Raw genomic sequence first — 128,343 nt, forward strand, 5'->3', positions numbered from 1 at the left:
CTACTGCTGTTACTACTACTTACTGATATAGTACTACTACAGTTATAATTCACTAATATTATAGCATCATCAGCGCCACATTATACTACTGCTGTTACTACTAACTGCTATAGTATATTGCCATTACTAATACTGCTATAGTACTATGTTGTTACTATACACTGCTATAGTACTACTGCTGTTACTACTAAGAATAGTATTACGGTTACTACTACCACCTCGATATAGCACTACTGGCTGTAAATACACGATATAGTACTACGCGTTACTACAAGAATAGAAGCTGTTACTACTACCACTGCTATAGTACTACTGCCGTTACTACTTACCACTGATATAGCACTACTGCTGTTACTACTTACCACTGCTATAGTACTACGCTGTTACTACTTCACCACTGCTATAGTACTACTGCTGTTACTACTTTACACCACTGATATAGTACTACTGCTGTTACTAACTATGAGTACTACTGCTGTTACTACCATAGTACTACTGCTGTTACTACTTACCACTGACATAGTACTACCGCTGTTACTACTACCACTGACATAGTACTACTGCTGTTACTACTACCACTGCTATAGTACTATGTGTTAATAATACCACTGCTATAGTACTTACAGTTGATTATTTAATCACTATAGTACTATGCAAGGTTACTACTACCACTGCTATAGTACTACTGCTGTTACTACTACCACTGCTATAGTACTACTGCTGTTACTATCATATAGTACTACTGCTGTTACTACTGTTTATTCACACTGATATAGTACTATCACTGTGTTACTACTACCACTGCTATAGTACTCACTGCTGTTACTACAAGAATAGTACTACCGCGTTACTAATCTAACACTGATATAGTACTACTGCCGTTACTACTACCACTGCTATAGTACGACTGCTGTTAATACTTTACCACTGATATAGTACTACTGCTGTTAATACTTACCACTGATATAGAATTTCACTAAGTAGATTACTATACCACTGATCTATAGTACTACTTGCTGTTACTTAATAAACATGCATAGTATTACTGCTGTTATAATACACTGATATAGTATTACTGCTGTTACTACTACAAAAAAGCAGATATAAAGCTACTACTGCTATAGTACTACTGCTGTTACTACTACCACTGATATAGCAATACTGCTGTTACTACTACCACGAAATACTACTGTTACTACTAACTATATAGTATAAAATATGTATATAGTATACAGTTATTAATACACTGATATAGTACTACTGCGTTAGACTATAGAACACGTGTTAATACTAAGCTAGTGATTACTGCTGTTACTATACCACTGCTATAGTACTACTGCTGTTACTACTACAGACTAAGTATGAGAGAAGAGGTGGTAAAGTAGGGATTCAGCTACTAGTGTTAATAATACCACTGCTATAGTACTACTGCTGTTAATACTACCACTGCTATAGTATATGTGATACATTACTAAACCGATATAGTACTACTGCTGTTACTACTACCACTGCTATAGTAATACTGCTGTTACTACTACCACTGATATAGTACTACTGCTGTTACTACTACACTGAATATAGTAACTGGTTGAGACTACTACCACTGATATAGTATACGGTTATTATAAATATAGTACTACTGCTAATTATTCACTACACGCATAGTAATACTGTTACTATTACACTGCTATAGTAATACGGTTATATACACTGATATAGTACTACTGCTGTTACTACTACCACTGCCATATAGTATTACGAGTGAAGATATAGTATTATATTACTAAGATATAGCGATTATGTACTATAAAATACTAGTATAAAAGAAGGACTATGCGTTACTAAACCACGATATAGTAGACTGCTGTTACTTACTACCACTGATATAGTACTACTGCTGTTACTTACTACCACTGAATAGTATAGCTGTTAATACTACCACGATATAGTATTAGCTGTTACTACTACCACCGATATAGTAATATGTTGTTACTAATACCACTGATATAGTACTACTGCTGTTATTGACTAATGATAAATATATATTAGCTGTTACTACTACCACTGATATAGTATCTATCTGTTACTACTACCACTGCTATAGTACTACTGCTGTTATACTACCACGAATAGTATAGCGTTACTACTACCACTGCTATAGTACTACATTGCTGTATATACACTGATATAGTACTACTGCTGTTACTACTACCACCGCATATAGTACTATGCTGTTAATAATACACTGCTATAGTACTACTGCTGTTACTTACTACCACTGATATAGTACTACTGCTGTTACTACTAACACTGCGATAGTACTACGCTGTTACTACTACACTGATATAGTAACATATACAGATATAGTATATGCTGTTACTATAACTGATATAGTATTAATTCTGTAAAATGATATAGTATACTGCTGTTACTACTACCACTGATATAGTACTATGGCGTTATAACACGACCTATAGTACTAGTAACAGGATAGATATGGAAATAATGGAAAAAGTGTTAATACTACCACTGATATAGTACTACTGCGACTACCACAGATATAGTACTATGCTGTATAATACACTGGATATAGTACTACTGCTGTTACTGCATACCACTGATATAGTGACTACTGCTGTTACTACTACCACTGATATAGTACTACTGCTGTTACTATACTCACTGCAAATCACTGTAAAACAAAGAAGCTGTTACTACTACCACTGCTATAACTACTGCTGTTACTACTACCACTGATATAGTATAGCTGATTAAAGAACTACTGATATAGTACTACCGCTGTTATTATACACTGATATAGTACTACTGGCTGTTACTAATACCACGGATATAGTACTGACTGCTGTTACTACTTACCACTGATATAGTACAAATATTTATGCTGTTATATACACTGATATAGTAATGCTGTTACTACTACCACTGATATAGTACTACTGCTAGTTACTACTACTCACTGATATAGTACTACTGCTGTTACTACTACCACTGATATAGTACTACGCCGGCTTATACTACCACTGCTATAGTACTACTGCTGTTACTACTACCACCAGATATAGTACTACTGCTGTTACTACTTACCACTGCTATAGTATAGTTACATTAATACCACTGATATAGTATTACTGCTGTTACTACTACCACTGATATAGTACTACTGCGTACTACTACCACTGATATAGTACTACTGCTGTTACTACTACCACTGATATAGTACTACTGCTGTTACTACTACCATACACACTGCACCTGCTCAGTAACCCGAGGAGAGGACGGGTTAAAGGTCAGGTCAGGGTCGGGGGTCAGGGATCAGCTACTGCTGTTACTACTATACTGAGTAATATAGTACTTACTGCTGTTTACTACCACTGATATAGTACTACTGCTGTTACTACTACCACTATAGTACTACTGCTGTTACTACTACCACTGATATAGTACTACTGCTTGTTACTACTACCACTGCTATAGTACTACTGCTGTTACTACTACCACGAATAGTACTACTGCGTGGTGTTACACTACCACTGATATAGTACTTTACTGCTGTTACTACTACCACTGATATAGTACTATTGCTGTTACTACTACGCACAGCTATAGTACTACGGCCGTTACTACTACCACTGATATAGTACTACTTAGCCGTTACTACTACCACTGATATAGTACTACTGCTGGTTACTACTACCACTGATATAGTACTACCGCGTTGCTACTACCGCTGGTTATAGTACAACCGGTTGCTACTACCACTGATATAGTACTACTCGCCGTTACTACTACCACTGCTATAGTACTACTGCTGTTACTACTACCACTGAGTACTACTGCTGTACTACTACCACTGCCATTTATTCTACTACCACGCTGTGTAATATGCTACCACGTGATCATAGGTGCTACTGCTTTACATACCACTGTATAGTACTACTGCTGTTACTACTACCACTGCTATAGTACTACTGCGGTTACTACTAGGACTGATATAGTAGATTACGCTGTTACTACTACCACTGATATAGTACTACTGCTGTTACTACTACCACTGATATAGTACTACTGCTGTTACTACTACCACTGATATAGTACTACTGCTGTTACTACTACCCTGCAAGTACTAGCTGGTTGGCCGAGTACTACTGCTGTTACTACTACCACTGATATAGTACTACTGCTGTTACTACTACCACTGCTATAGTACTACTGCTGTTACTACTACCACTGATATAGTACAACTGCTGTTACTACTAACACTGAATATAGTACTACTTGCTGTTACACTACCACTGGATATAGTACTACTGCTGTTACTACTACCACTGAATGCTACTGCTGTTCTCTCACTTCGAGGTAGAGGACCAGTTACTGGTGCGTGGTGCTACTACCTATTACTACCACTGATATAGTACTACTGCCGTTACTACTACCACCGAACATAGTACTACTGTTGTTACTACTACCACTGTGTGTCTGCTGTTACTACCAACATAGAGTACTACTGCTTGTTACTACTACCACGACATAGAATTACTACTGTGTTACTACTACCACTGATGTATAGTACTGGCTGTTATTACTACCACTGCATAGTACTACTGCTGTTACTACTACCACTGAGTAGTAGTACTACTGCTGTTACTACTACCACTACCATAGTATACTGTGTTACTCCCTGAGCATTATAGTTACTGCTGTTACTACTACCACTAACATAGTACTATGCTGTTACTACTACCACTCATAGTATATTGCTGTTACTACTACTACTGCATAGCCACTACTCGCGTAACAACACTGTACGTCGGGGGTCGGGGATAGTACTACTGCTGTTACTACTACCACTGCTATAGTACTACTGCTGTTACTACTACCACTGATATAGTACTACTGCTGTGTTACTACTACCACTGATATAGTACTACTGCTTCTTGTTACTACACTGAATAGTAATAGTGCTGTTACTACTACCACTGATTATAGTATACTGCGCCGTTACTACTACCACTGATTATAGTACTACTGCTGTTACTACTACCACTGTTTTGCATAGTATACTGCACGTTACTACTACCACTGATATAGATTACTGCTGTTACTACTACCACTGCTATAGTACTACTACTTCTACTACCACTGATATAGTACTATAGCTGTTACTACTACCACTGATATAGTACTATAGCGTTACTACTACCACTGCACCTGCCCCTCAAGTACACTGGGTTACACTTATAGTACTACTGCTGTTACTACTACCACTGAATATAGTACTACTGCTGTTATAGCTATAGTATACTGCTGTTACTACTACCACTGCTATAGTACTACTGTGTTATACTACCACTGATATAGTACTACCGCTGTTAATACCACTGATATAGTACTACTGCTGTTACTACTACCACTGATATAGTACATTACTGCTGTTACTACTACCCTGTATAGTACTACTGCTGTTACTACTACCACGATATAGTACTTACTGCTGTTACTACTCGCTATAGTACTAACTGCTGTTACTACTACCACTGCAATAGTTGCTGCAACTAGGTGTCTACTGTGTTGGTCTACAGCTGTTACTACTACCACTGTATATAGTACTACGCCGTTACTACTACCACTGCTATAGTATACTGTGTTCTACTACCACGAATAGTACATGCTGTATTACTCCGACATAGTATACTGCGTTACTATACCGCTGTACTAGTCTACTGCCGTTACTAATACCATGCTATAGTACACTGCTGTTACTACTACCATTGATATAGTACACGGTTACTACTACCACTGATATAGTACTACTGCTGTTACTACTACCACGATAGTATATGCTGCAACTTCTCCTGTGTAGTACTACCGCTTGTTACTACTACCACTGATATAGTACTACTGCTGCTACACCACGATATAGTACTACTGCTGTTAACTACCACTGCTATAGTATACTCGGCTGTTACTACTGACTGCTATGGTACTACTGCTGTATACTACCACTGATATAGTACTACTGCTGTTACTACTACCACTGCTAGCATAGTACTACTGCTGTCACTACATACACTGCTATAGAATTACTGCTGTTACTACTACCACTGATATAGTACTACTGCTGTTACTACTACCACGCTATAGTACTACTGCTGTTACTATAAAGAAAGTACTACCGCCGTTACTACTACCACTGCATAATAAAAAAAGAGAGTATGGGTAGGATCAGCTACCGCTGTTACTACTACCACTGATATAGTACTACGCTGTTACTACTACCACGATATAGTATTACTGCTGTTACTACTACCACGAATAGAATACTGTTATATACACGATATAGTACTATGCTGTTACACTAACACGATATATAATGCTGTTACTACTACCACTGCTATAGTACTACTGCCGTTACTACTTACCACTGCTATAGTACTAGCTGTTACTACTACACGATAGTACATGTTATACAAAAATAGTATATGCTGTAATAAATAGTATACTGCGTTACTACTACACGAAAACCACTGCTATAGTACTACTGCTCGTTAATACTTACCACTGCTATAGTACTACTGCTGTTACTACTACCACTGCTATAGTACTACTTGTTATACTACCACTGATATAGTACTACTGCTGTTACTACATTCACCACTGATATAGTACTACCGCTTATATTTCACTGCTATAGTACTACTGCTGTTACTACTACCACTGCTATAGTATATGCTGTTAATACAGAATAGTATAGCTGTTACTACTACCACGATATAGTAATCTGTTACTAATACTCACCGCTATAGCATTTGACGCTGTTACTACTACCACTGATATAGTACTACTGCTGTTACTACTAACACTGATATAGTACTACCGCTGTTACTAGCTACCACTGCTATAGTACTACTGCTGTTACTACTAATAGTATACTGCTGTTACTAATACCACTGCTATAGTATACTGCTGTTAATATAATATAGAATTACCGCTGTTACTACTACCACTGATATAGTACTACTGCTGTTACTACTACCACTGATATAGTACTACTGCTGTTACTACTACCACAATACACTGCTTAAATTAGTATACTGCGTACTACTACACTGCTATAGTACTATGCTGTTACTACTACACGAAAAGAAAAATATAGAAGCTGTTAAAGCGAACTTACCACTGCTATGTACTATTGCTGTTAATACATAACTGATATAGTACTACTGCTGTTACTACTACACTGGATATAGTACTACTGCTGTTACTACTACCACGAATAGTACTAGCTGTTACTACTACCACTGCTATAGTACTACTGCTGTTACATACACGATATAGTAATGGTTATACTACCACTGATATAGTATACTGCTGCATTACTACTACCACTGGATATAGTGACTACTGCTGTTACTACTAACTGAATAGTACAGCGTAAACATAAGATAGGAAAATAATATGAACTACACTGGATAGTACTAGGTTACTACTACCACTGCTATAGTACTACTGCTGTTACTATAACTACTCGTACTATGCAGTCACAATAAGCAAAATATAACTACAAAGAACTGCTGTTACTACTACCACTGCTATAGTACTACTGCTGTTACTACTACCACTGCTATAGTACTACTGCTGTTACTACTACCACTGATATAGTACTACTGCCGTTACTATGATATATATACTTTTACTACTACCACTGATATAGTATACTGCTACGCTACTACTACCACGATATAGTATAGTTAGTAGCTTTGTCAACACTGATATAGTACTACTGGCTGTTACTACTACCACTGATATAGTACTACCGCTGTTACTACTACCACTGATATAGTACTACTGCTGTTATATACCACTGATATAGTACTACTGCTGTTATATAACTGCTCCATAGAAGAGGAGAGGACGGGGTAGAGGTAGGGTAGGGGTAGGGATCAGCTATGCCGTTATTACTACCACTGATATAGTACTACTGCTGTTACTACTACCACCGATATAGTAATATGCTGTTACTACTACCACTGCTATATAGTACTACTGCTGTTACTTACTACCACTGATATAGTACTACTGCTGTTACTACTTACCACTGATATAGTACTACCGCTGTTACTTACTACCACTGATATAGTACTACTGCTGTTACTACTACCAGATATAGTATATGCTGTTATAACCAGATATAGTATTATGCTGTTATATACACTGCCATAGTACTACGCTTGTTACTGACTACCACTGATATAGTATATGGTTACTACTACACTGTATAGTACTACTGCTGTTACTACTACACTGCTATAGTACTACTGCTGTTAACTACCACTGATATAGTACTACTGCTGTTACTACTAAGAATAGAAGGTTATACTACCACTGCTAGTAGTACTACTGCGTTACTACTACACTGATATAGTACTACTGCTGTTACTACTACCACTGATATAGTACTACTGCTGTTACTACTAACACTGCTATAGTACTACTGCTGTTACTACAAACATATAGACTTGTTATACACACTGCTATAGTACTATAGCTGTTAGACTACCAATGATATAGTACTACTGCTGTTACTTACTTACCACTGATATAGCTACTACTGCTACGTTACTACTATAGTAACGCTGACTAAACAGAATAGTACTACTGCTGTTACTACTACCACTGCTATAGTACTACCGCTGTTACTAACTACAATAGTATATGCTGTTATACTAAATAGTATATGTTACTATACACTGCTATAGTATATTAATAATGATATAGTAACTGCTGTAATACTACCACTGCTATAGTACTACCGCTGTTACTACTTCCACGGATAGTACTACCGCTGTTACTACTTTCTACCACTGCTATAGTACTTACTGCTGTTACTACTACCACGATATAGTACTACTGCTGTTAACTACTACCACTGTATAGTAATACTGCTGTTACTACTTACCACTGCTATAGTACTACTGGTTAATTACACTGATATAGTACTATGCTGTACAAAAATATGCTGTTATACAGAATAATATGCTGTTAATACACGATATAATATGGAAAATATAGTATAGTTAATACCACGATATAGTAATGCTGTACTACTACACTGCTATAGTAAGCTGTTACTACTACACTGATATAGAAATGCTGTAACTAGTACTACTGCTGTTACTTCACTACCACTGCTATAGTACTACTGCTGTTACTACTACCACTGATATAGTACTACTGCTGTTACTAAGATAGTATTAGACTACTTACCACTGCTATAGTACTACTGCGTTACTACTAACTGATATGAATAAATAATAGAACACCAGCTATAGACTAGCGTTACTACTACAGATATAATATTGGACTACTACCACCGATATAGTACTACTGCTGTTACTACTACCACCGCTATAGTACTACGCTAGTTAACTACCACTGATATAGTACTACTAGCGTTATACACCAGCTATAGTACTACTGCTAAGTTACTACTTTTCACCACTGATATAGTACTACTAGCTGTTACTACTACCACTGCTATAGATACTAGCGTTACACTACCATCGATATAGTACTATCAGCTGTTACTACTACCACTGATATAGTACTACATGCTGTTACTACTACCACTGATATAGTAACTACCGCTGTTACTACTACTCACTGATATAGTACTACGCTGTTACTACTACCACTGATATAGTACTATGCTGTTGACTATACACTGATATAATAAGTTACTACTAACAATAGAACTGTTACTACTTACACTGATATAGTACTACGCTGTTACTTACTACCACGAGATAGTAATGAAGATAAAACTACCTGTTACTACTACAGATAGTATACTATGCGTACTACTACCACTGATATAGTACTAATGCTGTTACAACTACCACTGAAAGTACTACCGGTTACTACTTTACCACTGATATAGTACTACTGCTGTTACTACTACCACTGATATAGTACTTATGCCGTTCTGCAACTAAATGATATAGTACTACTGCTGTTACTACTACCACCGATATAGTACTATGCTGTTATATACAATAGTATACTGCTGTTATATACGAATAATAGTATACACAATAGAATATATATAACCTATAGTAACGGTTACTACTACCACTGATTATAGTACTACTGCTGTTACTACTACACTGCTATAGTACTACTGCTGTTACTAATACCACTGATATATAGTACTATGCTGTTACTACTACCACGATTATAGTATACTGCTGTTGCAATGTATAGTATATGTTACTAAACTGCTATAGTACTATGCTGTTACTACTACCACTGATATAGTACTACTGCTGTACTACTACCACTGATAGTAAATTGCTGTAACTACTACCACTGATATAGTACTACTTGCTGTTACTACTACCACTGCTATAGTACTACTGCTGTTACTACACCACTGATAGTACTACGTACTATCACGATACAGTACTACTGCTGTATACTACCACTGATATAGTACTACTGCTGTTACTACTACATGATATAGTACTACCTGCTGTTACTACTACCACTGATATAGTAATACTGGTTACTACTAATATAGTACTACTGCTGTTACTACTACCACTGATAAGTACTACTCTATTACTACTACTACTGATATAGTACTACGCGTTACTACTACCACTGATATAGTACTACTGTGTTACTACTACCACTGATATAGTACTACTGTTGTTACTACTAATGGTACTACGCTGTTACTACTAACATATAGTACTACTGCTGTTACTACTACCCTGAGTACTACTGCTGTTACTACTACCACTGATATAGTACTACTGCTGTTACTATCCACGCTAAGTACTACTGCGTATAGTACTACCTACACTGCTATAGTACTACTGCTGTTACTACTACATGCCTAAGTACTACTGCTGTTACTACTACCACTGATATGGTACTACGCTGTACAGTACTACTACTGCTATAGTACTACTGCTGTTACTACTACTACTGAGTAATCCACAAAAAAAGTAATGCTGCAAGATACTATCAAAGACGACAACTAACACTGCTATACACTACTGTGCTACAAATACACCGGGTCAAAACGCTATAGATAGCTGTACTATAAATAAGAAAAACACTGCAAGACTACTGGTAAACAAAAAACATATGTACTACTGTTACTACTACCACTGCTATAGTACTACTGCTACTACTACCACTGATATAGTACTACTGCTGTTACTACTACTCACTGCTATAGTATACTGCTGTTACTACTACCACTGATATAGTAATGTACTACCACTGCTATAGTACTACTGCTGTTACTACTCCACTCTACTACGTACTACTGCGCTACACTACTACGCTACTACAGTACTACGCTTACTACACTACTGCTACAGTACTACGCCTACTACTACTGCTGCTACTACAGTACTACGCTGTTACTGCTACTGCTACAGTACTACTGCTTCTGCTACAGTACTAGCGCACTACAGTACTACTGGTATACAGTACACTGCCACTCCTGCTACAGTACTACTGCTGTTAGCTACTACCGTTGCTACAGTACTCTGCTGTTACTGCTAGCACTAAGTACTGCTGTTACTACTACCACTGCTCATAGTACTACTGCTGTTACTACTGCTACTGTACGTACTACTGCTGAACCATGTACTATGCTACTACTACCACTGATACAGTACACTGCTGCTACTACTACCACGCAAGTACTACTGCTGCTACTACCACTGAAGTACTACGCGTAACACAGCACTACTGCTACTACTATAATGCACACTACAACATGTATTACCCTGAGTACATAGTACTACTGCTGTTGCCATGCACTACCACTGCATCATACTACTGCTGTTACTACAATACTAAGTACTACGCTGACTACTAGAAGACTACTGCTGTTACTACTACTCGCTACAGTACTATCTGATACTACTACTGAGTACTACTGCTTAACTAACTGAGTACTACTGCTGTTACTACTACACTACTGCTACTACAGTACTACTGCTGCTGCTGAAAACTGCTACAGTACTACTGCTTACACACCAGTACTACTGCTGTTACTACTACGCCACTGCATAGTACTACTGCTGCTACTACTACCGCTGCTACAGTACTACTGCGCCAGTATACTGCCCCTGCTAGTAGTATGCTGCTCGGGTACTACAACCGCTGCTATAGTACTACTGCTGCTACTACGTATAAGTACTACTGCTGTACTACTACTACTGCAAGTACTACTGCTGACACTGACTACACTACAGTACTACTGCTGCAACAAGCGTACTACTACTACTGCTGCTATATACTACTGCTACTACAGTACTACTACTGCTACTAAGTACACTACAGCAAAACTGCTACTACAGTACTACTGCTACTACTACAGTACTACTGCTGCTACACACTGCATATACTGCGCTGCTCGCTATACAGTACTACGTGCTACTACACACTGCTAAGTACTACTGCTGCACAAGTCTACTACTGCTGCTACAGTACAACACTGTTACTACAGTACTACTGCTGACTACAGTACTACTGCTGCTGCTACGTACTACTACTGCTACTACAGCTACTGCTGCGCAGGCTGCTGCTGGCTGCTACCACAGTACTTGCGTGCTCTACAGTACTACTGCTGCTACTGCTGCTGCTCACATACACTGCTGCTGCAGACTTACTGCTGCTGCAGCAGACTATGCTGCTACTACAGTACTACTGCTGCTGCTGCACTGCGTGCTACTAGCATACTGCTGCTGCTACAGTACTACTGCTTACTGCAGTGCTGCTGCTACAGCACACTGTGCAGTACTGCTACACTGCAGGACTACTGCTGCTACTGCTGCTGCTACGCTAGCACAGTACTACTACGCTACTACAGTACTACTGCTGCTGCTACAGTACTACTGCTGCTGCTGCGGTACTACTGCTGCCGTGCACTGCTGCTACTACAGAACTGCTGCACAACAGCACTGATGCTGCTGCTACAAGGCTGCTGCTCTACAACGCTACTGCTGCTACTCGCTACAAAGTGCTACTGCTGCTGCACAGTACACTGCTGCTGCTACAGTATATGCTGCGCTACAGTATATGCTTGCTGCGGATACTGCCTGCTGCTACTACTAGACTGCTGCTGCTGCTGCGCTACAGCTACTGCTACTGCTGCTAGCTACAGTGCTACTGCTGCGCACGTACTACTGCTGCTGCAAAAGAGTTGCCGTGCTGCGCTGTGCTACACACTGCGATTGAGCTACTGCTCTGCTGCTGCTGCTACGCTGCGTACGCGATACGTGCTGCTACAGTACACTGCTACTACAGTAGCTGCTGCTCAGCTGCTGCATGCTGCTGCTACAGTATACTGCTGCGCCGGTGCACACAGCGCTGCAGTGCTACTGCTCTGCTACAGTACTACTGCTGCTGCTACAGGATGCTGCTGCTGCTACAGCGGTTACTACTGCGTTGCTGCAGTACATGCTCGACCAGCTGCTGCTGCAACAGTACTACTGCTGCTCACAGTACTACTGCTGCTACTACGCTGCTGCGGCTGCTACAGTACTACTGCTGCTGCTACAGTACTACTGCTAACCGCTGCGTACGTACTACTTGCTGCTGCCAGTACTACTGCTGCTGCTACAGTACTACTGCGTTGCTGCTACAGTACGCGCGAAACTGCGCTGCACAGTATGCTGCTAGTACAGTACCACTGCTGCCACAGACTACTGCTGCTGCTACAGTACTACGCCACAACAGACTATGCTGCTCCATGCTGCTAGACTGCTGCGCAGATACTGCTGCTGCTACAGTACTACTGCTGCTACTACAGTACACGCTGCTACTACAGTACACTGCTGCTACGTATACTGCTGACAGTGCTGCTGCCGGTGCTACAGACAGCTGACAGTCTCGCGACACTACAGCTGCTGCTACTACTGCTGCTACTTGCTACTACAGTATACTGCTTATACTACCGCTGCTACAGTACTACTGTCTCTAACCAGAAAAATGAGCCGTTTCCAGCTACAATAGCCATTTACAACATTAACAATGTCTACACTCTATTTCTGATCAATTTGATGTTATTTTAATGGACAAAAAAATTGCTTTTCTTTCGAAAACAAGGACATTTCTAAGTGACCCCAAACGTTTGAACGGTAGTGTGTATACACACACACACACAACCAGTCAAAAGTTTGGACACACTTACTCATTTCAGAGTTTTTCTTTATTTTTACATTGTAGAATAATAGTGAAGAAATCAAAACTATGAAAGAACACATATGGAATCATGTAGTAACCAAAAAAAGTGTTAAACAAATCAAAGTATATTTTATATCTGAGAATCTTCAAATAGCCACTCTTTGCCTTGATGACAGCTTTGCACACTCTTGGCATTTGGGAAGTCATTTCAGTCGCTGTAGTAGCTGGCGTGTATAGTGTTGAGTCATCCGCATACATAGACACACTGGCTTTACTCAAAGCCAGTGGCATGTCGTTAGTAAATACTGAATAAAGTAATGGGCCTAGACAGCTGCCCTGGGGAATTCCTGATTCTACCTGGATTATGTTGGAGAGGCTTCCATTAAAGAACCCCCTCTGTGTTCTGTTAGACAGGTAACTCTTTATCCACATTATAGTAGGGGGTGTAAAGCCATAACACATAGGTTTTCCCAGCAGCAGACTATGATCGATAATGTCAAAAGCCGGACTGAAGTCTGCGTGGGTGGGTGGATGGCCTAATGGCTTACCCACCCAATGCATATGGCTGACTGGCACATTTCTTAAAATGGCCGAAATTAAAAATCTTCCCGGGTCACTTGTCCGGCGCCAAATTTGACTAACGTACCTTTCATCCCAGCAGTGTTGTAGGTCTGTGTGGTAAGGGGTCGGTCATGTGACCCCTGTTCCAGGATCTCATTGGGCGGCTCAGCACCGCCGTCTAACCTGAGGAACACAGAACGATGATATTTAAATAAACTGCCGTTTAACAGACGCTTTTATCCCAAAGCTACTTACAGTGAGTACATATGGAGTCGATCCCACAGACCCTGCTATCGCTAAGCGCTATGCACGAACAACTGAGCCACACAGAACAGGACCAATACAGATAACAAAAGCTTCCTTACAGTGTGTGTGTGTGTGCTACCTGTGTTGTTTCATCAGTGTGCTACCTGTGTTGTTTCATCAGTGTGTTACCTGTGTTGTTTCATCAGTGTGCTACCTGTGTTGTTTCATCAGTGTGTTACCTGTGTTGTTTCATCAGTGTGTTACCTGTGTTGTTTCATCGGTGTGCTACCTGTGTTGTTTCATCAGTGTGCTACCTGTGTTGTTTCATCAGTGTGCTACCTGTGTTGTTTCATCAGTGTGTTACCTGTGTTGTTTCATCAGTGTGCTACCTGTGTTGTTTCATCAGTGTGTTACCTGTGTTGTTTCATCAGTGTGCTACCTGTGTTGTTTCATCAGTGTGCTACCTGTGTTGTTTCATCAGTGTGCTACCTGTGTTGTTTCATCAGTGTGCTACCTGTGTTGTTTCATCAGTGTGTTACCTGTGTTGTTTCATCAGTGTGCTACCTGTGTTGTTTCATCGGTGTGCTACCTGTGTTGTTTCATCGGTGTGCTACCTGTGTTGTTTCATCGGTGTGTTACCTGTGTTGTTTCATCGGTGTGCTACCTGTGTTGTTTCATCGGTGTGCTACCTGTGTTGTTTCATCAGTGTGTTACCTGTGTTTTTCATCAGTGTGTTACCTGTGTTGTTTCATCAGTGTGTTACCTGTGTTGTTTCATCAGTGTGTTACCTGTGTTGTTTCATCAGTGTGCTACCTGTGTTGTTTCATCAGTGTGTTACCTGTGTTGTTTCATCAGTGTGCTACCTGTGTTGTTTCATCAGTGTGTTACCTGTGTTGTTTCATCAGTGTGTTACCTGTGTTGTTTCATCAGTGTGCTACCTGTGTTGTTTCAGTGTGTTACCTGTGTTGTTTCATCGGTGTGCTACCTGTGTTGTTTCATCGGTGTGTTACCTGTGTTGTTTCATCGGTGTGCTACCTGTGTTGTTTCATCGGTGTGCTACCTGTGTTGTTTCATCAGTGTGTTACCTGTGTTGTTTCATCAGTGTGTTACCTGTGTTTTTCATCAGTGTGTTACCTGTGTTGTTTCATCAGTGTTACCTGTGTTGTTTCATCAGTGTGTTACCTGTGTTGTTTCATCAGTGTGTTACCTGTGTTGTTTCATCAGTGTGTTACCTGTGTTGTTTCATCAGTGTGCTACCTGTGTTGTTTCATCAGTGTGTTACCTGTGTTGTTTCATCAGTGTGCTACCTGTGTTGTTTCATCAGTGTGCTACCTGTGTTGTTTTCATCAGTGTGCTACCTGTGTTGTTTCATCAGTGTGCTACCTGTGTTGTTTCATCAGTGTGCTACCTGTGTTGTTTCATCAGTGTGCTACCTGTGTTGTTTCATCAGTGTGTTACCTGTGTTGTTTCATCAGTGTGTTACCTGTGTTGTTTCATCAGTGTGTTACCTGTGTTGTTTCATCAGTGTGTTACCTGTGTTGTTTCATCAGTGTGTTACCTGTGTTGTTTCATCAGTGTGTTACCTGTGTTGTTTAATCAGTGTGCTACCTGTGTTGTTTCATCAGTGTGTTACCTGTGTTGTTTCATCAGTGTGCTACCTGTGTTGTTTCATCAGTGTGTTACCTGTGTTGTTTCATCAGTGTGCTACCTGTGTTGTTTCATCAGTGTGTTACCTGTGTTGTTTCATCAGTGTGCTACCTGTGTTGTTTCATCAGTGTGTTACCTGTGTTGTTTCATCAGTGTGCTACCTGTGTTGTTTCATCAGTGTGTTACCTGTGTTGTTTCATCGTGTTGTTTCATCAGTGTGCTACCTGTGTTGTTTCATCAGTGTGCTACCTGTGTTGTTTCATCAGTGTGCTACCTGTGTTGTTTCATCAGTGTGCTACCTGTGTTGTTTCATTAGTGTGCTACCTGTGTTGTTTCATCAGTGTGTTACCTGTGTTGTTTCATCAGTGTGTTACCTGTGTTGTTTCGTCAGTGTGTTACCTGTGTTGTTTCATCAGTGTGCTACCTGTGTTGTTTCATCAGTGTGCTACCTGTGTTGTTTCATCAGTGTGCTACCTGTGTTGTTTCATCAGTGAGCTACCTGTGTTGTTTCATCAGTGTGCTACCTGTGTTGTTTCATCAGTGTGCTACCTGTGTTGTTTCATCAGTGTGCTACCTGTGTTGTTTCATCAGTGTGTTACCTGTGTTGTTTCATCAGTGTGTTACCTGTGTTGTTTCATCAGTGAGCTACCTGTGTTGTTTCATCAGTGTGTTACCTGTGTTGTTTCATCAGTGTGTTACCTGTGTTGTTTCATCAGTGAGCTACCTGTGTTGTTTCATCAGTGTGTTACCTGTGTTGTTTCATCAGTGTGTTACCTGTGTTTCATCAGTGTGCTAGCTGTGTTGTTTCATCAGTGTGCTACCTGTGTTGTTTCGTCAGTGTGCTACCTGTGTTGTTTCATCAGTGTGCTACCTGTGTTGTTTCATCAGTGTGCTACCTGTGTTGTTTCATCAGTGTGTTACCTGTGTTGTTTCATCAGTGTGCTACCTGTGTTGTTTCATCAGTGTGCTACCTGTGTTGTTTCATCAGTGTGCTACCTGTGTTGTTTCATCAGTGTGCTACCTGTGTTGTTTCATCAGTGTGTTACCTGTGTTGTTTCATCAGTGTGCTACCTGTGTTGTTTCATCAGTGTGTTACCTGTGTTGTTTCATCAGTGTGCTACCTGTGTTGTTTCGTCAGTGTGTTACCTGTGTTGTTTCGTCAGTGTGTTACCTGTGTTGTTTCGTCAGTGTGCCACCTGTGTTGTTTCGTCAGTGTGTTACCTGTGTTGTTTCGTCAGTGTGCTACCTGTGTTGTTTCGTCAGTGTGCTACCTGTGTTGTTTCATCAGTGTGCTACCTGTGTTGTTTCATCAGTGTGTTACCTGTGTTGTTTCATCAGTGTGTTACCTGTGTTGTTTCGTCAGTGTGTTACCTGTGTTGTTTCGTCAGTGTGCCACCTGTGTTGTTTCGTCAGTGTGTTACCTGTGTTGTTTCGTCAGTGTGCTACCTGTGTTGTTTCGTCAGTGTGCTACCTGTGTTGTTTCATCAGTGTGCTACCTGTGTTGTTTCATCAGTGTGTTACCTGTGTTGTTTCATCAGTGTGCTACCTGTGTTGTTTCATCAGTGTGTTACCTGTGTTGTTTCATCAGTGAGCACTCTCCTCCCTCCTGTGGATCCAGGTTATAGAGGTACAGATATCCATCAGCTGCTGCGACCAGGAGACGAGGAATCTTCTGGATCCTAAACACACACACAGTGTTAAAAACAAAAAACACACAAACTTCAATCAGACTCATCGGACTGTGTGTGCGTTTCAGTGTGTGTGTACAGGTCCCCCTGTAGCTCAGTGGGTAGAGCAAGGCGCTTGCAACGCCAGGGTTGTTGGTTCGTTTCCCACGGGGGGCCAGTATGAAAATGTATGCACTCACTAACTGTAAGTCGCTCTGGATAAGAGCGTCTGCTAAATGACTAAAATGTAAAAGGGCTCTAGACAGACTCTTCCATTAGGGCTCTAGACTGACTCTTCCATCAGGGCTCTAGACTGACTCTTCCATCAGGGCTCTAGACTGACTCTTCCATTAGGGCTCTAGACTGACTCCATTAGGGCTCTAGACTGACTCTTCCATTAGGGCTCTAGACTGACTCTTCCATCAGGGCTCTAGACTGACTCTTCCATCAGGGCTCTAGACTGACTCTTCCATTAGGGCTCTAGACTGACTCTTCCATTAGGGCTCTAGACTGACTCTTCCATTAGGGCTCTAGACTGACTCTTCCATTAGGGCTCTAGACTGACCCTTCCATTAGGGCTCTAGACTGACTCTTCCATTAGGGCTCTAGACTGACTCTTCCATTAGGGCCCTAGACTGACTCTTCTAGACTGACTCTTCCATTAGGGCTCTAGACTGACTCTTCCATTAGGGCTCTAGACTGACTCTTCCATTAGGGCTCTAGACTGACTCTTCCATTAGGGCTCTAGACTGACTCTTCCATTAGGGCTCTAGACGGACTCTTCCATCAGGGCTCTAGACTGACTCTTCCATTAGGGCTCTAGACTGACTCTTCCATCAGGGCTCTAGACTGACTCTTCCATTAGGGCTCTAGACTGACTCTTCCATTAGGGCTCTAGACTGACTCTTCCATTAGGGCTCTAGACTGACTCTTCCATTAGGGCTCTAGACTGACTCTTCCATTAGGGCTCTAGACTGACTCTTCCATTAGGGCTCTAGACTGACTCTTCCATTAGGGCTCTAGACTGACTCTTCCATTAGGGCTCTAGACTGACTCTTCCATCAGGGCTCTAGACTGACTCTTCCATTAGGGCTCTAGACTGACTCTTCCATTAGGGCTCTAGACTGACTCTTCCATTAGGGCTCTAGACTGACTCTTCCATTAGGGCTCTAGACTGACTCTTCCATTAGGGCTCTAGACTGACTCTTCCATTAGGGCTCTAGACTGACTCTTCCATTAGGGCTCTAGACTGACTCTTCCATTAGGGCTCTAGACTGACTCTTCCATTAGGGCTCTAGACTGACTCTTCCATTAGGGCTCTAGACTGACTCTTCCATTAGGGCTCTAGACTGACTCTTCCATTAGGGCTCTAGACTGACTCTTCCATTAGGGCTCTAGACTGACTCTTCCATTAGGGCTCTAGACTGACTCTTCCATCAGGGCTCTAGACTGACTCTTCCATCAGGGCTCTAGACTGACTCTTCCATCAGGGCTCTAGACTGACTCTTCCATCAGGGCTCTAGACTGACTCTTCCATTAGGGCTCTAGACTGACTCTTCCATTAGGGCTCTAGACTGACTCTTCCATCAGGGCTCTAGACTGACTCTTCCATTAGGGCTCTAGACTGACTCTTCCATCAGGGCTCTAGACTGACGCTTCCATCAGGGCTCTAGACTGACTCTTCCATCAGGGCTCTAGACTGACTCTTCCATTAGGGCTCTAGACTGACTCTTCCATCAGGGCTCTAGACTGACTCTTCCATTAGGGCTCTAGACTGACTCTTCCATCAGGGCTCTAGACTGACTCTTCCATTAGGGCTCTAGACTGACTCTTCCATCAGGGCTCTAGACTGACTCTTCCATCAGGGCTCTAGACTGACTCTTCCATTAGGGCTCTAGACTGACTCTTCCATCAGGGCTCTAGACTGACTCTTCCATTAGGGCTCTAGACTGACTCTTCCATTAGGGCTCTAGACTGACTCTTCCATTAGGGCTCTAGACTGACTCTTCCATTAGGGCTCTAGACTGACTCTTCCATTAGGGCTCTAGACTGACTCTTCCATTAGGGCTCTAGACCGACTCTTCCATTAGGGCTCTAGACTGACTCTTCCATTAGGGCTCTAGACTGACTCTTCCATCAGGGCTCTAGACTGACTCTTCCATTAGGGCTCTAGACTGACGCTTCCATTAGGGCTCTAGACTGACTCTTCCATTAGGGCTCTAGACTGACTCTTCCATTAGGGCTCTAGACTGACTCTTCCATTAGGGCTCTAGACTGACTCTTCCATTAGGGCTCTAGACTGACTCTTCCATTAGGGCTCTAGACTGACTCTTCCATTAGGGCTCTAGACTGACTCTTCCATTAGGGCTCTAGACTGACTCTTCCATCAGGGCTCTAGACTGACTCTTCCATTAGGGCTCTAGACTGACTCTTCCATTAGGGCTCTAGACTGACTCTTCCATCAGGGCTCTAGACTGACTCTTCCATTAGGGCTCTAGACTGACTCTTCCATTAGGGCTCTAGACTGACTCTTCCATTAGGGCTCTAGACTGACTCTTCCATTAGGGCTCTAGACTGACTCTTCCATTAGGGCTCTAGACTGACTCTTCCATTAGGGCTCTAGACTGACTCTTCCATTAGGGCTCTAGACTGACTCTTCCATCAGGGCTCTAGACTGACTCTTCCATCAGGGCTCTAGACTGACTCTTCCATCAGGGCTCTAGACTGACTCTTCCATTAGGGCTCTAGACTGACTCTTCCATCAGGGCTCTAGACTGACTCTTCCATCAGGGCTCTAGACTGACTCTTCCATTAGGGCTCTAGACTGACTCTTCCATCAGGGCTCTAGACTGACTCTTCCATTAGGGCTCTAGACTGACTCTTCCATCAGGGCTCTAGACTGACTCTTCCATCAGGGCTCTAGACTGACTCTTCCATCAGGGCTCTAGACTGACTCTTCCATCAGGGCTCTAGACTGACTCTTCCATCAGGGCTCTAGACTGACTCTTCCATCAGGGCTCTAGACTGACTCTTCCATTAGGGCTCTAGACTGACTCTTCCATTAGGGCTCTAGACTGACTCTTCCATTAGGGCTCTAGACTGACTCTTCCATTAGGGCTCTAGACTGACTCTTCCATTAGGGCTCTAGACTGACTCTTCCATCAGGGCTCTAGACTGACTCTTCCATTAGGGCTCTAGACGGACTCTTCCATTAGGGCTCTAGACTGACTCTTCCATTAGGGCTCTAGACTGACTCTTCCATTAGGGCTCTAGACTGACTCTTCCATTAGGGCTCTAGACTGACGCTTCCATTAGGGCTCTAGACTGACGCTTCCATTAGGGCTCTAGACTGACTCTTCCATCAGGGCTCTAGACTGACTCTTCCATTAGGGCTCTAGACTGACTCTTCCATCAGGGCTCTAGACTGACTCTTCCATCAGGGCTCTAGACTGACTCTTCCATCAGGGCTCTAGACTGACTCTTCCATCAGGGCTCTAGACTGACTCTTCCATCAGGGCTCTAGACTGACTCTTCCATCAGGGCTCTAGACTGACTCTTCCATCAGGGCTCTAGACTGACTCTTCCATCAGGGCTCTAGACTGACTCTTCCATTAGGGCTCTAGACTGACTCTTCCATTAGGGCTCTAGACTGACTCTTCCATCAGGGCTCTAGACTGACTCTTCCATTAGGGCTCTAGACGGACTCTTCCATCAGGGCTCTAGACTGACTCTTCCATTAGGGCTCTAGACTGACTCTTCCATTAGGGCTCTAGACGGACTCTTCCATCAGGGCTCTAGACTGACTCTTCCATTAGGGCTCTAGACTGACTCTTCCATTAGGGCTCTAGACTGACTCTTCCATCAGGGCTCTAGACTGACTCTTCCATTAGGGCTCTAGACCGACTCTTCCATCAGGGCTCTAGACTGACTCTTCCATCAGGGCTCTAGACTGACTCTTCCATCAGGGCTCTAGACTGACTCTTCCATTAGGGCTCTAGACTGACTCTTCCATCAGGGCTCTAGACTGACTCTTCCATCAGGGCTCTAGACTGACGCTTCCATCAGGGCTCTAGACTGACTCTTCCATCAGGGCTCTAGACTGACTCTTCCATTAGGGCTCTAGACTGACTCTTCCATCAGGGCTCTAGACTGACGCTTCCATTAGGGCTCTAGACTGACTCTTCCATCAGGGCTCTAGACTGACTCTTCCATCAGGGCTCTAGACTGACTCTTCCATCAGGGCTCTAGACTGACTCTTCCATCAGGGCTCTAGACTGACTCTTCCATCAGGGCTCTAGACTGACTCTTCCATTAGGGCTCTAGACTGACTCTTCCATTAGGGCTCTAGACTGACTCTTCCATTAGGGCTCTAGACTGACTCTTCCATTAGGGCTCTAGACTGACTCTTCCATTAGGGCTCTAGACTGACTCTTCCATTAGGGCTCTAGACCGACTCTTCCATTAGGGCTCTAGACGGACTCTTCCATCAGGGCTCTAGACTGACGCTTCCATTAGGGCTCTAGACTGACGCTTCCATTAGGGCTCTAGACTGACTCTTCCATCAGGGCTCTAGACTGACTCTTCCATTAGGGCTCTAGACTGACTCTTCCATCAGGGCTCTAGACCGACTCTTCCATTAGGGCTCTAGACCGACTCTTCCATCAGGGCTCTAGACTGACTCTTCCATTAGGGCTCTAGACTGACTCTTCCATTAGGGCTCTAGACTGACTCTTCCATCAGGGCTCTAGACTGACTCTTCCATCAGGGCTCTAGACTGACTCTTCCATTAGGGCTCTAGACTGACTCTTCCATCAGGGCTCTAGACTGACTCTTCCATCAGGGCTCTAGACTGACTCTTCCATCAGGGCTCTAGACTGACTCTTCCATCAGGGCTCTAGACTGACTCTTCCATCAGGGCTCTAGACTGACTCTTCCATCAGGGCTCTAGACTGACTCTTCCATTAGGGCTCTAGACTGACTCTTCCATTAGGGCTCTAGACGGACTCTTCCATCAGGGCTCTAGACTGACTCTTCCATTAGGGCTCTAGACTGACTCTTCCATTAGGGCTCTAGACTGACTCTTCCATTAGGGCTCTAGACTGACTCTTCCATCAGGGCTCTAGACTGACGCTTCCATCAGGGCTCTAGACTGACGCTTCCATTAGGGCTCTAGACTGACTCTTCCATTAGGGCTCTAGACTGACGCTTCCATTAGGGCTCTAGACTGACTCTTCCATTAGGGCTCTAGACTGACTCTTCCATTAGGGCTCTAGACTGACTCTTCCATCAGGGCTCTAGACTGACTCTTCCATCAGGGCTCTAGACTGACTCTTCCATTAGGGCTCTAGACTGACTCTTCCATCAGGGCTCTAGACTGACTCTTCCATTAGGGCTCTAGACTGACTCTTCCATCAGGGCTCTAGACCGACTCTTCCATCAGGGCTCTAGACTGACGCTTCCATTAGGGCTCTAGACTGACTCTTCCATTAGGGCTCTAGACTGACTCTTCCATCAGGGCTCTAGACTGACTCTTCCATTAGGGCTCTAGACTGACTCTTCCATCAGGGCTCTAGACTGACTCTTCCATTAGGGCTCTAGACTGACTCTTCCATTAGGGCTCTAGACTGACTCTTCCATTAGGGCTCTAGACTGACTCTTCCATTAGGGCTCTAGACTGACTCTTCCATTAGGGCTCTAGACTGACTCTTCCATCAGGGCTCTAGACTGACTCTTCCATTAGGGCTCTAGACTGACTCTTCCATCAGGGCTCTAGACTGACTCTTCCATCAGGGCTCTAGACTGACTCTTCCATTAGGGCTCTAGACTGACTCTTCCATCAGGGCTCTAGACTGACTCTTCCATCAGGGCTCTAGACTGACTCTTCCATCAGGGCTCTAGACTGACTCTTCCATTAGGGCTCTAGACTGACTCTTCCATCAGGGCTCTAGACTGACTCTTCCATTAGGGCTCTAGACTGACTCTTCCATTAGGGCTCTAGACTGACTCTTCCATCAGGGCTCTAGACTGACTCTTCCATCAGGGCTCTAGACTGACTCTTCCATTAGGGCTCTAGACTGACTCTTCCATCAGGGCTCTAGACCGACTCTTCCATCAGGGCTCTAGACTGACTCTTCCATTAGGGCTCTAGACTGACTCTTCCATCAGGGCTCTAGACTGACTCTTCCATTAGGGCTCTAGACTGACTCTTCCATTAGGGCTCTAGACTGACTCTTCCATTAGGGCTCTAGACTGACTCTTCCATTAGGGCTCTAGACCGACTCTTCCATTAGGGCTCTAGACTGACTCTTCCATTAGGGCTCTAGACTGACTCTTCCATTAGGGCTCTAGACTGACTCTTCCATCAGGGCTCTAGACTGACTCTTCCATCAGGGCTCTAGACTGACTCTTCCATCAGGGCTCTAGACTGACTCTTCCATCAGGGCTCTAGACTGACTCTTCCATTAGGGCTCTAGACTGACTCTTCCATTAGGGCTCTAGACGGACTCTTCCATCAGGGCTCTAGACTGACTCTTCCATTAGGGCTCTAGACTGACTCTTCCATTAGGGCTCTAGACTGACTCTTCCATCAGGGCTCTAGACTGACTCTTCCATCAGGGCTCTAGACTGACTCTTCCATTAGGGCTCTAGACTGACTCTTCCATCAGGGCTCTAGACTGACTCTTCCATTAGGGCTCTAGACTGACTCTTCCATTAGGGCTCTAGACTGACTCTTCCATTAGGGCTCTAGACCGACTCTTCCATTAGGGCTCTAGACTGACTCTTCCATTAGGGCTCTAGACTGACTCTTCCATTAGGGCTCTAGACTGACTCTTCCATTAGGGCTCTAGACTGACTCTTCCATTAGGGCTCTAGACTGACTCTTCCATTAGGGCTCTAGACTGACTCTTCCATTAGGGCTCTAGACTGACTCTTCCATTAGGGCTCTAGACTGACTCTTCCATTAGGGCTCTAGACTGACTCTTCCATTAGGGCTCTAGACTGACTCTTCCATTAGGGCTCTAGACTGACTCTTCCATTAGGGCTCTAGACTGACTCTTCCATTAGGGCTCTAGACTGACTCTTCCATTAGGGCTCTAGACTGACTCTTCCATTAGGGCTCTAGACTGACTCTTCCATCAGGGCTCTAGACTGACTCTTCCATCAGGGCTCTAGACTGACTCTTCCATCAGGGCTCTAGACTGACTCTTCCATCAGGGCTCTAGACTGACTCTTCCATTAGGGCTCTAGACTGACTCTTCCATTAGGGCTCTAGACCGACTCTTCCATCAGGGCTCTAGACCGACTCTTCCATCAGGGCTCTAGACTGACTCTTCCATCAGGGCTCTAGACTGACTCTTCCATCAGGGCTCTAGACTGACTCTTCCATCAGGGCTCTAGACTGACTCTTCCATCAGGGCTCTAGACTGACTCTTCCATTAGGGCTCTAGACTGACTCTTCCATCAGGGCTCTAGACTGACTCTTCCATTAGGGCTCTAGACTGACTCTTCCATCAGGGCTCTAGACTGACTCTTCCATTAGGGCTCTAGACTGACTCTTCCATTAGGGCTCTAGACTGACTCTTCCATTAGGGCTCTAGACTGACTCTTCCATTAGGGCTCTAGACTGACTCTTCCATTAGGGCTCTAGACTGACTCTTCCATTAGGGCTCTAGACTGACTCTTCCATTAGGGCTCTAGACTGACTCTTCCATTAGGGCTCTAGACTGACTCTTCCATTAGGGCTCTAGACTGACTCTTCCATTAGGGCTCTAGACTGACTCTTCCATTAGGGCTCTAGACCGACTCTTCCATTAGGGCTCTAGACCGACTCTTCCATTAGGGCTCTAGACCGACTCTTCCATTAGGGCTCTAGACTGACTCTTCCATTAGGGCTCTAGACTGACTCTTCCATTAGGGCTCTAGACTGACTCTTCCATTAGGGCTCTAGACTGACTCTTCCATTAGGGCTCTAGACTGACTCTTCCATCAGGGCTCTAGACTGACTCTTCCATCAGGGCTCTAGACTGACTCTTCCATTAGGGCTCTAGACTGACTCTTCCATCAGGGCTCTAGACTGACTCTTCCATCAGGGCTCTAGACTGACTCTTCCATCAGGGCTCTAGACTGACTCTTCCATCAGGGCTCTAGACTGACTCTTCCATCAGGGCTCTAGACTGACTCTTCCATCAGGGCTCTAGACTGACTCTTCCATTAGGGCTCTAGACTGACTCTTCCATCAGGGCTCTAGACTGACTCTTCCATTAGGGCTCTAGACTGACTCTTCCATCAGGGCTCTAGACGGACTCTTCCATCAGGGCTCTAGACTGACTCTTCCATCAGGGCTCTAGACTGACTCTTCCATCAGGGCTCTAGACTGACTCTTCCATTAGGGCTCTAGACTGACTCTTCCATCAGGGCTCTAGACTGACTCTTCCATTAGGGCTCTAGACTGACTCTTCCATTAGGGCTCTAGACTGACTCTTCCATTAGGGCTCTAGACTGACTCTTCCATCAGGGCTCTAGACTGACTCTTCCATTAGGGCTCTAGACTGACTCTTCCATTAGGGCTCTAGACTGACTCTTCCATTAGGGCTCTAGACCGACTCTTCCATTAGGGCTCTAGACTGACTCTTCCATTAGGGCTCTAGACTGACTCTTCCATTAGGGCTCTAGACTGACTCTTCCATTAGGGCTCTAGACTGACTCTTCCATTAGGGCTCTAGACTGACTCTTCCATCAGGGCTCTAGACTGACTCTTCCATCAGGGCTCTAGACTGACTCTTCCATCAGGGCTCTAGACTGACTCTTCCATCAGGGCTCTAGACTGACTCTTCCATCAGGGCTCTAGACTGACTCTTCCATCAGGGCTCTAGACTGACTCTTCCATCAGGGCTCTAGACTGACTCTTCCATCAGGGCTCTAGACTGACTCTTCCATTAGGGCTCTAGACTGACTCTTCCATTAGGGCTCTAGACTGACTCTTCCATTAGGGCTCTAGACTGACTCTTCCATTAGGGCTCTAGACTGACTCTTCCATTAGGGCTCTAGACTGACTCTTCCATTAGGGCTCTAGACTGACTCTTCCATCAGGGCTCTAGACTGACTCTTCCATCAGGGCTCTAGACTGACGCTTCCATTAGGGCTCTAGACTGACTCTTCCATCAGGGCTCTAGACTGACTCTTCCATTAGGGCTCTAGACTGACTCTTCCATTAGGGCTCTAGACTGACTCTTCCATTAGGGCTCTAGACTGACGCTTCCATTAGGGCTCTAGACTGACTCTTCCATCAGGGCTCTAGACTGACTCTTCCATCAGGGCTCTAGACTGACTCTTCCATCAGGGCTCTAGACTGACTCTTCCATCAGGGCTCTAGACTGACTCTTCCATTAGGGCTCTAGACTGACTCTTCCATCAGGGCTCTAGACCGACTCTTCCATCAGGGCTCTAGACTGACTCTTCCATCAGGGCTCTAGACGGACTCTTCCATTAGGGCTCTAGACTGACTCTTCCATCAGGGCTCTAGACTGACGCTTCCATCAGGGCTCTAGACTGACTCTTCCATCAGGGCTCTAGACTGACTCTTCCATCAGGGCTCTAGACTGACTCTTCCATTAGGGCTCTAGACTGACTCTTCCATCAGGGCTCTAGACTGACTCTTCCATCAGGGCTCTAGACTGACTCTTCCATTAGGGCTCTAGACTGACTCTTCCATTAGGGCTCTAGACTGACTCTTCCATTAGGGCTCTAGACTGAGCTCTTCCATTAGGGCTCTAGACTGACTCTTCCATTAGGGCTCTAGACTGACTCTTCCATTAGGGCTCTAGACTGACTCTTCCATCAGGGCTCTAGACTGACTCTTCCATCAGGGCTCTAGACTGACTCTTCCATCAGGGCTCTAGACTGACTCTTCCATTAGGGCTCTAGACTGACTCTTCCATTAGGGCTCTAGACTGACTCTTCCATTAGGGCTCTAGACTGACTCTTCCATTAGGGCTCTAGACTGACTCTTCCATTAGGGCTCTAGACTGACTCTTCCATTAGGGCTCTAGACTGACTCTTCCATTAGGGCTCTAGACTGACTCTTCCATTAGGGCTCTAGACTGACTCTTCCATCAGGGCTCTAGACTGACTCTTCCATTAGGGCTCTAGACTGACTCTTCCATTAGGGCTCTAGACTGACTCTTCCATCAGGGCTCTAGACTGACTCTTCCATCAGGGCTCTAGACTGACTCTTCCATCAGGGCTCTAGACTGACTCTTCCATTAGGGCTCTAGACTGACTCTTCCATCAGGGCTCTAGACTGACTCTTCCATCAGGGCTCTAGACTGACTCTTCCATTAGGGCTCTAGACTGACTCTTCCATTAGGGCTCTAGACTGACTCTTCCATCAGGGCTCTAGACGGACTCTTCCATCAGGGCTCTAGACTGACTCTTCCATCAGGGCTCTAGACTGACTCTTCCATCAGGGCTCTAGACTGACTCTTCCATTAGGGCTCTAGACTGACTCTTCCATCAGGGCTCTAGACTGACTCTTCCATCAGGGCTCTAGACTGACTCTTCCATCAGGGCTCTAGACTGACGCTTCCATCAGGGCTCTAGACTGACTCTTCCATCAGGGCTCTAGACTGACTCTTCCATCAGGGCTCTAGACTGACTCTTCCATCAGGGCTCTAGACTGACTCTTCCATTAGGGCTCTAGACTGACTCTTCCATTAGGGCTCTAGACTGACTCTTCCATTAGGGCTCTAGACTGACTCTTCCATCAGGGCTCTAGACTGACTCTTCCATCAGGGCTCTAGACTGACTCTTCCATTAGGGCTCTAGACTGACTCTTCCATTAGGGCTCTAGACTGACTCTTCCATCAGGGCTCTAGACTGACTCTTCCATTAGGGCTCTAGACTGACTCTTCCATCAGGGCTCTAGACTGACTCTTCCATTAGGGCTCTAGACTGACGCTTCCATTAGGGCTCTAGACTGACTCTTCCATTAGGGCTCTAGACTGACTCTTCCATCAGGGCTCTAGACTGACTCTTCCATTAGGGCTCTAGACTGACTCTTCCATTAGGGCTCTAGACTGACTCTTCCATTAGGGCTCTAGACTGACTCTTCCATTAGGGCTCTAGACTGACTCTTCCATCAGGGCTCTAGACTGACTCTTCCATTAGGGCTCTAGACTGACTCTTCCATCAGGGCTCTAGACTGACTCTTCCATCAGGGCTCTAGACTGACTCTTCCATCAGGGCTCTAGACTGACTCTTCCATCAGGGCTCTAGACTGACTCTTCCATCAGGGCTCTAGACCGACTCTTCCATCAGGGCTCTAGACTGACTCTTCCATCAGGGCTCTAGACTGACTCTTCCATCAGGGCTCTAGACTGACTCTTCCATTAGGGCTCTAGACTGACTCTTCCATCAGGGCTCTAGACTGACTCTTCCATCAGGGCTCTAGACTGACTCTTCCATCAGGGCTCTAGACTGACTCTTCCATCAGGGCTCTAGACTGACTCTTCCATTAGGGCTCTAGACTGACTCTTCCATTAGGGCTCTAGACCGACTCTTCCATCAGGGCTCTAGACTGACTCTTCCATTAGGGCTCTAGACTGACTCTTCCATTAGGGCTCTAGACTGACTCTTCCATTAGGGCTCTAGACTGACTCTTCCATCAGGGCTCTAGACTGACTCTTCCATTAGGGCTCTAGACTGACTCTTCCATTAGGGCTCTAGACTGACTCTTCCATTAGGGCTCTAGACTGACTCTTCCATTAGGGCTCTAGACTGACTCTTCCATTAGGGCTCTAGACTGACTCTTCCATCAGGGCTCTAGACTGACTCTTCCATTAGGGCTCTAGACTGACTCTTCCATCAGGGCTCTAGACTGACTCTTCCATTAGGGCTCTAGACTGACTCTTCCATCAGGGCTCTAGACTGACTCTTCCATTAGGGCTCTAGACTGACTCTTCCATCAGGGCTCTAGACTGACTCTTCCATCAGGGCTCTAGACTGACTCTTCCATTAGGGCTCTAGACTGACTCTTCCATCAGGGCTCTAGACTGACTCTTCCATCAGGGCTCTAGACTGACTCTTCCATCAGGGCTCTAGACTGACTCTTCCATTAGGGCTCTAGACTGACTCTTCCATTAGGGCTCTAGACTGACTCTTCCATCAGGGCTCTAGACTGACTCTTCCATCAGGGCTCTAGACTGACTCTTCCATCAGGGCTCTAGACTGACTCTTCCATTAGGGCTCTAGACTGACGCTTCCATTAGGGCTCTAGACTGACTCTTCCATCAGGGCTCTAGACTGACTCTTCCATTAGGGCTCTAGACTGACTCTTCCATTAGGGCTCTAGACTGACGCTTCCATCAGGGCTCTAGACTGACTCTTCCATTAGGGCTCTAGACTGACTCTTCCATTAGGGCTCTAGACTGACTCTTCCATTAGGGCTCTAGACTGACTCTTCCATTAGGGCTCTAGACTGACTCTTCCATCAGGGCTCTAGACTGACTCTTCCATCAGGGCTCTAGACTGACTCTTCCATCAGGGCTCTAGACTGACTCTTCCATCAGGGCTCTAGACTGACTCTTCCATCAGGGCTCTAGACTGACTCTTCCATCAGGGCTCTAGACTGACTCTTCCATCAGGGCTCTAGACTGACTCTTCCATCAGGGCTCTAGACTGACTCTTCCATCAGGGCTCTAGACTGACTCTTCCATCAGGGCTCTAGACTGACTCTTCCATCAGGGCTCTAGACTGACTCTTCCATCAGGGCTCTAGACTGACTCTTCCATTAGGGCTCTAGACTGACTCTTCCATTAGGGCTCTAGACTGACTCTTCCATCAGGGCTCTAGACTGACTCTTCCATCAGGGCTCTAGACTGACTCTTCCATCAGGGCTCTAGACTGACTCTTCCATCAGGGCTCTAGACTGACTCTTCCATCAGGGCTCTAGACTGACTCTTCCATCAGGGCTCTAGACTGACTCTTCCATCAGGGCTCTAGACTGACTCTTCCATTAGGGCTCTAGACTGACTCTTCCATCAGGGCTCTAGACTGACTCTTCCATCAGGGCTCTAGACTGACGCTTCCATTAGGGCTCTAGACTGACTCTTCCATTAGGGCTCTAGACTGACTCTTCCATTAGGGCTCTAGACTGACTCTTCCATCAGGGCTCTAGACTGACTCTTCCATTAGGGCTCTAGACTGACGCTTCCATTAGGGCTCTAGACTGACTCTTCCATTAGGGCTCTAGACTGACTCTTCCATTAGGGCTCTAGACTGACTCTTCCATCAGGGCTCTAGACTGACTCTTCCATCAGGGCTCTAGACTGACTCTTCCATCAGGGCTCTAGACTGACTCTTCCATTAGGGCTCTAGACTGACTCTTCCATTAGGGCTCTAGACTGACTCTTCCATTAGGGCTCTAGACTGACTCTTCCATTAGGGCTCTAGACTGACTCTTCCATTAGGGCTCTAGACCGACTCTTCCATCAGGGCTCTAGACTGACTCTTCCATTAGGGCTCTAGACTGACTCTTCCATCAGGGCTCTAGACTGACTCTTCCATCAGGGCTCTAGACTGACTCTTCCATCAGGGCTCTAGACTGACGCTTCCATTAGGGCTCTAGACTGACGCTTCCATCAGGGCTCTAGACTGACTCTTCCATTAGGGTTTCTAGACTGACTCTTCCATTAGGGCTCTAGACGGACTCTTCCATCAGGGCTCTAGACTGACTCTTCCATCAGGGCTCTAGACTGACTCTTCCATCAGGGCTCTAGACTGACTCTTCCATCAGGGCTCTAGACTGACTCTTCCATCAGGGCTCTAGACTGACTCTTCCATCAGGGCTCTAGACTGACTCTTCCATCAGGGCTCTAGACTGACTCTTCCATTAGGGCTCTAGACTGACTCTTCCATCAGGGCTCTAGACCGACTCTTCCATTAGGGCTCTAGACTGACTCTTCCATTAGGGCTCTAGACTGACTCTTCCATTAGGGCTCTAGACCGACTCTTCCATTAGGGCTCTAGACTGACTCTTCCATCAGGGCTCTAGACTGACTCTTCCATTAGGGCTCTAGACTGACTCTTCCATTAGGGCTCTAGACCGACTCTTCCATTAGGGCTCTAGACTGACTCTTCCATTAGGGCTCTAGACTGACTCTTCCATCAGGGCTCTAGACTGACTCTTCCATTAGGGCTCTAGACTGACTCTTCCATTAGGGCTCTAGACTGACTCTTCCATCAGGGCTCTAGACTGACTCTTCCATTAGGGCTCTAGACTGACTCTTCCATTAGGGCTCTAGACTGACTCTTCCATTAGGGCTCTAGACTGACTCTTCCATTAGGGCTCTAGACTGACTCTTCCATTAGGGCTCTAGACTGACTCTTCCATTAGGGCTCTAGACTGACTCTTCCATCAGGGCTCTAGACTGACTCTTCCATCAGGGCTCTAGACTGACTCTTCCATTAGGGCTCTAGACTGACTCTTCCATTAGGGCTCTAGACGGACTCTTCCATCAGGGCTCTAGACTGACTCTTCCATTAGGGCTCTAGACTGACTCTTCCATTAGGGCTCTAGACTGACTCTTCCATCAGGGCTCTAGACTGACTCTTCCATCAGGGCTCTAGACTGACTCTTCCATTAGGGCTCTAGACTGACTCTTCCATCAGGGCTCTGAGACTGACTCTTCCATCAGGGCTCTAGACTGACTCTTCCATCAGGGCTCTAGACTGACTCTTCCATCAGGGCTCTAGACTGACTCTTCCATCAGGGCTCTAGACTGACTCTTCCATTAGGGCTCTAGACTGACGCTTCCATTAGGGCTCTAGACTGACGCTTCCATCAGGGCTCTAGACTGACTCTTCCATTAGGGCTCTAGACTGACTCTTCCATTAGGGCTCTAGACTGACTCTTCCATTAGGGCTCTAGACTGACTCTTCCATTAGGGCTCTAGACGGACTCTTCCATCAGGGCTCTAGACTGACTCTTCCATCAGGGCTCTAGACTGACTCTTCCATCAGGGCTCTAGACTGACTCTTCCATCAGGGCTCTAGACTGACTCTTCCATCAGGGCTCTAGACTGACTCTTCCATTAGGGCTCTAGACTGACTCTTCCATTAGGGCTCTAGACCGACTCTTCCATTAGGGCTCTAGACTGACTCTTCCATCAGGGCTCTAGACTGACTCTTCCATTAGGGCTCTAGACTGACTCTTCCATCAGGGCTCTAGACTGACTCTTCCATTAGGGCTCTAGACTGACTCTTCCATCAGGGCTCTAGACTGACTCTTCCATCAGGGCTCTAGACTGACTCTTCCATCAGGGCTCTAGACTGACTCTTCCATTAGGGCTCTAGACTGACTCTTCCATCAGGGCTCTAGACTGACTCTTCCATCAGGGCTCTAGACTGACTCTTCCATTAGGGCTCTAGACTGACTCTTCCATCAGGGCTCTAGACTGACTCTTCCATCAGGGCTCTAGACTGACTCTTCCATCAGGGCTCTAGACTGACTCTTCCATTAGGGCTCTAGACCGACTCTTCCATTAGGGCTCTAGACCGACTCTTCCATTAGGGCTCTAGACCGACTCTTCCATTAGGGCTCTAGACTGACTCTTCCATCAGGGCTCTAGACTGACTCTTCCATCAGGGCTCTAGACTGACTCTTCCATCAGGGCTCTAGACTGACTCTTCCATCAGGGCTCTAGACTGACTCTTCCATTAGGGCTCTAGACTGACTCTTCCATTAGGGCTCTAGACTGACTCTTCCATTAGGGCTCTAGACTGACTCTTCCATTAGGGCTCTAGACTGACTCTTCCATTAGGGCTCTAGACTGACTCTTCCATCAGGGCTCTAGACTGACTCTTCCATCAGGGCTCTAGACTGACTCTTCCATTAGGGCTCTAGACTGACTCTTCCATTAGGGCTCTAGACTGACTCTTCCATTAGGGCTCTAGACTGACTCTTCCATTAGGGCTCTAGACTGACTCTTCCATCAGGGCTCTAGACTGACTCTTCCATCAGGGCTCTAGACTGACTCTTCCATCAGGGCTCTAGACTGACTCTTCCATCAGGGCTCTAGACTGACTCTTCCATCAGGGCTCTAGACTGACTCTTCCATCAGGGCTCTAGACTGACTCTTCCATCAGGGCTCTAGACTGACTCTTCCATCAGGGCTCTAGACTGACTCTTCCATCAGGGCTCTAGACTGACGCTTCCATCAGGGCTCTAGACTGACTCTTCCATCAGGGCTCTAGACTGACTCTTCCATCAGGGCTCTAGACTGACTCTTCCATCAGGGCTCTAGACTGACTCTTCCATCAGGGCTCTAGACTGACTCTTCCATCAGGGCTCTAGACTGACTCTTCCATCAGGGCTCTAGACTGACTCTTCCATCAGGGCTCTAGACTGACTCTTCCATCAGGGCTCTAGACTGACTCTTCCATTAGGGCTCTAGACTGACTCTTCCATCAGGGCTCTAGACTGACTCTTCCATTAGGGCTCTAGACTGACTCTTCCATTAGGGCTCTAGACTGACTCTTCCATCAGGGCTCTAGACTGACTCTTCCATTAGGGCTCTAGACTGACTCTTCCATTAGGGCTCTAGACTGACTCTTCCATCAGGGCTCTAGACTGACGCTTCCATTAGGGCTCTAGACTGACTCTTCCATTAGGGCTCTAGACGGACTCTTCCATCAGGGCTCTAGACTGACTCTTCCATCAGGGCTCTAGACTGACGCTTCCATTAGGGCTCTAGACCGACGCTTCCATTAGGGCTCTAGACTGACTCTTCCATCAGGGCTCTAGACTGACTCTTCCATTAGGGCTCTAGACTGACCCTTCCATTAGGGCTCTAGACTGACTCTTCCATTAGGGCTCTAGACTGACTCTTCCATTAGGGCTCTAGACTGACTCTTCCATTAGGGCTCTAGACTGACTCTTCCATTAGGGCTCTAGACTGACTCTTCCATCAGGGCTCTAGACTGACTCTTCCATCAGGGCTCTAGACTGACGCTTCCATCAGGGCTCTAGACTGACTCTTCCATCAGGGCTCTAGACTGACTCTTCCATTAGGGCTCTAGACTGACTCTTCCATCAGGGCTCTAGACCGACTCTTCCATCAGGGCTCTAGACTGACTCTTCCATTAGGGCTCTAGACTGACTCTTCCATCAGGGCTCTAGACTGACTCTTCCATCAGGGCTCTAGACTGACTCTTCCATTAGGGCTCTAGACTGACTCTTCCATCAGGGCTCTAGACCGACTCTTCCATCAGGGCTCTAGACTGACTCTTCCATCAGGGCTCTAGACCGACTCTTCCATCAGGGCTCTAGACTGACTCTTCCATTAGGGCTCTAGACTGACTCTTCCATCAGGGCTCTAGACTGACTCTTCCATTAGGGCTCTAGACTGACTCTTCCATCAGGGCTCTAGACTGACTCTTCCATCAGGGCTCTAGACTGACTCTTCCATCAGGGCTCTAGACTGACTCTTCCATCAGGGCTCTAGACTGACTCTTCCATCAGGGCTCTAGACTGACTCTTCCATCAGGGCTCTAGACTGACTCTTCCATTAGGGCTCTAGACTGACTCTTCCATTAGGGCTCTAGACTGACTCTTCCATCAGGGCTCTAGACTGACTCTTCCATTAGGGCTCTAGACTGACTCTTCCATCAGGGCTCTAGACTGACTCTTCCATTAGGGCTCTAGACGGACTCTTCCATCAGGGCTCTAGACTGACTCTTCCATCAGGGCTCTAGACTGACTCTTCCATCAGGGCTCTAGACTGACTCTTCCATCAGGGCTCTAGACGGACTCTTCCATCAGGGCTCTAGACTGACTCTTCCATCAGGGCTCTAGACTGACTCTTCCATTAGGGCTCTAGACCGACTCTTCCATCAGGGCTCTAGACTGACTCTTCCATCAGGGCTCTAGACTGACTCTTCCATCAGGGCTCTAGACTGACTCTTCCATCAGGGCTCTAGACTGACTCTTCCATCAGGGCTCTAGACTGACTCTTCCATCAGGGCTCTAGACTGACGCTTCCATCAGGGCTCTAGACTGACTCTTCCATCAGGGCTCTAGACTGACTCTTCCATCAGGGCTCTAGACTGACTCTTCCATCAGGGCTCTAGACTGACTCTTCCATCAGGGCTCTAGACTGACTCTTCCATCAGGGCTCTAGACTGACTCTTCCATCAGGGCTCTAGACTGACTCTTCCATCAGGGCTCTAGACTGACTCTTCCATTAGGGCTCTAGACTGACTCTTCCATTAGGGCTCTAGACTGACTCTTCCATTAGGGCTCTAGACTGACTCTTCCATCAGGGCTCTAGACTGACTCTTCCATTAGGGCTCTAGACTGACTCTTCCATTAGGGCTCTAGACTGACTCTTCCATCAGGGCTCTAGACTGACTCTTCCATTAGGGCTCTAGACTGACGCTTCCATTAGGGCTCTAGACTGACTCTTCCATCAGGGCTCTAGACTGACGCTTCCATTAGGGCTCTAGACTGACTCTTCCATCAGGGCTCTAGACTGACTCTTCCATCAGGGCTCTAGACTGACTCTTCCATCAGGGCTCTAGACCGACTCTTCCATTAGGGCTCTAGACTGACTCTTCCATTAGGGCTCTAGACTGACTCTTCCATTAGGGCTCTAGACTGACTCTTCCATCAGGGCTCTAGACTGACTCTTCCATCAGGGCTCTAGACTGACTCTTCCATCAGGGCTCTAGACTGACTCTTCCATCAGGGCTCTAGACTGACTCTTCCATTAGGGCTCTAGACTGACTCTTCCATTAGGGCTCTAGACTGACTCTTCCATCAGGGCTCTAGACCGACGCTTCCATTAGGGCTCTAGACTGACGCTTCCATTAGGGCTCTAGACTGACTCTTCCATTAGGGCTCTAGACTGACTCTTCCATTAGGGCTCTAGACTGACTCTTCCATTAGGGCTCTAGACTGACTCTTCCATTAGGGCTCTAGACTGACTCTTCCATCAGGGCTCTAGACTGACTCTTCCATCAGGGCTCTAGACTGACGCTTCCATCAGGGCTCTAGACTGACTCTTCCATCAGGGCTCTAGACTGACTCTTCCATTAGGGCTCTAGACTGACTCTTCCATCAGGGCTCTAGACTGACTCTTCCATCAGGGCTCTAGACTGACTCTTCCATTAGGGCTCTAGACTGACTCTTCCATTAGGGCTCTAGACTGACTCTTCCATCAGGGCTCTAGACTGACTCTTCCATTAGGGCTCTAGACTGACTCTTCCATCAGGGCTCTAGACTGACTCTTCCATCAGGGCTCTAGACTGACTCTTCCATTAGGGCTCTAGACTGACTCTTCCATCAGGGCTCTAGACTGACTCTTCCATCAGGGCTCTAGACTGACTCTTCCATCAGGGCTCTAGACTGACTCTTCCATTAGGGCTCTAGACTGACTCTTCCATCAGGGCTCTAGACCGACTCTTCCATTAGGGCTCTAGACCGACTCTTCCATTAGGGCTCTAGACGGACTCTTCCATCAGGGCTCTAGACTGACTCTTCCATTAGGGCTCTAGACTGACTCTTCCATTAGGGCTCTAGACTGACTCTTCCATTAGGGCTCTAGACTGACTCTTCCATTAGGGCTCTAGACTGACTCTTCCATTAGGGCTCTAGACCGACTCTTCCATTAGGGCTCTAGACTGACTCTTCCATCAGACTGACTCTTCCATTAGGGCTCTAGACTGACTCTTCCATTAGGGCTCTAGACTGACTCTTCCATTAGGGCTCTAGACTGACTCTTCCATTAGGGCTCTAGACTGACTCTTCCATTAGGGCTCTAGACTGACTCTTCCATCAGGGCTCTAGACTGACTCTTCCATCAGGGCTCTAGACCGACTCTTCCATCAGGGCTCTAGACTGACTCTTCCATCAGGGCTCTAGACTGACTCTTCCATCAGGGCTCTAGACCGACTCTTCCATTAGGGCTCTAGACTGACTCTTCCATTAGGGCTCTAGACCGACTCTTCCATCAGGGCTCTAGACTGACGCTTCCATCAGGGCTCTAGACTGACTCTTCCATCAGGGCTCTAGACTGACTCTTCCATTAGGGCTCTAGACTGACTCTTCCATCAGGGCTCTAGACTGACTCTTCCATCAGGGCTCTAGACTGACTCTTCCATTAGGGCTCTAGACTGACTCTTCCATTAGGGCTCTAGACTGACTCTTCCATTAGGGCTCTAGACTGACTCTTCCATCAGGGCTCTAGACTGACTCTTCCATCAGGGCTCTAGACTGACTCTTCCATTAGGGCTCTAGACTGACTCTTCCATCAGGGCTCTAGACTGACTCTTCCATCAGGGCTCTAGACTGACTCTTCCATCAGGGCTCTAGACTGACTCTTCCATCAGGGCTCTAGACTGACTCTTCCATCAGGGCTCTAGACTGACTCTTCCATCAGGGCTCTAGACTGACTCTTCCATCAGGGCTCTAGACTGACTCTTCCATCAGGGCTCTAGACTGACTCTTCCATCAGGGCTCTAGACTGACTCTTCCATTAGGGCTCTAGACTGACTCTTCCATCAGGGCTCTAGACTGACTCTTCCATTAGGGCTCTAGACTGACTCTTCCATCAGGGCTCTAGACTGACTCTTCCATTAGGGCTCTAGACTGACTCTTCCATTAGGCTCTAGACTGACTCTTCCATCAGGGCTCTAGACTGACTCTTCCATTAGGGCTCTAGACTGACTCTTCCATCAGGGCTCTAGACTGACTCTTCCATCAGGGCTCTAGACTGACTCTTCCATCAGGGCTCTAGACTGACTCTTCCATTAGGGCTCTAGACTGACTCTTCCATCAGGGCTCTAGACTGACTCTTCCATTAGGGCTCTAGACTGACTCTTCCATCAGGGCTCTAGACTGACTCTTCCATCAGGGCTCTAGACTGACTCTTCCATTAGGGCTCTAGACTGACTCTTCCATTAGGGCTCTAGACTGACTCTTCCATTAGGGCTCTAGACTGACTCTTCCATTAGGGCTCTAGACTGACTCTTCCATCAGGGCTCTAGACTGACTCTTCCATCAGGGCTCTAGACCGACTCTTCCATCAGGGCTCTAGACTGACTCTTCCATCAGGGCTCTAGACCGACTCTTCCATTAGGGCTCTAGACTGACTCTTCCATTAGGGCTCTAGACTGACTCTTCCATTAGGGCTCTAGACTGACTCTTCCATTAGGGCTCTAGACTGACTCTTCCATTAGGGCTCTAGACTGACTCTTCCATTAGGGCTCTAGACTGACTCTTCCATCAGGGCTCTAGACTGACTCTTCCATCAGGGCTCTAGACTGACTCTTCCATCAGGGCTCTAGGACGACTCTTCCATCAGGGCTCTAGACTGACTCTTCCATCAGGGCTCTAGACTGACTCTTCCATTAGGGCTCTAGACTGACTCTTCCATCAGGGCTCTAGACTGACTCTTCCATCAGGGCTCTAGACTGACTCTTCCATTAGGGCTCTAGACTGACTCTTCCATCAGGGCTCTAGACTGACTCTTCCATCAGGGCTCTAGACTGACTCTTCCATCAGGGCTCTAGACTGACTCTTCCATCAGGGCTCTAGACTGACTCTTCCATCAGGGCTCTAGACTGACTCTTCCATCAGGGCTCTAGACTGACTCTTCCATCAGGGCTCTAGACTGACTCTTCCATCAGGGCTCTAGACGGACTCTTCCATCAGGGCTCTAGACTGACTCTTCCATTAGGGCTCTAGACTGACTCTTCCATCAGGGCTCTAGACGGACTCTTCCATCAGGGCTCTAGACTGACTCTTCCATCAGGGCTCTAGACTGACGCTTCCATTAGGGCTCTAGACTGACTCTTCCATTAGGGCTCTAGACTGACTCTTCCATCAGGGCTCTAGACTGACGCTTCCATTAGGGCTCTAGACTGACGCTTCCATTAGGGCTCTAGACTGACTCTTCCATCAGGGCTCTAGACTGACTCTTCCATTAGGGCTCTAGACTGACTCTTCCATTAGGGCTCTAGACGGACTCTTCCATCAGGGCTCTAGACGGACTCTTCCATCAGGGCTCTAGACTGACGCTTCCATCAGGGCTCTAGACTGACGCTTCCATTAGGGCTCTAGACTGACTCTTCCATCAGGGCTCTAGACTGACTCTTCCATTAGGGCTCTAGACTGACGCTTCCATTAGGGCTCTAGACTGACGCTTCCATTAGGGCTCTAGACTGACTCTTCCATTAGGGCTCTAGACTGACTCTTCCATTAGGGCTCTAGACTGACTCTTCCATTAGGGCTCTAGACTGACTCTTCCATCAGGGCTCTAGACTGACTCTTCCATCAGGGCTCTAGACTGACGCTTCCATCAGGGCTCTAGACTGACTCTTCCATCAGGGCTCTAGACTGACTCTTCCATCAGGGCTCTAGACTGACTCTTCCATCAGGGCTCTAGACGGACTCTTCCATCAGGGCTCTAGACTGACTCTTCCATTAGGGCTCTAGACTGACTCTTCCATTAGGGCTCTAGACTGACTCTTCCATCAGGGCTCTAGACTGACTCTTCCATCAGGGCTCTAGACTGACTCTTCCATTAGGGCTCTAGACTGACGCTTCCATCAGGGCTCTAGACTGACTCTTCCATTAGGGCTCTAGACTGACTCTTCCATCAGGGCTCTAGACCGACTCTTCCATTAGGGCTCTAGACTGACTCTTCCATCAGGGCTCTAGACTGACTCTTCCATCAGGGCTCTAGACTGACTCTTCCATCAGGGCTCTAGACCGACTCTTCCATCAGGGCTCTAGACTGACTCTTCCATCAGGGCTCTAGACTGACTCTTCCATCAGGGCTCTAGACTGACTCTTCCATCAGGGCTCTAGACTGACTCTTCCATCAGGGCTCTAGACTGACTCTTCCATTAGGGCTCTAGACTGACTCTTCCATTAGGGCTCTAGACTGACTCTTCCATCAGGGCTCTAGACTGACTCTTCCATCAGGGCTCTAGACTGACTCTTCCATCAGGGCTCTAGACTGACTCTTCCATCAGGGCTCTAGACTGACTCTTCCATCAGGGCTCTAGACCGACTCTTCCATCAGGGCTCTAGACTGACTCTTCCATCAGGGCTCTAGACTGACTCTTCCATTAGGGCTCTAGACTGACTCTTCCATTAGGGCTCTAGACTGACGCTTCCATCAGGGCTCTAGACTGACTCTTCCATCAGGGCTCTAGACTGACTCTTCCATTAGGGCTCTAGACTGACTCTTCCATTAGGGCTCTAGACGGACTCTTCCATCAGGGCTCTAGACTGACTCTTCCATCAGGGCTCTAGACTGACTCTTCCATCAGGGCTCTAGACGGACTCTTCCATCAGGGCTCTAGACCGACTCTTCCATCAGGGCTCTAGACCGACTCTTCCATCAGGGCTCTAGACTGACTCTTCCATTAGGGCTCTAGACTGACTCTTCCATCAGGGCTCTAGACTGACTCTTCCATCAGGGCTCTAGACTGACTCTTCCATCAGGGCTCTAGACTGACTCTTCCATCAGGGCTCTAGACTGACTCTTCCATCAGGGCTCTAGACTGACTCTTCCATCAGGGCTCTAGACTGACTCTTCCATCAGGGCTCTAGACTGACTCTTCCATCAGGGCTCTAGACTGACTCTTCCATCAGGGCTCTAGACTGACTCTTCCATCAGGGCTCTAGACTGACTCTTCCATCAGGGCTCTAGACTGACTCTTCCATCAGGGCTCTAGACTGACTCTTCCATCAGGGCTCTGGACTGACTCTTCCATTAGGGCTCTAGACTGACTCTTCCATTAGGGCTCTAGACTGACTCTTCCATTAGGGCTCTAGACTGACTCTTCCATTAGGGCTCTAGACTGACTCTTCCATCAGGGCTCTAGACTGACTCTTCCATTAGGGCTCTAGACTGACGCTTCCATTAGGGCTCTAGACTGACTCTTCCATCAGGGCTCTAGACTGACGCTTCCATCAGGGCTCTAGACTGACTCTTCCATTAGGGCTCTAGACTGACTCTTCCATCAGGGCTCTAGACTGACGCTTCCATTAGGGCTCTAGACTGACTCTTCCATCAGGGCTCTAGACTGACTCTTCCATCAGGGCTCTAGACTGACTCTTCCATCAGGGCTCTAGACTGACTCTTCCATTAGGGCTCTAGACTGACTCTTCCATCAGGGCTCTAGACTGACTCTTCCATCAGGGCTCTAGACTGACTCTTCCATCAGGGCTCTAGACTGACTCTTCCATCAGGGCTCTAGACTGACTCTTCCATCAGGGCTCTAGACTGACTCTTCCATTAGGGCTCTAGACTGACTCTTCCATCAGGGCTCTAGACTGACTCTTCCATCAGGGCTCTAGACGGACTCTTCCATCAGGGCTCTAGACTGACGCTTCCATTAGGGCTCTAGACTGACGCTTCCATTAGGGCTCTAGACTGACTCTTCCATTAGGGCTCTAGACTGACTCTTCCATCAGGGCTCTAGACTGACTCTTCCATCAGGGCTCTAGACCGACTCTTCCATTAGGGCTCTAGACTGACTCTTCCATCAGGGCTCTAGACCGACTCTTCCATTAGGGCTCTAGACTGACGCTTCCATCAGGGCTCTAGACTGACTCTTCCATCAGGGCTCTAGACTGACTCTTCCATTAGGGCTCTAGACTGACTCTTCCATCAGGGCTCTAGACTGACTCTTCCATCAGGGCTCTAGACTGACTCTTCCATTAGGGCTCTAGACTGACTCTTCCATTAGGGCTCTAGACTGACTCTTCCATTAGGGCTCTAGACTGACTCTTCCATTAGGGCTCTAGACTGACTCTTCCATTAGGGCTCTAGACTGACTCTTCCATCAGGGCTCTAGACTGACTCTTCCATTAGGGCTCTAGACTGACTCTTCCATCAGGGCTCTAGACCGACTCTTCCATCAGGGCTCTAGACTGACTCTTCCATCAGGGCTCTGGACTGACTCTTCCATCAGGGCTCTAGACTGACTCTTCCATCAGGGCTCTAGACTGACTCTTCCATTAGGGCTCTAGACTGACTCTTCCATCAGGGCTCTAGACCGACTCTTCCATCAGGGCTCTAGACTGACTCTTCCATCAGGGCTCTAGACTGACTCTTCCATCAGGGCTCTAGACTGACTCTTCCATCAGGGCTCTAGACTGACTCTTCCATTAGGGCTCTAGACTGACTCTTCCATCAGGGCTCTAGACCGACTCTTCCATTAGGGCTCTAGACTGACTCTTCCATCAGGGCTCTAGACTGACTCTTCCATCAGGGCTCTAGACTGACTCTTCCATCAGGGCTCTAGACCGACTCTTCCATCAGGGCTCTAGACTGACTCTTCCATCAGGGCTCTAGACTGACTCTTCCATTAGGGCTCTAGACTGACTCTTCCATTAGGGCTCTAGACTGACTCTTCCATTAGGGCTCTAGACTGACTCTTCCATCAGGGCTCTAGACTGACTCTTCCATTAGGGCTCTAGACTGACTCTTCCATCAGGGCTCTAGACTGACTCTTCCATTAGGGCTCTAGACGGACTCTTCCATCAGGGCTCTAGACTGACTCTTCCATCAGGGCTCTAGACTGACTCTTCCATCAGGGCTCTAGACTGACTCTTCCATCAGGGCTCTAGACTGACTCTTCCATTAGGGCTCTAGACTGACTCTTCCATCAGGGCTCTAGACCGACTCTTCCATTAGGGCTCTAGACTGACTCTTCCATCAGGGCTCTAGACTGACTCTTCCATCAGGGCTCTAGACTGACTCTTCCATCAGGGCTCTAGACTGACTCTTCCATCAGGGCTCTAGAGACTCTTCCATCAGGGCTCTAGACTGACTCTTCCATCAGGGCTCTAGACTGACTCTTCCATCAGGGCTCTAGACTGACTCTTCCATCAGGGCTCTAGACTGACTCTTCCATCAGGGCTCTAGACTGACTCTTCCATCAGGGCTCTAGACTGACTCTTCCATCAGGGCTCTAGACCGACTCTTCCATCAGGGCTCTAGACTGACTCTTCCATCAGGGCTCTAGACCGACTCTTCCATTAGGGCTCTAGACTGACTCTTCCATTAGGGCTCTAGACTGACTCTTCCATTAGGGCTCTAGACTGACTCTTCCATCAGGGCTCTAGACTGACTCTTCCATCAGGGCTCTAGACTGACGCTTCCATTAGGGCTCTAGACTGACTCTTCCATCAGGGCTCTAGACTGACGCTTCCATTAGGGCTCTAGACTGACGCTTCCATTAGGGCTCTAGACTGACTCTTCCATCAGGGCTCTAGACTGACTCTTCCATCAGGGCTCTAGACTGACTCTTCCATCAGGGCTCTAGACTGACTCTTCCATCAGGGCTCTAGACTGACTCTTCCATCAGGGCTCTAGACTGACTCTTCCATTAGGGCTCTAGACTGACTCTTCCATCAGGGCTCTAGACTGACTCTTCCATTAGGGCTCTAGACTGACTCTTCCATCAGGGCTCTAGACTGACTCTTCCATTAGGGCTCTAGACTGACTCTTCCATTAGGGCTCTAGACTGACTCTTCCATTAGGGCTCTAGACTGACTCTTCCATTAGGGCTCTAGACTGACTCTTCCATCAGGGCTCTAGACTGACTCTTCCATTAGGGCTCTAGACTGACTCTTCCATTAGGGCTCTAGACTGACTCTTCCATCAGGGCTCTAGACGGACTCTTCCATCAGGGCTCTAGACTGACGCTTCCATTAGGGCTCTAGACTGACTCTTCCATCAGGGCTCTAGACTGACTCTTCCATCAGGGCTCTAGACTGACTCTTCCATTAGGGCTCTAGACTGACGCTTCCATTAGGGCTCTAGACTGACTCTTCCATTAGGGCTCTAGACTGACTCTTCCATTAGGGCTCTAGACTGACTCTTCCATTAGGGCTCTAGACTGACTCTTCCATTAGGGCTCTAGACTGACTCTTCCATCAGGGCTCTAGACTGACTCTTCCATCAGGGCTCTAGACTGACGCTTCCATCAGGGCTCTAGACTGACCTTTCCATCAGGGCTCTAGACTGACTCTTCCATTAGGGCTCTAGACTGACTCTTCCATCAGGGCTCTAGACGGACTCTTCCATCAGGGCTCTAGACTGACTCTTCCATTAGGGCTCTAGACTGACTCTTCCATTAGGGCTCTAGACTGACTCTTCCATTAGGGCTCTAGACTGACTCTTCCATTAGGGCTCTAGACTGACTCTTCCATCAGGGCTCTAGACTGACTCTTCCATCAGGGCTCTAGACTGACTCTTCCATTAGGGCTCTAGACTGACTCTTCCATTAGGGCTCTAGACTGACTCTTCCATCAGGGCTCTAGACTGACTCTTCCATCAGGGCTCTAGACTGACTCTTCCATCAGGGCTCTAGACTGACTCTTCCATCAGGGCTCTAGACTGACTCTTCCATCAGGGCTCTAGACTGACTCTTCCATCAGGGCTCTGAGACTGACTCTTCCATCAGGGCTCTAGACTGACTCTTCCATCAGGGCTCTAGACTGACTCTTCCATTAGGGCTCTAGACTGACTCTTCCATCAGGGCTCTAGACTGACTCTTCCATTAGGGCTCTAGACCGACTCTTCCATTAGGGCTCTAGACCGACTCTTCCATTAGGGCTCTAGACCGACTCTTCCATTAGGGCTCTAGACTGACTCTTCCATTAGGGCTCTAGACGGACTCTTCCATCAGGGCTCTAGACGGACTCTTCCATCAGGGCTCTAGACTGACTCTTCCATTAGGGCTCTAGACTGACTCTTCCATTAGGGCTCTAGACTGACTCTTCCATCAGGGCTCTAGACTGACGCTTCCATTAGGGCTCTAGACTGACTCTTCCATTAGGGCTCTAGACTGACTCTTCCATTAGGGCTCTAGACTGACTCTTCCATTAGGGCTCTAGACTGACTCTTCCATTAGGGCTCTAGACGGACTCTTCCATCAGGGCTCTAGACTGACTCTTCCATCAGGGCTCTAGACTGACTCTTCCATCAGGGCTCTAGACTGACTCTTCCATCAGGGCTCTAGACTGACTCTTCCATCAGGGCTCTAGACTGACTCTTCCATCAGGGCTCTAGACGGACTCTTCCATCAGGGCTCTAGACTGACTCTTCCATTAGGGCTCTAGACTGACTCTTCCATTAGGGCTCTAGACTGACTCTTCCATTAGGGCTCTAGACTGACTCTTCCATTAGGGCTCTAGACTGACTCTTCCATTAGGGCTCTAGACTGACGCTTCCATCAGGGCTCTAGACTGACTCTTCCATTAGGGCTCTAGACTGACTCTTCCATTAGGGCTCTAGACCGACTCTTCCATCAGGGCTCTAGACTGACTCTTCCATCAGGGCTCTAGACTGACTCTTCCATCAGGGCTCTAGACCGACTCTTCCATCAGGGCTCTAGACTGACTCTTCCATCAGGGCTCTAGACTGACTCTTCCATCAAGGGCTCTAGACTGACTCTTCCATCAGGGCTCTAGACTGACTCTTCCATCAGGGCTCTAGACCGACTCTTCCATCAGGGCTCTAGACTGACTCTTCCATCAGGGCTCTAGACTGACTCTTCCATCAGGGCTCTAGACTGACTCTTCCATCAGGGCTCTAGACTGACTCTTCCATCAGGGCTCTAGACTGACTCTTCCATTAGGGCTCTAGACTGACTCTTCCATCAGGGCTCTAGACTGACTCTTCCATCAGGGCTCTAGACGGACTCTTCCATCAGGGCTCTAGACTGACTCTTCCATTAGGGCTCTAGACTGACTCTTCCATCAGGGCTCTAGACTGACTCTTCCATCAGGGCTCTAGACTGACTCTTCCATTAGGGCTCTAGACTGACGCTTCCATTAGGGCTCTAGACTGACTCTTCCATCAGGGCTCTAGACTGACTCTTCCATTAGGGCTCTAGACTGACTCTTCCATCAGGGCTCTAGACTGACTCTTCCATCAGGGCTCTAGACTGACTCTTCCATTAGGGCTCTAGACTGACTCTTCCATCAGGGCTCTAGACTGACTCTTCCATCAGGGCTCTAGACTGACTCTTCCATCAGGGCTCTAGACTGACTCTTCCATCAGGGCTCTAGACTGACTCTTCCATCAGGGCTCTAGACTGACTCTTCCATCAGGGCTCTAGACTGACTCTTCCATCAGGGCTCTAGACTGACTCTTCCATCAGGGCTCTAGACTGACTCTTCCATCAGGGCTCTAGACTGACTCTTCCATCAGGGCTCTAGACTGACTCTTCCATTACGGGCTCTAGACTGACTCTTCCATTAGGGCTCTAGACTGACTCTTCCATTAGGGCTCTAGACTGACTCTTCCATTAGGGCTCTAGACTGACTCTTCCATTAGGGCTCTAGACCGACTCTTCCATTAGGGCTCTAGACTGACTCTTCCATTAGGGCTCTAGACTGACTCTTCCATTAGGGCTCTAGACTGACTCTTCCATTAGGGCTCTAGACTGACTCTTCCATTAGGGCTCTAGACTGACTCTTCCATTAGGGCTCTAGACTGACTCTTCCATTAGGGCTCTAGACTGACTCTTCCATTAGGGCTCTAGACTGACTCTTCCATTAGGGCTCTAGACTGACTCTTCCATCAGGGCTCTAGACTGACTCTTCCATCAGGGCTCTAGACTGACTCTTCCATCAGGGCTCTAGACTGACTCTTCCATCAGGGCTCTAGACTGACTCTTCCATCAGGGCTCTAGACTGACTCTTCCATCAGGGCTCTAGACTGACTCTTCCATCAGGGCTCTGAGACTGACTCTTCCATTAGGGCTCTAGACTGACTCTTCCATTAGGGCTCTAGACTGACGCTTCCATTAGGGCTCTAGACTGACTCTTCCATTAGGGCTCTAGACTGACTCTTCCATTAGGGCTCTAGACTGACGCTTCCATTAGGGCTCTAGACTGACTCTTCCATCAGGGCTCTAGACTGACGCTTCCATCAGGGCTCTAGACTGACTCTTCCATTAGGGCTCTAGACTGACTCTTCCATTAGGGCTCTAGACTGACTCTTCCATCAGGGCTCTAGACTGACTCTTCCATTAGGGCTCTAGACTTTTCCATGTGTGTGTGTGTGTGTGTGTGTGTGTGTGTGTGTGTGTGTTCTTACAGGGCCAGAGCGCAGATGTTCTTGTGTCCAGAGAAGGGCAGTCGTACGGTGGCGAAGGCTCGTCCCTGAGTGAACATCTCTGTCACCTGACACACACAGAGGAGACGTGATCAGACAACACACACACACACACACACACACACACACACACACACAGAGGAGACGTGTTCAGACAACACACACACACGCACACAGAACACACACACACACACACACACACACACAGAGGAGACATGATCAGACAACACACACACACACACAGAGGAGACGTGTTCAGACAACACACGCACGCGCGCACACGCACACACGCACACACACACACACAGGAAGTCCCACTCACCTGAGAGGGCAGGTAGGTGGTGGATGCCATCAGCACCTTCCCAAAGTAACCACCCCATGTAGTGGGCTCCTCCGCAGGCCTACACACACCATGTTGAAATACAGGAGAAGATCTCTAATGAAACTAATGCAACACAGGTGAGGGTGAGGAGACACAATGTTGAAATACAGGAGAAGATCTCTAATGAAACTAATGCAACACAGGTGAGGGTGAGGAGACACAATGTTGAAATACAGGAGAAGATCTCTAATGAAACTAATGCAACACAGGTGAGGGTGAGGAGACAATGTTGAAATACAGGAGAAGATCTCTAATGAAACTAATGCAACACAGGTGAGGGTGAGGAGACACAATGTTGAAATACAGGAGAAGATCTCTAATGAAACTAATGTAACACGGGGGAGGGTGAGGAGACACCATGTTGAAATACAGGAGAAGATCTCTAATGAAACTAATGCAACACAGGGGAGGGTAAGGAGACACAATGTTGAAATACAGGAGAAGATCTCTAATGAAACTAATGTAACACAGGTGAGGGTGAGGGTGAGGAAGGTGAGGATGAGGAAGGGTGGGTACTTACTTCTCTTTCTGAATCTCCAGTTTGAAGATGTGGACCGTCTCAGTGTTGCTGGATGCTGACAGGTAGAGACCTTCCATACTGAAGGCCAGGGAACAGATAGACACACACCTGGACACACACAGAGTCACACTGAACTCAGCTGGAGATCATTCAATATTGGCCACTATTAAACACATATTACTAGGAGGAGGAGGAGGAGAAGGAGGAGAAGAAGGAGAAGGAGAAGAAGGAGGAGAAGGAGAAGAAGGAGAAGAAGAAGGAGAAGGAGGAGGAGGAGGAGAAGAAGGAGGAGGAGGACAAGAAGAAGGAGAAGAAGGAGAAGGAGGAGGAGGACAAGAAGAAGGAGAAGAAGAAGGAGGAGAAGGAGAAGAAGAAGGAGGAGAAGAAGAAGGAGAAGAAGGCAGAGGAGAAGATGAAGATGGAGAAGAAGGAAGAGGAAGGAGGAGAAGAAGGAGAAGAAGGAGAAGGCAGAGGAGAAGATGAAGAAGAAGGAAGAGGAAGGAGTCTTACCTTTTGACTCCTCGACGGAACTCAAACAGTTTCTGTCCCTCAGGGATGGAGAACACACGAATCACCGTACCCTATCAGAACACACAGGTTACATTACACACACGATAGCTGATCCCTGATACAGCGAGCGACGTTACAACACACACACTTTCAGCCGGTCCACCACTACACTGTTAATATCCATCAGATCTGCTACCATGGAAGGGTCAGGGTTAAGGGTCAAGGCCATAGAGATGGATAGAGAATAGTATCTCTATGGTAAGGGTCAGGGTTAGTGGTCGGGGCCATAGAGATGGATAGAGAATAGTATCTCTATGGTAAGGGTTAGTGGTCGGGGCCGAGGGCAATGGGACCGGCTGACACCACCTCAGTAGCTCAGCGTAACAGTTTAAAAATGTGTCCCACCTTCTCCGAGGCTGTGGCCAGTTTGGTTCCGCTAGCATCAAACACCAGAGCTGCTAACGGACTGTCATGGGCTGGGATCATGTTGGCGGCCCTCTGGAGACACAGTTAAAAAACACACAGTGAGACTGAAACAGCCACACCTCAGTGTGTAGCAGAGTTAGCCGTGTTGAATGGGGGGTGGGGTGAGTCGTACCAGGTTCACCGTGTCGAACACCTGGACCTCTCCGATGGTAGCGCTGCCGGGGTAGGCCAGGTAACAGTTGTCATTACTGATGGAGAGCGCACACAACCCTGGGGAGAGAACACACACAGACACACTTTATTACTAAAACAACAACTGAATACAATAAAAAAGGTTCAGGTTCCACTAGATGTCGGAACGTTGCTGAGGGGGAGTTGCTTCCATTCAGACACGAGGGCGTTAGTGAGGTCGGGGCGCCGATGTTGGGCGATTAGGCCTGGCTCGAGGTTTTGGCGTTCCAATTCATCCCAAAAGGTGTTCGATGGGGTTGAGGTCAGGGCTCTGTGCAGGCCAGTCAAGTTCTTCCACGCCCGATCTCAACAAACCATTTCTGTACGGACCTCGCTTTGTTGCCACAAAGTTGGAAGCACAGAATCGTCTAGAATGTCATTGTATGCTGTAGCGTTAAGATTTCCCTTCACTGGAATTAATGGGCCTATCCCGAACCATGAAAAACAGCCCCAGACCATTATTCCTCCTCCACCAAACTTTACAGTTGGCACTATGCATTGTGGCAGGTAGCGTTCTCCTGGCAGCCGCCAAACCCAGATTCATCCGTCGGACTGCCAGATGGTGAAGCGTGATTCATCACTCCAGAGAACGCGTTTCCACTGCTCCAGAGTCCAATGCCGGCGAACTTTACACCACTCCAGCCGACGCTTGGCATTGCGCATGATGATCTTAGGCTTGTGACGAACAGTTCTTGTGCTGACGTTGCTTCCAGAGGCAGTTTGGAACTCGGTAGTGAGTGTTGCAACCAAGAACAGACCATTTTTACGAGCTACACGATTCAGCGGTCCTGTTCTGTGAGCTTGTTGAAAGTCACTGAGCTCTTTAGTAAGGCCATTCTACTGCCAATGTTTGTCTATGGAGATTGCATGGCTGTGTGCTCGATTTTATACACCTGTCAGCAACGGGTGTGGCTGAAATAGCCGAATCCACTAATTTGAAGGGGTGTCCACATAGTTTTGTATATATAGTGTAGGTTTTTACCTGAGGGGTTGGGTTAGGTTTAGGTTAGGTCAGATGTGTATGCATGTGTCTCTACCTGTGTGTCTCTCTTCACAGTCCACGCTGTTCCATAAGGTGTATTTCTATCTGTTTTTTAAATCTGATTCTACTGCTTGCATCAGTTACCTGATGTGGAATAGAGTTCCATGTAGTCATGGCTCTATGTAGTACTGTGCGCCTCCCATAATCTGTTCTGGACTTGGGGACTGTGAAGAGACCTCTGGTGGCATGTCTTGTGGGGTATGCATGGGTGTCTGAGCTGCGTGCAAGTCCCCCTAAGGAGACTGAAAAGATTCTACAGCTGCACCATCGAGAGCATCCTGACTGGTTGCATCACCGCCTGGTATGGCAACTGCTTGGCCTCCGACCGCAAGGCACTACAGAGGGTAGTGCGTACGACCCAGTACATCACTGGGGCCAAGCTTTCTGCCATTCAGGACCTCTATACCAGGCGGTGTCAAAGACTCCAGCCACCCTAGTCATAGACTGTTCTCTCTGCTACCGCACGGCAAGCGGTACCGGAGCGCCAAGTCTAGGACCAAGAGGCTTGTAAACAGCTTCTACCCCCAAGCCATAAGACTCCTGAACATCTAATCAAATGGCTACCCGGACTATATGCACTGCCCTCCCACCCCCCTTTTACGCTGCTGCTACTCTCTGTTTATTATCTATGCATAACTCTACCTACATGTACTTATTACCTTGACTAACCGGTGCCCCCGCACATTGACTCTGTACCAGTACCCCCTGTATATAGCCTCGCTATTGTAATTTTACTGCTGCTCTTTAATTATTTGTAACTTTTTTTTTTTTATGTATTTGTGGTATATTTTTGTGTATATATATATATTTTTTTGTGGGTATTCTTAAAATTGCATTGTTGGTTAAGGGCTTGTCAGTAAGCATTTCCCTGTAAGGTCTACACCTGTTGTATTCGGCGCATGTGACAAATACAATTTGATTTGATTTGCTTTCAACATGTCAATACCTCTCACAAATACAAGTAGTGATTAAGTCAATCTCTCCTCCACTTTGAGCCAGCAGAGATTGACATGCATATTATTAATGTTTGCTCTCTGTGTCCATCCAAGGGCCAGCCGTGCAGCCAATTGAAAATGTCTTAAGTCCGTCTGTGGCACTTTTCTGGGATGCTTGCTTGTTTTCATTGCTTTACTGGGAAGCTTAGCAGAAGTAGATATTCTCATGTTATTTCTATTAGTGCAGGGTGAGCTGCACACAGTGGACTTCCTACTAGGGCACACTGCCTCAGTGCTAACAGCATTACTCTGGTTCATAGACACATGATTGCTGCATTCAATAGCTGTAGGATCATCAGAGGCATTCCAGGCAGTAAGAGGGACAGAAATTAGTTTACTTACATTGTGTCTACCAATGCCCCTGGTATTTGCTAAATAATTATGATGACTCAGTGGCACAATGGTAGGGATTAACTGAGCTGGGGTCATTGATAAGTCATTGTCTCAAGGCAGCCTTATAATGCTGTGAAAGGATCCAGGAACCCACATTATTTGGGTGGATCCCATCCTCCTTATAAAATGTGGTTTGTTTCCAAAAGGTATTGAAATTGTCAACAAAAGTTACACCCATTGAGCTGCAATAATCCCATAACCAGTTGTGAAGAGAAAGAATCCTGCTAAAGCATCAATGCCACGATTCAGAGAGGGCACAGGGCCAGATATGATGCCATGATTCAGAGAGGGCACAGGGCCAGATATGATGCCATGATTCAGAGAGGGCACAGGGCCAGTTATGATGACATGATTCAGAGAGGGCACAGGGCCAGATATGATGCCATGATTCAGAGAGGGCACAGGGCCAGATATGATGCCACGATTCAGAGAGGGCACAGGGCCAGATATGATGCCACGATTCAGAGAGGGCACAGGGCCAGATATGATGCCATGATTCAGAGAGGGCACAGGGCCAGATATGATGCCATGATTCAGAGAGGGCACAGGGCCAGATATGATGCCATGATTCAGAGAGGGGCACAGGGCCAGATATGATGCCATGATTCAGAGAGGGCACAGGGCCAGATATGATGCCATGATTCAGAGAGGGCACAGGGCCAGATATGATGCCATGATTCAGAGAGGGCACAGGGCCAGATATGATGCCATGATTCAGAGAGGGCACAGGGCCAGATATGATGCCATGATTCAGAGAGGGCACAGGGCCAGATATGATGGGTGTTTTATTAGTGTCTAGCAGAGTCAATCAGCTCCTTAAAATCCAGGTTCAACTGTTCAGAGCTGCCCTTCATAATGTCATTAAAACCCACATGGACTGATTGGGCCAGTCACATCCCAAAGCAGCTGATTGAGCCAGTCACATCCCAAAGCAGCTGATTGAGCCAGTCACATCCCAAAGCAGCTGATTCAGCCAGTCACATCCCAAAGCAGCTGATTGAGCCAGCCGCATCCCAAAGCAGCTGATTGAGCCAGTCACATCCCAAAGCAGCTGATTCAGCCAGTCACATCCCAAAGCAGCTGATTGAGCCAGCCGCATCCCAAAGCAGCTGATTCAGCCAGTCACGTCCCAAAGCAGCTGATTCAGCCAGCCACATCCCAAAGCAGCTGATTGAGCCAGCCACATCCCAAAGCAGCTGATTGAGCCAGCCACATCCCAAAGCAGCTGATTGAGCCAGCCACATCCCAAAGCAGCTGATTGAGCCAGTCACATCCCAAAGCAGCTGATTGAGCCAGCCGCATCCCAAAGCAGCTGATTCAGCCAGTCACGTCCCAAAGCAGCTGATTCAGCCAGCCACATCCCAAAGCAGCTGATTGAGCCAGCCACATCCCAAAGCAGCTGATTGAGCCAGCCACATCCCAAAGCAGCTGATTGAGCCAGCCACATCCCAAAGCAGCTGAATGGGGAGTCACATCCCAGAGCAGCTGATTGGGCCAGTCACATCCCAAAGCAGCTGATTGGGCCAGTCACATCCCAAAGCAGCTGATTGAGCCAGCCACATCCCAAAGCAGCTGATTGAGCCAGCCACATCCCAAAGCAGCTGATTGAGCCAGTCACATCCCAAAGCAGCTGATTGAGCCAGCCGCATCCCAAAGCAGCTGATTCAGCCAGTCACGTCCCAAAGCAGCTGATTCAGCCAGCCACATCCCAAAGCAGCTGATTGAGCCAGTCACATCCCAAAGCAGCTGATTGAGCCAGCCACATCCCAAAGCAGCTGATTGAGCCAGCCACATCCCAAAGCAGCTGAATGGGAAAGTCACATCCCAGAGCAGCTGATTGGGCCAGTCACATCCCAAAGCAGCTGATTGGGCCAGTCACATCCCAAAGCAGCTGATTGAGCCAGCCACATCCCAAAGCAGCTGATTGAGCCAGCCACATCCCAAAGCAGCTGATTGAGCCAGTCACATCCCAAAGCAGCTGATTGAGCCAGCCGCATCCCAAAGCAGCTGATTCAGCCAGTCACGTCCCAAAGCAGCTGATTCAGCCAGCCACATCCCAAAGCAGCTGATTGAGCCAGCCACATCCCAAAGCAGCTGATTGAGCCAGCCACATCCCAAAGCAGCTGATTGAGCCAGCCACATCCCAAAGCAGCTGAATGGGCAAGTCACATCCCAGAGCAGCTGATTGGGCCAGTCACATCCCAAAGCAGCTGATTGAGCCAGCCACATCCCAAAGCAGCTGATTGGGCCAGTCACATCCAAAAGCAGCTGATTGGGACTGTCACATCCCAAAGCAGCTGATTGGGACAGTCACATCCCAAAGCAGCTGATTGAGCCAGCCACATCCCAAAGCAGCTGATTGAGCCAGTCACATCCCAAAGCAGCTGATTCAGCCAGTCACATCCCAAAGCAGCTGATACAGCCAGCCACATCCCAAAGCAGCTGATTGAGCTAGCCACATCCCAAAGCAGCTGATACAGCCAGCCACATCCCAAAGCAGCTGATTGAGCTAGCCACATCCCAAAGCAGCTGATTGAGCCAGTCACATCCCAAAGCAGCTGATTGAGCCAGCCACATCCCAAAGCAGCTGATTGAGCCAGTCACATCCCAAAGCAGCTGATTCAGCCAGTCACATCCCAAAGCAGCTGATACAGCCAGCCACATCCCAAAGCAGCTGATTGAGCTAGCCACATCCCAAAGCAGCTGATACAGCCAGCCACATCCCAAAGCAGCTGATTGAGCTAGCCACATCCCAAAGCAGCTGATTGAGCCAGCCACATCCCAAAGCAGCTGATTCAGCCAGTCACGTCCCAAAGCAGCTGATTCAGCCAGCCACATCCCAAAGCAGCTGATACAGCCAGCCACATCCCAAAGCAGCTGATTGAGCCAGTCACATCCCAAAGCAGCTGATTGAGCCAGCCGCATCCCAAAGCAGCTGATTCAGCCAGTCACGTCCCAAAGCAGCTGATTGAGCCAGCCACATCCCAAAGCAGCTGATTGAGCCAGCCACATCCCAAAGCAGCTGATTGAGCCAGCCACATCCCAAAGCAGCTGATTGAGCCAGCCACATCCCAAAGCAGCTGAATGGGAAGTCACATCCCAGAGCAGCTGATTGGGCCAGTCACATCCCAAAGCAGCTGATTGGGACAGTCACATCCCAAAGCAGCTGATTGGGACAGTCACATCCCAAAGCAGCTGATACAGCCAGCCACATCCCAAAGCAGCTGATTGAGCTAGCCACATCCCAAAGCAGCTGATACAGCCAGCCACATCCCAAAGCAGCTGATTGAGCTAGCCACATCCCAAAGCAGCTGATTGAGCCAGCCACATCCCAAAGCAGCTGATTGAGCCAGCCACATCCCAAAGCAGCTGAATGGACAAGTCACATCCCAGAGCAGCTGATTGGGCCAGTCACATCCCAAAGCAGCTGATTGGGCCAGTCACACCCAAAGCAGCTGATTGAGCCAGCCACATCCCAAAGCAGCTGATTGAGCCAGTCACATCCCAAAGCAGCTGATTCAGCCAGTCACATCCCAAAGCAGCTGATACAGCCAGCCGCATCCCAAAGCAGCTGATTGATCCAGTCACATCCCAAAGCAGCTGATTGAGCCAGTCACATCCCAAAGCAGCTGATTGGGCCAGCCACATCCCAAAGCAGTTGATTGAGCCAGTCACATCCCAAAGCAGCTGATTGGACCAGTCACATCCCAAAGCAGCTGATTGAGCCAGTCACATCCCAAAGCAGCTGATTGGGACAGTCACATCCCAAAGCAGCTGATTGAGCCAGGCACATCCCAAAGCAGCTGATTGGGCCAGTCACATCCCAAAGCATCTGATTGAGCCAGTCACATCCCAAAGCAGCTGATTGAGCCAGTCACATCCCAGAGCAGCTGATTGGACCAGTCACATGGTGTGGTTGTTTACTAAGAGCACAGGGAGCAAGCGGAAGCTTCGTGACGTTCCACTGTTGTGCAGCACAAGAGAGGTGATCAACTTATGCTTGAAATTCACTACTAATGTTTGCCAGGTAAATATCATAACTAACTATAAGTGAACTATGGAAGACGTGCCAAATAAATGATCCCAGTTCTTACCTGAGGGGTTGGGAGGCGTCTCTCTGATGGTGTGCAGGACCTTCATGTCTCTGATGTTGTGGACGTAAAGAGACTCCTCCAGACATACTATCAGCCTCTGAAACAAGACATACTATCAGCCTCTGAAACAAGACATACTATCAGCCTCTGAAACAAGACATACTATCAGCCTCTGAAACACAGATCCAGACATACTATCAGCCTCTGAAACACAGATCCAGACATACTATCAGCCTCTGAAACACAGATCCAGACATACTATCAGCCTCTGAAACAAGACATACTATCAGCCTCTGAAACAAGACATACTATCAGCCTCTGAAACAAGACATACTATCAGCCTCTGAAACAAGACATACTATCAGCCTCTGAAACACAGATCCAGACATACTATCAGCCTCTGAAACAAGACACACTATCAGCCTCTGAAACACAGATCCAGACATACTATCAGCCTCTGAAACAAGACATACTATCAGCCTCTGAAACAAGACATACTATCAGCCTCTGAAACAAGACATACTATCAGCCTCTGAAACAAGACATACTATCAGCCTCTGAAACACAAATCCAGACATACTATCAGCCTCTGAAACAAGACATACTATCAGCCTCTGAAACAAGACATACTATCAGCCTCTGAAACAAGACACACTATCAGCCTCTGAAACACAGATCCAGACATACTATCAGCCTCTGAAACAAGACATACTATCAGCCTCTGAAACAAGACATACTATCAGCCTCTGAAACAAGACATACTATCAGCCTCTGAAACAAGACATACTATCAGCCTCTGAAACAAGACATACTATCAGCCTCTGAAACAAGACATACTATCAGCCTCTGAAACACAGATCCAGACACACTATCAGCCTCTGAAACAAGACATACTATCAGCCTCTGAAACAAGACATACTATCAGCCTCTGAAACAAGACATACTATCAGCCTCTGAAACACAGATCCAGACATACTATCAGCCTCTGAAACAAGACATACTATCAGCCTCTGAAACACAGATCCAGACATACTATCAGCCTCTGAAACAAGACATACTATCAGCCTCTGAAACAAGACACACTATCAGCCTCTGAAACAAGACACACTATCAGCCTCTGAAACACAGATGCAGACACACTATCAGCCTCTGAAACAAGACATACTATCAGCCTCTGAAACAAGACATACTATCAGCCTCTGAAACAAGACATACTATCAGCCTCTGAAACAAGACATACTATCAGCCTCTGAAACAAGACATACTATCAGCCTCTGAAACAAGACATACTATCAGCCTCTGAAACAAGACACACTATCAGCCTCTGAAACAAGACATACTATCAGCCTCTGAAACAAGACACACTATCAGCCTCTGAAACAAGACATACTATCAGCCTCTGAAACAAGACATACTATCAGCCTCTGAAACAAGACATACTATCAGCCTCTGAAACACAGATCCAGACACACTATCAGCCTCTGAAACACAGATCCAGACACACTATCAGCCTCTGAAACACAGATCCAGACATACTATCAGCCTCTGAAACAAGACACACTATCAGCCTCTGAAACACAGATCCAGACACACTATCAGCCTCTGAAACAAGACACACTATCAGCCTCTGAAACACAGATCCAGACACACTATCAGCCTCTGAAACAAGACACACTATCAGCCTCTGAAACAAGACACACTATCAGCCTCTGAAACACAGATCCAGACATACTATCAGCCTCTGAAACAAGACACACTATCAGCCTCTGAAACACAGATCCAGACACACTATCAGCCTCTGAAACAAGACACACTATCAGCCTCTGAAACACAGATCCAGACATACCATCAGCCTCTGAAACACAGATCCATACACACTATCAGCCTCTGAAACAAGACACACTATCAGCCTCTGAAACACAGATCCAGACACACTATCAGCCTCTGAAACACAGATCCAGACATACTATCAGCCTCTGAAACACAGATCCAGACACACTATCAGCCTCTGAAACACAGATCCAGACATACTATCAGCCTCTGAAACACAGATCCAGACACACTATCAGCCTCTGAAACAAGACACACTATCAGCCTCTGAAACACAGATCCAGACATACTATCAGCCTCTGAAACAAGACATACTATCAGCCTCTGAAACAAGACATACTATCAGCCCCTCTGAAACACAGATCCAGACATACCATCAGCCTCTGAAACACAGATCCATACACACTATCAGGCTCTGAAACAAGACACACTATCAGCCTCTGAAACAAGACATACTATCAGCCTCTGAAACACAGATCCAGACACACTATCAGCCTCTGAAACACAGATCCAGACATACTATCAGCCTCTGAAACACAGATCCAGACATACTATCAGCCTCTGAAACACAGATCCAGACATACTATCAGCCTCTGAAACAAGACACACTATCAGCCTCTGAAACACAGATCCAGACACACTATCAGCCTCTGAAACACAGATCCAGACATACTATCAGCCTCTGAAACACAGATCCAGACATACTATCAGCCTCTGAAACAAGACATACTATCAGCCTCTGAAACACAGATCCAGACACACTATCAGCCTCTGAAACACAGATCCAGACACACTATCAGCCTCTGAAACACAGATCCAGACATACTATCAGCCTCTGAAACACAGATCCAGACACACTATCAGCCTCTGAAACACAGATCCAGACATACTATCAGCCTCTGAAACACAGATCCAGACACACTATCAGCCTCTGAAACACAGATCCAGACACACTATCAGCCTCTGAAACACAGATCCAGACATACTATCAGCCTCTGAAACAGAGATCCAGACACACTATCAGCCTCTGAAACAAGACATACTATCAGCCTCTGAAACACAGATCCACACATACTATCAGCCTCTGAAACACAGATCCTGACATACTATCAGCCTCTGAAACACAGATCCAGACACACTATCAGCCTCTGAAACAAGACATACTATCAGCCTCTGAAACACAGATCCAGACATACTATCAGCCTCTGAAACACAGATCCAGACACACTATCAGCCTCTGAAACACAGATCCAGACATACTATCAGCCTCTGAAACACAGATCAGACATACTATCAGCCTCTGAAACACAGATCCAGACATACTATCAGCCTCTGAAACAGAGATCCAGACACACTATCAGCCTCTGAAACAAGACATACTATCAGCCTCTGAAACACAGATCCAGACATACTATCAGCCTCTGAAACACAGATCCTGACATACTATCAGCCTCTGAAACACAGATCCAGACACACTATCAGCCTCTGAAACACAGATCCAGACATACTATCAGCCTCTGAAACACAGATCCAGACACACTATCAGCCTCTGAAACACAGATCCAGACATACTATCAGCCTCTGAAACAAGACATACTATCAGCCTCTGAAACAAGACATATCAGCCTCTGAAACAGGACATACTATCAGCCTCTGAAACAAGACACTATCAGCCTCTGAAACAAGACACACTATCAGCCTCTGAAACAAGACATACTATCAGCCTCTGAAACAAGACAGACACACTATCAGCCTCTGAAACAAGACCAGACACACTATCAGCCTCTGAAACACAGATCCAGACACACTATCAGCCTCTGAAACAAGACACACTATCAGCCTCTGAAACACAGATCCAGACATACCATCAGCCTCTGAAACAGAGATCCAGACACACTATCAGCCTCTGAAACAAGACACACTATCAGCCTCTGAAACAGAGATCCAGACACACTATCAGCCTCTGAAACACAGATCCAGACATACTATCAGCCTCTGAAACACAGATCCAGACACACTATCAGCCTCTGAAACACAGATCCAGACATACTATCAGCCTCTGAAACACAGATCCAGACACACTATCAGCCTCTGAAACAAGACACTATCAGCCTCTGAAACACAGATCCAGACATACTATCAGCCTCTGAAACAAGACATACTATCAGCCTCTGAAACAAGACATACTATCAGCCTCTGAAACACATCCAGACATACCATCAGCCTCTGAAACACAGATATACACACTATCAGCCTCTGAAACAAGACACACTATCAGCCTCTGAAACAAGACATACTATCAGCCTCTGAAACACAGATCCAGACACACTATCAGCCTCTGAAACACAGATCCAGACATACTATCAGCCTCTGAAACACAGATCCAGACATACTATCAGCCTCTGAAACACAGATCCAGACATACTATCAGCCTCTGAAACAAGACACACTATCAGCCTCTGAAACACAGATCAGACACACTATCAGCCTCTGAAACACAGATCCAGACATACTATCAGCCTCTGAAACACAGATCCAGACATACTATCAGCCTCTGAAACAAGACATACTATCAGCCTCTGAAACACATAGACACACTATCAGCCTCTGAAACACAGATCCAGACACACTATCAGCCTCTGAAACACAGATCCAGACATACTATCAGCCTCTGAAACACAGATCCAGACACACTATCAGCCTCTGAAACACAGATCAGACACACTTTCAGCCTCTGAAACACAGATCCAGACACACTATCAGCCTCTGAAACACAGATCCAGACACACTATCAGCCTCTGAAACACAGATCCAGACACACTATCAGCCTCTGAAACAAGACATACTATCAGCCTCTGAAACACAGATCCAGACATACTATCAGCCTCTGAAACACAGATCCAGACATACTATCAGCCTCTGAAACACAGATCCAGACACACTATCAGCCTCTGAAACAAGCACTATCAGCCTCTGAAACACAGATCCAGACATACTATCAGCCTCTGAAACACAGATCCAGACACACTATCAGCCTCTGAAACACAGATCCAGACATACTATCAGCCTCTGAAACACAGATCCAGACATACTATCAGCCTCTGAAACAAGACATACTATCAGCCTCTGAAACAAGACATACTATCAGCCTCTGAAACAAGACATACTATCAGCCTCTGAAACAAGACACACTATCAGCCTCTGAAACAAGACACACTATCAGCCTCTGAAACAAGACACACTTATCAGCCTCTGAAACAAGACATACTATCAGCCTCTGAAACACAGATCCAGACACACTATCAGCCTCTGAAACACAGATCCAGACATACCATCAGCCTCCGAAACACAGATCCATACACACTATCAGGCTCTGAAACAAGACACACTATCAGCCTCTGAAACAAGACATACTATCAGCCTCTGAAACACAGATCCAGACACACTATCAGCCTCTGAAACACAGATCCAGACATACTATCAGCCTCTGAAACACAGATCCAGACATACTATCAGCCTCTGAAACACAGATCCAGACATACTATCAGCCTCTGAAACAAGACACACTATCAGCCTCTGAAACACAGATCCAGACACACTATCAGCCTCTGAAACACAGATCCAGACATACTATCAGACTCTGAAACACAGATCCAGACATACTATCAGCCTCTGAAACAAGACATACTATCAGCCTCTGAAACACAGATCCAGACACACTATCAGCCTCTGAAACACAGATCCAGACACACTATCAGCCTCTGAAAACAGATCCAGACATATAGCCTCTGAAACACAGATCAGAACACTATCAGCCTCTGAAACACAGATCCAGACATACTATCAGCCTCTGAAACACAGATCCAGACACACTTTCAGCCTCTGAAACACAGATCCAGACATACTATCAGCCTCTGAAACACAGATCCAGACACACTATCAGCCTCTGAAACACAGATCCAGACACACTATCAGCCTCTGAAACAAGACATACTATCAGCCTCCTGAAACACAGATCCAGACATACTATCAGCCTCTGAAACAGAGATCCAGACACACTATCAGCCTCTGAAACAAGACATACTATCAGCCTCTGAAACACAGATCCACACATACTATCAGCCTCTGAAACACAGATCCTGACATACTATCAGCCTCTGAAACACAGATCCAGACACACTATCAGCCTCTGAAACAAGACATACTATCAGCCTCTGAAACACAGATCCAGACATACTATCAGCCTCTGAAACACAGATCCAGACACACTATCAGCCTCTGAAACACAGATCCAGACATACTATCAGCCTCTGAAACAAGACATACTATCAGCCTCTGAAACACAGATCCAGACATACTATCAGCCTCTGAAACAGAGATCCAGACACACTATCAGCCTCTGAAACAAGACATACTATCAGCCTCTGAAACACAGATCCAGACATACTATCAGCCTCTGAAACACAGATCCTGACATACTATCAGCCTCTGAAACACAGATCCAGACACACTATCAGCCTCTGAAACACAGATCCAGACATACTATCAGCCTCTGAAACACAGATCCAGACACACTATCAGCCTCTGAAACACAGATCCAGACATACTATCAGCCTCTGAAACAAGACATACTATCAGCCTCTGAAACAAGACATACTATCAGCCTCTGAAACAAGACATACTATCAGCCTCTGAAACAAGACATACTATCAGCCTCTGAAACAAGACACACTATCAGCCTCTGAAACAAGACATACTATCAGCCTCTGAAACAAGACACACTATCAGCCTCTGAAACAAGACACACTATCAGCCTCTGAAACAGAGATCCAGACACACTATCAGCCTCTGAAACAAGACACACTATCAGCCTCTGAAACACAGATCCAGACATACCATCAGCCTCTGAAACACAGATCCATACACACTATCAGCCTCTGAAACAAGACACACTATCAGCCTCTGAAACACAGATCCAGACACACTATCAGCCTCTGAAACACAGATCCAGACATACTATCAGCCTCTGAAACACAGATCCAGACACACTATCAGCCTCTGAAACACAGATCCAGACATACTATCAGCCTCTGAAACACAGATCCAGACACACTATCAGCCTCTGAAACAAGACACACTATCAGCCTCTGAAACACAGATCCAGACATACTATCAGCCTCTGAAACAAGACATACTATCAGCCTCTGAAACAAGACATACTATCAGCCTCTGAAACACAGATCCAGACATACCATCAGCCTCTGAAACACAGATCCATACACACTATCAGCCTCTGAAACAAGACACACTATCAGCCTCTGAAACAAGACATACTATCAGCCTCTGAAACACAGATCCAGACACACTATCAGCCTCTGAAACACAGATCCAGACATACTATCAGCCTCTGAAACACAGATCCAGACATACTATCAGCCTCTGAAACACAGATCCAGACATACTATCAGCCTCTGAAACAAGACACACTATCAGCCTCTGAAACACAGATCCAGACACACTATCAGCCTCTGAAACACAGATCCAGACATACTATCAGCCTCTGAAACACAGATCCAGACATACTATCAGCCTCTGAAACAAGACATACTATCAGCCTCTGAAACACAGATCCAGACACACTATCAGCCTCTGAAACACAGATCCAGACACACTATCAGCCTCTGAAACACAGATCCAGACATACTATCAGCCTCTGAAACACAGATCCAGACACACTTTCAGCCTCTGAAACACAGATCCAGACATACTATCAGCCTCTGAAACACAGATCCAGACACACTATCAGCCTCTGAAACACAGATCCAGACACACTATCAGCCTCTGAAACAAGACATACTATCAGCCTCTGAAACACAGATCCAGACATACTATCAGCCTCTGAAACACAGATCCAGACATACTATCAGCCTCTGAAACACAGATCCAGACACACTATCAGCGACTGAAACAAGACATACTATCAGCCTCTGAAACACAGATCCAGACATACTATCAGCCTCTGAAACACAGATCCAGACACACTATCAGCCTCTGAAACACAGATCCAGACATACTATCAGCCTCTGAAACACAGATCCAGACATACTATCAGCCTCTGAAACAAGACATACTATCAGCCTCTGAAACAAGACATACTATCAGCCTCTGAAACAAGACATACTATCAGCCTCTGAAACAAGACACACTATCAGCCTCTGAAACAAGACACACTATCAGCCTCTGAAACAAGACACACTATCAGCCTCTGAAACAAGACATACTATCAGCCTCTGAAACACAGATCCAGACACACTATCAGCCTCTGAAACACAGATCCAGACATACCATCAGCCTCTGAAACACAGATCCATACACACTATCAGGCTCTGAAACAAGACACACTATCAGCCTCTGAAACAAGACATACTATCAGCCTCTGAAACACAGATCCAGACACACTATCAGCCTCTGAAACACAGATCCAGACATACTATCAGCCTCTGAAACACAGATCCAGACATACTATCAGCCTCTGAAACACAGATCCAGACATACTATCAGCCTCTGAAACAAGACACACTATCAGCCTCTGAAACACAGATCCAGACACACTATCAGCCTCTGAAACACAGATCCAGACATACTATCAGCCTCTGAAACACAGATCCAGACATACTATCAGCCTCTGAAACAAGACATACTATCAGCCTCTGAAACACAGATCCAGACACACTATCAGCCTCTGAAACACAGATCCAGACACACTATCAGCCTCTGAAACACAGATCCAGACATACTATCAGCCTCTGAAACACAGATCCAGACACACTATCAGCCTCTGAAACACAGATCCAGACATACTATCAGCCTCTGAAACACAGATCCAGACACACTTTCAGCCTCTGAAACACAGATCCAGACATACTATCAGCCTCTGAAACACAGATCCAGACACACTATCAGCCTCTGAAACACAGATCCAGACACACTATCAGCCTCTGAAACAAGACATACTATCAGCCTCTGAAACACAGATCCAGACATACTATCAGCCTCTGAAACAGAGATCCAGACACACTATCAGCCTCTGAAACAAGACATACTATCAGCCTCTGAAACACAGATCCACACATACTATCAGCCTCTGAAACACAGATCCTGACATACTATCAGCCTCTGAAACACAGATCCAGACACACTATCAGCCTCTGAAACAAGACATACTATCAGCCTCTGAAACACAGATCCAGACATACTATCAGCCTCTGAAACACAGATCCAGACACACTATCAGCCTCTGAAACACAGATCCAGACATACTATCAGCCTCTGAAACAAGACATAATATCAGCCTCTGAAACACAGATCCAGACATACTATCAGCCTCTGAAACAGAGATCCAGACACACTATCAGCCTCTGAAACAAGATATACTATCAGCCTCTGAAACACAGATCCAGACATACTATCAGCCTCTGAAACACAGATCCTGACATACTATCAGCCTCTGAAACACAGATCCAGACACACTATCAGCCTCTGAAACAAGACATACTATCAGCCTCTGAAACACAGATCCAGACATACTATCAGCCTCTGAAACACAGATCCAGACACACTATCAGCCTCTGAAACACAGATCCAGACATACTATCAGCCTCTGAAACACAGATCCAGACACACTATCAGCCTCTGAAACACAGATCCAGACACACTATCAGCCTCTGAAACAAGACATACTATCAGCCTCTGAAACACAGTCAGACATACTATCAGCCTCTGAAACAGATCAGACACACTATCAGCCTCTGAAACAAGACATACTATCAGCCTCTGAAACACAGATCCACACAACTATCAGCCTCTGAAACACAGATGACATACTATCAGCCTCTGAAACACAGATCAGACACACTATCAGCCTCTGAAACAAGACATACTATCAGCCTCTGAAACACAGATCCAGACACACTATCAGCCTCTGAAACACAGATCCAGACACACTATCAGCCTCTGAAACACAGATCCGACACTATCAGCCTTGACAAGATCCAGACATACTATCAGCCTCTGAAACACAGATCCAGACACACTATCAGCCTCTGAAACAAGACACACTATCAGCCTCTGAAACACAGATCCAGACATACTATCAGCCTCTGAAACAGACAGACATACTATCAGCCTCTGAAACAAGACATACTATCAGCCTCTGAAACACAGATCCAGACATACCATCAGCCTCTGAAACACAGATCCATACACACTATCAGCCTCTGAAACAAGACACACTATCAGCCTCTGAAACAAGACATACTATCAGCCTCTGAAACACAGATCCAGACACACTATCAGCCTCTGAAACACAGATCCAGACATACTATCAGCCTCTGAAACACAGATCCAGACATACTATCAGCCTCTGAAACACAGATCCAGACATACTATCAGCCTCTGAAACAAGACACACTATCAGCCTCTGAAACACAGATCCAGACACACTATCAGACTCTGAAACACAGATCCAGACATACTATCAGCCTCTGAAACACAGATCCAGACATACTATCAGCCTCTGAAACAAGACATACTATCAGCCTCTGAAACACAGATCCAGACACACTATCAGCCTCTGAAACACAGATCCAGACACACTATCAGCCTCTGAAACACAGATCCAGACATACTATCAGCCTCTGAAACACAGATCCAGACACACTTTCAGCCTCTGAAACACAGATCCAGACATACTATCAGCCTCTGAAACACAGATCCAGACACACTATCAGCCTCTGAAACACAGATCCAGACACACTATCAGCCTCTGAAACAAGACATACTATCAGCCTCTGAAACACAGATCCAGACATACTATCAGCCTCTGAAACACAGATCCAGACATACTATCAGCCTCTGAAACACAGATCCAGACACACTATCAGCGGCTGAAACAAGACATACTATCAGCCTCTGAAACACAGATCCAGACATACTATCAGCCTCTGAAACACAGATCCAGACACACTATCAGCCTCTGAAACACAGATCCAGACATACTATCAGCCTCTGAAACACAGATCCAGACATACTATCAGCCTCTGAAACAAGACATACTATCAGCCTCTGAAACAAGACATACTATCAGCCTCTGAAACAAGACATACTATCAGCCTCTGAAACAAGACACACTATCAGCCTCTGAAACAAGACACACTATCAGCCTCTGAAACAAGACACACTATCAGCCTCTGAAACAAGACATACTATCAGCCTCTGAAACACAGATCCAGACACACTATCAGCCTCTGAAACACAGATCCAGACATACCATCAGCCTCTGAAACACAGATCCATACACACTATCAGGCTCTGAAACAAGACACACTATCAGCCTCTCTGAAACAAGACATACTATCAGCCTCTGAAACACAGATCCAGACACACTATCAGCCTCTGAAACACAGATCCAGACATACTATCAGCCTCTGAAACACAGATCCAGACATACTATCAGCCTCTGAAACACAGATCCAGACATACTATCAGCCTCTGAAACAAGACACACTATCAGCCTCTGAAACACAGATCCAGACACACTATCAGCCTCTGAAACACAGATCCAGACATACTATCAGCCTCTGAAACACAGATCCAGACATACTATCAGCCTCTGAAACAAGACATACTATCAGCCTCTGAAACACAGATCCAGACACACTATCAGCCTCTGAAACACAGATCCAGACACACTATCAGCCTCTGAAACACAGATCCAGACATACTATCAGCCTCTGAAACACAGATCCAGACACACTATCAGCCTCTGAAACACAGATCCAGACATACTATCAGCCTCTGAAACACAGATCCAGACACACTTTCAGCCTCTGAAACACAGATCCAGACATACTATCAGCCTCTGAAACACAGATCCAGACACACTATCAGCCTCTGAAACAAGACATACTATCAGCCTCTGAAACACAGATCCAGACATACTATCAGCCTCTGAAACAGAGATCCAGACACACTATCAGCCTCTGAAACAAGACATACTATCAGCCTCTGAAACACAGATCCACACATACTATCAGCCTCTGAAACACAGATCCTGACATACTATCAGCCTCTGAAACACAGATCCAGACACACTATCAGCCTCTGAAACAAGACATACTATCAGCCTCTGAAACACAGATCCAGACATACTATCAGCCTCTGAAACACAGATCCAGACACACTATCAGCCTCTGAAACACAGATCCAGACATACTATCAGCCTCTGAAACAAGACATACTATCAGCCTCTGAAACACAGATCCAGACATACTATCAGCCTCTGAAACAGAGATCCAGACACACTATCAGCCTCTGAAACAAGACATACTATCAGCCTCTGAAACACAGATCCAGACATACTATCAGCCTCTGAAACACAGATCCTGACATACTATCAGCCTCTGAAACACAGATCCAGACACACTATCAGCCTCTGAAACACAGATCCAGACATACTATCAGCCTCTGAAACACAGATCCAGACACACTATCAGCCTCTGAAACACAGATCCAGACATACTATCAGCCTCTGAAACAAGACATACTATCAGCCTCTGAAACAAGACATACTATCAGCCTCTGAAACAAGACATACTATCAGCCTCTGAAACAAGACATACTATCAGCCTCTGAAACAAGACACACTATCAGCCTCTGAAACAAGACATACTATCAGCCTCTGAAACAAGACACACTATCAGCCTCTGAAACAAGACACACTATCAGCCTCTGAAACACAGATCCAGACACACTATCAGCCTCTGAAACAAGACACACTATCAGCCTCTGAAACACAGATCCAGACATACCATCAGCCTCTGAAACACAGATCCATACACACTATCAGCCTCTGAAACAAGACACACTATCAGCCTCTGAAACACAGATCCAGACACACTATCAGCCTCTGAAACACAGATCCAGACATACTATCAGCCTCTGAAACACAGATCCAGACACACTATCAGCCTCTGAAACACAGATCCAGACATACTATCAGCCTCTGAAACACAGATCCAGACACACTATCAGCCTCTGAAACAAGACACACTATCAGCCTCTGAAACACAGATCCAGACATACTATCAGCCTCTGAAACAAGACATACTATCAGCCTCTGAAACAAGACATACTATCAGCCTCTGAAACACAGATCCAGACATACCATCAGCCTCTGAAACACAGATCCATACACACTATCAGCCTCTGAAACAAGACACACTATCAGCCTCTGAAACAAGACATACTATCAGCCTCTGAAACACAGATCCAGACACACTATCAGCCTCTGAAACACAGATCCAGACATACTATCAGCCTCTGAAACACAGATCCAGACATACTATCAGCCTCTGAAACACAGATCCAGACATACTATCAGCCTCTGAAACAAGACACACTATCAGCCTCTGAAACACAGATCCAGACACACTATCAGCGACTGAAACAAGACATACTATCAGCCTCTGAAACACAGATCCAGACATACTATCAGCCTCTGAAACACAGATCCAGACACACTATCAGCCTCTGAAACACAGATCCAGACATACTATCAGCCTCTGAAACACAGATCCAGACATACTATCAGCCTCTGAAACAAGACATACTATCAGCCTCTGAAACAAGACATACTATCAGCCTCTGAAACAAGACATACTATCAGCCTCTGAAACAAGACACACTATCAGCCTCTGAAACAAGACACACTATCAGCCTCTGAAACAAGACACACTATCAGCCTCTGAAACAAGACATACTATCAGCCTCTGAAACACAGATCCAGACACACTATCAGCCTCTGAAACACAGATCCAGACATACCATCAGCCTCTGAAACACAGATCCATACACACTATCAGGCTCTGAAACAAGACACACTATCAGCCTCTGAAACAAGACATACTATCAGCCTCTGAAACACAGATCCAGACACACTATCAGCCTCTGAAACACAGATCCAGACATACTATCAGCCTCTGAAACACAGATCCAGACATACTATCAGCCTCTGAAACACAGATCCAGACATACTATCAGCCTCTGAAACAAGACACACTATCAGCCTCTGAAACACAGATCCAGACACACTATCAGCCTCTGAAACACAGATCCAGACATACTATCAGCCTCTGAAACACAGATCCAGACATACTATCAGCCTCTGAAACAAGACATACTATCAGCCTCTGAAACACAGATCCAGACACACTATCAGCCTCTGAAACACAGATCCAGACACACTATCAGCCTCTGAAACACAGATCCAGACATACTATCAGCCTCTGAAACACAGATCCAGACACACTATCAGCCTCTGAAACACAGATCCAGACATACTATCAGCCTCTGAAACACAGATCCAGACACACTATCAGCCTCTGAAACAAGACATACTATCAGCCTCTGAAACACAGATCCTGACATACTATCAGCCTCTGAAACACAGATCCAGACACACTATCAGCCTCTGAAACACAGATCCAGACATACTATCAGCCTCTGAAACACAGATCCAGACACACTTTCAGCCTCTGAAACACAGATCCAGACATACTATCAGCCTCTGAAACACAGATCCAGACACACTATCAGCCTCTGAAACACAGATCCAGACACACTATCAGCCTCTGAAACAAGACATACTATCAGCCTCTGAAACACAGATCCAGACATACTATCAGCCTCTGAAACAGAGATCCAGACACACTATCAGCCTCTGAAACAAGACATACTATCAGCCTCTGAAACACAGATCCACACATACTATCAGCCTCTGAAACACAGATCCTGACATACTATCAGCCTCTGAAACACAGATCCAGACACACTATCAGCCTCTGAAACAAGACATACTATCAGCCTCTGAAACACAGATCCAGACATACTATCAGCCTCTGAAACACAGATCCAGACACACTATCAGCCTCTGAAACACAGATCCAGACATACTATCAGCCTCTGAAACAAGACATACTATCAGCCTCTGAAACACAGATCCAGACATACTATCAGCCTCTGAAACAGAGATCCAGACACACTATCAGCCTCTGAAACAAGACATACTATCAGCCTCTGAAACACAGATCCAGACATACTATCAGCCTCTGAAACACAGATCCTGACATACTATCAGCCTCTGAAACACAGATCCAGACACACTATCAGCCTCTGAAACACAGATCCAGACATACTATCAGCCTCTGAAACACAGATCCAGACACACTATCAGCCTCTGAAACACAGATCCAGACATACTATCAGCCTCTGAAACAAGACATACTATCAGCCTCTGAAACAAGACATACTATCAGCCTCTGAAACAAGACATACTATCAGCCTCTGAAACAAGACATACTATCAGCCTCTGAAACACAGATCCAGACATACTATCAGCCTCTGAAACACAGATCCAGACAGACTATCAGCCTCTGAAACACAGATCCAGACATACTATCAGCCTCTGAAACAAGACATACTATCAGCCTCTGAAACACAGATCCAGACATACTATCAGCCTCTGAAACAGAGATCCAGACACACTATCAGCCTCTGAAACAAGACATACTATCAGCCTCTGAAACACAGATCCAGACATACTATCAGCCTCTGAAACACAGATCCTGACATACTATCAGCCTCTGAAACACAGATCCAGACACACTATCAGCCTCTGAAACACAGATCCAGACATACTATCAGCCTCTGAAACACAGATCCAGACACACTATCAGCCTCTGAAACACAGATCCAGACATACTATCAGCCTCTGAAACAAGACATACTATCAGCCTCTGAAACAAGACATACTATCAGCCTCTGAAACAAGACATACTATCAGCCTCTGAAACAAGACATACTATCAGCCTCTGAAACAAGACACACTATCAGCCTCTGAAACAAGACATACTATCAGCCTCTGAAACAAGACACACTATCAGCCTCTGAAACAAGACACACTATCAGCCTCTGAAACACAGATCCAGACACACTATCAGCCTCTGAAACAAGACACACTATCAGCCTCTGAAACACAGATCCAGACATACCATCAGCCTCTGAAACACAGATCCATACACACTATCAGCCTCTGAAACAAGACACACTATCAGCCTCTGAAACACAGATCCAGACACACTATCAGCCTCTGAAACACAGATCCAGACATACTATCAGCCTCTGAAACACAGATCCAGACACACTATCAGCCTCTGAAACACAGATCCAGACATACTATCAGCCTCTGAAACACAGATCCAGACACACTATCAGCCTCTGAAACAAGACACACTATCAGCCTCTGAAACACAGATCCAGACATACTATCAGCCTCTGAAACAAGACATACTATCAGCCTCTGAAACAAGACATACTATCAGCCTCTGAAACACAGATCCAGACATACCATCAGCCTCTGAAACACAGATCCATACACACTATCAGCCTCTGAAACAAGACACACTATCAGCCTCTGAAACAAGACATACTATCAGCCTCTGAAACACAGATCCAGACACACTATCAGCCTCTGAAACACAGATCCAGACATACTATCAGCCTCTGAAACACAGATCCAGACATACTATCAGCCTCTGAAACACAGATCCAGACATACTATCAGCCTCTGAAACAAGACACACTATCAGCCTCTGAAACACAGATCCAGACACACTATCAGACTCTGAAACACAGATCCAGACATACTATCAGCCTCCTGAAACACAGATCCAGACATACTATCAGCCTCTGAAACAAGACATACTATCAGCCTCTGAAACACAGATCCAGACACACTATCAGCCTCTGAAACACAGATCCAGACACACTATCAGCCTCTGAAACACAGATCCAGACATACTATCAGCCTCTGAAACACAGATCCAGACACACTTTCAGCCTCTGAAACACAGATCCAGACATACTATCAGCCTCTGAAACACAGATCCAGACACACTATCAGCCTCTGAAACACAGATCCAGACACACTATCAGCCTCTGAAACAAGACATACTATCAGCCTCTGAAACACAGATCCTGACATACTATCAGCCTCTGAAACACAGATCCAGACACACTATCAGCCTCTGAAACACAGATCCAGACATACTATCAGCCTCTGAAACACAGATCCAGACACACTATCAGCCTCTGAAACACAGATCCAGACATACTATCAGCCTCTGAAACAAGACATACTATCAGCCTCTGAAACAAGACATACTATCAGCCTCTGAAACAAGACATACTATCAGCCTCTGAAACAAGACATACTATCAGCCTCTGAAACAAGACACACTATCAGCCTCTGAAACAAGACATACTATCAGCCTCTGAAACAAGACACACTATCAGCCTCTGAAACAAGACACACTATCAGCCTCTGAAACACAGATCCAGACACACTATCAGCCTCTGAAACAAGACACACTATCAGCCTCTGAAACACAGATCCAGACATACCATCAGCCTCTGAAACACAGATCCATACACACTATCAGCCTCTGAAACAAGACACACTATCAGCCTCTGAAACACAGATCCAGACACACTATCAGCCTCTGAAACACAGATCCAGACATACTATCAGCCTCTGAAACACAGATCCAGACACACTATCAGCCTCTGAAACACAGATCCAGACATACTATCAGCCTCTGAAACACAGATCCAGACACACTATCAGCCTCTGAAACAAGACACACTATCAGCCTCTGAAACACAGATCCAGACATACTATCAGCCTCTGAAACAAGACATACTATCAGCCTCTGAAACAAGACATACTATCAGCCTCTGAAACACAGATCCAGACATACCATCAGCCTCTGAAACACAGATCCATACACACTATCAGCCTCTGAAACAAGACACACTATCAGCCTCTGAAACAAGACATACTATCAGCCTCTGAAACACAGATCCAGACACACTATCAGCCTCTGAAACACAGATCCAGACATACTATCAGCCTCTGAAACACAGATCCAGACATACTATCAGCCTCTGAAACACAGATCCAGACATACTATCAGCCTCTGAAACAAGACACACTATCAGCCTCTGAAACACAGATCCAGACACACTATCAGCGACTGAAACAAGACATACTATCAGCTTTTGAAACACAGATCCAGACATACTATCAGCCTCTGAAACACAGATCCAGACACACTATCAGCCTCTGAAACACAGATCCAGACATACTATCAGCCTCTGAAACACAGATCCAGACATACTATCAGCCTCTGAAACAAGACATACTATCAGCCTCTGAAACAAGACATACTATCAGCCTCTGAAACAAAGACATACTATCAGCCTCTGAAACAAGACACACTATCAGCCTCTGAAACAAGACACACTATCAGCCTCTGAAACAAGACACACTATCAGCCTCTGAAACAAGACATACTATCAGCCTCTGAAACACAGATCCAGACACACTATCAGCCTCTGAAACACAGATCCAGACATACCATCAGCCTCTGAAACACAGATCCATACACACTATCAGGCTCTGAAACAAGACACACTATCAGCCTCTGAAACAAGACATACTATCAGCCTCTGAAACACAGATCCAGACACACTATCAGCCTCTGAAACACAGATCCAGACATACTATCAGCCTCTGAAACACAGATCCAGACATACTATCAGCCTCTGAAACACAGATCCAGACATACTATCAGCCTCTGAAACAAGACACACTATCAGCCTCTGAAACACAGATCCAGACACACTATCAGCCTCTGAAACACAGATCCAGACATACTATCAGCCTCTGAAACACAGATCCAGACATACTATCAGCCTCTGAAACAAGACATACTATCAGCCTCTGAAACACAGATCCAGACACACTATCAGCCTCTGAAACACAGATCCAGACACACTATCAGCCTCTGAAACACAGATCCAGACATACTATCAGCCTCTGAAACACAGATCCAGACACACTATCAGCCTCTGAAACACAGATCCAGACATACTATCAGCCTCTGAAACACAGATCCAGACACACTTTCAGCCTCTGAAACACAGATCCAGACATACTATCAGCCTCTGAAACACAGATCCAGACACACTATCAGCCTCTGAAACACAGATCCAGACACACTATCAGCCTCTGAAACAAGACATACTATCAGCCTCTGAAACACAGATCCAGACATACTATCAGCCTCTGAAACAGAGATCCAGACACACTATCAGCCTCTGAAACAAGACATACTATCAGCCTCTGAAACACAGATCCACACATACTATCAGCCTCTGAAACACAGATCCTGACATACTATCAGCCTCTGAAACACAGATCCAGACACACTATCAGCCTCTGAAACAAGACATACTATCAGCCTCTGAAACACAGATCCAGACATACTATCAGCCTCTGAAACACAGATCCAGACACACTATCAGCCTCTGAAACACAGATCCAGACATACTATCAGCCTCTGAAACAAGACATACTATCAGCCTCTGAAACACAGATCCAGACATACTATCAGCCTCTGAAACAGAGATCCAGACACACTATCAGCCTCTGAAACAAGACATACTATCAGCCTCTGAAACACAGATCCAGACATACTATCAGCCTCTGAAACACAGATCCTGACATACTATCAGCCTCTGAAACACAGATCCAGACACACTATCAGCCTCTGAAACACAGATCCAGACATACTATCAGCCTCTGAAACACAGATCCAGACACACTATCAGCCTCTGAAACACAGATCCAGACATACTATCAGCCTCTGAAACAAGACATACTATCAGCCTCTGAAACAAGACATACTATCAGCCTCTGAAACAAGACATACTATCAGCCTCTGAAACAAGACATACTATCAGCCTCTGAAACAAGACACACTATCAGCCTCTGAAACAAGACATACTATCAGCCTCTGAAACAAGACACACTATCAGCCTCTGAAACAAGACACACTATCAGCCTCTGAAACACAGATCCAGACACACTATCAGCCTCTGAAACAAGACACACTATCAGCCTCTGAAACACAGATCCAGACATACCATCAGCCTCTGAAACACAGATCCATACACACTATCAGCCTCTGAAACAAGACACACTATCAGCCTCTGAAACACAGATCCAGACACACTATCAGCCTCTGAAACACAGATCCAGACATACTATCAGCCTCTGAAACACAGATCCAGACACACTATCAGCCTCTGAAACACAGATCCAGACATACTATCAGCCTCTGAAACACAGATCCAGACACACTATCAGCCTCTGAAACAAGACACACTATCAGCCTCTGAAACACAGATCCAGACATACTATCAGCCTCTGAAACAAGACATACTATCAGCCTCTGAAACAAGACATACTATCAGCCTCTGAAACACAGATCCAGACATACCATCAGCCTCTGAAACACAGATCCATACACACTATCAGCCTCTGAAACAAGACACACTATCAGCCTCTGAAACACAGATCCAGACACACTATCAGCCTCTGAAACACAGATCCAGACATACTATCAGCCTCTGAAACACAGATCCAGACATACTATCAGCCTCTGAAACACAGATCCAGACATACTATCAGCCTCTGAAACAAGACACACTATCAGCCTCTGAAACACAGATCCAGACACACTATCAGACTCTGAAACACAGATCCAGACATACTATCAGCCTCTGAAACACAGATCCAGACATACTATCAGCCTCTGAAACAAGACATACTATCAGCCTCTGAAACACAGATCCAGACACACTATCAGCCTCTGAAACACAGATCCAGACACACTATCAGCCTCTGAAACACAGATCCAGACATACTATCAGCCTCTGAAACACAGATCCAGACACACTTTCAGCCTCTGAAACACAGATCCAGACATACTATCAGCCTCTGAAACACAGATCCAGACACACTATCAGCCTCTGAAACACAGATCCAGACACACTATCAGCCTCTGAAACAAGACATACTATCAGCCTCTGAAACACAGATCCAGACATACTATCAGCCTCTGAAACACAGATCCAGACATACTATCAGCCTCTGAAACACAGATCCAGACACACTATCAGCGACTGAAACAAGACATACTATCAGCCTCTGAAACACAGATCCAGACATACTATCAGCCTCTGAAACACAGATCCAGACACACTATCAGCCTCTGAAACACAGATCCAGACATACTATCAGCCTCTGAAACACAGATCCAGACATACTATCAGCCTCTGAAACAAGACATACTATCAGCCTCTGAAACAAGACATACTATCAGCCTCTGAAACAAGACATACTATCAGCCTCTGAAACAAGACACACTATCAGCCTCTGAAACAAGACACACTATCAGCCTCTGAAACAAGACACACTATCAGCCTCTGAAACAAGACATACTATCAGCCTCTGAAACACAGATCCAGACACACTATCAGCCTCTGAAACACAGATCCAGACATACCATCAGCCTCTGAAACACAGATCCATACACACTATCAGGCTCTGAAACAAGACACACTATCAGCCTCTGAAACAAGACATACTATCAGCCTCTGAAACACAGATCCAGACACACTATCAGCCTCTGAAACACAGATCCAGACATACTATCAGCCTCTGAAACACAGATCCAGACATACTATCAGCCTCTGAAACACAGATCCAGACATACTATCAGCCTCTGAAACAAGACACACTATCAGCCTCTGAAACACAGATCCAGACACACTATCAGCCTCTGAAACACAGATCCAGACATACTATCAGCCTCTGAAACACAGATCCAGACATACTATCAGCCTCTGAAACAAGACATACTATCAGCCTCTGAAACACAGATCCAGACACACTATCAGCCTCTGAAACACAGATCCAGACACACTATCAGCCTCTGAAACACAGATCCAGACATACTATCAGCCTCTGAAACACAGATCCAGACACACTATCAGCCTCTGAAACACAGATCCAGACATACTATCAGCCTCTGAAACACAGATCCAGACACACTTTCAGCCTCTGAAACACAGATCCAGACATACTATCAGCCTCTGAAACACAGATCCAGACACACTATCAGCCTCTGAAACACAGATCCAGACACACTATCAGCCTCTGAAACAAGACATACTATCAGCCTCTGAAACACAGATCCAGACATACTATCAGCCTCTGAAACAGAGATCCAGACACACTATCAGCCTCTGAAACAAGACATACTATCAGCCTCTGAAACACAGATCCACACATACTATCAGCCTCTGAAACACAGATCCTGACATACTATCAGCCTCTGAAACACAGATCCAGACACACTATCAGCCTCTGAAACAAGACATACTATCAGCCTCTGAAACACAGATCCAGACATACTATCAGCCTCTGAAACACAGATCCAGACACACTATCAGCCTCTGAAACACAGATCCAGACATACTATCAGCCTCTGAAACAAGACATAATATCAGCCTCTGAAACACAGATCCAGACATACTATCAGCCTCTGAAACAGAGATCCAGACACACTATCAGCCTCTGAAACAAGATATACTATCAGCCTCTGAAACACAGATCCAGACATACTATCAGCCTCTGAAACACAGATCCTGACATACTATCAGCCTCTGAAACACAGATCCAGACACACTATCAGCCTCTGAAACAAGACATACTATCAGCCTCTGAAACACAGATCCAGACATACTATCAGCCTCTGAAACACAGATCCAGACACACTATCAGCCTCTGAAACACAGATCCAGACATACTATCAGCCTCTGAAACACAGATCCAGACACACTATCAGCCTCTGAAACACAGATCCAGACACACTATCAGCCTCTGAAACAAGACATACTATCAGCCTCTGAAACACAGATCCAGACATACTATCAGCCTCTGAAACAGAGATCCAGACACACTATCAGCCTCTGAAACAAGACATACTATCAGCCTCTGAAACACATATCCACACATACTATCAGCCTCTGAAACACAGATCCTGACATACTATCAGCCTCTGAAACACAGATCCAGACACACTATCAGCCTCTGAAACAAGACATACTATCAGCCTCTGAAACACAGATCCAGACATACTATCAGCCTCTGAAACACAGATCCAGACACACTATCAGCCTCTGAAACACAGATCCAGACATACTATCAGCCTCTGAAACAAGACATACTATCAGCCTCTGAAACACAGATCCAGACATACTATCAGCCTCTGAAACAGAGATCCAGACACACTATCAGCCTCTGAAACAAGACATACTATCAGCCTCTGAAACACAGATCCAGACATACTATCAGCCTCTGAAACACAGATCCTGACATACTATCAGCCTCTGAAACACAGATCCAGACACACTATCAGCCTCTGAAACACAGATCCAGACATACTATCAGCCTCTGAAACACAGATCCAGACACACTATCAGCCTCTGAAACACAGATCCAGACATACTATCAGCCTCTGAAACAAGACATACTATCAGCCTCTGAAACAAGACATACTATCAGCCTCTGAAACAAGACATACTATCAGCCTCTGAAACAAGACATACTATCAGCCTCTGAAACAAGACACAATATCAGCCTCTGAAACAAGACATACTATCAGCCTCTGAAACAAGACACACTATCAGCCTCTGAAACAAGACACACTATCAGCCTCTGAAACACAGATCCAGACACACTATCAGCCTCTGAAACAAGACACACTATCAGCCTCTGAAACACAGATCCAGACATACCATCAGCCTCTGAAACACAGATCCATACACACTATCAGCCTCTGAAACAAGACACACTATCAGCCTCTGAAACACAGATCCAGACACACTATCAGCCTCTGAAACACAGATCCAGACATACTATCAGCCTCTGAAACACAGATCCAGACACACTATCAGCCTCTGAAACACAGATCCAGACATACTATCAGCCTCTGAAACACAGATCCAGACACACTATCAGCCTCTGAAACAAGACACACTATCAGCCTCTGAAACACAGATCCAGACATACTATCAGCCTCTGAAACAAGACATACTATCAGCCTCTGAAACAAGACATACTATCAGCCTCTGAAACACAGATCCAGACATACCATCAGCCTCTGAAACACAGATCCATATACACTATCAGCCTCTGAAACAAGACACACTATCAGCCTCTGAAACAAGACATACTATCAGCCTCTGAAACACAGATCCAGACACACTATCAGCCTCTGAAACACAGATCCAGACATACTATCAGCCTCTGAAACACAGATCCAGACATACTATCAGCCTCTGAAACACAGATCCAGACATACTATCAGCCTCTGAAACAAGACACACTATCAGCCTCTGAAACACAGATCCAGACACACTATCAGACTCTGAAACACAGATCCAGACATACTATCAGCCTCTGAAACACAGATCCAGACATACTATCAGCCTCTGAAACACAGATCCAGACACACTTTCAGCCTCTGAAACACAGATCCAGACATACTATCAGCCTCTGAAACACAGATCCAGACACACTATCAGCCTCTGAAACACAGATCCAGACACACTATCAGCCTCTGAAACAAGACATACTATCAGCCTCTGAAACACAGATCCAGACATACTATCAGCCTCTGAAACACAGATCCAGACATACTATCAGCCTCTGAAACACAGATCCAGACACACTATCAGCCTCTGAAACAAGACATACTATCAGCCTCTGAAACACAGATCCAGACACACTATCAGCCTCTGAAACACAGATCCAGACATACTATCAGCCTCTGAAACACAGATCCAGACATACTATCAGCCTCTGAAACAAGACATACTATCAGCCTCTGAAACAAGACATACTATCAGCCTCTGAAACAAGACATACTATCAGCCTCTGAAACAAGACACACTATCAGCCTCTGAAACAAGACACACTATCAGCCTCTGAAACAAGACACACTATCAGCCTCTGAAACAAGACATACTATCAGCCTCTGAAACACAGATCCAGACACACTATCAGCCTCTGAAACACAGATCCAGACATACCATCAGCCTCTGAAACACAGATCCATACACACTATCAGGCTCTGAAACAAGACACACTATCAGCCTCTGAAACAAGACATACTATCAGCCTCTGAAACACAGATCCAGACACACTATCAGCCTCTGAAACACAGATCCAGACATACTATCAGCCTCTGAAACACAGATCCAGACATACTATCAGCCTCTGAAACACAGATCCAGACATACTATCAGCCTCTGAAACAAGACACACTATCAGCCTCTGAAACACAGATCCAGACACACTATCAGCCTCTGAAACACAGATCCAGACATACTATCAGCCTCTGAAACACAGATCCAGACATACTATCAGCCTCTGAAACAAGACATACTATCAGCCTCTGAAACACAGATCCAGACACACTATCAGCCTCTGAAACACAGATCCAGACACACTATCAGCCTCTGAAACACAGATCCAGACATACTATCAGCCTCTGAAACACAGATCCAGACACACTATCAGCCTCTGAAACACAGATCCAGACATACTATCAGCCTCTGAAACACAGATCCAGACACACTTTCAGCCTCTGAAACACAGATCCAGACATACTATCAGCCTCTGAAACACAGATCCAGACACACTATCAGCCTCTGAAACACAGATCCAGACACACTATCAGCCTCTGAAACAAGACATACTATCAGCCTCTGAAACACAGATCCAGACATACTATCAGCCTCTGAAACAGAGATCCAGACACACTATCAGCCTCTGAAACAAGACATACTATCAGCCTCTGAAACACAGATCCACACATACTATCAGCCTCTGAAACACAGATCCTGACATACTATCAGCCTCTGAAACACAGATCCAGACACACTATCAGCCTCTGAAACAAGACATACTATCAGCCTCTGAAACACAGATCCAGACATACTATCAGCCTCTGAAACACAGATCCAGACACACTATCAGCCTCTGAAACACAGATCCAGACATACTATCAGCCTCTGAAACAAGACATAATATCAGCCTCTGAAACACAGATCCAGACATACTATCAGCCTCTGAAACAGAGATCCAGACACACTATCAGCCTCTGAAACAAGATGATACTATCAGCCTCTGAAACACAGATCCAGACATACTATCAGCCTCTGAAACACAGATCCTGACATACTATCAGCCTCTGAAACACAGATCCAGACACACTATCAGCCTCTGAAACAAGACATACTATCAGCCTCTGAAACACAGATCCAGACATACTATCAGCCTCTGAAACACAGATCCAGACACACTATCAGCCTCTGAAACACAGATCCAGACATACTATCAGCCTCTGAAACACAGATCCAGACACACTATCAGCCTCTGAAACACAGATCCAGACATACTATCAGCCTCTGAAACAAGACATACTATCAGCCTCTGACACAAGACATACTATCAGCCTCTGAAACAAGACATACTATCAGCCTCTGAAACAAGACATACTATCAGCCTCTGAAACAAGACACACTATCAGCCTCTGAAACAAGACATACTATCAGCCTCTGAAACAAGACACACTATCAGCCTCTGAAACAAGACACACTATCAGCCTCTGAAACACAGATCCAGACACACTATCAGCCTCTGAAACAAGACACACTATCAGCCTCTGAAACACAGATCCAGACATACCATCAGCCTCTGAAACACAGATCCATACACACTATCAGCCTCTGAAACAAGACACACTATCAGCCTCTGAAACACAGATCCAGACACACTATCAGCCTCTGAAACACAGATCCAGACATACTATCAGCCTCTGAAACACAGATCCAGACACACTATCAGCCTCTGAAACACAGATCCAGACATACTATCAGCCTCTGAAACACAGATCCAGACACACTATCAGCCTCTGAAACAAGACACACTATCAGCCTCTGAAACACAGATCCAGACATACTATCAGCCTCTGAAACAAGACATACTATCAGCCTCTGAAACAAGACATACTATCAGCCTCTGAAACACAGATCCAGACATACCATCAGCCTCTGAAACACAGATCCATACACACTATCAGCCTCTGAAACAAGACACACTATCAGCCTCTGAAACAAGACATACTATCAGCCTCTGAAACACAGATCCAGACACACTATCAGCCTCTGAAACACAGATCCAGACATACTATCAGCCTCTGAAACACAGATCCAGACATACTATCAGCCTCTGAAACACAGATCCAGACATACTATCAGCCTCTGAAACAAGACACACTATCAGCCTCTGAAACACAGATCCAGACACACTATCAGCCTCTGAAACACAGATCCAGACATACTATCAGCCTCTGAAACACAGATCCAGACATACTATCAGCCTCTGAAACAAGACATACTATCAGCCTCTGAAACACAGATCCAGACACACTATCAGCCTCTGAAACACAGATCCAGACACACTATCAGCCTCTGAAACACAGATCCAGACATACTATCAGCCTCTGAAACACAGATCCAGACACACTATCAGCCTCTGAAACACAGATCCAGACATACTATCAGCCTCTGAAACACAGATCCAGACACACTTTCAGCCTCTGAAACACAGATCCAGACATACTATCAGCCTCTGAAACACAGATCCAGACACACTATCAGCCTCTGAAACACAGATCCAGACACACTATCAGCCTCTGAAACAAGACATACTATCAGCCTCTGAAACACAGATCCAGACATACTATCAGCCTCTGAAACACAGATCCAGACATACTATCAGCCTCTGAAACACAGATCCAGACACACTATCAGCCTCTGAAACAAGACATACTATCAGCCTCTGAAACACAGATCCAGACATACTATCAGCCTCTGAAACACAGATCCAGACACACTATCAGCCTCTGAAACACAGATCCAGACATACTATCAGCCTCTGAAACACAGATCCAGACATACTATCAGCCTCTGAAACAAGACAACTATCAGCCTCTGAAACAAGACATACTATCAGCCTCTGAAACAAGACACACTATCAGCCTCTGAAACAAGACACACTATCAGCCTCTGAAACAAGACACACTATCAGCCTCTGAAACAAGACACACTATCAGCCTCTGAAACAAGACATACTATCAGCCTCTGAAACAAGACATACTATCAGCCTCTGAAACAAGACACACTATCAGCCTCTGAAACAAGACATACTATCAGCCTCTGAAACACAGATCCAGACATACTATCAGCCTCTGAAACACAGATCCAGACATACTATCAGCCTCTGAAACACAGATCCAGACACACTATCAGCCTCTGAAACACAGATCCAGACATACTATCAGCCTCTGAAACAAGACACACTATCAGCCTCTGAAACACAGATCCAGACATACTATCAGCCTCTGAAACAAGACATACTATCAGCCTCTGAAACACAGATCCAGACATACTATCAGCCTCTGAAACACAGATCCAGACATACTATCAGCCTCTGAAACACAGATCCAGACATACTATCAGCCTCTGAAACACAGATCCAGACACACTATCAGCCTCTGAAACACAGATCCAGACATACTATCAGCCTCTGAAACAAGACATACTATCAGCCTCTGAAACACAGATCCAGACACACTATCAGCCTCTGAAACACAGATCCAGACATACTATCAGCCTCTGAAACAAGACATACTATCAGCCTCTGAAACAAGACATACTATCAGCCTCTGAAACACAGATCCAGACATACTATCAGCCTCTGAAACACAGATCCAGACACACTATCAGCCTCTGAAACACAGATCCAGACACACTATCAGCCTCTGAAACACAGATCCAGACATATTATCAGCCTCTGAAACACAGATCCAGACATACTATCAGCCTCTGAAACACAGATCCAGACACACTATCAGCCTCTGAAACACAGATCCAGACATACTATCAGCCTCTGAAACAAGACATACTATCAGCCTCTGAAACACAGATCCAGACATACTATCAGCCTCTGAAACAAGACATACTATCAGCCTCTGAAACACAGATCCAGACACACTATCAGCCTCTGAAACACAGATCCAGACACACTATCAGCCTCTGAAACACAGATCCAGACATACTATCAGCCTCTGAAACAAGACATACTATCAGCCTCTGAAACACAGATCCAGACATACTATCAGCCTCTGAAACACAGATCCAGACATACTATCAGCCTCTGAAACACAGATCCAGACACACTATCAGCCTCTAAAACACAGATCCAGACATACTATCAGCCTCTGAAACACAGATCCAGACATACTATCAGCCTCTGAAACACAGATCCAGACATACTATCAGCCTCTGAAACACAGATCCAGACACACTATCAGCCTCTGAAACACAGATCCAGACATACTATCAGCCTCTGAAACAAGACATACTATCAGCCTCTGAAACACAGATCCAGACATACTATCAGCCTCTGAAACACAGATCCAGACATACTATCAGCCTCTGAAACAAGACATACTATCAGCCTCTGAAACACAGATCCAGACACACTATCAGCCTCTGAAACACAGATCCAGACATACTATCAGCCTCTGAAACAAGACATACTATCAGCCTCTGAAACAAGACATACTATCAGCCTCTGAAACACAGATCCAGACATACTATCAGCCTCTGAAACACAGATCCAGACATACTATCAGCCTCTGAAACACAGATCCAGACATACTATCAGCCTCTGAAACAAGACATACTATCAGCCTCTGAAACAAGACACACTATCAGCCTCTGAAACAAGACACACTATCAGCCTCTGAAACACAGATCCAGACATACTATCAGCCTCTGAAACACAGATCCAGACATACTATCAGCCTCTGAAACACAGATCCAGACAGACTATCAGCCTCTGAAACACAGATCCAGACATACTATCAGCCTCTGAAACAAGACATACTATCAGCCTCTGAAACACAGATCCAGACACACTATCAGCCTCTGAAACACAGATCCAGACATACTATCAGCCTCTGAAACACAGATCCAGACATACTATCAGCCTCTGAAACACAGATCCAGACATACTATCAGCCTCTGAAACACAGATCCAGACATACTATCAGCCTCTGAAACACAGATCCAGACACACTATCAGCCTCTGAAACACAGATCCAGACATACTATCAGCCTCTGAAACACAGATCCAGACATACTATCAGCCTCTGAAACACAGATCCAGACATACTATCAGCCTCTGAAACACAGATCCAGACATACTATCAGCCTCTGAAACACAGATCCAGACATACTATCAGCCTCTGAAACAAGACATACTATCAGCCTCTGAAACACAGATCCAGACATAGTATCAGCCTCTGAAACACAGATCCAGACATACTATCAGCCTCTGAAACACAGATCCAGACATACTATCAGCCTCTGAAACACAGATCCAGACATACTATCAGCCTCTGAAACAAGACATACTATCAGCCTCTGAAACACAGATCCAGACACACTATCAGCCTCTGAAACACAGATCCAGACATACTATCAGCCTCTGAAACACAGATCCAGACACACTATCAGCCTCTGAAACACAGATCCAGACATACTATCAGCCTCTGAAACACAGATCCAGACATACTATCAGCCTCTGAAACACAGATCCAGACATACTATCAGCCTCTGAAACAAGACATACTATCAGCCTCTGAAACAAGACACACTATCAGCCTCTGAAACACAGATCCAGACATACTATCAGCCTCTGAAACACAGATCCAGACATACTATCAGCCTCTGAAACACAGATCCAGACACACTATCAGCCTCTGAAACACAGATCCAGACATACTATCAGCCTCTGAAACACAGATCCAGACATACTATCAGCCTCTGAAACACAGATCCAGACATACTATCAGCCTCTGAAACACAGATCCAGACATACTATCAGCCTCTGAAACACAGATCCAGACACACTATCAGCCTCTGAAACACAGATCCAGACATACTATCAGCCTCTGAAACACAGATCCAGACATACTATCAGCCTCTGAAACACAGATCCAGACATACTATCAGCCTCTGAAACACAGATCCAGACATACTATCAGCCTCTGAAACACAGATCCAGAAATACTATCAGCCTCTGAAACAAGACATACTATCAGCCTCTGAAACACAGATCCAGACATAGTATCAGCCTCTGAAACACAGATCCAGACATACTATCAGCCTCTGAAACACAGATCCAGACATTCTATCAGCCTCTGAAACACAGATCCAGACATACTATCAGCCTCTGAAACAAGACATACTATCAGCCTCTGAAACACAGATCCAGACACACTATCAGCCTCTGAAACACAGATCCAGACATACTATCAGCCTCTGAAACACAGATCCAGACATACTATCAGCCTCTGAAACAAGACATACTATCAGCCTCTGAAACACAGATCCAGACATACTATCAGCCTCTGAAACACAGATCCAGACACACTATCAGCCTCTGAAACACAGATCCAGACATACTATCAGCCTCTGAAACACAGATCCAGACATACTATCAGCCTCTGAAACAAGACATACTATCAGCCTCTGAAACACAGATCCAGACACACTATCAGCCTCTGAAACACAGATCCAGACATACAGTGGGGAAAAAAAGTATTTAGTCAGCCACCAATTGTGCAAGTTCTCCCACTTAAAAAGATGAGAGGCCTGTAATTTTCATCATAGGTACACGTCAACTATGACAGACAAAATGAGAAAGAAAAATCCAGAAAATCACATTGTAGGATTTTTAATGAATTTAAACCACACTAACCCTAACTAACACTAATCATAACTAACCCTAACCCTAACTAACCCTATTCATAACTAAGCCTAACTAACCCTAACCCTAACTAACACTAACCCTAACTAACCCTAATCATAACTAACCCTAACTAACCCTAACTAACCCTAACTAACACTAACTAACACTAACCCTAACTAACCCTAACTAACACTAATCATAACTAACCCTAACTAACTCTAACCCTAACTAACCCTAACCCTAACTAACACTAATCATAACTAACCCTAACTAACCCTAATCATAACTAACCCTAATCATAACTAACCCTAACTAACCCTAATCATAACTAACCCTAACCCTAACTAACCCTAATCATAACTAACCCTAACTAACCCTAATCATAACTAACCCTAACTAACCCTAATCATAACTAACCCTAACCCTAACTAACACTAATCATAACTAACCCTAACTAACCCTAATCATAACTAACACTAATCATAACTAACCCTAATCATAACTAACCCTAATCATAACTAACCCTAACTAACCCTAATCATAACTAACCCTAACCCTAACTAACCCTAATCATAACTAACCCTAACTAAACCTAATCATAACTAACACTAACTAACACTAACTAACACTAACTAACCCTAACCCTAACTAGCCTCCTGTGTGAGCGGCTGATGGATGACGTCGGGCTCAGGTTATAGACAGAAGCATGCTACATGGCAGACCAATCCCTCAGGTTATAGACAGAAGCATGCTACATGGCAGACCAATCCCTCAGGTTATAGACAGAAGCGTGCTACATGGCAGACCAATCCCTCAGGTTATAGACAGAAGCGTGCTACATGGCAGACCAATCCCTCAGGTTATAGACAGAAGCGTGCTACATGGCAGACCAATCCCTCAGGTTATAGACAGAAGCGTGCTACATGGCAGACCAATCCCTCAGGTTATAGACAGAAGCGTGCTACATGGCAGACCAATCCCTCAGGTTATAGACAGAAGCGTGCTACATGGCAGACCAATCCCTCAGGTTATAGACAGAAGCATGCTACATGGCAGACCAATCCCTCAGGTTATAGACAGAAGCATGCTACATGGCAGACCAATCCCTCAGGTTATAGACAGAAGCGTGCTACATGGCAGACCAATCCCTCAGGTTATAGACAGAAGCGTGCTACATGGCAGACCAATCCCTCAGGTTATAGACAGAAGCGTGCTACATGGCAGACCAATCCCTCAGGTTATAGACAGAAGCATGCTACATGGCAGACCAATCCCTCAGGTTATAGACAGAAGCGTGCTACATGGCAGACCAATCCCTCAGGTTATAGACAGAAGCGTGCTACATGGCAGACCAATCCCTCAGGTTATAGACAGAAGCGTGCTACATGGCAGACCAATCCCTCAGGTTATAGACAGAAGCGTGCTACATGGCAGACCAATCCCTCAGGTTATAGACAGTAGCGTGCTACATGGCAGACCAATCCCTCAGGTTATAGACAGAAGCGTGCTACATGGCAGACCAATCCCTCAGGTTATAGACAGAAGCATGCTACATGGCAGACCAATCCCTCAGGTTATAGACAGAAGCATGCTACATGGCAGACCAATCCCTCAGGTTATAGACAGAAGCGTGCTACATGGCAGACCAATCCCTCAGGTTATAGACAGAAGCATGCTACATGGCAGACCAATCCCTCAGGTTATAGACAGAAGCATGCTACATGGCAGACCAATCCCTCAGGTTATAGACAGAAGCGTGCTACATGGCAGACCAATCCCTCAGGTTATAGACAGAAGCGCGCTACATGGCAGACCAATCCCTCAGGTTATAGACAGAAGCGCGCTACATGGCAGACCAATCCCTCAGGTTATAGACAGAAGCGCTACATGGCAGACCAATCCCTCAGGTTATAGACAGAAGCATGCTACATGGCAGACCAATCCCTCAGGTTATAGACAGAAGCATGCTACATGGCAGACCAATCCCTCAGGTTATAGACAGAAGCGTGCTACATGGCAGACCAATCCCTCAGGTTATAGACAGAAGCATGCTACATGGCAGACCAATCCCTCAGGTTATAGACAGAAGCGTGCTACATGGCAGACCAATCCCTCAGGTTATAGACAGAAGCGTGCTACATGGCAGACCAATCCCTCAGGTTATAGACAGAAGCGCGCTACATGGCAGACCAATCCCTCAGGTTATAGACAGAAGCGCGCTACATGGCAGACCAATCCCTCAGGTTATAGACAGTAGCGTGCTACATGGCAGACCAATCCCTCAGGTTATAGACAGAAGCGTGCTACATGGCAGACCAATCCCTCAGGTTATAGACAGAAGCGTGCTACATGGCAGACCAATCCCTCAGGTTATAGACAGAAAGCGCTACATGGCAGACCAATCCCTCAGGTTATAGACAGAAGCGCGCTACATGGCAGACCAATCCCTCAGGTTATAGACAGAAGCGTGCTACATGGCAGACCAATCCCTCAGGTTATAGACAGAAGCGTGCTACATGGCAGACCAATCCCTCAGGTTATAGACAGAAGCATGCTACATGGCAGACCAATCCCTCAGGTTATAGACAGAAGCGTGCTACATGGCAGACCAATCCCTCAGGTTATAGACAGAAGCATGCTACATGGCAGACCAATCCCTCAGGTTATAGACAGAAGCGTGCTACATGGCAGACCAATCCCTCAGGTTATAGACAGAAGCGTGCTACATGGCAGACCAATCCCTCAGGTTATAGACAGAAGCGCGCTACATGGCAGACCAATCCCTCAGGTTATAGACAGAAGCGCGCTACATGGCAGACCAATCCCTCAGGTTATAGACAGAAGCGCGCTACATGGCAGACCAATCCCTCAGGTTATAGACAGAAGCATGCTACATGGCAGACCAATCCCTCAGGTTATAGACAGAAGCATGCTACATGGCAGACCAATCCCTCAGGTTATAGACAGAAGCGTGCTACATGGCAGACCAATCCCTCAGGTTATAGACAGAAGCATGCTACATGGCAGACCAATCCCTCAGGTTATAGACAGAAGCGTGCTACATGGCAGACCAATCCCTCAGGTTATAGACAGAAGCGTGCTACATGGCAGACCAATCCCTCAGGTTATAGACAGAAGCGCTACATGGCAGACCAATCCCTCAGGTTATAGACAGAAGCGCGCTACATGGCAGACCAATCCCTCAGGTTATAGACAGAAGCGTGCTACATGGCAGACCAATCCCTCAGGTTATAGACAGAAGCGTGCTACATGGCAGACCAATCCCTCAGGTTATAGACAGAAGCGTGCTACATGGCAGACCAATCCCCTCAGGTTATAGACAGAAGCGCGCTACATGGCAGACCAATCCCTCAGGTTATAGACAGAAGCGTGCTACATGGCAGACCAATCCCTCAGGTTATAGACAGAAGCGCGCTACATGGCAGACCAATCCCTCAGGTTATAGACAGAAGCGTGCTACATGGCAGACCAATCCCTCAGGTTATAGACAGAAGCGTGCTACATGGCAGACCAATCCCTCAGGTTATAGACAGAAGCGTGCTACATGGCAGACCAATCCCTCAGGTTATAGACAGAAGCATGCTACATGGCAGACCAATCCCTCAGGTTATAGACAGAAGCGTGCTACATGGCAGACCAATCCCTCAGGTTATAGACAGAAGCATGCTACATGGCAGACCAATCCCTCAGGTTATAGACAGAAGCGTGCTACATGGCAGACCAATCCCTCAGGTTATAGACAGAAGCGTGCTACATGGCAGACCAATCCCTCAGGTTATAGACAGAAGCGTGCTACATGGCAGACCAATCCCTCAGGTTATAGACAGAAGCATGCTACATGGCAGACCAATCCCTCAGGTTATAGACAGAAGCGTGCTACATGGCAGACCAATCCCTCAGGTTATAGACAGAAGCATGCTACATGGCAGACCAATCCCTCAGGTTATAGACAGAAGCGTGCTACATGGCAGACCAATCCCTCAGGTTATAGACAGAAGCGTGCTACATGGCAGACCAATCCCTCAGGTTATAGACAGAAGCGTGCTACATGGCAGACCAATCCCAACTCATCTCTCGGCATGTCCAGCCCAACCATTATCTCAGCCAATCATGGCTAGCGGGAAGGTTCCTGTCTTTTTCCGTGGTTAAACCAACTAGGCTCGTAATTTAACCATTTTATTCGTATTTACAGATGACATACAAGTTTGTTATTAAGGTACATGAAAGTTCACGTTCCAGAAGGCATTTCAGCCAAAAAACGCATTTGGATTTTTAGTGTGTGTGTGTACCTATCTGTTGAGCTTGACAGTTACTATAACTGTAGTTATGTGGTGTGTGTGGGTGTGGGTGTGTGGTGTGTGTGGGTGTATGGGTGTGGGTGTATGGTGTGTGTGTGTGTGTGTAGTGTGTGTGTAGTGTGTGTCTGTGTGTGTGTATGTAGTGTATGTACCTACCTGTCTGTTGAGCTTGACAGCCAGTATCGTGTTGCTGTAACTGTAGTTGCAGATCTCTGTTCCCTTCTTGAAGTGACAGACCTTCAGCTTCCTGGGAGCCTTCAGACTGACGATGGCCACCAGACTACTGCTGAACAGACGCTCTACAATACACACATCCTCCGTGTCCGCTGGCGCACACACACACACACACACACACACCCCATTACTACCAAACAGTAATAGTAATATTATAGCACCCCCCATTACTAGCTTCCTGGGAGCCTTCAGACTGACGATGGCCACCAGACTACTGCTGAACAGACGCTCTACAATACACACATCCTCCGTGTCCGCTGGGCGCACACACACACACACACCATACACACACACACACACCATACACACACACACCACACACACACACACACGCACACACACACACGCACACACACACACACACACACCCCATTACTACCAAACAGTAATAGTAATATTATAGAGGAGAGTAATTCCATATTATAATGATACTATATTAACAGGGGGGACTATGACTGTTTGGACTGTGAGTGGAATGCATATATGTAGTGTATGTACAGTGCTTTTGGAAAGTATTCAGACCCCTTTACTTTTTCCACATTTTGTTACGTTACAGCCTTATTCTAAAATTGATTAAATCGTTTTTTCCCCCTCATCAAATCTACACACAATACCCCATAATGACAAAGTGAAAACAGTTTTTTTGAATTTTTGCAAAGGTATTACAAATAAAACACAGAAATACCTTATTTACATAAGTATTCAGACCCTTTGCTATGAGACTCGAAATTGAGCTCAGGTGCATCCTGTTTCCATTGATGTTTCTACAACTTGGAGTCCACCAGTGGTAAATTCAATTGATTGGACATGATTTGGAAAGGCACACACCTGTCTATATAAGGTCCCACAGTTGACAGTGCATGTCAGAGCAAAAACATTTACATTTTTACATTTACGTCATTTAGCAGACGCTCTTATCCAGAGCGACTTAGTTAGTGAATCCTTTTTTTTTTTTTTTTTATACTGGCCCCCCGTGGGAATCGAACCCACAACCCTGGCGTTGCAAACGCCATGCTCTATCAACTGAGCTACATCCCTGCCGGCCATTCCCTTCCCTACCCTGGACGACGCTGGGCCAATTGTGCGCCGCCCATGAGTCTCCCGGTCGCGGCCAGCTGCGACAGAGCCTGGATATGAACCAGGATCTCTAGTGGCACAGTTAGCACTGCGATGCAGTGCCTTAGACCACTGCACCACTCAGGAGTAAAAACCAAGCCATGAGGTCGAAGGAATTGTCCGTAGAGCTCTGAGACAGGATTGTGTCAAGGCACAGATCTGGGGAAGGGTACCAAAACATTTCTGCAGCATTGAAGGTCCCTAAGAACACAGTGGCCTCCATCATTCTTAAATGGAAGAAGTTTGGAACCACCAAGACTCTTCCTAGAGCTGGCCGCCCGGCCAAACTGAGCAATCGGGGGAGAAGGGCCTTGGTCAGGAAGGTGACCAAGAACCCGATGGTCACTCTGACAGAGCTCCAGAGTTATTCTGTGGAGATGGGAGAACCTTCCAGAAGGACAACCATCTCTGCAGCACGCCACCAATCAGGCCTTTATGGTAGAGTGTCCAGATGGAAGCCACTCCTCAGTAAAAGGAACATGACAGCCCGCTTGGAGTTTGCCAAAAGGCACCTAAAGACTCTCAGACCATGAGAAACAAGATTCTCTGGTCTGATGAAATCAAGATTGAACTCTTTGGGCTGAATGCCAAGCGTCACATCTGTAGGAAACCTGGCACCATCCCTATGGTGAAGCATGGTGGTGGCAGCTTCATGCTGTGGGGATGTTTTTCAGCAGCAGGAACTGCGAGACTAGTCAGGATCGTGGGAAAGATGAACGGAGCAAAGTACAGAGAGATCCTTGATGAAAACCTGCTCCAGAGTGCTCAGGACCTCAGACTGGGGCGAAGGTTCACCTTCCAACAGGACAACGACCCTAAGCACACAGCCAAGACAACGCAGGAGTGGCTTCGGGACAAGTCTCTGAATGTCCTTGAGTGGCCCAGCCAGAGCCTGGACTTGAACCCAATCGAACATCTCAGGAGAGACCTGAAAATAGCTATGCAGTGACGCTCCCCATCCAACCTGACAGAGCTTGAGAGGATCTGCAGAGAAGAATGGGAGAAACTCCCCAAATACAGGTGTGCCAAGCTTGTAGCGTCATACCCCAAGAAGACTCGAGGCTGTAATCGCTGCCAAAGGTGCTTCAACAAAGTACTGAGTAAACGGTCTTAATACTTATGTAAATGTAATATTTCCTTCTTTTTTTGTTGTTGTTATAAATTAGCAAACATTTATAAAAACCAGTTTTTGCTTTGTCATTATGGGGTATTGTGTGTAGATTGATGAGGTGGAAAAAGCAATTGAATCCATTTTAGAATAAGGCTGTAACGTAACAACGTGTGGAAAAAGTCAAGGGGTCTGAACACTTTCCGAAGGCGCTGGATATATTTAGTAAATATGGAGTCAGTCCATATTACAGTAACACTACATTCAGACTGATGGCTATGACTGTGGGCTATCTAGTAAGGGCAGGATTTCTATATAGTCCATATTGTAACCCTAACCCATTCCATATGATACTCACTACATTCAGACTGATGGCTATGACTGTGGGCTATCTAGTAAGGGCAGGATTTCTATATAGTCCATATTGTAACCCTAACCCATTCCATATGATACTCACTACATTCAGACTGATGGCTATGACTGTGGGCTATCTAGTAAGGGCAGGATTTCTATATAGTCCATATTGTAACCCTAACCCATTCCATATGATACTCACTACATTCAGACTGATGGCTATGACTGTGTACTATCTAGTAAGGGCAGGATTTCTATATAGTCCATATTGTATACGTAGTCATTCCATATGATACTCACTACATTCATAAATCTGCTCCAACTTGTCCACAGACGATAGAGAGAAGAACTTGTAGCCTGATTTGGTTCCAACAGCTAAAGACCTGGAGAGAGGAGACACACACACACACACACACACACACAAACACAACACACAGACACATCAAACACACACACACACACACACACACACACAGACACACACACGTTAGAACAGATCTAAGGACTTGATGGAGAGGGAGAGAGACCGAGGGAAGAGGGCCAGAGACGGGCTGGTGACACTGGCCTGACTAGGACAGTGTGCGTTTGAGTGACATTGGTCACACGGTGTGTGTTGAAATCACACTACCCAGAAATCCCAGAGTGGTCAGCAATACAGATACAAAATACCATAAAGATCAAATGTATCAAAATAAACTACTAAATACTTATTTAAAATAAATGTATTTTTGTATTTTAAAATAGATTTGCAAGCAGCCAGTTACAAAAACATTTTACATGCCCTGACTGTGATGATGTTGTTGTTTAAATACCTTTAGTTGACCAAGTCACTCTGGAGAAGAGTGTCCTGCTAAACGACCAAAATATCAAATGTAGATGTTAAAAAATTAACTTTCCAAAAATGAACTGCAAAGCACCCCATGTATTGTTTTGGGGCGGACCTCATTAGAATAATACCCAGCAGGATGTAATTCTGTGATTTTAGGGCCATTTGGCCTTCAGGAGGTGTCCGATCTGCTAGGGCAGGGGTTCCCCTTCCAGCATTGGGGAACATCCCACGCCCCAACCCCCCCCCCCCCCCCCCGTGTGCGCACGCGCCATGTCTATTTCTATGTTTACAGTAGTAAATAGATAACCTATTCCCCCCCAGTAGTAAATAGATAAACTATTCCCCCCAGTAGTAAATAGATAACCTATTCCCCCCCAGTAGTAAATAGATAAACTATTCCCCCCCACCCCCAGTAGTAAATAGATAACCTATTCCCCCCCAGTAGTAAATAGATAACCTATCCCCCCCAGTAGTAAATAGATAACCTATTCCCCCCAGTAGTAAATAGATAACCTATTCCCCCCAGTAGTAAATAGATAACCTATTCCCCCCAGTAGTAAATAGATAACCTATTCCCCCCAGTAGTAAATAGATAACCTATTCCCCCCAGTAGTAAATAGATAACCTATTCCCCCAGTAGTAAATAGATAACCTATTCCCCCCAGTAGTAAATAGATAACCTATTCCCCCCAGTAGTAAATAGATAACCTATCCCCCCAGTAGTAAATAGATAAACTATTCCCCCCCCACCCCCAGTAGTAAATAGATAACCTATTTCAAGTGTTTTGCACTGTACGATCTGGTCCGAAGTGCAGTTTAATGGTAGAGCTTCACGGTTCACCTTTTTTAGGCTACGTCTGTATACTGAAATTTAAATTTTTCTCGAGTAGAAAATATTTCATTTTTGGCCTTTGCCATTTTTATTAGGATCCCCATTAGCTGTTGCAAAAGCAGCAGCTACTCTTCCTGGGTTCCACACAAAACATGAAACATGACATAGAAGCTTACTGCCACCGGTCGGCCATATTGGGCACTCCCCAGTAGGAGCAGTCCTCCATAGAAGCTTACTGCCACCGGTCGGCCATATTGGGCACTCCCCAGTAGGAGCAGTCCTCCATAGAAGCTTACTGCCACCGGTCGGCCATATTGGGCACTCCCCAGTAGGAGCAGTCCTCCATAGGAATTCTACAGTATTTCAATTAAAGGTTTCAAGGACTAAATTACATGTGTTTAAGTATTTGTTGTTGTTGTAGTGGGGACAGTAACATTATAACTTTCCAAAAATTACACTTTAAAGGAAAATGTTTATATATTTTTCCATTTGTATGTTTAGCTCACATAATACTGTGTAATTTAAAAGTATGCATTAAGGTGTCTGTAATAGAATAAACGTGGCAAAAGCCAAATGTAGACATTAATAAATGCATTTTATATACCTTCCCAAATTTTTTTTTACAATGGCGGGGGAGTGCCAAGATGGAGGCTTGGTGGCGTCAAAACAGCGCCCCGTGTCTGTCATCTAGTGTATATATAAATCAGACACAAACCGCATGTCGATGCATGAGAGAGGAATGTAGACAACAACAACGACTAGGGATAGAATTGGTGAAAGTTTGCCTCATCTACTTTGAAAAACTAGTCAAATGATTTCGTCAGACAGCTCTGCAGCATACTTAGGCAGGCTAGCCTAGCTTAGCTAAAGGCAATACAGTATGGGGAGAACAGAGATAACGTTAGATGGTTGTCAGGCTGGCTGCTACTGCCTGAGCAGAGATGATGACTTTAAGGAATGAAAAATTATAGAGTCAACAAATAAAACGAAGTAATATACACAACTGAAATATTTTATCATTTAATAGTAATTTCCTATTTTTCTATGTGAACCTGACAGAGACAATGGAATATTTTCAATGTTTTGGCAATTGAATGTCCACTATTTTTTTTTAATTTGGCATTTCAATTAAAAAGCGCTAATCATTTTGTCATTATTTCATAATGAATTTAATGTTTAAAAAAAGAATCGAAACCCGTTATTTTTTAAAAATAATAAACCGAAACGACCTAAAAAAGCACTAATCGTTCAGCACTAGTCCAACGCATGGTCTAAAGTTTACGGGAGGATAAGCACATTCTCAAGTCAAGTTGTTGTGCGACTTTTGCGTGAAAACTGGCGCATATTCTGAGCATACGTAGCGTTTATAAACGAGGGCCCATGTGAATGGTAGCTTCAATGATAGCTTTCTGGGCAGAGATGAGATCGGCATATTCATCGTCTCCGTTTGCCCAGATATTGGTTCAGCTTTTAATAAACTATCATATTATTGTTCCCCTCGCCTTGTTGTGTTAAACTAGCTCACTAACGGTCTATGCTTCTGGCTTTATCCAGACACTTTAGCTAACGACATGGATGCTAGCTATAGTAGGAAATGTGCAACGTGATCAGACAGCTTGTCAGTTAGCTAGCTAGCATCTCTCTCCATCGAGATACAGAGGGCTGGGACCCCTTCAACTACTCGATAGAAAACGTTAAAACCTCTGCGAGGCTCATGTAACGATTAGGCCACCCTCTCCCCTTCCCCCCCGGCCTTCCTTACGTGTTGTCCTGGTTAAAGTTGGCAAAGAGGAGCTGGCTACAGCCGGCCTCCCCGCTCTGACTAGCCAAGTTCATGGGCCCGGCACCATCTAATCAAGCCTCGGGAGAAAGCAGCAGTCGGGTAGGTTGTGGATAGTAACTGGGTAAGAATGAAGTTTTGCCTGTATTCATGGAGCCATCTCGCTCGTCTCTTCCCTTGTTCCAACGATTGTTGTTGTTTTTCTCAGTCACTGTTGCCCGCTCTTTCTGCGCATGGGCGGTGACGGCTCACTGTTGCTCTCTCTGCGCATGGGCGGTGACGGCTCACTGTTGCTCTCTCTGCGCATGGGCGGTGACGGCTCACTGTTGCGCTCTCTCTGCGCATGGGCGGTGACGGCTCACTGTTGCTCTTTCTGCGCATGGGCGGTGACGGCTCACTGTTGCGCTCTCTCTGCGCATGGGCGGTGACGGCTCACTGTTGCGCTCTCTCTGCGCATGGGCGGTGACAGCTCACTGTTGCTCTCTCTGCGCATGGGCGGTGACAGCGTCGCGCGACAGCTTTTTAAAGGGACCGTACTCCCATTTCAAGGGACCGTACTCCCATTTCAAGGGACCGTACTCCCATTTCAAGGGACCGTACTCCCATTTCAAGGGACCGTACTCCCATTTCAAAGGTTTGGTTTACGGTTGTGAATGGGGATGGAAGATAAGTCTACGTGTGGTAAATGACAATCACTTAAATGGGAACGTCTCAGAAATCTATAATGTATCGGAATCTCGTTTTTTAGTATCAGTTAAACAATAATCTGTTCAACGACCACCAAAAGATTTTATTAACTAACCCAAGATAGACCAGAGCCTGTCGTTTCCAATGGGAACACATGCATCTTTAGTGGGCAGAACAAGCAAGGAGGTGTGCAGAGCCAAGCACAACCTAGTGAGATCCTATTGGCGCGTTCTAGCATTTATTTGCAGATTTCCGTTTGGGAACGACTAGTTTGTGAAGTACGCGTGTGCAATTACTCAATTCGCCCTTGCACTCCTCCTAAACAACGCAGTTTTTAGAAACTTTGGCAAAGGGTAAAGTCTACAAAACGCGGTCCGCTCTTTTTGTTATAGATTATAGTTTTGGAAACAGAATACTATATGAAAATTAAATGTTTAATCGATTAGAAAATTAGCAGAATGTCAGCCCAAATCCATTGTTCTCCCACTGCCGGCCACTGTGCTTCCTCCCATCACCATATTTGGTAGGAAGAGGAAACGCCAACCTGATGCTTCATATTTATACATCCGGTGAAATATCTGGCTCAAATCAAATCAAATGTTATTTGTCACATGCGCCGAATACAACAGGTGTAGACCTTACAGTGAAATGCTTACTGACAAGGCCTTAACCAACAATGCAGTTTTAAGAAATATAAGTGTTCAGTAAACAATAGATAAGTAAAAAATAAAAAGCAGTAAAATAACAGTAGGGAGACTATATACAGGGGTACCAGTACAGAGTCAATATACAGGCTATATACAGGGGTACCAGTACAGAGTCAATATACAGGCTATATACAGGGGGGACCAGTACAGAGTCAATATACAGGCTATATACAGGGGTACCGGAACAGAGTCAATATACAGGCTATATACAGGGGGACCAGTACAGAGTCAATATACAGGCTATATACAGGGGGTACGGAACAGAGTCAATATATAGGCTATATACAGGGGGTACGGAACAGAGTCAATATACAGGCTATATACAGGGGTACCGGTACAGAGTCAATATACAGGCTATATACAGGGGGTACCGGAACAGAGTCAATATACAGGCTATATACAGGGGTACCGGTACAGAGTCAATATACAGGCTATATACAGGGGGTACCGGAACAGAGTCAATATACAGGCTATATACAGGGGGTACCGGTACAGAGTCAATGGGAAATAACAGTAGGGAGGCTATATACAGGGAGGTACCGGTACAGAGTCAATGTGTAATAACAGTAGGGAGGCTATATACAGGGGGTACCGGTACAGAGTCAATGGGAAATAACAGTAGGGAGGCTATATACAGGGGGTACCGGTACAGAGTCAATATACAGGCTATATACAGGGGGTACCGGAACAGAGTCAATATATAGGCTATATACAGGGGGTACCAGTACAGAGTCAATATACAGGCTATATACAGGGGGTACGGAACAGAGTCAATATATAGGCTATATACAGGGGGTACCAGTACAGAGTCAATATACAGGCTATATACAGGGGGTACCGGTACAGAGTCAATATATAGGCTATATACAGGGGGTACCGGTACAGAGTCAATGGGAAATAACAGTAGGGAGGCTATATACAGGGAGGTACCGGTACAGAGTCAATATACAGGCTATATACAGGGGGTACCGGAACAGAGTCAATATATAGGCTATATACAGGGGGTACCAGTACAGAGTCAATATACAGGCTATATACAGGGGGTACCGGAACAGAGTCAATATATAGGCTATATACAGGGGGTACCAGTACAGAGTCAATATACAGGCTATATACAGGGGGTACCGGTACAGAGTCAATATATAGGCTATATACAGGGGGTACCGGTACAGAGTCAATGGGAAATAACAGTAGGGAGGCTATATACAGGGAGGTACCGGTACAGAGTCAATGTGTAATAACAGTAGGGAGGCTATATACAGGGGGTACCGGTACAGAGTCAATGGGAAATAACAGTAGGGAGGCTATATACAGGGGGTACCGGTACATAGTCAATGTGAAATAACAGTAGAGGCTATATACAGGGGGTACCGGTACAGAGTCAATGTGTAATAACAGTAGAGAGGCTATATACAGGGGTACCGGTACAGAGTCAATGGGAAATAACAGTAGGGAGGCTATATACAGGGGGTACCGGGTACAGAGTCAATGTGTAATAACAGTAGGGAGGCTATATACAGGGGGTACCAGTACAGAGTCAATATACAGGCTATATACAGGGGGTACCGGAACAGAGTCAATATATAGGCTATATACAGGGGGTACCAGTACAGAGTCAATATACAGGCTATATACAGGGGGTACCGGTACAGAGTCAATATATAGGCTATATACAGGGGGTACCGGTACAGAGTCAATGGGAAATAACAGTAGGGGAGGCTATATACAGGGGGTACCGGTACAGAGTCAATGTGTAATAACAGTAGGGAGGCTATATACAGGGGGTACCGGTACAGAGTCAATGGGAAATAACAGTAGGGAGGCTATATACAGGGGGTACCGGTACATAGTCAATGTGAAATAACAGTAGAGGCTATATACAGGGGGTACCGGTACAGAGTCAATGTGTAATAACAGTAGAGAGGCTATATACAGGGGGTACCGGTACAGAGTCAATGGGAAATAACAGTAGGGAGGCTATATACAGGGGGGTACCGGTACAGAGTCAATGTGTAATAACAGTAGGGAGGCTATATACAGGGGGTACCAGTACAGAGTCAATATACAGGCTATATACAGGGGGTACCGGTACAGAGTCAATATATAGGCTATATACAGGGGGTACCGGTACAGAGTCAATGGGAAATAACAGTAGGGAGGCTATATACAGGGGGTACCGGTACAGAGTCAATGTGTAATAACAGTAGAGAGGCTATATACAGGGGGTACCGGTACAGAGTCAATGTGTAATAACAGTAGGGAGGCTATATACAGGGGGGTACCGGTACAGAGTCAATGTGTAATAACAGTAGAGAGGCTATATACAGGGGGTACCGTACAGAGTCAATGTGTAATAACAGTAGGGAGGCTATATACAGGGGGTACCGGTACAGAGTCAATGGGAAATAACAGTAGGGGAGGCTATATACAGGGGGGTACCGGTACAGAGTCAATGTGTAATAACAGTAGGGAGGCTATATACAGGGGGTACGGTACAGAGTCAATGGGAAATAACAGTAGGGAGGCTATATACAGGGGGTACCGGTACAGAGTCAATGTGTAATAACAGTAGGGAGGCTATATACAGGGGGGTACCGGTACAGAGTCAATATACAGGCTATATACAGGGGGGACCGGTACAGAGTCAATATACAGGCTATATACAGGGGGTACGGTACAGAGTCAATATATAGGCTATATACAGGGGGTACCGGTACAGAGTCAATATACAGGCTATATACAGGGGGTACCGGTACAGAGTCAATGTGTAATAACAGTAGGGAGGCTATATACAGGGGGTACCGGTACAGAGTCAATGTGTAATAACAGTAGAGAGGCTATATACAGGGGGTACCGGTACAGAGTCAATGGGAAATAACAGTAGGGAGGCTATATACAGGGGGTACCGGTACAGAGTCAATGTGAAATAACAGTAGAGAGGCTATATACAGGGGGTACCGGTACAGAGTCAATGTGTAATAACAGTAGGGAGGCTATATACAGGGGGTACCGGTACAGAGTCAATGTGAAATAACAGTAGGGAGGCTATATACAGGGGGTACCGGTACAGAGTCAATGTGAAATAACAGTAGAGAGGCTATATACAGGGGGTACCGGTACAGAGTCAATGGGAAATAACAGTAGGGAGGCTATATACAGGGGGTACCGGTACAGAGTCAATGTGAAATAACAGTAGAGAGGCTATATACAGGGGGGTACCGGTACAGAGTCAATGTGAAATAACAGTAGAGAGGCTATATACAGGCTATACTGGTGGTTGTTGTGGCTGAGTATTGGCGCTAAACCCTGCTGTTGGAGACCGGCATGCTAGCTGGCTGTGGCGTCTTATGACGAGGTGCCCGGACGTTTTTCACGGAATAATACTGCACCTAGTTAGCTAGCTGAATAAACTAGGTTAGTCTATTCCTAGAAAACATTGAACCGCTGTAGTTTACAACAATTATAGTTTCTGAGGTGGAAGTTGGGAGAGTTATATTTGGGAGTTGTGGTGAGGGAGGCCCCGCTCTCTCCTTTCCCAGATGTTTAGTTCATTTTATTCCGATCTCCTCTGCATTATTGTAGCCATCTGCTGCAGCCTGTCAACTATGCCTCTGCCTATCCCTGTTCTCTCCTCTCCGCACAGGCTACACAAACGCCTCACACCGCGTGGCTGCTGCCTCTCTAACCTGGTGGTCCCTGCACGCACGACCCACGTGGAGTTCCAGGTCTCAGGCAGCCTCTGGAACTGCCGTTCTGCTGCCAACAAGGCTGACTTCATCCCAGCCTATGCTAACCTCCAGTCCCTCGACTTCCTGGCGCTGACGGAAACATGGATTACCACTGAAAACACTGCTACTCCTACTGCTCTCTCCTCATCTGACCATGTGTTCTCGCATACCCCGAGAGCATCTGGTCAGAGGGGTGGTGGCACAGGAATCCTCATCTCTCCCAAGTGGACATTCTCAATTTTTCCCCTGACCCATCTGTCTGTCTCCTCATTTGAATTCCATGCTGTCACAGTCACTAGCCCATTTAAGCTTAATATCCTTGTCATCTATCGCCCTCCAGGTTCCCTTGGAGAGTTCATCAATGAGCTTGACGCCTTGATAAGTTCCTTTCCTGAGGATGGCTCACCCCTCACAGTTCTGGGGGATTTCAACCTCCCCTACGTCTACATTTGACTCATTTCTCTCTGCCTCCTTCTTTCCACTCCTCTCCTCTTTTGACCTCACCCTCTCACCGTCCCCCTACTCACAAGGCAGGCAATACGCTTGACCTCATCTTTACTAGATGCTGTTCTTCTACTAATCTCACTGCAACTCCCTCCAAGTCTCCGACCACTACTTTGTATCCTTTTCTCTCTCCCTCTCCTCCAACACTACTCACTCTGCCCCTACACAGATGGTAATGCGCCGTCGCAACCTTCCGCTCTCTCTCTCCCGCTACTCTCTCCTCTTCCATCCTATCATCTCTTCCCTCTGCTCAATCCTTCTCCCTCCGATCTCCTGATTCTGCCTCCTCGACCCTCATCTCCTCCCTTTCTGCATCCTTTGACTCTCTATGTCCCCTATCCTCCCGGCCGGCCCGGTCCTCCCCTCCAGCTCCTTGGCTTGATGACTCATTGCGAGTGTCACGACCCGGTGCGAGAAACAGTCACTAATAATTGTCAGAACCCAGAAGATGAGGCAGACACAGCTGTACTAGAGATGGTGGTTTAATAAAAGAACAAAATCTTCAGGCAAAGAAACTAAATCCACAATGTCCAAAAATAAAGCCAAGAGGCACAAAGAGGAAAACCTCCAAAAAACAAAAGAAACTCCACAAAGTGGTAAAAAACAGCAGGGAAAAACAAACCTCAAAAGACTACTCAAACAAAACACAAGAACTAAACCAGAGAACCTCTGGAAAATCCCACCAGAGAAATATCTATATAAAACAAGGCTTGGGCTGGGGCTGGGTGCTAACTTACAAACACTGAGCAAGGAACTGAGGAACACACAGGGTTTAAATACTAACAAGGGAATGACCTACAGGTGCAAACAATAATTAGAGCAAGAAAAACAAAAGGTACAAAAAAGGTGCAATGGGGACATCTAGTGACCAAAACCCGAACAGTCATGGCCAAAACCTGACAGAATCCCCCTCCTAGGAACGGCTCCTGACGTTCCTACCAGCCTTCTCAGGGTGGAGGGCCCTGAACTGACGAATGAGGTCAGGGTCCAGTATGTCCTTGGCAGGAACCCAGGAGCGCTCCTCGGGACCGTAGCCTTCCCAGTCCACCAGATACTGCCAGGACCGCTGCACCCGGCGGGAATCCAGTATCCGGTGGACGGTATAAGCCGACTGGCCACCGATGACACGGGGCGGAGGGGGAGGTCTGCCTGCCGGGATAAGGGGAGAAAAACAACAGGTTTTAATAAAGAAATGTGAAATGTTGGATTGATCTTAAGTGATCTGGGTAAGTGCAGGCGAAAAAATAACGGGATTGACTCTCCTGGCAATCTTAAAGGGACCGATGAACCTCTGGGACAGCTTGCGAGACTCCACCCGTAGTGGTAGGTTCTTAGTTGAGAGCCATACTCTCTGGCCGGGGTACAGGGTAGGACCGGGACGGCGACCTCTGTTGGCTTGTCGTTGGTACTGCTGAGAGGAACGCAGAAGATTAAGACGTGCCTTCTTCCACGTGAAGCCGACAGCGTCTGATGAACCTCGAGGCTGAAGGCACTCTGACTTCTGCCTCCTGGTCCGGGAACAATAGAGGCGCATAGCCAAACTGACACTCATGCGGGGACATACCAGTGGAGGAGGAGCACAAGGTGTTGTGCGCGTACTCGGCCCAAACAATGAAGGATGACCAAGTGGACGGGTTGTTGGAAACCATGCATCTGAGGGTGGTTTCCAGCTCCTGATTCATCCTCTCAGTTTGGCCATTGGACTCGGATGGTACCCTGAAGATAAACTGGCCGTGGCCCCCTATGAGTTGGCAGAAGGCCTTCCAAAACCTTGAGGCGAACTGGGGACCTCTGTCGGAAACCATATCTTGCGGAATCCCAAAGACTCGGAACACATGGTTAATCACCAACTCAGCTGTTTCCTTGGCAGAAGGTAATTTGGTCAAAGGAACAAACCTGGCCGCCTTAGAAAACCTGTCGATGATGACTAGGATCGTAGTATTACCATGGGACGGAGGAAGGCCAGTAATAAAGTCCAACGAGATATGGGACCAGGGTCGGTGGGGAATAGATAGAGGGTGAAGGAGTCCTTGAGGGCGGAGGTGAGAAGATTTGCCCTGGCAGCACACGGAACAGGCCTTGATGAAAGTGGCAACGTCTTCTTTTATGGTGGGCCACCAGAACTTACGCTGGATGAACTCCAAGGTGCGGCCTACGCCCGGGTGACAGGTGAGGCGAGAGGAGTGCCCCCACCGAAGGACTTGGGACCTTGCTGCCTTGGGAACAAACAACCGATTAGCAGGACCTCCTCCAGGGCCCGGTTCGATGGCTTGAGCTTGTTTCACGGTATCCTCCACTTGCCACGAGATCGGAGCCACGATCTTAGCGGCCGGAAGGACAGTCATGTCAGTATCTTCTCGAATGGCAGGAGAGTAGATTCGTGACAAGGCGTCCGGTTTGAGATTCTTCGACCCGGGTCTATAGGTGAGGATAAACTGAAATCGGCTGAAGAAAAGAGACCATCGAGCTTGTCTGGCGTTCAACCGCTTCGCCTGCTGGATATACTCCAGATTATTGTGGTCCGTAAGCACTTGAAACGGTTGAGAAGCCCCCTCGAGCCAGTGTCTCCATTCCTTCAATGCCATCTTAACCGCTAGGAGTTCACGATCCCCCACATCGTAATTCCTCTCGGCCGGGGTAAGCCGGTGAGAGAAGAAGGCGCAAGGATGAAGCTTCTTGTCTTCACCCCTCTGAGACAGGACAGCTCCAACCCCAACCTCTGATGCGTCTACCTCCACCACAAAAGGTTCATCCGCCGTTGGTAGTGTCAGGATGGGAGCAGAGAGGATGCGCTGCTTGAGTCCTTGGAAGGCCGTCTCAGCTTCTCTACCCCACAGAAACCTTGTGTTGCCACCCTTGGTTACCGCCGAGAGAGGGGCTGCCACCGAGCTGAAGTTCTTGATGAACTTGCGGTAAAAGTTGGTGAAGCCCAGGAAACGCTGAACTTCCTTAACGGACTTGGGAGTGGGCCAATCCGCTACCGCCTCTACCTTCTTGGGGTCCATCTGGACTTGTCCGGGTTCCACTATAAATCCCAGGAATTGTACTCGAGAGGAATGGAATTCACACTTCTCCGGCTTAACGTACAAATGGCTGTCTAGGAGGCGTTTGAGCACTTGTCTGACATGCTTAGTGTGTTCTTGAAGGGAGCTCGAAAAGATGAGGATGTCATCCAAGCAAACAAACACAAAGATGTTAAGCATATCCCTAAGCACATCGTTTATGAGCGCTTGGAACACAGCCGGAGCGTTGGTCAGGCCGAAGGGCATCACCGAGTATTCGTAGTGACCAGTAGGCGTGTTGAAAGCGGTCTTCCACTCGTTCCCGGGTTTGATCCGCACAAGATGGTATGCGTTCCGCAGGTCAAGCTTAGTGAAGACAACTGCTTCCTGGAGCAGCTCAAAGGCTGTGGCCATAAGGGGTAGTGGGTAGCGGTTACGGACGGTTATGGCATTGAGTCCCCGGTAGTCGATGCAAGGTCGTAATCCACCGTCTTTCTTGGCCACAAAGAAAAAACCCTGCTCCCGCCCGGCGAGGTAGATGGACGCATGAGGCCTGCTGTCAGAGCGTCCTTGATGTAGGTATCCATAGCAGCTCGTTCGGGAGGAGAAAGGGAAAAGATCCGACCCCTGGGAGGGCAGGTCCCCGGCAACAGGTCGATGGTGCAATCGTAAGGTCTATGGGGTGGTAGTTTGGTGGCCCTCTGTTTGCTAAATACCAGTTTGAGGTCATGGTAACACTCGGGAACTCGGGACAAGTCGATGGATTCTAGAGACTCGGAAGGAGAACTCTGGGAACTCGGGAAGATACAAGTGGCTTGGCACGTAGGACCCCACTGCTTGATAGTGCCCACAGATCAGTCGATGTGAGGGTTATGGCTGTGAAGCCAGGGATAACCAAGGACGAGAGGAAACTTCGGAACAGGAGATCAGATGAAAGTTCATCACTTCCTGGTGTTGGGAAACTGAAAGTCGTAAGGGGGTAGTGGCACGAGTGACAAGTCCAGATCCCAAAGGACTTCTATCCAACGTAGTAACCCTTATGGGGTCACTTAGAGGTTCAGAAGGAACGCCATTCTCCTTCGCCCAGATCCCATCCATGAAGTTACCTGCGGCTCCAGAGTCTACCAAGGCTTGAAGAGAAAACTCGTGGTCGTCCCAGGAAAGGGTAACTGGAATGAGCAGGCGGGGAGTTGGATGGATGGGAGGAGGTTATGTTTCCCGTTACAGTCCTCCCAGGCCTGCACGGGAGAGTGCGTTTCCCTGGAGCCCGGGACACGTGGAGCGGAAATGGCCCGGTTTGCCGCAATATAGACAGCATCGCTCCCTCATCCGGCGGTCTCTCTCAGCCTGGGAGATGCGTCCAACCTGCATGGGTTCTGGTGGAGCCAGCGAGGATAAAGGTGGAGACTCGGAGCTGGAACCGATAGGAGCTATGGTGAGCGGTCTATGGTTTTGTTCTCTCTCTCTCAGACGCTGGTCTATGCGTGAAGCCAACTTGATAAGGGACTCGAGGTTGTCCGGTGGTTCCCGAGTGGCCAGTTCATCTTGGATGGTGTCAGAAAGACCCTTCAAAAACACACTGTGAGCGCCTCGTCGTTCCAGCCACTTGCTGCTGCCACAGTGCGAACTGGATGGCATAGTCCGTCACGCTGCGCCGACCTTGGCGGAGAGTCAGGAGCTGTTTGGCTGAGTCAGGGCCGTTGGTAGGACCTTGAAACACTCGCTTGAATTCTTCAGCAAAGGTAGAGTAGCTGGCACAGCAGGGGACTTTGGGCATCCCACACAGCAGTAGCCCAGGCTAGGGCCTTTTCCGACAGCAGGGTGATGATATATGCTATCTTGGACCGGTCGGTGGGAAACGACGATGGTTGCAGCTCAAAGGAGAGAGAACATTGGGTGAAAAACCCCTTACAAACACTCGGATCCCCTGAGAACCGTTGGGGGAGGCGGCAGACGAGGTTCAGCCAGGGGATTAACTGCCAGGGGCCCTTGAATCGGATGAACTGGAGCAGAAGCGGTTGCCGGGGAAAGTCGATCCGAAATCTGCTTTATGGAAGTCAGCATCTCTGACAGAAGTTGAGAATGTCTAGCCATTAAGGCCTCTTGCTGAACCAGAGCAGCTTCGTGGCGTTGGACAGTCCCCTCATGGTGGGACAGCATGAAAAAAGATCCTGGGTACTGGCTGCTTCTGGGTTCATAATAATGGCTCAGTGTTTCTGTCACGACCCGGTGCGAGAAACAGTCACTAATAATTGTCAGAACCCAGAAGATGAGGCAGACACAGCTGTACTAGAGATGGTGGTTTAATAAAAGAACAAAATCTTCAGGCAAAGAAACTAAATCCACAATGTCCAAAAATAAAGCCAAGAGGCACAAAGAGGAAAACCTCCAAAAAACAAAAGAAACTCCACAAAGTGGTAAAAAACAGCAGGGAAAAACAAACCTCAAAAGACTACTCAAACAAAACACAAGAACTAAACCAGAGAACCTCTGGAAAATCCCACCAGAGAAATATCTATATAAAACAAGGCTTGGGCTGGGGCTGGGTGCTAACTTACAAACACTGAGCAAGGAACTGAGGAACACACAGGGTTTAAATACTAACAAGGGAATGACCTACAGGTGCAAACAATAATTAGAGCAAGAAAAACAAAAGGTACAAAAAAGGTGCAATGGGGACATCTAGTGACCAAAACCCGAACAGTCATGGCCAAAACCTGACAGCGAGCTCACAGAACAGGGCTCCGGGCAGCCGAGCGGAAATGGAGGAAAACTAGACTCCCTGCGGACCTGGCATCTTTTCACTCCCTCCTCTCTACATTTTCTTCATCTGTTTCTGCTGCTAAGGCCACTTTCTACCACTCTAAATTCCAAGCATCCGCCTCTAACCCTAGGAAGCTCTTTGCCACATTCTCCTCCCTGCTGAACCCCCCCCCTCCTCCTCCCTCTCTGTGGATGACTTCGCCAACCATTTTGAAAAGAAGGTTGACGACATCCGATCCTCGTTTGTTAAGTCAAATGACACTGCTGGTCCTGCTCACACTGCCCTACCCTATGCTTTGACTTCTTTCTCCCCTCTCTCTCCAGATAAAATCTTGCGACTTGTGACGGCAGGCCGCCCAACAACCTGCCCGCTTGACCCTATCCCCTCCTCTCTTCTCCAGACCATCTCCGGTGACCTTCTCCCTTACCTCACCTCGCTGATCAACTCATCCTTGACCGCTGGCTATGTCCCTTCCGTCTTCAAGAGAGCGAGAGTTGCACCACTTCTCCAAAAACCAACACTCGATCCCTCTGATGTCAACAACTACAGACCAGTATCCCTTCTTTCTTTTCTCTCCAAAACTATTGAGCGTGCCGTCTTTAGCCAACTCTCTTGCTATCTCTCTCAGAATGACCTTCTTGATCCAAACCAGTCAGGTTTCAAGACTGGTCATTCAACTGAGACTGCTCTTCTCTGTGTCACAGAGGCTCTCCGCACTGCTAAAGCTAACTCTCTCTCCTCTGCTCTTGTCCTTCTAGACCTGTCTGCTGCCTTTGATACTGTGAACCATCAGATCCTCCCTCTCCACCCTCTCCGAGCTGGGCATCTCCGGCGCGGCTCACTCTTGGATTGCGTCCTACCTGACCGGTCGCTCCTACCAAGTGGCGTGGCGAGAAGCTGTCTCCGCACCACGTGCTCTCACCACTGGTGTCCCCCAGGGCTCAGTTCTAGGCCCTCTCCTATTCTCGCTATACACCAAGTCACTTGGCTCTGTCATATCCTCACATGGCCTCTCCTATCATTGCTACGCTGACGACACACAACTAATCTTCTCCTTTCCCCCTTCTGATAACCAGGTGGCGAATCGCATCTCTGCATGTCTGGCAGACATATCAGTATGGATGACGGATCACCACCTCAAGCTGAACCTCGGCAAGACGGAGCTGCTCTTCCTCCCAGGGAAGGACTGCCCGTTCCATGATCTCGCCATCACGGTTGACAACTCTGTTGTGTCCTCCTCCCACAGTGCGAAGAGCCTTGGCGTGACCCTGGACAACACCCTGTCGTTCTCCGCTAACATCAAGGCGGTGACCCGATCCTGTAGGTTCATGCTCTACAACATTCGGAGAGTACGACCCTGCCTTACACAGGAAGCGGCACAGGTCCTAATCCAGGCACTTGTCATCTCCCCGTCTGGATTACTGCAACTCGCTGTTGGCTGGGCTCCCTGCCTGTGCCATTAAACCCCTACAACTCATCCAGAATGCCGCAGCCCGTCTGGTGTTCAACCTTCCCAAGTTCTCTCACGTCACCCCGCTCCTCCGCACACTCCACTGGCTTCCAGTTGAAGCTCGCATCTGCTACAAGACCATGGTGCTTGCCTACGGAGCTGTGAGGGGAACGGCACCTCCGTACCTTCAGGCTCTGATCAGTCCCTACACCCAAACGAGGGCACTGCGTTCATCCACCTCTGGCCTGCTGGCTCCCTACCTCTGCGGAAGCATAGTTCCCGCTCAGCCCAGTCAAAACTGTTCGCTGCTCTGGCACCCCAATGGTGGAACAAGCTCCCTCACGACGCCAGGACAGCGGAGTCACTCACCACCTTCCGGAGACATTTGAAACCCCACCTCTTTAAGGAATACCTGGGATAGGATAAAGTAATATGTACATGTAGGTATAGTTAAAGTAACTATGCATAGATAATAAACAGAGTAGCAGCAGCGTAAAAGAGTGGGTTGGGGGTGGGGTGTGGGGGACAATGCAAATAGTCCGGGTAACCATTTGATTAGCTGTTCAGGAGTCTTATGGCTTGGGGGTAGAAGCTGTTAAGAAGCTTTTGGACCTAGACTTGGCGCTCAGGTACCGCTTGCCGTGCGGTAGCAGAGAGAACAGTCTATGACTAGGGTGGCTGGAGTCTTTGACAACTTTCAGGGCCTTCCTCTGACACCGCCTGGTATAGAGGTCCTGGATGGCAGGAAGCTTGGCCCCAGTGATGTACTGGGCCGTACGCACTACCCTCTGTAGTGCCTTGTGGTCGGAGGCCGAGCAGTTGCCATACCAGGCGGTGATGCAACCAGTCAGGATGCTCTCGATGGTGCAGCAGTATAACTTTTTTAGGATCTGAGGACGCATGGCAAATCTTTTTCAGTCTCCTGAGGGGGAATAGGCTTTGTTGTGCCCTATTCACGACTGTCTTGGTGTGTTTGGACCATGATAGTTTGTTGGTGATGTGGACACCAAGGAACTTGAAGCTCTCAACCTGCTCCACTACAGCCCCGTCGATGAGAATGGGGGCGTGCTCGGTCCTTCTTTTCCTGTAGTCCACAATCATCTCCTTTGTCTTGATCCCGTTGACGGAGTGGTTGTTATCCTGGCACCACACGGCCAGGTCTCTGACCTCCTCCCACTAGGTGATCAGGCTTACCACTGTTGTGTCGTCGGCAAACTTAATGATGGTGTTGGAGTCGTGCCTAGCCATGCAGTCATGGGTGAACAGAGAGTACAGGAGGGGACTGAGCACGCACCCCTGAGGGGCCCCCGTGTTGAGGATCAGCGTGGCAGACGTGTTGTTACCTACCCTTACCACCTGGGGGCGGCCCGTCAGGAAGTCCAGGATCCAGTTGCAGAGGGAGGTGTTTAGTCCCAGGGTCCTTAGCTTAGTGATGAGCTTTGAGGGCACTATGGTGTTGAATGCTGAGCTGTAGTCAATGAATAGCATTCTCACGTAGGTGTTCCTCTTGTCCAGGTGGGAAAGGGCAGTGTGGGTTGCGATTGAGATTGCGTCATCTGTGGGTCTGTTGGGGATGGTATGCAAATTGGAGTGGGTCTAGGGTTTCTGGGATGATGCTGATGATGTGAGCCATGACCAGCCTTTCAAAGCACTTCATGGCTACCAATGTGAGTGCTATGGGTCGGTAGTCATTTAGGCAGGCCTTCTGTCTGAGGAGTGTGAGGTAGGTAACGTTATGGACTGAGGAGGAGGAGGAGGAGGAGGAGGAGGAGGAGTGGGGTAGGTAACGTTATGGACTGAGGAGGAGGAGTGGGGTAGGTAACGTTATGGACTGAGGAGGAGGAGGAGGAGGAGGAGGAGTGGGGTAGGTAACGTTATGTACTGAGGAGGAGGAGGAGGAGGAGTGGGGTAGGTAACGTTATGTACTGAGGAGGAGGAGGAGGAGGAGTGGGGAGGTAACGTTATGGACTGAGGAGGAGGAGGAGGAGTGGGGTAGGTAACGTTATGGACTGAGGAGGAGGAGGAGGAGGAGTGGGGTAGGTAACGTTATGGACTGAGGAGGAGGAGTGGGGTAGGTAACGTTATGGACTGAGGAGGAGGAGGAGGAGGAGGAGGAGGGTAGGTAACGTTATGTTCTGAGGAGGAGGAGGAGGAGGAGGAGGAGGAGGAGTGGGGTAGGTAACGTTATGGACTGAGGAGGAGGAGGAGGAGGAGGAGGAGATTCTGTTTGTCTGTCTGAACATCTAGAGATATTCTAGAGAACACACCCTAGTTGGTCAGTCCTTCAGTCTGGTGTTCTCATGTCATCATGTTTAATTCATTCAGCTGTAGATCTCTGTAGTTATAGTCAGTCTGCATTCATTCAGCTGTAGATCTCTGTAGTTATAGTCAGTCTGCATTCATTCAGCTGTAGATCTCTGGAGTTATAGTCAGTCTGCATTCATTCAGCTGTAGATCTCTGGAGTTATAGTCAGTCTGCATTCATTCAGCTGTAGATCTCTGGAGTTATAGTCAGTCTGCATTCATTCAGCTGTAGATCTCTGTAGTTATAGTCAGTCTGCATTCATCCAGCTGTAGATCTCTGGAGTTATAGTCAGTCTGCTTCTCTAGCTGTAGATCTCTGGAGTTATAGTCAGTCTGCATTCATTCAGCTGTAGATCTCTGGAGTTATAGTCAGTCTGCATTCATTCAGCTGTAGATCTCTGTAGTTATAGTCAGTCTGCATTCATTCAGCTGTAGATCTCTGTAGTTATAGTCAGTCTGCATTCATTCAGCTGTAGATCTCTGGAGTTATAGTCAGTCTGCATTCATTCAGCTGTAGATCTCTGGAGTTATAGTCAGTCTGCATTCATTCAGCTGTAGATCTCTGTAGTTATAGTCAGTCTGCATTCATTCAGCTGTAGATCTCTGGAGTTATAGTCAGTCTGCTTCTCTAGCTGTAGATCTCTGGAGTTATAGTCAGTCTGCATTCATTCAGCTGTAGATCTCTGTAGTTATAGTCAGTCTGCATTCATTCAGCTGTAGATCTCTGGAGTTATAGTCAGTCTGCATTCATTCAGCTGTAGATCTCTGTAGTTATAGTCAGTCTGCATTCATTCAGCTGTAGATCTCTGGAGTTATAGTCAGTCTGCATTCATTCAGCTGTAGATCTCTGTAGTTATAGTCAGTCTGCATTCATTCAGCTGTAGATTCTCTGTAGTTATAGTCAGTCTGCATTCATTCAGCTGTAGATCTCTGTAGTTATAGTCAGTCTGCATTCATTCAGCTGTAGATCTCTGGAGTTATAGTCAGTCTGCTTCTCTAGCTGTAGATCTCTGGAGTTATAGTCAGTCTGCATTCATTCAGCTGTAGATCTCTGGAGTTATAGTCAGTCTGCTTCTCTAGCTGTAGATCTCTGGAGTTATAGTCAGTCTGCTTCTCTAGCTGTAGATCTCTGTAGTTATAGTCAGTCTGCATTCATTCAGCTGTAGATCTCTGGAGTTATAGTCAGTCTGCATTCATTCAGCTGTAGATCTCTGGAGTTATAGTCAGTCTGCATTCATTCAGCTGTAGATCTCTGTAGTTATAGTCAGTCTGCTTCTCTAGCCAATCGTGTGTGTGAATGGAAAGGCATGACTTTCAGTGTCAGCTTGCTGTGAGAGACCGGTTGGTACTACCAGGCACAACTCCATGAGGGAGAGAGGGGGAGGGAGGGAAGGAAAGGGAGGGAGAGAGAGAGGGAGAGAGAGAGGGAGAGAGAGAGGGAGGGAGGGAGGGAGAGAGAGAGAGAGAGAGAGAGAGAGAGAGAGAGGGAGGGAGGGAGGGAGGGAGGGAGGGAGAGAGAGAGAGAGAGAGAGAGAGGGAGGGAGGGAGGGAGGGAGGGAGAGAGAGAGAGAGAGAGAGAGGGAGGGAGAGAGAGAGAGAGAGAGGGAGAGAGAGAGAGGGAGGGAGGGAGGGAGGGAGGGAGGGAGGGAGGGAGGGAGGGAGGGAGCTCTACCCTTTAGCTCAGTGCGGATGTTTCCTGTAATCCATGGCTTCTGGTTGGGGTATGTACGTACGGTCACTGTGGGGACGATGTCATCGATGCACTTATTGATGAAGCCGGTGACTGATGTGGTGTACTCCTCAATGCTATCTGAAGAATCCCCGGAACATGTTCCAGTCTGTGCTAGCAAAACAGTCCTGTAGCTTAGCATCTGCTTCATCTGACCACTTCCTTATTAACTGAGTCACTGGTGCTTCCTGCTTTAGTGTTTTTGCTTGTAAGCAGGAATCAGGAGGATAGAGTTATGGTCAGATTTGCCAAATGGAGGGCGAGGGAGAGCTTTGTATGCGTCTCTGTGTGTGGAGTAAAGGTGGTCTAGAGTTTTTTTTCCTCTGGTTGCACATTTAACATGCTGGTAGAAATGAGGTAGAACGGATTTAAGTTTGCCCTGCATTAAAGTCCCCGGCCACTAGGAGCGCTGCCTCTGGATGAGCGTTTTCCTGTTGATTAATGGCCTTATACAGCTCATTGAGTGCAATCTTAATGCCAGCATTGGTTTGTGGTGGTAGATAGACAGCTATGAAAAATATAGATGAAAACTCTCTTGGTAAATAGTGTGGTCTACAGCTTATCATAAGATACTCTACCTCAGGCGAGCAAAACCTCGAGACTTCCTTAGTATTTGATTTTGTGCACCAGCTGTTGTTTACAAATATACACAGACCGCCACCCCTTGTCTTACCGGAGTCAGCCGTTCTATCCTGCCGATGTAGCGTATAGCCCGCTAGCTGTATGTTGTCCATGTCGTCGTTCAGCCACGACTCGGTGAAACATAAGATATTACAGTTTTTAATGTCCCGTTGGTAGGATATTCGTGATCTTAGTTAGTCTATTTTGTTATCCAATGATTGTACGTTGGCTAATAGGACTGATGGTAGAGGCAGATTACGCACTCGCCATCGGATCCTTACAAGGCACCCCGACCTACGTCCCCAATATCGCTGTCTCTTTCTGCTGCGAATGACGGGGATTTGGGCCTTGTCGGTGTGTCTGAAGTAAATCCTTCGCATCCAACTCGTTGAAGAAAAAACCTTTGTCCAGTACGAGGTGAGTAATCGCTGTCCTGATATCCAGAAGCTCTTTTTCGGTCGTAAGAGACGGTGGCAGAAACATTATGTACAAAATAAGTTCCAAATAATAATGTTTCTCATTGTTCCATCAGCGGATATATATTATATAGATAGTATTGATATTCTACTGTGCTTGTCACCAGGAGAGGGGGCCGTCTGACAACATACATTTTCATAATTTCAGACACTGAGGTATGAACTGGAGACTGCGTCCAAGATGTCCGCCCGTTGTTGTCAAGGTATGTATTCAAATCAAATCATATTTGTCATATATTCCCTGAGTACAACAGGTGTAGACCTTACTGTGAAATGCTTACTTACCCTTAACCAACAATGCAAAAAAATATATAAAGTAAGAAAAATGTTGCTAAATAAACGAAAAGAAAAAATGGTAACCCAATAAAATAATGAGGCTATATACAGGGGGTACCGGTACCGAGTCAATGTGTGGGGGTACAGGTTAGTCAAGATAACTGAGGTAATATGTACACTACCGGTCAAAGGTTTTAGAACACCTACTCATTCAAGGGTTTCTTTATTTTTACTATTTTCTACATTGTAGAATAATAGTGAAGACATCAAAACTATGAAATAACACATATGGAATCATGTAGTATCCAAAAAAGTGTTAAACAAGAGTGTGCAAAGTACGTTAATCTCTAGGAGACAGAACGCGTCTCCTTCCTGAGCGGTATGACGGCTGCGTGGTCCCATGGTGTTTATACTTGCATACTATTGTTTGTACAGATGAACGTGGTACCTTCAGGCGTTTGGAAATTGCTCCCAAGGATGAACCAGACTTGTGGAGGTCTACAATTTTTTCTGAGGTCTTGGCTGATTTCTTTTGATTTTCCCATGATGTCAAGCAAAGAGGCACTGATTTTGAAGGTAGGCCTTGAAATACATCCACAGGTACACCTCCAATTGACTCAAATGATGTCAATTAGCCTATCAGAAGTTTCTAAAGCCATGACATAATTTTCTGGAATTTTCCAAGCTGTTTAAAGGCACAGTCACCTTAGTGAACGTAAACTTCTGACCCACTGGAATTGTGATACAGTGAATTATAAGTGAAATAATCTGTCTGTAAAAAATTGTTGGAAAAATTACTTGTGTCATGCACAAAGTAGATGTCCTAACCGACTTGCCAAAACTATAGTTTGTTAACAAGAAGGAGTGGTTGAAAAACAAGTTTTAATGACTCCAACCTAACTGAATGTAAACTTCCGACTTCAACTGTATCTAGTGCAATATGTAAGGGGTCAGTAGGATATTCAAATCAAATTGTATTTGTCACATGCGTCAAATACAACAGGTGTAGACCTTACAGTGAAATGCTGACTGACGAGCCCTTAACCAACAACGCTGTCTGGTGTCAGTGTGCAGCACTAGGGCAGAGTCAGGAACTGAGTAACAGACGACCTTTACTCGGGGAAAAAAAAAGAAACAATTCTTAATTTCCACGCAGGGAAATACACCAGCTCACAGCAGTCATAAACACAAAACAAAGAACAATCACGCACAAAAACCATGAGTGAACCAGAGGGTTAAATAGGGAAATAATCATAACGTGATGGGAACCAGGTGTGTACAGTCAAGACAAAACAAATAGAAAACAGAAAGGTAGATCGGTGGCAGCTAGAAGCCGATAGCCGCCCGCACAAGGAGAGGCACCGCTCCGCCGAAGTCGTGACAAATGCAGAGTTCAAAAGTAAGACAAATTATATAAAAAATAAAAAAAAAAGGAAATATTAACACAATAAAATAACAATAATGAGGTTATATACAAGGAGTACCGGTACTGAGTCAATGTGCAGGGGTACCAGGTATTGGAGGTAATATGTACATGTAGGTAGAGGTAAAAGTGACTAGCCAATCAGGATAGATAATAAACAGAGTAGCAGCAGTGTTGGTAGTTGAGGTAATATGTACATGTAGGTAGGGGTAAAAGTGACTAGTCAATCAGGATAGATAATAAACAGAGTAGCAGCAGTGTTGGTAGTTGAGGTAATATGTACATGTAGGTAGGGGTAAAAGTGACTAGCCAATCAGGATAGATAATAAACAGAGTAGCAGCAGTGTTGGTAGTGGAGGTAATATGTACATGTACAGTGGGGGAAAAAAGTATTTAGTCAGCCACCAATTGTGCAAGTTCTCCCACTTAAAAAGATGAGAGAGGCCTGTAATTTTCATCATAGGTACACGTCAACTATGACAGACAAAATGAGAAAAAATCTTCCAGAAAATCACATTGTAGGATTTTTAATGAATTTATTTGCAAATGATGGTGGAAAATAAGTATTTGGTCAATAACCAAAGTTTCTCAATACTTTGTTATATACCCTTTGTTGGCAATGACACAGGTCAAACGTTTTCTGTAAGTCTTCACAAGGTTTTCACACACTGTTGCTGGTATTTTGGCCCATTCCTCCATGCAGATCTCCTCTAGAGCAGTGATGTTTTGGGGCTGTCGCTGGGCAACACGGACTTTCAACTCCCTCCAAAGATTTTCTATGGGGTTGAGATCTGGAGACTGGCTAGGCCACTCCAGGACCTTGAAATGCTTCTTCCTTCGTTGCCCGGGCGGTGTGTTTGGGATCATTGTCATGCAGAAAGACCCAGCCACGTTTCATCTTCAATGCCCTTGCTGATGGAAGGAGGTTTTCACTCAAAATCTCACGATACATGGCCCCATTAATTCTTTCCTTTACACGGATCAGTCGTCCTGGTCCCTTTGCAGAAAAACAGCCCCAAAGCATGATGTTTCCACCCCCATGCTTCACAGTAGGTATGGTGTTCTTTGGATGCAACTCAGCATTCTTTGTCCTCCAAACACGACGAGTTGAGTTTTTACCAAAAAGTTATATTTTGGTTTCATCTGACCATATGACATTCTCCCAATCCTCTTCTGGATCATCCAAATGCACTTTAGCAAACTTCAGACGGGCCTGGAGATGTACTGGCTTAAGCAGGGGGACACGTCTGGCACTGCAGGATTTGAGTCCCTGGCGGCGTAGTGTGTTACTGATGGTAGGCTTTGTTACTTTGGTCCCAGCTCTCTGCAGGTCATTCACTAGGTCCCCCCGTGTGGTTCTGGGATTTTTGCTCACCGTTCTTGTGATCATTTTGACCCCACGGGGTGAGATCTTGCGTGGAGCCCCAGATCAAGGGAGATTATCAGTGGTCTTGTATGTCTTCCATTTCCTAATAATTGCTCCCACAGTTGATTTCTTCAAACCAAGCTGCTTACCTATTGCAGATTCAGTCTTCCCAGCCTGGTGCAGGTCTACAATTTTGTTTCTGGTGTCCTTTGACAGCTCTTTGGTCTTGGCCATAGTGGAGTTTGGAGTGTGACTGTTTGAGGTTGTGGACAGGTGTCTTTTATACTGATAATAAGTTCAAACAGGTGCCATTAATACAGGTAACGAGTGGAGGACAGAGGAGCCTCTTAAAGAAGAAGTTACAGGTCTGTGAGAGCCAGAAATCTTGCTTGTTTGTAGGTGACCAAATACTTATTTTCCACCATAATTTGCAAATAAATTCATTAAAAATCCTACAATGTGATCATCTGGAGAAAAAAAATCTCAATTTGTCTGTCATAGTTGACGTGTACCTATGATGAAAATTACATTGCACAATTGGTGGCTGACTAAATACTTTTTTTTCCCCACTGTAGGTAGGGGTAAAAGTAACTAGTCAATCAGGATAGATAATAAACAGAGTAGCAGCAGTGTTGGTAGTTGAGGTAATATGTACATGTAGGTAGGGGTAAAAGTGACTAGTCAATCAGGATAGATAATAAACAGAGTAGCAGCAGCCTCTCTCTCTCTCTCTCTCTCTCTCTCTCTCTCTCTCTCTCTCTCTCTCTCTCTCTCTCTCTCTCTCTCTCTCTCTCTCTCTCTCTCTCTCTCTCTCTCTCTCTCTCTCTCTCTCTCTCTCTCTCTCTCTCTCTCTCTCTCTCTCTCTCTCTCTCTCTCTCTCTCTCTCTCTCTCTCTCTACATGGTCTATGTGTGTCTGTTCCTCTGGACCGGTGTGTGTGCCTGTTTGTGTTGGAACGCACAGGGAAATCCGTTGCGTCCTCGCAGGTTGAGAACAGTAACGGCGACGAGGGAAACAGATACATGTTGTCGCCGGTATGAACTTTAAGAAGATCCCATATAGAAGGTAGGCAGAATATTATTCTACACAGAGACATTAATATTACTCTGATAAAGTTCTGTTTGATAAAGTGCCGTTTTATTGAACTAACTAACCAATATTGTTGTTTGTCGGTTAGTTGACAATTGGGGTTAGGTTTGTTGGCGGTTGGGATTAGGTTGGTTGACGGTTGGGGTTAGGTTGGTTGACGGTTGGGGTTAGGTTGGTTGACGGTTGGGGTTAGGTTGGTTGACGGTTGGGGTTAGGTTAGTTGACGGTTGGGGTTAGGTTGGTTGACGGTTGGGGTTAGGTTAGTTGAGAGGAGTTGGGTTTTGGCACGGTGAAGCCACCGATGCACTGGGGGACAAGTGTGTGTGTGTGTCTTGCCACTAGCAGGATCCTGAGACAGATCCTCTTAGATTTAAAGATCTGCTGGATCAGACTCCACGGCTGTGCAGGCTGGGCTGATATTCAGCATTAATAACATTCTGTTCACTGGTACAGATTATAGTTTCCCATTCTAACGCAACAAGCGGAATGTGAGAGAGAGAGCAGGTGAAAGTTCAAGTCCAGCCGAGGTAGACACAGCCACCCCCCTTAGTGTGTGTGTTTCATTATAATGGTGATACCAAAGGAGGGTTGTTAGATCAGCCTTGACCGCTCACACTAATGATAGAGACAGATGGGAAGAAAGAGGGGGAGGGAAAGGGAGAGGGGGGAGAGAGGGGGAGGGAAAGGGAGCGTGGGGAGAGAGGGAGGGAGAGATGGAGGGAGAGATGGAGGGAGAGATGGAGGGAGAGAGGGAAATGGATGGAGAGATGGAGGGAGAGATGGAGGGAGAGATGGAGGGAGAGATGGAGGGAGAGATGGAGGGAGAGATGGAGGGAGAGAGAGGGACATGGAGGGAGAGATGGAGGCAGAAATGGTGGGAGAGATGGAGGCAGAGATGGAGGCAGAGATGGAGGCAGAGATGGTGGGAGAGATGGTGGGAGAGATGGTGGGAGAGATGGAGGCAGAGATGGAGGCAGCGATGGAGGCAGCGATGGAGGCAGAGATGGAGGTAGAGATGGAGGGACATGGAGGTAGAGATGGAGGCAGAGATGGAGGCAGCGATGAAGGGAGAGAGAGAGACATGGAGGGAGAGATGGAGGGAGAGATGGCGGCAGAGATGGAGGCAGAGATGGAGGTAGAGATGGAGGGAGAGAGAGGGACATGGAGGGAGAGATGGAGGGAGAGATGGAGGCAGAAATGGTGGGAGAGATGGAGGCAGAGATGGAGGCAGAGATGGTGGGAGAGATGGAGGCAGAGATGGAGGCAGAGATGGAGAGAGAGATGGAGAGAGAGATGGAGGGAGAGATGGAGGGAGAGATGGAGGCAGAAATGGTGGGAGAGATGGAGGCAGAGATGGAGGCAGAGATGGAGGGAGAGATGGAGAGAGAGATTACATTTGACATTTTAGTCATTTAGCAGACGCTCTTATCCAGAGCGACTTACAGTTAGTGAATACATATTTTTTTTATACTGGCCCCCCCAGAGATGGAGAGAGATGGAGAGAGATGGAGGGAGAGATGGAGGGAGAGATGGAGAGAGAGATGGAGGGAGAGATGCCCCTCTTTCGGAGGATAACAATGCTTTCTCTGATCAGAGCCTCTGTCCCTTCAGAGATACACACACACACACACCTGTCGTCCACTAGCTGACAGAAGAGTGATGGAGCCACAGTGAGACCAACCACCCTCTCACTCTGCTACTGAAGAGATACTGGTAGTGTAGGCTTTTGCTCCAGCCCTGCTCTAACTCAGTTTACTAATCAGCTGCTCTCACCACCTTTGAGCTCAATAAGGCGTGTTACAGCAGCCTGCGTATCCAGTAGCTCTCTAGGTAACTAAAACCTTTATGAGCTCAATAAGGCGTGTTACAGCAGCCTGCATATCCAGTAGCTCTCTAGGTAACTAAAACCTTTATGAGCTCAATAAGGCGTGTTACAGCAGCCTGCGTATCCAGTAGCTCTCTAGGTAACTAAAACCTTTATGAGCTCAATAAGGCGTGTTACAGCAGCCTGCATATCCAGTAGCTCTCTAGGTAACTAAAACCTTTATGAGCTCAATAAGGCGTGTTACAGCAGCCTGCATATCCAGTAGCTCTCTAGGTAACTAAAACCTTTATGAGCTCAATAAGGCGTGTTACAGCAGCCTGCGTATCCAGTAGCTCTCTAGGTAACTAACACCTTTATGAGCTCAATAAGGCGTGTTACAGCAGCCTGCGTATCCAGTAGCTCTCTAGGTAACTAAAACCTTTATGAGCTCAATAAGGCGTGTTACAGCAGCCTGCGTATCCAGTAGCTCTCTAGGTAACTAAAACCTTTATGAGCTCAATAAGGCGTGTTACAGCAGCCTGCATATCCAGTAGCTCTCTAGGTAACTAAAACCTTTATGAGCTCAATAAGGCGTGTTACAGCAACCTGCATATCCAGGAGCTCTCTAGGTAACTAAAACCTTTATGAGCTCAATAAGGCGTGTTACAGCAGCCTGCATATCCAGTATGTCACGCTCTGGCTCCGGGACTTTGTATTATTGAGCCAGGGTGTGTTCATTTTTGTTGTGTTTGGGGATTAGTTGGGTTGTTATTGGTGGTTTCATTGTTTGGTCCAGTGACTCCCAATCAGTGGTAACGAGTGTCAGCTGTCGGCTCGTTATCTCTGATTGGGAGCCATATTTAAACTGTCATTGTTCACCTTGGGGTTGTGGGTTTTTGTTCTATGTTCAGTCGTTGTCACTGAGGACTTCATGATCGTGTTTTGTTTTGTATTCTCGTGTATAACATTAAAGTCAATATGTTCGCTACCAACGCTGCGCTTTGGTCCTACTTCATAGACGATCGTGACAGAAAAACCCACCACAACGAGACCAAGCAGCGTTTCCAGGAGTTGGATGACGAGTGGTGGAGACAGAAGAGCGAAGGTTGGGAGAGGACTATAGAGGCCTGGTCCACCGAGAGGAGAGACCCCCAGAAAATTTTTAGGGGGGGGCTCACGACGTCGGGGCAGCAGGAGTACGGGTTAGAGGAGTGCAGTAGGTTGGCAGAAAAGGCTGCCAGGTTAAGGGGGCCACTGGTCACGAAGGGGAAGGAAGGTGTGGAGGCACGGCGAAGGGTACTGGGGTGTGTTACCAGTCCGGTCCGGCCCGTTCCTGATCCCGTGTAGGGCCAGGGGTGTGTGTCCTCAGTGCGGTCCTGTCTGTTCCTGTTCCTCGCATGGAGCCTGTGGTGCGCGCCGCCAGCCCGACTCGGTCTGTTCCTGCTCCCTGCACCAAGTCTGTGGTGCGTTTCGTCAGCCCTGTCCGGCCCGTCCCTGCTCCCCGCACCAAGCCAATGATGCGCGTCGCCAGCCCGGCCCGGCCTGTCCCTGCTCTACGCACCAAGCCAAAGGGGTGCGTCGCCAGCCCAGCCCGGCCGGTTCCTGCTCCACGCATCAAAACTACGGTGTGCGTCGCCGGCCCAACCCGGACTGTTCCTGCCACTCGCACCAGGAAGCCGAGGATGCGTATCGTCAGCCAGGTCCGGTCCGTCCCTGCCTCACGCGCCAAGCTAGGGGTGCGCGTCATCAGTCCGGATCCAGCCAGCTGGGTTGGATCGGACCGGGGCCATTACGGGGGGATGGATGTAGGATGGTGGTCAAGCTCGGAGCCAGAGCCGGAGCCGCCTCCGAGGAGCAACACCCACCCAGCCCTCCCCTATTTGGGTTCTTTGAGGCGCGGTCGCAGTCCGCGCCTTTAGGGGGGGGTACTGTCACGCTCTGGCTCCGGGACTTTGTATTATTGAGCCAGGGTGTGTTCATTTTTGTTGTGTTTGGGGATTAGTTGGGTTGTTATTGGTGGTTTCATTGTTTGGTCCAGTGACTCCCAATCAGTGGTAACGAGTGTCAGCTGTCGGCTCGTTATCTCTGATTGGGAGCCATATTTAAACTGTCATTGTTCACCTTGGGGTTGTGGGTTTTTGTTCTATGTTCAGTCGTTGTCACTGAGGACTTCATGATCGTGTTTTGTTTTGTATTCTCGTGTATAACATTAAAGTCAATATGTTCGCTACCAACGCTGCGCTTTGGTCCTACTTCATAGACGATCGTGACACAGTAGCTCTCTAGGTAACTAAAACCTTATGAGCTCAATAAGGCGTGTTACAGCAGCCTGAGTATCCAGTAGCTCTCTAGGTAACTAAAACCTTTATGAGCTCAATAAGGCGTGTTACAGCAGCCTGAGTATCCAGTAGCTCTCTAGGTAACTAAAACCTTTATGAGCTCAATAAGGCGTGTTACAGCAGCCTCCAGTGTCTAGGTAACTAAAACTGAGCTCAAAACAGCAGCCTGCGTATCCAGTAGCTCTCTAGGTAACTAAAACCTTTATGAGCTCAATAAGGCGTGTTACAGCAGCCTGAGTATCCAGTAGCTCTCTAGGTAACTAAAACCTTTATGAGCTCAATAAGGCGTGTTACAGCAGCCTGCGTATCCAGTAGCTCTCTAGGTAACTAAAACCTTTATGAGCTCAATAAGGCGTGTTACAGCAGCCTGCGTATCCAGTAGCTCTCTAGGTAACTAAAACCTTTATGAGCTCAATAAGGCCTGTTACAGCATGTTAGAGCAGCCTGCATTCTGCTATGTGGGAAAATGGATCATCTTATATCCCACTTTTACATCAAAATGGTAGAAAGGGATTTAGAGAAAATACTGAAACGGATTAAGAGAAAATACTGATACGGATTTAGAGAAAATACTGAAAGGAATGTGGAATAATGCAACTAACCAACCACAACTTGGAAGTAAATAGCTTCCCTGAATCCTTCCCTGAATCCTTCCCTGAATCCTACCCCGAATCCTACCCCGAATCCTACCCTGAATCCTACCCTGAATCCTTCCCTGACTCCTTCCCTGAATCCTTCCCTGAATCCTACCCCGAATCCTACCCCGAATCCTACCCTGAATCCTTCCCTGAATCCTTCCCTGAATCCTTCCCTGAATCCTACCCTGAATCCTTCCCTGAATCCTACCCTGAATCCTACCCTGAATCCTTCCCTGAATCCTTCCCTGAATCCTTCCCTGAATCCATCCCTGAATCCTACCCTGTCACACGGAGACACCTGGCGTCCAGCAGCACTACCCTGAAACCTGCGGTGTGTGTGTGTGTGTGTGTGTGTGTGTGTGTGTGTGTGTTGACTTATGAAATGTAGTTTTGTAACATGTCCAGATGTGCCTCTCTCTGTAAACCGGGATTGAGAGATTTACCGCTGATTAAAGACACACACACACACACACACGTCTTGTCTTTGACATCAGGAAATGGACACACTCGGACCTGTCCTGTGGTTGCCATAGAGACGAGGCTGTAGCCATGCAGACGGTTGCTTAGCAACGTGGAGGGCAGATAAACTCAGATAACGTGATGTGGATTACAGTGGTGTTCTGTAAATCCCCCCCTGAATGACCGTCACACACACACACACACACACACACACACACACACACACACACCACATTGAGCACCAGTAAGGTTTTAACTCAGCGGTACCTGGGACAGTCTGACACTACTTAAATAGGCCAACGCACACACACACACACACACACACACACACACACACACACACACACACACACACACACACACACACACACACACACACACACACACCACATTGAGCACCAGTAAGGTTTTAACTCAGCGGTACCTGGGACAGTCTGACACTACTTAAATAGGCCAACGCCACACACACACACACACACACACACACACACACACACACACACACACACACACACACACACACACACACACACACACACACACAAAACATGTACAGTAAGTATCCTGGGGGTGTGTTCCAGATTGATGAATGGCAGAGTTCCATCCAGCAGGAGATATCAACCTACAGACTACGAACACGCTGCCAACTGTGCCACACATGGAGTGAGTTACACCCAACACACTCAACCCATCTAATGATTCTTACCTCTGGAAGCACATCTGCTGTTCACCCTGCTGTACCTGGTTCTACCCATAATGCTCTGTTTACCCATGAACCTCCACAGCTCTGGATCATCCCCAGCCTGGTGGGCGGGTCTGTACTCTACTTCCTGTCTGTGGACCAATGGCAGGCTGCTGCTGCCTGGCTGTACGGGGCGGGGCTTAGTGGTCTATTTATCTCCTCCACTCTGTTTCACACCGTGGCCTGGAAGATCAGACACCTCCGGTTAGTATCTCTGTTTCACACCGTGGCCTGGAAGATCAGACACCTCCGGTTAGTATCTCTGTTTCACACCGTGGCCTGGAAGATCAGACACCTCCGGTTAGTATCTCTGTTTCACACCGTGGCCTGGAAGATCAGACACCTCCGGTTAGTATCTCTGTTTCACACCGTGGCCTGGAAGATCAGACACCTCCGGTTAGTATCTCTGTTTCACACCGTGGCCTGGAAGATCAGACACCTCCGGTTAGTATCTCTGTTTCACACCGTGGCCTGGAAGATCAGACACCTCCGGTTAGTATCTCTGTTTCACACCGTGGCCTGGAAGATCAGACACCTCCGGTTAGTATCTCTGTTTCACACCGTGGCCTGGAAGATCAGACACCTCCGGTTAGTATCTCTGTTTCACACCGTGGCCTGGAAGATCAGACACCTCCGGTTAGTATCTCTGTTTCACACCGTGGCCTGGAAGATCAGACACCTCCGGTTAGTATCTCTGTTTCACACCGTGGCCTGGAAGATCAGACACCTCCGGTTAGTATCTCTGTTTCTCTCTGTCTCTCTCTCTGTCTGTCTCTCTCTGTCTGTGTCTCTCCGTATCTTTCTGTCTGTCTCTCTGTCTGTGTCTCTGTC

The 128,343-nt window shown here is 46.5% G+C and overlaps 1 protein-coding gene across 1 annotated transcript; it reads right to left on the minus strand.

Annotated features, from left to right (window-relative positions):
- Positions 1-14,875: 14,875 nt before the first annotated feature.
- Positions 14,876-99,647, minus strand: wipi2 (WD repeat domain, phosphoinositide interacting 2; the record flags this gene model as incomplete). Its single annotated transcript, XM_045218418.1, has 13 exons — positions 99,388-99,647; positions 96,265-96,347; positions 93,573-93,643; positions 93,309-93,407; positions 57,087-57,183; positions 50,504-50,601; positions 50,311-50,403; positions 49,906-49,976; positions 49,396-49,503; positions 48,816-48,894; positions 48,476-48,561; positions 18,255-18,362; positions 14,876-14,973 (listed from the first exon to the last, which is right to left on the minus strand). Coding segments are annotated over exons 1-13 (1,165 nt in total), but the record flags the coding sequence as incomplete, so codon positions are not given.
- Positions 99,648-128,343: the final 28,696 nt, after the last annotated feature.

The sequence above is a fragment of the Coregonus clupeaformis genome, unplaced genomic scaffold (assembly GCF_020615455.1).
Source record: "Coregonus clupeaformis isolate EN_2021a unplaced genomic scaffold, ASM2061545v1 scaf1560, whole genome shotgun sequence".
Lineage (NCBI taxonomy): Eukaryota > Metazoa > Chordata > Actinopteri > Salmoniformes > Salmonidae > Coregonus > Coregonus clupeaformis.